Source organism: Gymnodraco acuticeps, unplaced genomic scaffold (assembly GCF_902827175.1).
Source record: "Gymnodraco acuticeps unplaced genomic scaffold, fGymAcu1.1, whole genome shotgun sequence".
In the NCBI taxonomy this organism is placed as follows: Eukaryota; Metazoa; Chordata; class Actinopteri; order Perciformes; family Bathydraconidae; genus Gymnodraco; species Gymnodraco acuticeps.
Window position 1 is genome coordinate 1,158,137 of NW_022990743.1, and position 125,965 is coordinate 1,284,101.

Consider the following 125,965-nt stretch of genomic DNA (forward strand, 5'->3'; position numbering starts at 1 on the left):
CATGCATGGAATTTTTCTTCTAAGACCATATAAGGAATTCTCACAAAATGTCATCACAAATCCCACAAATCAGTTATAAACCTGTTACAGGGAAACCCTAAACTTCCTCAAATGATTACTTACACTAAGAAATGTATAATAAGTTGTCTGACATTTGATATTTAAATGCAAATAAGGCTTTATCTAATGCTACCTTTTGGTGAATATAGGAGAAATATAGGTGAGCAAATACCCAAAGTTTATAAAATAGAAACCTATATTTGTAACCTTTCCACTTATCTGAAATAATACATTGACACCTCATGAAGAGTATGATTACATTAATTTGTAACCCTTAATCATCACAACAACAACAACAACAACAACAACCACCACCACCATGTATCTGCTGAAGTATTCATCTTCTTGTTTGGTGGTCATTTTACCTTGGATTGAGCTTCCTGGTTGTCCACTAAGCACCCTACTCTCAGGGTTACTGCCCCGTCAGCATGTTTCCCTTATCAAGGCCTCCAAAGAGCTGAAGGTGGAAGGTTTCTCACTGATGGAAAATTCTGTAAAAGTGGTTAAATTGGAGACAAAGGCTTAACTTTTCCAAGACCCTTGACATTGACCTTAACCCTCGGCTAATAACTAGTAAGATGAGCTGACTTCCTGCACCTTGATCTGCCCTCATTGTTGCCTAGAGGAAAGAGGAGACGCCCTGAGACAGGGAGGTCAGCAGTACAAGTCTGTGGACTTGACTTAAAGTGTGGAAAGAGACTTAAGGCATGAAAAGCCTTCGTAAATTAGTGAATGTGAGTAACAAAAATTGATTTTCTTGATTTTCAAACCTAGAGTAATCGGTAATTTTAGTCAAAGTAGCAGACTATAATGGTCCCCTTTGAGTATGCGTCAGCTTTGTAGTTGTCTGTTAGAAACATCATAATAAAGTCATTAATTAATACCTTTATTACCATTCTAGATTTTAGTCATTCTAAACTATATAGTTAAACAGAATGAAGGATTTGAGTCACCGGACTTCTTGATCAGAAGTTATCAGAGAAACATGCCGAGATAACGTTAGTGGCGGCCTCTAACTGCATTTGAAAAACACACATGTTTAACGTCAAACTGCTTTTTTCAGTGTTTTTACTTAATTTATTACCAGGTACATTTGGTTTGGAGAGGAGAAGACCGATGTGGATCAATTGGTTCCCGGTAAAAACCTTGTGAACATCTGGATCTTAAGTTAACATAGATTCAAGCCGAGCAAACATTAGTGGCAAGTGTTTGTGGGTCAATTGATCGGTAATAAAAGTAGGATGGTGTGTATGTGTTGTCAGATATTCCCATACATATAAGACTGTAAAACAGAGGAACCTTGGGGGCAGTTCAGAGTCATCTCGAGTGCAGAAGGCCCATCATTCCTAGCAGCACCCTCGGGTACATTTATAATAATCTCCAACAGTCCTCTACTCCGTTTAGGTCTGTATTTAGCGCCATTAACCCGACGTATTTATTCTTTTCTTCAGCACTCCTTCTCTCTGCTCCCTAATAGCCTGGATTAGCCTCTGCTTTAATAGACTCATCCATCTCCTCTGTTTATTCACTGGTTTCTCTCATACGGTTTCTCCTTTCATCTCTCTCTTTCTGCTCATGGGCAATTACACAAACAAATGCAGTTTGTTTTCCTCTCAGTCCGACTGGAAGGAAAATGAATGGATCTATCAGGGCGGTTACATTTGAAGTTTAAGGTCAGTTGTTGTATTATATTACCGCTGAGTAAAAGGTGAAGTCACAGTGTCACTCCGTCAATTTGCACAGTACATTAGCCATGTAGATTTATGTAAATTCCTGCCGCAGAGTTTTGCCTCTGATTGGCCCAAGCTTCACACCCCCGCAAAACACACTCAGAGCCTAAATCCCAGATTTGCATATCTTGACATGCAGCGAAAGGGGAGGCAGAGAGGAACTGCTTTCCGTCAGCTGACGTCCCCGGGTCGTTGGGCGTCAGACATACGTAAGACACCCACGTATGATTCAGACAAAAACATGTACAGAATAGCACAAGCTTTGAGTCCCTGCAAAGGATTCTGAAGGTCAATTCAAGGACAATCCCTGAGCTTCCTGTTTTTTTCTTCTAAAATGTTAAACATTAGACATTATTTGTCCTTTGCCTTAGAAAGAATCACCTCAAATTATAACCAAACCTTAAGGCAATGTTATTTCCCCCCTAAAAACAAGTTGTTCTGGATATGACCTCCACTAAGGCCTTTCAAAATAAAACCCAGTTCTTTGGAAAAAAGCTGAGATCTATATAGCTCATGAATAAACTGATCAGCTGACTGTGTGTGTGTGTGCGTGTGCGTTTCTACATGCTGTTTATTGATTAGCTGCCATTTCCCTAAACCAGCCTGTAAAGTATAGAGGCACCCTGAAGCCCACACACACACTGATACACTCATGGGTTTTAAACTAAACATCATGTCTGACCTGGTGTTACTGTAAATGATGACGAGGACGCTTCAACTCTCTACTGTCACCCCACACCCCACACCCCACACCCGCGTGCCGACCTTTCACTCCATATCTCCTTCCTTCGTGTTTTCCTTTTGCTTGATTCCCTGAAGGGAGGAACATTACTCTTATCAGTCGCAACCAGATGCAGCACTGTGTGTGTGTGAGGATAATCCCCTGCTTGGCTTTCATTGGCTCAGCAGCACTAACTCGTTTTTTGGAAGTAGCTGATGACTTGGGGTTTATTTTAGAAAGAGCCGTATTTCATTTAGCATTTTAAAGGTTGTCTCTTTTAAATGGCATAGCGGTAATTACATCAGGAAACATCTTAGAGCGGCATTTCTGAAAATTCATTATGAACTGTTAACTCTTGGTTAACCTTTTTGTATTTGCTGTATCCGCCGACTGTATTAGAGCATCAATGTGTGGATGTGTGCTTGTATGTGTGTGTTTTGTGTTAGCATATATAGTGACTCACTGAGCTTGTCTAAGAGTGTTAGTGTCAGTTCAGCTCATTTTGTTTTCTACTAGCCTGAGAATCTGCTTTCCTCATCTATATTTGTGAAGCCCTCCGTGGTATGTGAGTGTCTGTGTGTGTGTGTGTGTGTGTGTGTGTGTGTGTGTGTGTGTGTTTCAATTCAGCAAAAACTCAACTGTCCACCTGCGCTTGAACATAAACACCCTTCACTTCATTATGGGATGTTGTCACATGTCCAATCCCCACTGCCGTCAACATCCATTGGAGCTGCTTTTTGATTAATTCCCCCATTCTGCGCCTCAGCCATGATCACATGATGCCCGTGTGTGTGTGTGTGTGTGTGTGTGTGTGTGTGTGTGTGTGTGTGTGTGTGTGTGTGTGTGTGTGTGGTGTGTGTGTGTGTGTGTGTGTGTGTGTGTGTGTGTGTGTGTGTGTGTGTGTGTGTGTGTGTGTTGTGTGTGTGTGTGTGTGGTGTGTGTGTGTGTGTGTGTGTGTGTGTGTGTGTGTGTGTGTGTGTGTGTGTGTGTGTGTGTGTGTGTGTGTGTGTGCAGGGCTATTGCCAAAATTGAGAAAAACGAAGAAAAAAAACTATCCCCCCTGTAGTTGCCATAGTAACCAGCAATTCACCGCATCTGGCAAATTATAGGGTTGTATTGAAGGGCTAGAGCGTCTGCGTATGTGAGAGTGTAAAGTGTGTGTGTGCGTGTGTGATTATAGGAGAGTGTGAACTTCTCCTGCATACAAAAGCTGATGTTCAGGTGAAAATGAAAAGCAGAAATGGATCGATTATCTTTTTGCGGCGAATCACTGTCAGACAAAGCATCACTCAAACACACACAAACTAGCACACACCAGACAAAGAGACACACACAACCTGGATCATTAACACCAGTTATTAGACTCTAAAACTCAAAGCGTGCTTAGATGCATGTCCTCCCAGAGGGCAGATCTGATGTTTTATGACTTTGTTTAAGGGTGAATGAATGGAGACAGACAAGAGTGTCCTCCAGCGACCTTGCAATACCATCACCGATAAAGGGTGTACAGGTGAGAAGAGAGACAGAGATAGGTTTCAGTGATACAATCCCCGAGTGGAGAGGCTTGGGCGGACGCAGTGATTCTTCTGTCCTTCTGACCTTAAAGAAGGTCAAGAGGAACTGATTGTTCCCTTCCAGTCATTTACGCAGCATGCAACATTGGGCGATGGACTCAATCATAATTCCGATTCTCTTTCATATATCTGCACAAGTTTGGATGTTTTAAAGGAGAGTTGTATGCGCAGATGTATAAAGAGAACTGGATACAGCTGAACTGGATACAGTTAAATGAATGAATTTGGCTATGACGCCAACATGGCCTGCCAGGCCAGCAGAAGTACCCGTACATGGGCCCATAGATAAATCTATCGATCGTAAATCTATCGATTAGATTTATGATTCGAAAATTATAAAAGTAGGGTAGACATGTGGATATTATCCGGCTGAACAAAACGTGATCTGTCTCTTCAATTTGTGTCCACAGACCTTATTTTGAGCTTTTTTCCATAATCCTATGGAGAAATTGCATTGTTTTTTGTCGAAGGAACCGGAAGTGGTGAAATGCTAACTTACTTCCGGGTTTTAGGATGCGTCACTGTGGCACTCTATTACCTGTCTGTATTATGTTGCAGCTCAGCTGATTTTGGATTGATGGTTCAAAGCGAGAGGGACTTAAGTGAGAGTGAAAAGTAATTTTAAAATAGGTCAGCAATTTCCCATCCTATAGGTTGCTATGTATCTAACCCAGCGACGTGCAGTCAGGGGAGGCAGGGGAGGCAGAGCCTCACCTGTCATACTCCAATGTAACGGAAAAACAACTAAAGAAAAACTAAATAGTAATAATAATAAAATGTCTCCACTGATCTGTGTTGTAAATGTGATTTATGTATGATTCCAATCGCTTTTTATAGTCAAAATCAGCAAATTTGCCAAGCTCCGCTACAACTACGGGTAGCGATGAGAAGTGAGGCAGGGACGAGCTCTGCCTCTCGTAAGCCCACAGTAACTTGCTGGAGCGCGGGCACTAATTTAGCGCGGGCACTTATTTTGTGAGCGCGCTCAAGCCAGTTACTGTGAGGTAAGGTGAGGCACAGATGAGCTCTGCCTCACCTCAGAATGCGTCACCCCACAGAAACTGGCTGGAAAGCGGGCCCTAAGCGCATGCCTGCACCATCTCACTATGTCACCAATGTAATGTTTGTAGATCCCTTTATTACATTTATCCTCGCCATACACAGTCTCTAAATAACTTATTTCACGTATATATGATATTTAGGCTCGCTGGTCTCATCATACAACGGCAATGAAAAAAGCACCAGGGGAGGCAGCCATAACCCGCTGAAGGGGGCGCAAGTGAGCCCACAGGTCCTTGTTGCTACTGTTATTCTACGCAGAGACGGTATAGACGCGAACAACAAACTAGACTTTTGAAACTACAGGAAGATAAGGAGGACTTTTACAAAAAAGTAATAGAGATTGTTGTCCAGAAGGATAGCATGGACTTAATCTTCAAGTCAAGGTAAGACCACAATTGTAATGCAAATGGATCTTACTAAGAAAGAACAATCCAATATTTAAATTGTGGGTAGGCCTATCCTTTTGTTGAATGGTCTGTTTAAAATGAATTGAAGCATCAGACTAAAAAAGCTTTTGAAAATAACCGAATATTTCGATTACGGTCAAAATATAATATTTGTAAATCTGACTCTGAAAGAGTCAGTGCCTCACCAGCCATGAACCTCACCGCACGTCACTGATCTAACCCTTTCTCCTGTCTTTGTCTCCCTCTTTCAGCACAAGAACCCCAGCGGGATTCAATGGAGCCTGAAGACCTGCAATGAGACCCTCACCCTGAGCCTGAGTCTCAACTCCCAGAGTTTTGCAAGCCTCTCCCTGTTCCTTCTTTTTATTAAACAGACATTAAGCTTCCCAATGGTGTGGTCTTCGTTTTCTGGAAAATATGATTACCTCACATGTTTTGTTGCTGTTGTTGTCTTTTGTGATAGTTAAATTGCTCCTGCTGACTTGAGCCAGCCATTCTTTCCTCCTCTCTGTGTCAGTGGGGAAACTTTACATTTGTACTCCTTTCTCTGAGCGCTTGGAGCATCCCCAGGCAGCACAGCAAACCATGGGGGAGACTATATGCCAGGGCAACACGGAGGAAAAGGCACAGACAAACTGCATGACATGCTATTCAATGTTTATGGAATTTTATTTGCAATGGATGTTCCTAAAACAACACATTTAACATCATCATCATGCTGCTGCTGCTAGTCCTTTGACTCATTGTGCTGTCAGTTGATAATCATTGATAGGCACCTGTGGGTCTCCTGTCCTTTCTGAAAGTCATAAAGATTACATTAGTCATTTAGATTACTTATGTCCTCACTTACCATGGGATTACTGAAACCACCATGAATGAAAGAAATGGTAGAAATTAATCAAATCAGAATTTTAAAACCTTCCTTCCCATCCCTCTAAATCAGTGTTTCTCAAACTTTTTCATACCAAGGACCACTTAACCAATACAAAAAAACTCACGTACCACCTAACTTCACAAATATCCAAAAACACATCGTTTTTTAGAACAGATTACAAATCGCCTGAAAATGGTACAAACAAGTGGCAACATGTGTGATGAAGGTGTTGCGCTGGGCTTTATCATGCAATCAAAAGTTAAACTTAAGCTCGCTCCATTGCAGAGATATTCCCGCAAGAGTGCGGAAAACTTAAATAAGTTAATTTATTTCAAATGTTACCAATATACTCACGGACCACCAGTGGTCCGCGGACCACACTTTGAGAAGCACTGCTCTAAATATATCAATAAACATTAGGATGTGATGCTCCTGACCATACAGGTTTAAGAAGATAATATTTGTTTTAAAGAATTCAAAGCAATAAACTATAGCAACAGGCTCTTTAACCAAGGCAACGTTAGTCTAACATGTATATGTTAATAGGTAAGATAGCTGTTCACACTATCTATATATATTTTCTACTTTTTTTAATGCTATTTTATTTCTATTTAAGATGATTAAATGTTCGATTGTTTAATTCTAGTCTTTTAACTCTCTAATGTACAATGCCTTGTCTTTTGCTGCTAAAATGCAAACATTTCCCCAATTGGTATCAATAAAGTAGGCCTACTTCTTATCTTAATCCTCAAATATTAGCAAATTATACTTTAAAAAAAACAAAAACATATTGATGTAACGACATACACATATCGATATGTTGTATAAATATTGCAAACTTTCTGAGTCTCTCTGAACCAACGTGAAGATCAAGCATTTTGGACTTCCGCTGTCGCAACTCTTCCATCTATATGGCGCTGGGCCCACCTGTATATTAATTTAAGTGTATATTTAGAATATATTCATTGCTTTACCTTGCTGTCCGGCAGCCATTTCTGATGGGAAACTGATGGCGTTATTTCAATGTTTCGTCTCCTTAATAAACAGACCAGACTCCTTTGACAAAAACAACCATTTTAACTTGCACAAAATGTGTAAAGGGTTAGTTTCGTATTCAACAAAGTCACTCAATAACATGAATAAACTAAGTGATCAAGGCAACGGCAGATCAGCAACTCAGCATAGATAACCTCTTTGCGTGCACACCACAATCTACTGTAGGGACACACTGACCATGATTTAGCAGCTCATACGACCCCACTTAAAACATTTGAACTATCCCTTTAAGATGATCGCTATTTTTGACCTTCAATCATATTGTCGGTAATTACGTTTTCCAAGAAGATTAACCAGAGTTAACAAGTATTTAGTAATCACAATATTTTACAGTGGAAAATCACTCCTGCATGCATAACATTTAAAACAACTGCATTACAAATTCAAGTTTTGCTTCAAAAATGTCCCTTAAAGGGGACCTATCATGCAAAATGCACCTTGTACGTCTTACATGAATATGTGTCCCCGGCAGTGGCGGCGCTAGGGGGTGGCTACTTGGGCTCAAGCCCCGGATGTTTTCTGAAAAGCCCCGGATGTTTCACTTTAAAAAAAAAAGAAGTCCGGAGTCCACCAGAGAGGCAGCCGCTGCGGGACATTAGCCTGCGTACTGCGTAGCCTTCCCTGCCCTGAAGAAGAATAAGTGATCCTTCCTAGTGCCTGACAAGTTTTAAGCTAATAGCCTATAAAGTTATGGATATTAGAAAGTTATTTTCATCGAAGCAGGTGCCACAAGCTGCAGCAGCAGCAGTATCAGCAGCTGACAATAATGTCATCACCAGCAGTGAATACATGGATGATGTTTCAGGTTTGTGAATCTAATGGTGATATCTGCACTCTGGCTGACTGAGTAAGAAGTGAAAAAGAGTGATGTAACGTTAATGTTGTAGCTAGTAAACATGGAGTAACCACACTAATGCCCCTTTCACACCAGCGCTTTTTCATCTCCGGCTCGGAGCTGGAGCCTGAAAAGCGCCGGTGTTTCCTGTTTACACCGCAGCGGCGCCGGCTCTTAGCTCCGGAATCCGGTTCACTTCCAGCTCCAAAAAATTGTCGGTCTAGAGGCAAGAGCTTCGGAGCTAAGAGGTGGCGTCGCTTACGTCTGTCTCTCTTACGTCGAGGCGTGCAGGAAACTAAACCCACCTCCCCTGAACATGGGTCAACTGTCATGCCTGCCTACAAGCAGTAGTGCTTATAAACACACTTTATAAAGTCAGGCAACACTAACCAGGCTTCGTGTGATTCTGTTTATTTGTACCTTACTTTGACCATCCGTTCACTGTTATTGATCATTGTGGAGAGAGGCAGACGTGTTGTTTTGTATTATAGCAGCTATCGGATGGAATCAATACATGGGCTGCACAGGTTGTCGTGTCCGACTATCACAAGTAGAATCATAATAAAAATACGCCGGTAAAATGTGCCTGTAGAAAACGGTTTATGCCACAATAGGATAGCAATAGCAAGTAGTCAGTTTAGCTTCGGTTGCTATGCTAACATCACCCATTTTATACCAGAGAAACTTTCATAACAGCGTTGTGATACCAAACAGCGTCAATTCAGACTGACACACATTCACTTAGGCTAAGGGGAACTGGGGATATATCAGCTGCTTGTGTGAGTCGGACAGTGAATACTTTAGAGCGGCCGCTGCAGTGTGAGCTAACCGGGAGCTAACGGAGGAGAATAAACTCCCGTGGAAGAGCAGCCAACACTGCAGCGGTCAGTAAATGCTGCAGAAACACATTAATAAACAATGAACCACGGCACTCTGGAGCAAAGTATAAGGTTGGAGAAGTCGTTATTCAATTTATTCTGGCTTCGTGTGATTAAAAGCAACACGATCATCAACCCGACGGAGTTCCCCGTTGTTGTTGTTGTTGTTGTGAGCGCCGTAATGCCGTTGGGGAGCAAATCAGCGATGTAAACGGTGACGTCATGACGCAGCAGCGGCAGCACCAGTCGGGTGCTGGGCGGTGTGAACAGAGCGGGAGCAGAAAAGGGAAACCGGAGCTGAACCAGAAAAGCTCTAGCTCGGAGCTAGAAAGGGAAAAGCGCTGGTGTGAAAGCCGCATAAGTATACCCTTATATGTTAGTATGTATACAGAACATGACTAAAAATTATCCTAAGATGTAACGTTAACCCTTCATACCTCAGTCTACTTTTAAGACACTAAAATAACGTATTCCAATTTTTATTTTGTTTTCGCGCGTGGAATTATACGGGTTCTCGTTTCAGTACACATAACAACGGAACCATAGCAACGGAACTGACAGGCAACAGTCAGAAACGTGACTCTTACACTCTTTACGTCACAAACAAAGATGGTGGATGAGAATAGATCTATAAAATGATAAGCAATGCGCCAGAATCAAGGTGAGACTATCCGCATCCTTTAAAACTCTACGCACATTCGTATCACCGAAATAAGTAAACGACTGTATTTGAGTGAGTTAAGGCATTAGTTTGCTTCATTAAAGGGTGTTAATGAATAAGTGTTCTCCAGTGCCTTTTGTCCGCTTTAAGGTATTATTAAGGTAGGGTTAATGTTGCTCTCAAAGTGCACCAGATTGATGCTTTTAACTTCAATATTTAAAAAAAAAATCTTCCCGGGGAGCATGCCCCCGGACCCCCCTTGAGAAGGCGACGACCACCCTAAAGGATGTTCGGTCCACCCCCCACTTGTAAAAAAATAGCACTTTACCCCTGCAAAAACAACTCCCCCCCAACAACTCCTGGGCTAAGCCCCGGATCTCCTACAATCCTAAATCCGCCACTGGTCCCCGGTGTGTCAGGGAACTCACCAAGTGTCAGAAAACACAACCCTCTCTATTTTCCTCCATACCCAAAAAACGGGGCTGCAATGGATCTGATACAGACTGATACAGATTTGAAAATAGTCTGACGTCAGTGACGATCAGGGGAATGAGAGGTTGCCGTGGCATGGTAACAGGATGGTAACATGACGCTCGTAACTCGGCCCCCTCCTTTGCAGGGGGGCGTGGTCAGCTGCAGCGCATGCAAAGACAGGGGTGAAGGAGAGCAAAATAGAGCGAAATGAGGCATGGCTAAAATGCATGATCTGTTTGCTATTTTGAAAAAGAAAACGTATAAATATACATTATATAGGTATGGCCCTACAATATATTATTCAAATATAGCATGATATGTCTCATTTAAAGGACATGTAGGCCTGCAGCCCCACTCACAGGTGTTTCCACTTTCTGCCTAATTAGGCCTCTTCTCAGGAGTGTGGGTGTGACTCCCGCCTCACTCTGCTGTTCCACATGATAACCTCTCAGTATGGCTCTCTTCTGTGTTCCTCTAAACATGTCTGCTTCTCTGCTCACTGGTGGTGTCTGGCCTATTTAACTATATTTAAAAAGAGACACTAGGTGAATTCAGTAAAAAAAAAACTAAAACAGATATCACCATGACACTTGAATTGTTAATTATATACAATATGGTAGATATCTTTTGGATTCTAAAATGGTATGTTTACATAAGCAAATGAATATTTAGCAAATTAACATTATCTTGTTAAAAAATGTGCCAATTTGCCTATCATTTCAAAACAGAAATCTAAACATTTGATAAAGCCAGTCTAAACATAATTCTGCCATGTTTTTAGAAATAGAATCTTCTATAAATCAAGCTATGAATGATTAAGCCCCTCTGTAAAAAAGAAAAACTTGAAAAAATTAATAACGAAACTGTAAAGTCTAGTGAATGTAAAAGCTACTGAAACTACGGTGGCCGACAAGTGCAAACACGCTACATCGGCCCAAATAACTTCCATTGCGAGGAACACGCTGCAGACTCAAAAATAATACATATAAAGAATCACAAACGTACCAAAACACATGCAAATGAAGAAACATTTTTCAACAACTTGACAAAACATGCAGACTATTTACTGAATCCGCCGCATAAAATGGTCCGGTGCTTCACTTTTTAATGTCCCCGTTTCCATTGTGTTTTGATGCAATTCTGCAGCAATTGTTTTATTTGCAGCAGTTCATTTATGCAGCGCTTTAAGTAAACGCTGCACATGTTTCGTGAAGTTGGTGAATCTCTTAATGCTGCGCATGTGTTAGTGAAGATGTTAATCCATTTGCATTTGTTTTGGCACATTTGTGTTTTTATATTGACATTTCATTCTTAAATTGCGTGTTTCTCCTAATAAAAGTGTTTTTGGCCCTTGTGGCCTGTTGCACGGGTCGGCCAACGTAGAAAAAGGCCGTTAAAGGTATGTATTTTCAAATTTCATACATTCATTTTGCAAAATCAATATGAAATGTTTGGATTAAATATGCAATAGGCATTATCTAATGTTAACGTTTTGTGTACCTACCATTAATGTATAGGCGACAGAATATGTTAAAATAAACACCATGATGTGTGTTATGGATGTTTTCTTTCCATTAGTCTAAAATAAGTAATGTTATGGAAGCAAAAAAAAGCCTATTCTCAAAAAGACTTGTGTTGACCATGTTTTTGCATCTAATGTCTCTCCTTTAAAAATTCACTTTAGACCAGATGTTCTTAAGTGGACCGAATGCATCTCTTTAAACTACAACACAATACCTACAAACCTAAAACGTTCACAAATGCAATATACAGTAAGAGCCAGGCAACAAGCATTTGACAGGGAGTAAACAGGCTCTGCTAGTGGCAGCAAGCATTGCTCTATAAATCACAAAGGTAAATGGTCTATGTTTAAGGTTTAACCACCTCCTATTAAAGAGTCATGTATGGCTGTCAGCATGGTGTTTATTGGGAACATTTAGCTATTAACCAAAACACATTACAGTCTGTTTACACTCCTCTTCACCCCTAGGATGACAGAAATCTTGCTTCCCACTTTTGATGATTTTGACATCTTTATATTTACTGTAGTTCAATTACCTGCGCTAAAAAAAAGAGGAATCGGGAGCAGTCTTTAGAGGAGAGAGGGGGAAATGGGGGAGAGGAATAAGAAGCAAAGGGAAAACGTGAGATGGACACAGGGAAGAGGGAGGAAAACAGAGGAAGAAGAAGGTGAATGATGGATGGATGTGTGTTTGTGTGAGGATAGAGAGAGAGAGGTGTGTGTGAGGGCACCATTAAAGCCTTGTACAATAAATCTCTGACAGTGCGTGTGTGTGTGGAGATAACAGAGGGACGTCTCTCTCCATTCTGGCTCCGTCAGGATGATGTATGCATCCCTTTCTTCCTCCCTGTGAAATATTACAGGGGGGCTCAGTGTGTGATCTCGGGCAGCATGCGGCCAACGTGTTTGGTGATTCTTCACCTCTTATCAGCGCTCACATGAGGTATTGTAGATGGGAGACTTGTGGCCGCCTGGGAAAAGAGGCGAAATGACCCAGAAACACACTCACACACATACAGATGCGCAGCAAACAAACACAAAAAGAATAAAATTCAGGGGGAAAGGGAGAAACGGGCAACAGCTGACAGTGACAGCTTTTCTTGATCGAGGGCTACGAGCTTGACAGGTGTGATTGATCACATAATGGCGAGCACATATCGGCACTCTGCTCTTCATTTAGCTGACAGCATTTTCTTTATGGCACCTTGTGTTATGGTATCATAATCATGCCAATGCCATTGGAGCGCCCCTGGAATAAATCTTTATAATCCCCCCCCCCCCATTCCACCACATGAGCTGTTGATGCTGCTCGGGGCCTTTCTGTCCTCTTCTTGCCGTTTCAAATGGCCGCTTTGGCTGTCACTCAAATTACCTCATCGTTCAACTGCATGATGGGGGGAGAGAAACAGAGTGAAAGCACACAGAGGAGGAGGAGGAGGAGGAGGAGGAGGAGGAGGAGGAGGAGGAGGAGGAGGAGGAGGAGGAGGAGGAGGAGGAGGAGGAGGAGGAGAGAAAGATGGGGGATGTGTTTCTCCTCAGGTGCCACCTTGCAATCTTACCTGTCAGCCTACAGAAACTGGTGAGTGATGGCTTTCTGAGGACAAATGTAAACATATTGAAGCATTTCAATTAGTTAATGCTGCAGTTATCAATATTCTTAATATAATAATAATAATATTCTTACAATGGATGAAATAACCACTGCTGCGTGTCAATGTCTTACTCCTTGTAATGTGGTTGTAGGCAGTCCAAAAGTACGCCGTATGGTAACAATTGCCCCATTCCTTCCGTTCGTTTGACAATTCTTTCAAAACACAGGCAAAAAATACAAATCCAGTACCAGCAATGGATGTGAGATTATGAAACATATTGCAATGGAAATTGTGCTGGAAAGTGCTGTAGAAACTGCAGTGAAAAATTGTGGCCAACAGAAAATGTTGTCTCCCAAAACATCCAAGGGAGCAGGTTAAAGCAGCACGGTTAAACAACCACTAACCCCGCCCCAAGCTTCGGTTCACGCCCACCACCTAAATACGTGAAAAACACCACATAATAAATAAACATCAAGAGACCTTACATATGGCTTCTACACCTTGCTTACACTTACTATTTTGAGTTCGTATGGATGTCAAAATGGCGGTCACAGTGATGGTTGGTCAAAAATGATGTTGGTCAAAAAGTTGAGTATTGAATGATGGACAATTATAACCCTCAATGGGTGCCATCTTGGCTACGGAAAAGGTAAAGGACCATCATACTTGTAAAAAGTGGGCAAGGAAGCTGCATGGTTGTTAGTACGTTAAGTAAGTGTTCTACGTAACTACTTGTTGACTTGTGGTTTCACACTGGACACCACCAGTATAGGCTTGCGTAAAAGTAATGTGTTTGTTAAGAACTTGAGTTGTCCATGGAGCATTTAGCAGCTAAATGTTTCCCTCAGGAGTTGATGGAGACAAAACAGAACAAGTGGCCAGAACAGACTTTGATTGAAAGCATTGCTGGTATCGCTCAGCTTGTGAGTCTGTTTTTGTGTTTTAATTACAAAATGTGCCATGGGTTTGTATTTCTGTATGTCTGAGTCACGGACCTAAATTTAGTCAAGAGCAAGGGCACATGGAGAAGGTGGTCGGAAGTAAGGGTTTAAAGGGTTCATTAATCTCAAGAACGCCTCTAGTTTGTCAATGTTTTCGGCTTCTTTGCAGGTGTGTGGTTGAGTTTGAAAATAGGCACGAGTGAGTAACAGCAGGAAGTGGGGTAGGGGGCCCATCACTTCTTTTAATAAGAAGTTGAAGGACCTTTAAGGTTGTCTGTGTGAAAGAGATACATGTAGGTTCATATGCTTCCCTGTTTCTCTCAGAAATCTCCATAAAGGTTTAAACCAGCCTTATGGATCTCTGTTAAATGTGGTTCATGAAGCATACAGTACACCCTCTTGTACCAACTTTACCATTCCACTGCACCTTTATATCCTTAAAATAAATGTTGAAAAAGAGTTCTCTCACACTTCCAGGTTGTGGGAATAAGCATGTGTGCCTTTTATGGCTAATACCTATTTGCTATGATAATTTTGAACGCTGCTTCTGTATATCTTTTCAATACAGAGCCTGGACATATTTTTGCACAATCATCATTACATATTGATATGGCTTTTTGAATATGCTATTCAAGTCCCCTTATAAAGTGAGTTTCTGTAGGCTCCATTATGGGAACATCTTCCTTTACGGATGGGTGGCCAGCAGAAAGGACAGAGGCAGAAAATGAAGCAGGGAAAAAGCTGGATACTGTGGAAAGTGGGAGGCAGATGGATGGAGCGGAAGGAAGGGGTGGAACGCAAAGCCCCCTGAAATGGGTGATGAGTGAGGCAGAGACAGAGATGGAGTGAGGAAAGAAAATGAAGAAATACAGAGTTGATGAGTGAGTAAAATGATGAATGGGCTGAAAGGGACACAGATGGGCCGGCTCCATCAGTGAGCGGTGTGGCCGAGAAAGGGAAAGAGTGAGTGAAAGAGTGCTTACTAAGTCAGAGATGATGATGATTGTGATACAGACGGATAATAAAGTGCCCAGAAGCAGGAGTCATCCTCTTAAATAGATTTCACATTAAAAGCAAAGCATGGCTAATAACATGAATATTAGCGGTAAAACCCCTTGGCTCATGTTACGAGGACAGAAACAAGTGAGTGATTTAATAGAGCAAACACAATAATCTGACGTGTCACTTCAGCATGTGTTTCTACTGTACGTGTGTGTGCACTCACGCAATGTCATTTGAATGAAGGAAAGCGGACAGAGGCGATGCCTTTTTGCAGAAATGATAACCTGAACTGATAAACATGAATCAAGAATCAAGGGGACCTTTTAAACGAGTTCCAGACTGTTCACTTTTTGAAAGGCAAATGTTGGTGAAATGCATAAAAGTGTATTTGCTCAGTGAGTAAAAGATGTAAAGGCGATAACACAAACAACAACCAGTCAGGACCTGTCTATCACATGGTAGCCACGCCCTTAATCTGACCCCACTTGATCTTCTATTTTTCTCTAAATGGGACCATCATTTTACAGTTTTTATTAAGGAAGACTTGAACCTAGCACTTGACACCATAAACGTGTTAGGAAAATGTTTACTTTGGTAGTAAATCAATTAGGAAGTTTTCCAAAGACTTCTATGCAATCGTATTTCTCCAGTGGAATTGCCTATGCTGGCCTTAGAGAGAATGCAGGTTTATGGCAGTTCAGATCAGGAGGTTGCAGCTTGCCTCAAGAAATGGTGTTAATAACTAGCCTGGTTCTCTCCAAAAGTAACACAAGTCACCTTCCAGAATTGATCTCACCGATTAACACAGAAAGTTAACGTTTTTCCACTTTGGTTCATGTAATATCTATAGGTCTCATGGGTGACTATAACAGACAGCTTGTAAACTTAATATGAGGCTAGAACCAGGCAGCAGCAAATACGTTTAGCTAAGCAAACCCCCAATGTGTCATATTTACACTTTTAAGCTTAACAATTCAACATGGTAGGTTATGTTAACTTGTAACAGAGCAGAAAGGTGTCTCATCTAACTCTCTGGAGAAGGAAAATAAGTTAATTTCCAAAAATAAGTTGATTTTTAGTTGTCCATGAGTCATATTAGAGGTTGTTAGCAATGCTATATTTCCTACCTGAGTATATTTTATTGTTGAAACAAAAGGTTGTGTGTATGTGCGTGCGCACCCCAGGATGAACAAACCACCCTCTGTGTTGATGAAGCTAATGAGAATCCCAATAAATGAAATGAAATGGAAAATGAAGAATGTCACTGAGACAAACCCGCCACAGGCCTTATCTGTCAATGACGTTGAAATCACACAATACTCACACAGCTTGTGGCATTCAGGGGTAGCGTGTGATCAATAGGACGGTGTTTCTTTCTCTTGCATCATACACTTTAATTAGCTTTACATGGCACTCCTACTGGAAAAGTAGAATTTTGTCCAACAAATAAATCAATAAGGTAACACCTCACTTGTCCTGTTATGTAGTCTGTTTGTTACGTCAGCACCTGGCATTCGGTAAACCCCCCCCGTCTCTGTTATACAAGAAACACACACACACACACACACACACACAGCCATAATGGAGCAATTATCCTCTACAGCTCCGATCTGCTTCTCTGATTGTAATTTGCATTTATTATTAGCCTTCAGCCTGCCAGGGGCTGTGAGGCGTGAGGATGGATGGTCATACACCACATCACACTGATAGACCTGCACAGATGCTTCATAAACGTGCCACATACACAGACAAAGTTACACAGATGAGGCCATTGTGACAGCGTGATGTGGTTTTGTTTTGTTAATGCTGATCCCTGTTAATGATGGGAACAGTGTGTTCAGTGGCGTTCCATCACAGAAGAACATGCTTCACGTTCCACTGTGACATCCTGCAGGACTGTGACGAGGCCCTTTTCCTGCTCTGTGTTCTCTCTTGCAGTCGGACCCGGGGCTCATCTTATGGAAATGTGTGAGGAGCAGAGTCTCTCAAGGCACATACAGTACATACAACCCGCCAGCACACTAATAGATGAGCATGCTGGGGCTTTCTCAAACACACACACACACACACACACACACACACACACACACACACACACACACACACACACACACACACACACACACACACACACACACACACACACACACACACACACACACACACACACACACACACACACACACACACACCACACACACACACAACCTCATACATGCACACAAAAGGGAATGTGCCCAGGATCACTGAAGTGTGAAATGATTCAGTTATCATGTCGTCTGTGCGGAATATATATTATATATATATATTTCCCATCAACCCTCTATGGCAGGTGTTCCTGATGGGCTGCTGGTGCTGTTTGAGCATGTGTGTGTGTGTGTGTGTGTGTGTGTGTGTGTGTGTGTGTGTGTGTGTGTGTGTGTGTGTGTGTGTGTGTGTGTGTGTGTGTGTGTGTGTGTGTTTTGTGCTTCTCTGTGTCCGTCTGTCTGTTCTCTGGGAGGAAGGTTGAGGGAGGTCTCCATAAAACTAGCTGAAATTGTCAAAACTGATTTTGCGGCTCACAAGAACTTTACACATGGCTTCCACTTGCTATTTTGAGTGCATATGGACAAGAATGGCAAAATGGAGGTCACTATTTTTGACTGTTGAGTACCCTGATGATCTGATGGTACAGATGTTTGTCAAAAAGTTTAGTATTGAATGATAGGCATTTGCAAAAGAGTTATTAAACCTCCAAATAACTATTTTGTGAGAACCGTAGGCAAGATGGAAGCCATTGAGGATTGCAATTGTCCATCATTCAATACTCAACTTTTTGACCGACATCTGTGCACCATCAAGGGAATCTATAAAAAAATGAACTGATGGTGTCTACAAGTTATGGACACCAATTCGTTTTTTCCCTTTTTGTTTTGTTTTACTCCTTTACAACTTCTTGAGTTGTGGAGCTATAGTTATTATACTTAACCCTCAATTGGACTCCTTGTTTACTTTAGTTACTTAGTGACATCACTATGGGTGAAAAGAGGTGCTGCAGCACAGGCAGTGTGAGAAAAATGTTGAACATTAAAGCATGTAAACATCTCAGAGTAGAGGAACAAAATACAATTATGAAACCTGAAAATGAGCATCATTTGGCACGTTTAAATCCCTGTAAACCTGTTTCCTCGAACATTCTTTGATTACAGTTGTTGGGTTGTTTACTTATGTAGCCTGCTTTGTAGATCTAATCCAATCAAAACACACCACAGAGAGTCCTGATGAAGCAAAATCGACAAGTCTGAATGAATCCTTGACCTTTTAAAAATCGAATCTAAATGATTAAGAATTCCACAACATTCTATGAGAAATAGACTGTGACTAGTGGATGTGTTGTTGCCCATTTCTTTGCTGAGTTTCTTCCACTAATGCATTGACAAAGCACATAAAATGCTACTTATTCCCTCCTCTGCACTCTAGAACACACACAGCCTACTCAGAAGCATTTACACACTCACTTATAAACACACGCACATGGTTCAGTGGCATGTCGCTGTGCATGAGAGGGAACCCAAGGGAGAGCTCAGTCCGAGCAACTTCACTGCACTGCCTAATTGGTGTGTGTGTGTGTGTGTGTGTGTGTGTGTGTGGGTGTGTGTGTGTGTGTGTGTGTGTGTGTGTGTGTGTGTGTGTGTGTGTGTGTGTGTGTGTGTGTGTGTGTGTGTGTGGGTGTGTGTGTGTGTGTGTGTGTGTGTGTGTGTGTGTGTGAGTGATGGAGTAGGAGGTGAAGAGAAAGCATGCACATTTACCAGTTCAAACTAACCTCACCTTTCTCTAAACACTGCTCTAAACTCTGGCACAAAATGAACAAGCCTGTCAGTCATGTGCTAATTTAGTCTCTGTGGGAAGTCTTCAGCCTGTCAATATGACAGTTTGTATCTTCCTGAAATTATAAAACAACCGTGAAACAGTACAGCCAAGTGCTGACGTGACCTGAATCTTTTAACCACACACACAATACCTCCAGCTCCATCCTCACAACACACACACACACAGACACACAGATTCAAGACAGAGGGCAGCTTTTTTCGATGCATGGGCAGCTAATGTAGCAGTTACAGCTACTTATTGGATGACAAATGGCTGACATGGGGGGTGGTCAGAGACAGCTAGGCTGTGTAAGATTGGCAAGGGAGAAAAGCCTTCAAGATTTATATTTTCTGAGGCTTAGATATTGTATATTTGACTTAATTTGCATTCAAATGTATTTTTGGTGAGGTTTTAGTCAACAAATTCCACAAATCAGCCATAACAGCTTTGCACTTCTGGTGTCGGCCTATAAATATATACAGCAGAATAATAAATAGTAGCATAGTGATGTTTTAGCCCAAAAAGATATGTAATGAAGACTACAGTAACATTTTATACATATTTCTAAAACACCTGATAATAATGGGCTTAATTAAAGTTTAACAACCAATACAATAAAAAGAAGCACATAATTATCTATTCAAAATATTTATTTGTAGTCTGCATATTTCTTTAGAATTGCCCGATTTCCGGCAGCCATGAAGCAGCACTGACTCTGAGTAGCTCTATTACTATGGTAACGACTGTTTGCTACGCTGTTGCGTCTGTCCTGCTTGAAATAACTTAGCTAGCTAGGTTAGCCATAACATGAGGAACCCTTAATTAACTTCACATGAATGTTTCACAATTTAAAGAATAAGTATATTGAGTTGCAGTCGAGGTATCTTCCTCAATGAGCAGGTGAGCAACTGGCTTACAGACATTACATATGCGAACGTTAATTAACAGTACAGTTAATAAATAATGGTTACAAATAATGATGTTAGCTACATGCTACCTTAAGATGGCTAGCACTTAACTGGCTACGCTTGTAAATGAACATGCTATAATAACGTAGTCATTTATTACAGTAACGGAATGCTTCAGCTTTTGTTAAATAAATAGCAACGTTTTGGAGGAAATGCATGTTGGGAAGTAGTCAGCATGCAGCTGGATAAATGAAACTTGGATTATCCTGCTCAAGATGTAAATAATTATGATAAAGGTTAGCTGTTGTGAAACAAGGCCCCATTTACTTCCATTCAAAAAAAGTTTCTTCATTTTTTTTGTCTTGTACTGTGTGGAGAACGGCAAAATAACGTTTTTTTTTAACATTCAATGTGACAAGAGGTGGGTATTGATAAACAAACAATTATGATTTCAGGGTTCAAAAACACACACAGGCCAATGTAGTGCCTGGAAAAGATCTGCAAATGAAAGACTTGAAGAAGTGCCATGCAGACTTAGGTACAGTTCCTCTTCCCACACATGAGCCAAATATGGTGGAAGCACAGTGCGAGGAAGAGGAGGTAAAGGATGAAGACATTAAGGCACCATTGGAGCTGATAATGAAGGTAAAGTGAATGATGTCTATCAATGACTCCACACACTTCATGCACCGCTGAGAGGATGGGCTGTTTCATTTCAGATGCCTCAGTAGACAGACACTAGGACCATCCGCAACAAAACCCTCTTAAACTGCAATTCGGCATTCATATTTTTATTTTAATACTATCACACAACTGTATATATTGGAATACACGTTACTTAAACTTCTTGTATTAAATATTATTATTGTATTTTGGACATTCTATGCAACATGTTTTAATGTTTATAAAGATATTTTAATTCTATTTTATCTTATTATTTTTTATTTCATTGGACACTCTCACTAAAACTTCTCCTGTTTATATAAACACAAGCATTCTGATTCTGATCAAAAATCATTTTATCATTTGTTTTAGCAAATTATGTTTTGCGTCATCTTTGTTATAATTAAGTGAGATTGAGACTCAAGCTAAAATGTTGATTTCAGTTCCTCAGAGCTGTGATGGACAGAGACTTGCAGCTGGCCAGCAAACTGTGTCGGATGAGTAAGTATCCTGCATCCATCCACTGAAGTCTGTCAGTCAATAAATCAGCCACCGGTGATGTTAGCCAACGCTGCCTCTTCTTTCATTCCATGTTTCAGTTCTAATCTATGAACCAGACAATCCTGAGGCCTCTGAGTTTCTCCCGCTGATCCAGAAGAAGCTGTCACAGGGTAAAGTGTTTTTTAAAATATTTTTGTACAAAAACCGACACAGCATATTCAAAATCACACCATGAGCTTTTGTCATGCCTTTTCTATCAGAGCAAGAGACAGGGCAGGGCACTGAGAAGGAAGATGCTGACGGGGATAATGAAGCTGAGGAAACATCTCCAAGCTCAGGCTCATCATCAGATGATGATGAGCCTGAAGAAAAGCAAGTAAACAGACACAAGTCTTGTCCTCCTTCTCACATTCATCCTTAGTCATTGTACCAATACAACTGAATGTGAGTCACTGTCAATCTTGTTGCTTCTGGATAATTGTATATATTTAAATCCAAGCAACCTTTTCTTTGTGTATTTTGTAAAAGCTGTGACAATTAGGTTTGTATTTTCACATTTTAACTGCAAATAAAATATTTAAAGTGGACAACCTATAATCTTGCAAAATCTGAACATTACTTTTCCAACTGAGCCCCATCAACAAATAAGAAATGTCTCTTCAGGAAAACCCAGAATTCTCTATATTCTCATATAAAAGTATAGTTCATTTATTTTAACAAGTCTACATTTGAACTGAAAAGAAGGGGCGTGCACAAGTCCAGGCTTCAGTACACTGAGAGACACTGCATTGACCCTCTTTGGTTCGCTGCTAAACAAATAATTGTTTTATTTAGATGTTGTGGTTGCATAACTATGAGTAGCCCATGATAGATACTGTTACAACCCGGCTCCTGGGCTGCAACAAAAAGCAGGGAGGCGAGACGAAGAGTAAGAAAATAACAATTGTTTATTCTCAATAACCAATGAAGTGAAGAGAACCAGCAACAGTGAGTGCCCAAAGGAGTGAGAGCGACGTAACGGCTGCTCCTATATCCTTTTCCTTTCCAGGTGTAGCTCATCAGGCAGGTATCCTCCCACAGGTGCGACTCATCAGCCATGAACCTGTGAACACCCACAAAGCACACCCAGCACCAGACGGCACCCCACGTGGTGTGGAGGGGTCGTCACAAAAGTTAAAGCAAATGTAATCATCATACAATCCAAACTTTTCTAACTTATTGATAAGTGTGCAACACAAAAAAAGAAGTGAAGCCATATGCCTCACCTCATGTCACACTGTAGCAGCAATTGGGTATTTTTGCCTTTAAAGGCTCCAGGTGAGTATTTGTAATTTGTGGGAATGATTATCATCAAATAACGAGTGCAGTGCCCTGTGAATAAACATCTTCACATTTGCTCCCAAACAATGCATCACAGCTTGCAATCACATTGTGCGATATTGGTTTATATATCATACATCACATGCAGGGAGAACAATGCTTAATGTGGACGGACACAAGGTATAGGAATAGGTGTTCTGCCTCAGAGATGACATATTTACTGGTAATTTAGTAATTATCAATAACATTTATACAGATTTGAGTTAACTGTACATTTTGGACTACTTTGGACATCTGCTTGACCATGATAAGTGCAGATTTGTATTATTTCATACACTTTTTTTATTGATTTGTAGTTATTTATTGCTCTTGTGTGACACCTACAATCAGATGGGGGTACCCTTTTTTAAGCGTTTCAGCCCCTCAAAATATCTTTGCACGTGCCTGCAGTGAAGGCATTTCTTTGGATGAGGATGCTGACAATAAAGCATCTTTTTTACAATTCTCCGCACTCTGTAATATCATCACTTGATAAAGGTTACACCATCAGCATCCTACAGTGTAGCGTGCTATCAGCCGGTATGTTCTGAGTTAATATCACATGTCAGAGCGTATCTTTATGAGCGGTCTCCACGCATGACTCGTGAAAAGAGAAGTGTGAGCGCCATCTGATAAAGCCTGTGTAATTTGCAGTGAGTGAATGAACATAATGGCTGCCCATTCAGTGCCAGGACACAGGCATGAGGATGACAATAAGTTAAAGCCAGGCTGGATTCACTTTGATGTCTCAGTGTTATTGTCCATGTCAAGGTTATAAAAAGTGTAAGGTGCAGGTCAAAAATAATGACGCATGCAGGGCTGTCATATCATGAAGGTAAGTATTACAGTGGATGGATCATGGCTTTCTCTGGGTGCCCATTAAAGCCGATTTCCATTGTATTGTATCTTAAACCCAAGTGTGTTTGTCATCTCAAGGTCAATTGCTGTCTTTTTACCATCATGTGACACCCACCCACACCTGGAGACACACACACACACCCACACACATACGTCACTGGTGCTTTTCCTTTTTGCTTTTTAGGCTTCTTCAAGTGTATTGTGGCTGTCACAGGCACTCAGGGAAGCTTCATTAGTCGTCAGAGGGAGGCAAGGCTGTGACTCATTCTTGCGTGAAGAGACCAATGGGCAGCCGACAGTCTGAGATATAAATAACGAATAAACAAAAATATATATATTCTTGAGGGAGAACGGGTCACTTGCGCGCCGCTGGATGGGAATTTATTAGCGCGCTTTCTGTTGGTATTCCGCCATCACTGGACTGTTGCTTGTCGTGCCTTTTGGAGGCGATTGAAACACCTTTAGTTTCTCTGGAATCGACAACCTGTGAGCCGGTAAGATGTCTCCTCCTTTCATTTGATAGGACTAAAAAAATAATCACACATATGTTTTTTTATCATAGTTTTAGGGGTTAGAAATATACCAACAAAAGAAAAATATGTTATAATTCGCCGTGCCCGATGAGTGGCAGAAGGAATTAGTTAATTGTCTGTCTCTCATGCCATGGTGACATTGAGTGATGATGGCATGGGATGCGCTTGTTCAAAGCGCAACTTAATTGAAATGTCGATCGGTCAGTCAATAGGTAGCCTAAATGACGTGGGTTATTAATAATTGCATCCTATCAATATTTGCTTAATAAATCAGCCTGTTTAAAAAGAACTTCGTCAATCTATCATGGCATCCATTCGTCAAATTGTCCTCAATATGTCATATGGCAAGGTATGCATTATAACGGTCTGATACCCCACTGATATATAATGGAAAAATATGACTTTGCTTCGAGCTATTACAACGTATCTTATATGTGTACCTGATAACTTTTGGATTGTATCTTTAAAATGTTATTAATGTATGAAACGTAATGAGTAGCTATTTAATGGCCATTCGAATGCAATAAATAGCAGGCTATCTCCAAAATGAATAAACCCACAAAGGCATTGTGTTATATCACCGATACGATTTATCCAGACGTGCGTATCTACGCGTCGTGCGCAATTTCTCTCCAAATTGCGCGACTTTGTAGCCGAACCAGTTATCATTTGGGGATTAATCGCATTTTTCTGGTTGAATCCTGGTCTACAAATAAAATATACTGTAGTTATTCAGATAAATAATGTATATGTTAGGTGTGAATTGCTCCTAACCTTGGACCGTTTTGTTTGCAGTTGAATTATTTCCCAGCTGGAGATAACAGAGGACTGATGGCATCGTCTGAACCGAGAGCCACCGGCGGGGAGCAGGACCCCAACTCCGCCAATTTAATACCACCGTCCACAAGTAAGGTCCTTTCTCTGCTAATAACACCGTGATCTCGTATCGATCCCCGGGAGCACACTATCGTTAAGGCTGTCCCTCTCTGAAACGACAGGGGACTCGGTGCCTTGCTCAAAGACACTCATACAGTGCGATGTAGTGCCAAGACGAAGGCTTAAAGCGAACCCCCCTCCCCACACACACTCCTCTCTCTCTCTTTCTCTCTGCCTCCCTGCCCCTTCCTCCCCTCTTTCTCTGTCTGATAAAAGCCAGTCTCGCCCGGGCCATTTGCTGTGTGGGCTCCGTCGTTAATCATTCCGGTTAAAAACAGAGCCATCAGCTGCCTGTCTCTGTCTGGCGGAGCAGCGGTGCGCGCCGAGCCCTGCCTGGCGATGGAAATAATGCTCTATTAAAGCTTTGTTAGGATATTTATAATGATCCAAGAGCATTTAGTCCAAACATTAAAAATAAATAAATGCATTTTCCGAACGAATATATTCCTAACAATCTTCCCCTTTCCTGAATTAACGCCTTCGTTTCCTGTTTTTTTTATTATGTATGTATTCCCATGTTTATTTTGTAGGATTCTTCAAAAAATCAAACGATTTTTATTTAGGATTTATGTTATCATGGTAAATCTTATCTCGTTTCACAAGATGTTTTAGGCCCTTAAGGCTGCATATATTAATTGCTCTTGGAGAAATGCTATTATTTTTTACCCCTTTTTTTTAAGTGGCTGGACCTATTAAGATACATTAGTCTGTACATTAACCCACGGGTTAATTAGCCATTTTAAGCCGTTGTCGCATGCAAACAAATCAACCCCATAGTGCACTTGAGCAGCCATCTGCAATGCAACGCTGGGAGATAATTACAGTTTGTTTGTCTTTGGCCAAATGTAAAAGGAAATAAGCAAGGTGCATTTCCTGGGGAGCATTCAAATCCATATTTTCTCTATTTATCGAATAAGATGTAACTTTTAAACATTTTATCAATAAACACATTACAAAAAAAAGCTCAAATGTATTGCAAATGTGAATTCGTTCCTTTAAAAAAAAGATGTTTGTATTGTCTGTCGTATACTGCTGCTGGATGTTGCCATTATCTCTTTTCCACGCTCCATCTCACGCCTTCCGGCAAGTAGTGTCTGCGCGCGTGTCTGTGCGCACGCATGTCTGCTTATCTGTTGGTGCCTTGGCCTCAGTACCTCGAGCTGTACTTTTTCTCACAGTGAATTTAAATACTTGTTTTTGTTGTGAAAGTTTTCCATCAGATGTATTCGCCGCCGCGCGCTCTGCATTTTATTCCCCCTGGCTTCTGCTCCATGTCTGCTCACGCATGTCCAACCACGCATCGGTTGTGGGTGTGTATGCATGACGCGCACTGTAAGTTTCTGCATCAAGTCAGTTATAGACTCTCCGGCCACAGGCATTGCCAGCTCGCTCCAGTCACATACTGTGTTTCACTCAATTAATTCCTGCGCTCCTCTGTGAGCTCATTTCACGGGCGTTAATTCCAGTCCGCCCCTTGGCTGGGTGTGTGAGCCGGCGCGGATATGCCGTGCGTCCGGTGCCTATTGATTGAACTTAAATCGGAAATGTTATAAGACTCATCCCTTTATAATTAGCATGGGTTGTGGTAAATACAAAAGTGGATACCTTCTCAGCCAAACAATGAGAAAAAAATACTCTTTAACGCTTGAAAAAACCAACACAAGTGTTCAGAGTCACACACCCGGCCAGGAGCCGTGCGCATCACGCTTCCACTGTGCTCACTGTGCTCCACCAGCTTTATATCCATCATCCGCACCATCCACGTTCTCTCAGCGGCCTGCAGTGCACAAACTCAAACGTTGACATTCTGTTTTAGCCAACGAATATGCGTGGATGCACGGATGCACACGGAAACTGGGGATGAAGATTTGTGGTAAGTTATTTGGCACACAAAACGTTCCACGACAACTCTTTTCATATAATTTCTTCTGAGAAAAATGCAATTTTGGAGTCTTTTTGGCCTATGAATGTGTGATTATCAATTTTGCAGTATTGCAGTGATGTGCATTTTTGCCTCTGTTCATTTAAAAGGGTCATAATAGAGGGGCTTTTTTTTAAATAAATAAACCCCTTAGAGGCATGGAACAGGCCACAATAAAGGCTGTTAGAGTAGCGACATACACGACTGTCACAGTGCGTTTCCATCTTCCAAAGGTCAGTGGACATTAGCCTGTATGTCTGATGATAAGAGCCCGGGTGCAAACCCCCTGACCGCTTCCGAACGCCCCCCCATGTCTTTTCAATTTCGCCACCAAGAGAAAATTCTTCGAGACAGGCCCAGGTTATTAAGCCCTGAGCAACCCATACAATAACCTATAACAAAAGATAACTATTTTCATTTCGCAGGCAGGCAGTTCTTTGCAACAAAGAATACAAAAATGTCTTACTGTCAATTTCACTGATGGCCTTTTTAAAAGAGATGCTGCAAGGAAGGCGTGTTTATTATTCCAGCATTTGGAGGAATTGGTTCTTTCAGTGACTCAAAAATGAAAATGTATTCTGGTCTTTTTTGTTGCAGCAATGCGAAGAGGAATTAATGTCACGTAGATGTGGTCAATTCAAGACATTATGTTCTGTTTCTTATGGCAGGAAATCAATTAAGACCAGAGAATCGAATACGTTTGATATTGCCATTTCTGCAAATGAGAAAATGACCAATAGATTTTGATTGGCCTAAATTACATTTGAATGAACTGGAGTGGACATTAAATGGAAATATGTATTTATGGTGGCAGTAAGATGGTCTCACATATCGATTTCGAGTATATATGGATTTAACATTTTTCCATATAAAATATGAGACAATATTTTATACGCTCATGTGTCTGACTTCCAAGTGTTTCTGCACAATTAGGCCCACACCACCCTGCCTATATAAATATATATATATTATATATATAATCAAAATATCAATAATGTGTTCAGAACATATAGGTCCTGCAGGGGCAGACTGCTTTAGGGGTATGCATGCATCCGTCATTAACCCCTCTTTGGTGTGCATTGATTAGCTGTATAAGGGTCATCGCCACGGGCTCTCCGGACCTGCCCCCCCTCCTCCACATCAGGACTGGGTGCTCCCTCACTGGGAGGTGTTTGTGATGTCACATGGGTGGGGCGGACACCACTTTCCTGTGTGTGTGTTGGCCATATATGTTGGGCCTTCACCAGAAAAGCATTTGTTATGGAAGACTTGATCAAGACAGCACATATTTTTTTCAGGAGCTGACCACGTACTTGTTTATACTATATGCCATTTGAATTTTTTTAACAATTATTATTATTATTTCTTTGATATTTTTTTCGTAAATTATTATTATCTTTTCCCTCGTGTTTGGGATGGAGGTGTTTGGTGATAACTCCTGCTCTCCGCCATGTAACACCCTAGGGTTCCTGCAGAAGAACAACAGCCTGGATGAGAAGGGGAGGCTCGCGGGGCAGAAGAACCTGCTCTCCTGCGACAACAGTGACCGGGACGCTCGCTTCCGCCTCACCGAGACCGACTTCTCCAACCTGTTCGCCAGAGGTGACAACTTTTTTCGGCTAAATATTCACAAAAAATAAGCTATAGCTTATAAGCTTGAAATGCTGCTATTGGTGACGCTGTCAACGTCACTCTGTTCAAGGCCTCCTCCCAGCATGCCTATCTATGGTGGCTTTTATCTTTTTGCTACGTTATTGGTAGCATTACATGAAACTCTCTAGAGTCTAGAGGACGACGAGTACATTTAGAGTCATATTAAAACCAAACATGTCAACTCAGTAAAATGTGAAACAGTTAAAAAAAAAAATATATCCGTATGTTTTTTTTGTAAGGCTCTACAGCATGTTGTAGCCTAGCTGCTTTGCTAACAATTAAGCACTTTTAAAGAACTCTAGCCAAAATGTTGGAACATGTAGTAGGCTATGGTAGCCTAATTAGGCTATAGGCTAAAGTAATGTAATAATGCCTAAAACTTATTATAAATGGTATAATAGACATAGATTACCAACAAAAAAAATCTAATTTTGACTTTTAAAAAAATGTATATGAGTCCTAATCTTTGTTAAAGTTATTCAATGATATGCCAGTCATTAACATGCTCAGGTCAACATTTATCTTGACAATAGGGGGGCCTTGAAAAATAAACCATTAAGCTAAAATGATCTCCCACGCTAAATGACTGTCTTTCTCCTCTCCTCTCAGACTTGCTGCCAGCCAAAAATGGAGAGGAGGCCACAATACAGTTTTTGTTGGAGTTGGTGGACATCCTCACCAACTACATCAAGAAGACTTTCGACCGCTCCACCAAGGTGCTGGACTTCCACCACCCTCACCAGCTCCTGGAGGGCATGGAGGGCTTCAACCTGGAGCTGTCCGACCAGCCCGAATCCCTGGAGCAGATCCTGGTGGACTGCAGAGACACGCTCAAATATGGCGTCCGGACAGGTAGGCTAGCCGAGGCACCTTCAAGGTTGAAAGAGAATTAGTAATTCATGAGGTGCCATATGTTAGTTTAAATAGCAAAAGGACATGTGTGGAGGCAAAAGCAATTAACCTTCTGTCAGTTTAAAGAATAGTATTTTTATCTGCAGACCAAGATAAAGTCATATACGTCATTACATAAAGCATAATAGGCTATATTATTAGAATTTCACATGAATTTTATGATGAACAGTACCTTGTGTGTCCATTTGATCACTTTCATGTAAACTGGTGAATTCAACACAAGCTGTTTGGCAGATAATCTACAGCCCTTTACAATGACTGCCTTATTTATTGGTCGTTCGGTTGACATCCTCCTTTTCTCTCCCCCTTGACTTATTAAGGCAAGTGTCGCCTGAGGGGATCCTAACACGGGCTGTTTCAAGCTGTTAAAAACGACAGCGCTCAAACTGTCCCCCGGGTTTAATATATCACGGGCAGGGTCTACTGTGTCTACAACTCAACACCACTTTTCAATCGGAGACATGCTGCTTATTTTTTGTGCTCGATTTCATGAACAGGAGGAGCTCTCCCTGGTACTGAAATATAAAGCAGACCTTTCTCTCCTCTTGCTATTAAGCAGCACTGATTTACATTTCACATTTTGTATTTTTATTCAGAGTATATGACTCACTTGTGTTATTATGTAAGCCATACACCTCCACAAGGTGCTTATATCCATGACTGCATTTCAGCTCTGGGCCTATACAGAGACTATGTGTGCATTATGTTAGAGTCTAAATGGCTGTCATAGCCTTGTTACCAATGTAATTATAAATACTGAACAATGCTTTGTCAGATCATTTTGGTTTCATGGATGAACATTCAAATGAAAAACTGTTTTTTTATGTTTCTTTATTGTTACTTATATATTTCCAAAATAAGTTGTAGGAGGTCAGTTTTAGCCTGAAGGATACTGTTTCATCAGTATCAAACATCCTTTAATGTTCACACAGTAGGGACATTTACAGTGTAGCAATATCAGCAAAGGAAATTGCAGATAAAAGGCAAAATTATAAATAAAGATAAAAATGTCAAATACAAAAATGCAGCATAACTCTCTTAACGCTTTACTCAGACAAAGCAGATAAATCAGTTGCTGTCTTTCTTAATATAAAGCATCATGAAGGCCTGTTGATCGGAAAGACATTTAGATATTTTTTCTATATTTAGGTCACCCTCGATTCTTCAACCAGCTTTCCAGTGGTCTCGATATCATCGGTCTGGCCGGAGAGTGGCTCACCTCCACCGCTAACACCAACATGTAAGTAGTGCTGCTCTATTTTCTTGCATGACACACGTATTATCTATGGAGGAAACACCTCTAAAAGTCATATCAGGACAACTAAAGATTTCCAGTTTGTAGGCCACTGGAAATAGCCCCTAGTCGTTACCATATAAAGCCATGGTGCGATGGTGATGCTTTTTTTAGGTTCCCTCAACTCAAGCCACAATTGGTCACAACAACAGCCTCTGAGGGCAGTTATATAAAGGGGGGGGGGAGAGACTGCCACTGCACTGTACTGTATATCCAAGGCAGGCGAGCCCCAGGGATGTTTAGATTGCATATTGATCTCAGGTCACAGTTACATGGTGGCGCCGGCTGATAGAGGGCATGAACCACATCAACATCACACGATTAACACAGGCACACACTCATCCACACACTCTCATTCACACATGCTGTAAATGAGCTATAACTCTGTGTTATGATCATTGGAAAAGAACGAGGGACATCATTCAAGCCGTACGATGTCAGAATGTTGAACATAGTTACGCATACGAGACAAGCATAGCTTTGCATTTCAATTCACACTGGATCAAATAGACATAGACTCCTTAAATATGTAATATATTTCGCGATTCTAGAGGAAATAATCAGCTTCTTTACAGGTTCTGTACCAAACAAGGACTTTTTTATAAAGTCTGTTGCATATTGTTTGTAGGCCAGCTGGAAGCTGGATCTAATACATTTCAAAACAATTTTATCTTTTTTATGTGAGAGAAAAATCTCACAAAACAACAACAAACAACAACTATTGAGCTACAGGCAGAAAGCATGACAACAGACAGAATTTAACAGTAATTCAAAAGCTGATTTTCCAAGTAGAACCAGTCAATTTAAATTATAATATTAGAAAAACAAATCAGAAGAAATATGGCCTTAGTGCAGTGGTTCTCAAACTTTTTCTGTCAGGCCCTCCCTTTGGAGAAAAAAAAAAGTCGGGCCCCCCCAACACAAATAGTCAGGCTTAGTGGCGGCGCCAGAGATTTATTTTGGGGGTGCTGTGGGGTAGCTTGACATTTCATAGAGGGTGCTCAAACATTTAGGGTTTCCCATAAATGTACCGGTCGCTACAGTGGAACTTTCTACTGCAACACTCCCCACACGCATATACACTATGTACCCGCGACTGTTACAACGAAGGCTCGATAATCAGCTCACGGCATATAGGTGTAAGCAGGGGTAAAGTGCTATTGTTATAGGTGGTGTGTGGACCTCACATAGGGGGGTCCGGGGGCAAGATTTATTTTTAAATATTGAAGTTAAAAGCATCAATCTGGTGCACTTTGAGAGCAAAATGAAGAGATCTATGGATACATCTCTCAACACAGAACTGTAAACAGATTTACTATTTCTTTATGGATATTTTACAAATCACCCTTTTAAACTTTATACATTTTTTAATGTCATATAGTATTTCATACCTGTTTTTAATGTATTCTCTTATTTTTTTATAACTATAATGATCATATAAACGTGTGCCTCGGAAATAATTGTTTACATTAATGGTGACCAAAACGTTTGAGACCCACTGAGATCACACTGAGAGAGTCCTTTAGCTCACTGAGCCTCTCAGTCTGACAGGAGAGGACTCTCCTCCACTTTGGTGTTGAAAAAACTCCTTATATCCGTTAGCGTAGCTCGCTAGCACCAGAAGCTAACATCAACGATCTCCGGTACCGGTGCGCTCTCTCTCTCTCTCTCTCTCTCTCTCTCTCTCTCTCTCTCTCTCTCTCTCTCTCTCTCTCTCTCTCTCTCTCTCTCTCTCTCTCTCTCTCTCTCTCTCTCTCGCTCGCGCACACACACACAGAGCCGAGCTTTAATGAAACACAGAGACCCAGACGTAATAGTACTGTACTGCATCATATTATTTTCGAATCAATAATTTTTCAAAATATGATTTTTTGTTTTTTTTGTAATCTTTTTTTTTTTTTTTTTTTTAATAACCATTTTTCCTCCTGGTCTCTCGCGCCCCCCCTGTCATGCGTCTGAGCCCCCCTGGGGGGGCGCGCCCCCCACTTTGAGAACCACTGCCTTAGTGGCATAGAGCCTTAAACATGGCACAACATGACGATCTGCACACTGAGAAATGAGTATTCAGTATCCTCTCACTGCTGTGGCCTGGCTGCTGAGGAATATATTCATGCAAGGATAATAAACCAAATGCTTAATGCACTTGAGACACTTAATTGATCCCATTTCTCAAAACATTAGCTTAGGAAATCACACCGTCTTAGGAAAAATAACTTTCCCATCTCATCTCCTACTTGGAAGACTGCCCCAAGAGACAGGGCCATTGGATTCACACACTGGCGCACACTTTCATAGTGACACACACACACACACACACACACACACACACACACACACACACACACACACACACACACACACACACACACACACACACACACACACACACACACACACACACACACACACACACACACACACACACACACACACAACACCAGCTCTGGTTGTCCCAGATACATCAGCAAGGGTTTCCAGTCCATTGACTGCGGGCTCATTGTGAGCTGGTCTTAGCAGATAGGCCAGCTGGGCCCCACACTGACACACAATGTCCTCCGGCTGCACAGAAAACCCTGTCACACGGAGGAAACTGGCTGCTGCCGCTCCCTGCGGAGGGCTCACTCCGGCTCTTTTGTCCCCGTGGGTACAGACCTCCTTTGAGAGGCTGAGAGGAGAGTATGGTAGGGGGTTAGTCACATAGAGACATACACAGACTCGTACGCGTCGAGTGCCCTTGATGATGATAATAAGGGCATTTAGGGGTCCTCCCTGGAGACGGGCATGTGACTGAGGGGTAATTTTCACCCTGAAAAGACCAATGATTGGCTCTGATTGTGATAATGATCACCATTATTGTCATTACAGCGTGAAATGACTTACAGAGGAAAGGAGAATTTTAAAAAGGTGCGCCCGTTTTGTCCCCCTCATGCTGTGGATACATTATAAGGAGAAATGAAAGTGAAGCATTCAGGGTATTTTTGTCGTCCTTATGTACGCCATTATTCCAAAACATGAGGGAACGCCATATGTTTCGCAATTAGGGCAGAGAGAGGCTACAAAATGAGTCATGTTGTCTTTTCAGCCCTGATGTCACAGCGTGATCTGGTGTATTGACCTTAGGCTCATTTCCAACTCTATCCCTTGGAATATTACAACATTTAATTTCATTTTCATCTATCCTCACCCTCACTGTTTTTGTTCTCCTATTTTCTGCTTCTACTTTTTGCATTGCTGTCCTGTTTTATTTCTGTACGCTTTTCTCTTCTTCCATATCATCCCCTCCTCTCCCTTTGTTGTCCTCTGTCACAGTTGCCTTCAGTGCATTGTTTCCCTACAGCCCCCACTGGTGTGTGTGTGTGTGTGTGTGTGTGTGTGTGTGTGTGTGTGTGTGTGTGTGTGTGTGTGGTGTGTGTGTGTGTGTGGTGTGTGTGTGTGTGTGTGTGTGTGTGGTGACAGACACATTTAAGCTAATCAGAAGTGTTTTTCATTTGTTGTCCATGGAGCTGGAAGTCATTTGAATATATTCCATTTAGGAATTTTTTTAACAAGTTCAATTAATTCTTCAGCCTTAATCAGAGGCTGTTATCTCTTTGAAACACTCACACACACACACACACACACACACACACACACACACACACACACACACACACACACACACACACACACACACACACACATTGACTCAGCCATGAGTCCCATTCAGAGTCACCCCAGCTGAGATTGGCAGGATTGACAGATAGCCATCAGAGCTTTGTGGGCTTTAATTAAACTACTGAGAGATTTTGTTGAAAGCCTTTGAATACGAATGTTTCCTGCCCGACTCCTATCAGACACTTTTTAATTAGCGCCGTCAGCACCAGCTCCAGTTTGTGCTCTGTGGACGGAATTATAGTAAAGCTTATGTAAGGTGTGTGTGTCTGTGTTTGCATTAAGGCTTTCCTCTCTGCAAGTGTGAAGAACCCTCCTTCTGGCTAAGCAGATGCTAAAGCCTCCACCGTTATAGTAACATTGAGCAACGTGTCGTATTCACACATGTCGTGATTTGATTGACAGGTTCACCTATGAGATCGCCCCGGTGTTTGTGTTGATGGAGCAGCTGACTCTGAAGAAGATGATAGAGATGGTTGGATGGCCCAGTGGAGAGGGGGATGGGATATTTTCTCCAGGTTGGTCATTAATAAGCCAATTCAGTGTGACTATTTAGTTAGTGTTGAAAAAGTGTTGAAAGAGTCTAATGAGCCTTAAGTGCCCCATGTGTGGGAGCTGCTGTGGAGCTAATGATGTGTCACTGCTCAACAGGGGGCGCTATCTCCAACATGTACAGTGTGATGATCGCACGTTACAAGTACTACCCCGAGGTCAAGACCAAGGGCATGTCTGCTGCTCCTCGCCTCGTGCTCTTCACATCTGAACACGTATGTAACTCATACACACACACACACACATACACGCACACAAACACACACACACACACACACACACACCCACACTCCATCCTAATAAAGCAGGCGCCATGCTTCATCGGCTGTAGATTGTGCCATTGAATATGTCCGATAATAATCAGTAGGCCTATTTGAATCAAAGCTATAGCTAGTTTTATAGATTCATTCTGCTTTTATCACATGCACCCTTTTCTATAAATAGTTTCACAGCTCGTAGAAAGCAGGCCAAAGCTAGCAAGTATTTACTATTGACAGTGCACATGAATCAACATTTCAGTTTCCATCTCAATGCAAATGTGAGTTAGTTAATGAACACATTTGTATCTGTAGTCCCTGGGCAGGTTACTACCAAATAGTGGCCAAGCATTATGAATACAATGCCATACAATGCAAACCTTCACGGTCAGCAGCCAAACCATTTCAAACTGTGCAATTCAGCATTATTTACCTTATTAATACTATTTTACCACTGTTTATATTGTAATATCAATGATATATATTCTAGTGAATGCATATTTTTACTTAAACTTACTTACATTTTTTATTTATTTTTTATATCATATTTAATTACAGATTCTATTTTATGTTTTTATAAAAGTATTATTTAATGGTTCTTTTATTTCCGATTTTACTTTAAGTTCTTTAAACATTGTTTTTCTATTTTGTAGAAATGTATTTGATTTTATTAGCTATAACTTTTTATGTTATATACATTCACTTATTTGATCCTATTCATTTACATTGTTACTTCACTTCTCATGTTTACATTAATATATTTTTCAAATGTTTGTATTCATATTTTATTTTATTCTAAAATGGAGCAACTGTCACAAAACTCAATTCCTCCCGGATAAATCAAGTATCCTGCGTCTGTAGAAAAGAAACGGCACACTGTTCCTCTCTATCATTACGATGGAGGATGAGTTCTATTGTTTGTCCCTACAGAGCCATTACTCCATAAAGAAGGCTGGAGCTGCTCTGGGGTTTGGCTCTGAGAATGTGATCCTGCTGAGCACAGACGAGAGGTAGGGAGTCCATTTCAATCCACAATTACTACAGTAAATGTGTCAAATCTGTATGGGGAAAGAGAGGAGACGAGTCCATGATTCTCATGCAACAAGTTTCATGTGATGATAATATAATGTTCAACCCTTTTTACAGGGGGAGAGTCATTCCTGCAGATCTGGAGGCCAAGATCCTTGAGGCTAAACAGAAGGTTAGTGTCATTGTTTCTTTTTATTCCTTTTACTTAGTTCATTTCTTTGTTTTCAATTTTTAACAAACACTTTTCCCCTCTATTCGTATTCATTCTGCAGGGTTACGTGCCACTGTTTGTGAATGCCACCGCTGGTTCCACAGTGTACGGCGCGTTTGACCCCATCAACGAGATCGCTGACATCTGTGAGAAGTACAACCTGTGGCTCCACGTTGACGTGAGTAGTAGTGCCATAGTATTTGGATAGAAGTAGTAATACTGTTGCCGTGTCTCAATGGGGATACTTTCCTATGCTACATGTCATACACATATACAATGGGTGGATTTTGACCTTGTAGTGCTGTCTCAAATCACACACAGCTGCTCCGCCCCAGGCCCGGTTCTACGGGGGTGCATAAGGGTGCATTGCACCCTCAGTTGAGTTGTTATGCACCCTCATTTGAAAAATTTGAAAACAAAATTAAAAGTGCATTTTTTTTTTATTAAAAGTGAAAAATATTACATATATAATAACAATAATAACAATAGTAGTAATAATAATAATAATAAGAATATAGTTGAAATAAAATTAATTGTAATTGTGGTTAAATAACATTGTCTGCTGCATTTATTTGGTCAATTTAAACGGTAAGTAACGTTATTATGTCAGGTGCGCGTGACCTGTGCCCCTGCGCGTTCGTCATTTGCAAAGTGCTTACACAGCAGTCAGTGATGGACATCAGAAAATGGTTAAAACAACCAGCCCTTATCGCCAGCAGTAACACTGCATCTACTGCATGTAATAACAGTTCAGATCATGGGGACATTACGTTACCCGCGGCCACTGTCGTGGACACTAACGTCCTCCCGCCCGACTCGCCGGCTTTGCCCGCCTCGCCCTCTTCGTTGCTCCAAACACCGCCACCCCTCGGCGGCCCGCAAGTGCCAGAGGACCTCGGCAAAACAGAGCCTGCCCAGGTATATTAAAAAAAGTACCCAACTCGCTTGTACAGTGGGGTAAGGTGCTCATTTTGCAGCTCATGGTTTCACAACAGAGATTGGCTGGAATATTCCTCAAAAGAATATGCCATCTTCTGCTATGCATGTAGACATTTCGGTCTTGAAAGGGGAGTGATTTGTAAAATATCCATAAAGAAATAGTAAATCTGCTTACAGTTCTGTTTCATATGGGTGTTGAGATGTATCCAGATCTCTTCATTTTGCTCTCAAAGTGCACCAGATTGATGCTTTTAACTTCAATATTTAGCATGCCCCCGGACCCCCCTAGAGGAGGTGAGGACCCCCTAGAGGGTGTTAGGTCCACTCCCCACTTATAAAAATAGCACTTTACCACTGCACTCTCTAATCTCAGTTGCACCCTTAGTCATTTTGTTCTGGAACCGGGCCTGCTCCGCCCTCACCTGAAGTGACTAGCTAACAAAGATCGTTCACGCCACCAAATAATAACAGCTCATTCAACCCAATACAACTAGTGGTGGGTTCTTTTCGACACCAGCACAATGGTATGTTACTTAAATAGTGGAACAAAAAATCGACATTTCTAAATGTTATTTGTGTAGTGCTGTATTTACCAAAGCAACGACGATCAGGGCTGGTGGCGAAAAACTATCGTTACAGCTTTTAGCATATTTTGGAACTTTTAGGACCAAAAGGGCTGTTCAGGTGTTCCTACTGGGTAGTTGATTTCCTCCCACAAAATGATACGCTGATTAACAGACAGCTCTTTGAATGTAAGTCAATGGGAAAACATATTTTTGGGCTCAATGGCATCCCGAGACTGACATAAACACAGATATACATACAGAAGTTTGCAATTTGAACTTTTGTCCTCGCCTGCATACCCTCAATAAAACAACTCTCTCCTTTAGGGAGCGTGGGGTGGTGGACTTCTGATGTCCAGGAAGCATCGCCATAAGCTCAGTGGAGTGGAGCGGTAAGTACATGGGAACAGACGGTTTCTTCTGCCTTTATTGTAATGCAAAGGATCCTTTTCAGTGAGTCTAGCTCAGTTTATTAAGACTTTTATGAAACTCTGCAGGGCCAACTCTGTCACATGGAACCCTCACAAGATGATGGGCGTGCCTCTGCAGTGCTCTGCCATCCTGGTCAGAGAGAAGGTACAGAAAACACACGCTATTGAAACATCATGGAGGTTTGGAACTGTGAATAAAGACGTTAACAGTGTTAAATATATGTGTGTGTGTGTGTGTGTGTGTGTGTGTGTGTGTGTGTGTGTGTGTGTGTGTGTGTGTTGTGTGTGTGTGTGTGTGTGTGTGTGTGTGTGTGTGTGTGTGTGTGTGTGTGTGTGTGTGTGTGTGTGTGTGTGTGTGTGTGTGTGTAGGGGATCCTGGCAGGATGTAACTCCATGTGCGCCGGCTACCTGTTCCAACCCGACAAACAGTACGACGTCACCTATGACACGGGGGACAAAGCTATCCAGTGTGGCCGACACGTCGACATCTTTAAGTTCTGGCTTATGTGGAAGGCCAAGGTCAATAAAATAGTAATCGTCCCGGTTTTCTGCGATGTTGTTGTTGTTGTTGTTATAAGCACCTGACATACTTGTTCTGACCTGCAGGGCACCATCGGGTTTGAGCAGCACATCGACAAGTGCTTGGATCTCTCTCAGTACCTGTACAACAAGATCAAGAACAGGGAGGGTTATCAGATGGTGTTTGATGGAGAGGTGAGTGTCTTCAGTTTTCAGTTATTTCATGATATTTATCACAATAATGTTGAATGAGATAAACTGGTATGATCTAACGTCAATATACATTTTTACAAACTGTAATTGACGTTATGTCATGTACTCTTCCTTAATCTTTATGAGTGTGTTGACTGTGTATATTTCTGTTTGTAGCCCCAGCACACCAATGTCTGCTTCTGGTACATCCCACCGAGCCTGAGAGGCATGCCTGAGGGAGAGGAGCGGAGAGAGAAACTCCATAAGGTAAGACCTTTAACTTATAGTTTCTTTCATCACCCTACTACACTGGACTACAGAGGGACAATGGCTTTAAGCTGCAACACATGTATCATGTATTATCCCTGTTGAATAAAAACATTATTTTAAAGCATTGATTTTGTTGTATCAGACACAGCTTTACCCTTCATTTTTATTTATTCAACCATTGAATTATGTTCAATGAACAAAAGGTTCTCCCACTATCACATTGTCACTACACAGTTATTCATACAAGAGTTCATGATAACAATATTCTTGCAGTTTTCCTTGTTGGGCTCTTTTGGCAAATGAATTACACTCAAAACATAGAAAAAAAGGGAACAGAAATAGTTTAAGAGGAGCTTGATTATTTAGATGATATTATCATATGGGTATTATTAACATGGTTTCAATAGTTCCCTTTTTAAATATCAAAGTTATGGTTAATATCGCCAAAGACCTGATTAAATCTCCCTCCGGAAGGAACTTTGGGATTTAAGCCTTTGCAGACCATTGCACGAAAACCTATATAACACACTACAGGAAAGGGAATGGCCAAGATGCATCATAGGGCCTCTTAGAACTGACTCAGAACGGCCTTTTCTTTACTCCACCAGGTGGCACCGAAGATCAAGGCCATGATGATGGAGTCAGGGACCACCATGGTGGGCTACCAGCCTCAGGGCAACAAAGTCAACTTCTTCCGCATGGTGGTGTCCAATCTGGCGGTCACACAGTCCGACATCGACTTCCTCATCGACGAGATCGAGCGGATGGGAGTGGACCTGTAGAGCGAGACGCTCACCGTGCTGCGGACAGAATAATGAGAGCACATGTTTTAGGTTCTTTCTATCCAGGCTGTCTCTGTCTGAAGCACTCTGACCGGCTCTCTAGAGCATAGTTCCTCCTCTAGACAAAATATATAAGTATATTGTGAAGGCTCCGGGTACATGCTAACATCTAATGTATGTGTGTGTGCCGTGGATAAAGTATTGTGTTTCTTGTTTGTTGTCGTCTTGTGTGTCTGAGTGTGTGTGTGTTTTAACAATGAAAGGGAGAAAAGCACAGATGAAAATATAATAACCTATCATACATTTATTCTGCTCTATCATACATTTGCTAGATTCATGGGCGCTTTCAGCTGTACATATATGCCATCTCCAACCTAAAGACATGTGAAGGAGTGTGTGTGTGTGTGTGTGTGTGTGTGTGTGTGTGTGTGTGTGTGTGTGTGTGTGTGTGTGCGCACGTTTGACACCCTGTCATGTATTTGAAGCTGTGTTAAAAATAAGCTTATTATAACATAATGTGCACACCATAAGTACCAAGCTGCAATATTAATATATTCATTTAAGATTTAAAAAGCTACCCTTAAAAGTCTGTGACCACTTTAACTCGTAAAACGCTGGCTCGTTGTCTCTTGTTTCATGCAATCACGTGATATGTGTTTATATAACACTGTTACAATATTTAATTATATAAGAACTCATCTTTATTGCATTCCCACTGTTTTTCAGATTCAGGTATTTTATTGTAAATGTATCTTTATGTGTATTACGCAGTTATACATTTGTAAATGTAAACACGGGAACTTGAGTAAAGTTTATTTATATTGATATTGTCCGCCAAAGAAAGTGAATCGGGAACAGAACAATCCATCGTCCTTCTTATATAGATTATAGGTGTTTGTAAAACGTTACCTACAGTATTATTGACCCTCCACTGCGATGCAATTTCTATAGTGTGTGTTTTTCTGTGATTGTGACTCTTTTTGAATGTCTTGAGATGACTGGCCTTCTGATGAGATTAAGAATGAAGTCTATATATATACATATATATATTTCCCTGTCGGTCTTTTATTTTAGAGAATAGCACAAGGGTGTGAGAATGTACTCTCCTCTGGAGAAAGTATTGTTGTCTTAATCCTAATGCATTTACTGTAATATAGTATATATTCATTGTAAAACATATTCTCAGTGTAATGGGAACTCGATGGAATATCTGGTAGAAGAAGTTCCTGTTTATGTCTTTGCACAATGTTCACCTTTCTTTCTTCCATTGTAAATGGATGTGTATTATGGCAGTATTATATAGAGTTTATGTTAACAAAGTATTTATGGTATCTAGGGACCATTTTATGTGAATGGCACATTTGCATAAATCATATTTACAGTAATGTGTTTGTGCTGTATGTGGCCAATGACTCCTGTTTGTGACCAATCTGGTTTTCTGATGAAGCCAGCTGCAAAAAGGGAACGATTCCCAGGGGGCACTTTAACAGAATCATACCATCTTCAAAATATCTTTAATAAAGTCCATTAAAGAGAAACATGAGTCGGACTTATTGAAACACTCTCACACACGCGCGCACACACACACACATACCATGTATACATCACTTCAGGGGACATTACATTGACTTACATGCATTTCCTGGAGACTTATCCTAACCTTAACCATAACCAACACATGCCTAACCCTAACCCTAAACCTAACCAAGTCTTCACCCTAAAATTAATGATTCCCCTCATGGGGACCTCCAATGTGTCCCCATAAGGGAAGCCAGTCCCCACACGTGACTGTGTAAACAGATTTAGGTCCCCACAAGTATAGTAATGCTATACCACACACACACACACACACACCACACACACACGCACACACACACACACACACACACACACACACACACACACGTCACACACACAACCATTTTATTCTGTAGGGCTCCACACGCTGAGCTCTTTTTACACACATTCCTTTTTTGTGTATACTAATGTTTCCCACTTTCCCTCTGAACAGCCAGTAGCCAAACACACACACACACTCACACATTATTGCCTCTGCCTAATCATCCTCGAGGAGGCTTTTGTTGGCCCCCCGCTGAGTGTCGGATTGGCTGTTCTCCAGCGTGTAGTCTCTTATCAGTTCCTTCTCTCCTTTATTCTTCCCTTTCCTCTCCGTCTCGTTCCTCGCTTTTCCTCCTTTACTTTTTGAATTTCCTCTCATCTCGTCTTGCCATTATTCACCTACCAGAAATATGTGATGCAGCCTCACTAAGCCATGATTTAAGGAGAATCAAAGACATTGGTTACCTTAACATGCAGGGCTAAATGATTTGAAGAGAAGGGTGGTGGTGCTGTGAGGTTCAATGAGGATGTGATGTGCTGCCATCGCCCTCTGGTGGCCACTCTTTCTCAACCATCGTGCTCTCAATGTGCTACAAGGGGTTTTATAGCTTATAATAAAACCACAATAATCATTGTAACAGATATATATTTTTGATGTTCTTTTATTAGGCTACCGACAGAGTTGGAGCGAAGAACCTATTGAAATTGCTCGATGCTGCCTGATGGCCTTAGCATGCTTAAATCCTGGATATGTGTTGCGCACTGGAAGGATTGATGAAAAAAGGGGTTATCTTTGGGGTCTCATAATCGATACAAATGGCTCTATAGCGCCCCCTACAAATCCTAAAAAAGTTATTTTCGGACACCAGGGTGGAATCTTATCTAAAAAGTTATTTTTTAACACCAGGGGGGAATCTTATCTAAAAAGTTAGTTCCGGACATAAAGGAAGACCGCTTTATCTAAAAAGTCGACCTCCAGATAAGGGGGGACCTGATTTAAAATGTATTTTTGGACATAAGGGGAGACCCTTATCTAAAACGGTATACAAATACTTGGTTATTGTAATACTGTAAGGCCCAAAGTTTGTTTTAAGATCTAACTCTTCGTGACTCGTAAATTGTTGTCCTCTAAGTACAACAGAAAAGCTAAAGGGATGCACAAGGTTTTAAGAGTCCAACAAGATGAATTTGGCGTTCAGCCAAGAACTGCTAGCATTTGAAAATAGAAAGACCATTGCAGCTCTCACAACAAAGTAGGGCTGAAAGCTGTAAGAACTGATCCCAAATATATGTCAAATCAAGTCAAATATGTGATTCTAGACACTGTCGTAACATGATAACAGCATGTTGAAATTGTGACACACAAGCTTTCTGGCAAAGTACAGCTGGAATTTTCTAAAACTTAAATCTTTGCTCCATAAAGACCGAGAAATGAAAGCTTACATTTTAGACCTTAACAATAAAAGGTAGCTGCAGGGGTAATTTGTATAAATGTATGCACTAAGCAGGCATTAATTAGCTGCATGAATATCGTGTGAAATGTAAGAAAATGTTAATGCATAAATGCATGTAAGTACTGTAAATGGAGTCCTAGTTCTTTCCATCTTGAACTGAATGAGTTTCAAAGTAAAAGGCAGGGCACAAGTTTTATGGTTGGCATTAAAACATTTGATTAGGCCATTTGTTTCATGTGCTTTACAATTGAATTAGCCTTTCTTAGAGACTGAGACAACTGAGACAACAGAGCTGGATAATTGATACAATGCACTTTATAAGGCTATTGTATATTTAAATTAGACTTGTAAATGGTCAATGAGGGCAGATATCTTAAAAGAATAGGCAAACTTTCACAAAACTTTGCATTGAATAATAAAGTTAGAGACTGTTGTTTTATAAAATCAAGTGAGTTTGCAGCTTTGTCTTTCATTTCATGTGGCATAATATTTGTTTATAATTTTAATTGTAGTATAGGCCAACATTTATATAAATTATAGTGGTTTAAGTAGTGAATGGTGATCCCAAAAATGATGCCAAGATGATTACTATATTATAAAAATATTTAAACCTGAGATAAATATAAAATAAAAAAGTTCTGTGTTTTGTAAGCAGTAGCTTTTTCTACACTTTGTGTGTCGACTCAACACTCTTTGGAATTACAAATAAACCTTTGAGAACATTTGGACATTTTAATTGAAATTCTTTTTTTTCTTATTTTGTTGAAAAAATTGTGAGCAAACAGACATTCAGCAGGTCATAGACATTTCTACACAGTTTGTAAATGTTGATTCAATAAGTATGACAAGTGAACCAAGAGATTTGAGAGAAAGATTTAAACGTGAAAAATAAAGTACATACAACAAATATTCCATACAGCTTCTATGTGTTTGTCCATCAACAAATTGAATTCAACTGCAATTGAATCGTAACTGCCGAAAAGGCGTTATTTCCTGCCACGTAACGGCGCATGCGCATCGCTCAGCTAACCATTTGACGACGTGTACCCGGTGTGTACAAGTATTCAGGCATATCACCTCTGCTAGGTAACAAACAGCCATTTGAACATAAAAAGCCTTAAAAGAGCATAACATGGGAGGCGCGCAGAGTGTGGAGATACCGGGAGGAGGCTCCGAGGGATACCACGTCCTCAGGGTGAGTTTTTAGCTTCTACACACTGCTGTTAGCTGTTAGCAGTTACCAGTTAGCTGTTAGCTGTTAGCTTAGCCTTGGCTCAGAGGCGGAGGACTCCCTGATCTGTGTGTTGACGAGAGGCCGAGGATGACTGCAGGGGCCTCCGTCGTGAAACACAAACACAGTGTTATAAACAATGCACTCTTCGTTAGAGTTGTGTTGGAGTCATATATTTTGTATAGTTGTGTTTGTACGAATAGCTGCTTGTTCGCTAGTTAAATATGCTTAACAGAAGCTAACTGATGGAGGGGGGCTAGCCAAAGCTACGTATCAGCACTGAATGACAGCTGCCAAGCTGGTTTTGTTGGTGCATCCAATATCGGACATGTCCCACCCTGTGTACAGTGATTTGTCTCTCTTGTTTTACAAAAATGTAAACTACGAAGAATCGTGAAGCTAGCTAACAATGGACAGCTACTGTCAGTTGTCTTATTCCAGTAACAATCAGCTCATTTGAATGATAACATTAGTAGCTAGATGCACAATAGTCATGGCGGAATTGGTCTCATCCTGAAAGGAGCCGAGATCAGATAAACCGTTTTAGCTGCTATATACTGTAATGTACATTGAGCCAATGATAATCATGAGTTTCAATTCAAACCAAACCAAAGCCTGATATATTTGTTTTCCAGCTCAGGTTTTACATGTTTATTTTGTATGTACAGAGTTATTGAATACTCTTAATGTTCAAGAAATGAAATGCAGAAAGTGACTGTAAAGCAGCAGCTAATTTTCTTTCACTTTTATTCAGGTTCAAGAGAACTCGCCTGGACACCGCGCCGGACTGGAGCCTTTCTTTGACTTCATCGTCTCCATCAACGACACCAGACTGGTAGGGAAAACCTGCAAACTGTATCTTCTTAACAGGAGCAAATAAATACAAGTGTTATGATAGTGAACTGCATGTGCCATGCCCCTGTGCTCTTCCTCACCCCTCTGTCTACAGAACAAGGACAATGATACCTTGAAAGACCTTCTGAAAGCCAGTGTGGAGAAACCAGTTAAGATGCTGGTTTACTCTTCGAAGACTCTGGAGCTGCGGGAGTCTACAGTCACCCCCAGCAACCTGTGGGGGGGCCAGGGCTTGCTTGGTGTCTCCATTAGATTCTGCAGCTTTGAGGGAGCCAATGAAAACGTTTGGCATGTGCTGGTAAGCAACCTCAAAGTCTATAGAGTGGTGCCATGATAACGTCTTTTTCTTAGGATGACCTGGAAATGAGCATCACAAGGGCTACCTCAACAAAAGCAACCGGCTTTCTTTGAATTGTTTTTCGGAATATTGCAAAAAAATAAGATCTAGAGCAGGCTCACTTTTAGGATACTTAGATGTTTTTGTTCAGCAGGATAATCTCTAAATATTAACACCATTTTTATAAAAGTATAATTGCAATCGACAGATGTAAATATGTAACGTAATGCAAAAAAACACCGCTAAGCTAAAGGCAGCTCGTTTCGGACGTGATAACATAAGTAGTCTTATTTAGTCACTTGATAGCAATCGCCATTTTTAAGACATGGCATTAACTTTAGACATTTATGTAATATTATGAGTGTAATATCTACCCACGTATTTTATGTTGTGGGAACAAAACGGAAACATCTCTTAAGCTTGTGTTTACCACATACCTGGTCAATAAACATTGACTTTGAGACAAGCGAACCCGAAAGTCATTACCCGGTTTAAGGCTCATTCCTGCACCACTCTATAATATAGTTTTTTGGTAGAATGCTAGTTTGTTAACTTATTCTCCACCTGTCTAACAGGATGTAGAGCCTAACTCCCCGGCGGCCCTCGCCGGCTTGCGGCCGCACACTGACTACATCATTGGAGCCGACACTGTTATGAACGAGGTATTTTATCAGGCAACTGTCACTACTGCACATTCTCCACCTGATAATGATAGTGAATGTGTGTCTCCTAACGTTATCCACCTCCTCCGCCCCTCTGTGACTCTATCTGCAGTCAGAGGACTTGTTCTCGCTGATAGAAAGCCATGAGGGGAAAGGCCTGAAGCTCTACGTGTACAACACGGACACCGATAACTGCAGAGAGGTCATCATCACACCGAACAGTGCCTGGGGAGGAGAGGGCAGGTAACAGACGTTACACACTTTACCAATCATTGTTGGACCTACAGGTTTCAAATGAAGTTATAGGTTTTTAATGGTTCATTGTTTAGCTCTCTGGTTCGCAACTTCCACTTTCACTGGTTTCCAACTTTCACTTGTTGTTTTCGGTCGAGGCTGGTTTTCAATGGAAAAAGCTCTATAATGATTACATTTTATTTCACTTTATTGTCATTGCATTATGGGTAGATGCTACCAGATCTACTATAAGCCACCTGCTCAGTGTCGAACAGTAAAGGGATATAAGAAGAGACCAGCTGGGGAACATAATGGAGCATTTAGCAGCTAAACAGACAGATATTTCCCTCAAGCAGCTGGTAGAGACCAAAAACAGAGTCAATATTGCTCAAAGTTAATTATAATGTTGCTTTAAGATTCACCCACATCGACTTAAAGGTTCCTTGAGTCGTTTTTGTACCCTAGTAGAGCTTTGGAGCTATTTCCTTTGAGTTTGTTTATCATGCGTAGTACACAAACACTCAATAAGGTGACAGGATACACATTTCTGCCAATTGTTTTACATTACTGCGCTATTTCATTCAGCAGTAACATGCTAAGATACAGAAGAAGAAGAAGTATGCTAGTAAACCCTGATTTTGTGATGTATTTTTAATAATACAAACGACTTTTACAACATTTTGTAAGGAAGTAAATGCATGGCAACCCATTTGATGGAGCACAGGGATATACACAGCATATTTTTAAAAAGTGATGATATGACAGTATTGTTTACACCAAGTGGTCATAAAGATTGTTATTGCAGGTTGGGGATTCAATATGTCAGTTTATCTGGCCAATTCTCTGGATGTAATTATTTTTGGAGTCTTTATAAACAGTCTGTGGTTTGGCACAGACACATGGCCACCCCATTTGAACCCCACCCACATAGTTCTGATTTCACTACACACTCGGGGGGGATTGTAACCTGACAGTTTGTTTACACAAAACCATCTGAGAAGAAGCTGCCGTTAGAAGGGGTTCTGGAAAGTGAAGCCACTTTAAAAAAAAAAAAAAATACAAGGCAGCTGATTGGATGCACCACCTGCCAATGAAAGTCTTGCAGAAGCCAGTCGAAAAGTGGAGGGCCGCCCCTCCCTACAGGCCAATCACGCAGGCTGCATGGGGCCCCGCCCAGAGGGCCTCAGCTACTGTGCACAGTTCTCAGCGAGAGTGAGAGACAAGTGACAAGGGGAGCACGTCTGTAACCCGACACCGTTGCAATGAATCGACATCTGACCAATCACGGCTTTGATACGGCCACTAGTGCAGGTGAAGAGATGTCGGTGAAAAGACAGATTCAGTCCAGCGCAAAAAACAAACCATGAAGAAACTAGAGCATCACTCGAAGGTGGGTTATTGTCAAATGTACAACTTGCGAATGTTGTATAAGTCAAATGGCCAATTGCCATATTAAAACATCAGCTGCAATTCAGGACATGAAGAAGGCAGTCTCTGCATAGCATACAGGCTAATGGAGATGCAGTTATTTCCAGCATTCTTTATTTACCATTCATTCAAGTATGTTATGCCTTTTATCTGCTAATGTACAGGAGGAAGAGTGATACACTGTCTGTCTAGTTGGCTTACATAACAGTTAAAGTTTACAGCCTAAAAAACATGGAGCATTTTTCCCCCCTTTTATTCATTTGTATGTCAATTTGCACATTTCATGGTGATGCTCAGCCTCTCCCCTTAACTCCTAACAGTCATCATCATGGTGACGCTCAGCCTCTCCCCTTAACTCCTAACAGTCATCATCATGGTGACGCTCAGCCTCTCCCCTTAACTCCTAACAGTCATCATCATGGTGACGCTCAGCCTCTCCCCTTAACTCCTAACAGTCATCATCATGGTGACGCTCAGCCTCTCCCCTTAACTCCTAACAGTCATCATCATGGTGACGCTCAGCCTCTCCCCTTAAACTCCTAACAGTCATCATCATGGTGACGCTCAGCCTCTCCCTTAACTCCTAACAGTCATCATCATGGTGACGCCTCAGCCTCTCCCCTTAACTCCTAACAGTCATCATCATGGTGACGCTCAGCCTCTCCCCTTAACTCCTAACAGTCATCATCATGGTGACGCTCAGCCTCTCCCCTTAACTCCTAACAGTCATCATCATGGTGACGCTCAGCCTCTCCCCTTAACTCCTAACAGTCATCATCATGGTGACGCTCAGCCTCTCCCCTTAACTCCTAACAGTCATCATCATGTCAACCACAACACAGAGAAATACTGATATAAATGTGTGTGTAGTTGTTGATACATTGCTGACAGAGGGAACTACGTTTGAATACAGATTTAAGAAATATCCGTTTTTGATCATGTAATAAACATGTTTTGTCTTGACTATTACAACAATATTACAATACAATAATATAGTATTTATATTATTGAATTGATTATGATTATTATTAGTAGTAGAAGTAGTTTATTTGCATTAATTATATTGTAATCTTTTTGAGGCTAGTATGTGGCAGGAAATGCAGACGTATTCACCTGTAAACGCATAGTGAACGACATACATGCACATTTACCATTTACCTCACTGTATACAAAAGTAACTGTTGACAATAATAATAATAATAATAAACAGGAATTATATTTGCAAAGAAGCCTACTTTGTTTCCAAAAACATTTTTTTCACAACTGTCGGTTGGGGGGGGGTGGCCTCATCTCACAATGTCGCTTGGGGCCCCAAATTGGCCCTGAGTGGATATCTCTGTCTCTTCACACACACCTTAACCCCCCCCCCCCAATAGCTGCAGGTCCCTAAACATTTGCTGATTGGTCAGGATACTGGCTGGTCGGATACAAGAGCATGAAGCAGGAGAAGATGGAGCAATCCTATTTAAATCTCAGAACAATTCAGAGCTATATTCAGTGGTCTGGAACCAGGCTAATCTAAAGTGTTATATATATATAATCTAAAATATATTTTAGGTTTGTTAGATCAATTCTTAACTTTTGTTCCTCCATTTTACAGCCTTGGTTGTGGGATCGGCTACGGTTACCTGCACAGAATTCCTACAAGGCCTTTTGAGGAGGGGAAGAAGATCAGCTTTCCTGGAAACCCCCCCAGTGAGCCCCTCAGTCCGCTGAAGGACGGATTCACTGAGGTCAGAACACACACCAACACACACCAACACACACCAACACACACCAACACACACCAACACACACCAACACACACGCGATACATAATCAGGGTTGAACTCAACAATAACTCAAACCCTTAGTTTGGATAAGAAACATGCTCAAAGCAAAGATCTTAAGTATGAATGTAATACCTCATGTATTCACATTTGAAGGTACCTATGTCTATGACATGAACATCATCTAGTCATTTAAACATTTGATTTACAGATAACTGAAGCCATTTTATAAATGTAATTATTATTTATGGGAAATAAGGGGACTTTTTCTATTAAGTCATTTAAAGGAATTTGGTGTTTTTGGAAAGAATTTAGTGATTTTCAGAAAAATGTGGTCTTTAAAAATAAAATAAAACGGATTAAAACATGAAGTCCTTTTTTAAAATGTTTATTAGATGTGAAGTTGTGTGTTCTGTAGACTCTGCTCACACTGTAAAGATGCAGGTTCCCTCAGTATGTAAGCAGCAGAGCCGGCAGGAGGACGGAGAGCTGTGGTGGTACATTGGGATGAGTGTGACCTTTTCCCTCCACTGCCTCCTTCAGGTGCAGCTCTCAGCAGTGACCCCCCCTCCTGCCCCCACAGGCCTTGGAGATTCACTGTCTGGCCTGTCAATCAGCACGGCCCCGCCCACCATGCCCCGGGAGCTGCAGACAGGTATTTCTCTTTTTTCACCCAAGAAATCGGTTATATGACGGTGTATTTACTCCACATATTTAAATCTAATGTGTTATATGTACCCCCCCTCAGGGTTGCCTACAGTGCCTCTGCTCCCCACCCTCAGCCCACTCACTCCACTGAATCCCGCCGCCATCGGCTTCAACCCCGCCTCCGGCTTCAACCCTGCTTCCACGCTACCAGGTGGGTGATTTCCAAACACACGCCATCAGTCTGCTGAGTCAGCAAACCTTGCATAGCAAACGTTTGCGAAAGCAGAGGCAGACACATAACAGCTCGCCCTCTCTCTCTCTCTCTCTCTCTCTTACATGAGTGTGTTCATACCTTTCCAGAAAACATAGAAATGTCTGCCTCAACTGTATTAGACAGTACTAGGTCTCAACCGCTTCAACTGTCTAAACATAGCCTTTGTGTGAGTTCCCATGAACTGTCAGCTGTCGGAATTCCCACCATCCATTTTTTTTAATAAGAGATTGTCCAAATCGGGTTAAATCACATTCACTCTTGTGGAATATTAAAAGTTCTCTAATTTATTTTCCATTGTGGCTTCATTACAATACTAGAGTCGACTAACTGTAGTGTAAATATCATTCAAAATGAATGAATGTATAACAGCATTGTGTGTGTGTAGGTCTGATGCCCCTCCCAGCTGGCTTACCTCCGCTCCCTCACCTGCCCAACCTCAACCTGACACTGCCAGACCTCAGTGCCATGACCCTAGCAGGCACCTTACCAGTAGGAACCGGTAAATACAGCATCGCTATCCCACAAACAAAACAGGCATCAATCTTTGCCCAAAAGATGTAGTATATAAATACCATGTTGTTTTATGTAGTATGTATTACTGGTCACCCTCACTGATGCTTAATGTGAACATTATACATATAAAACCTAGCAGCGATGCGCTCACCTTCTCTCTTGTTTTCTCTTCTTTCTCCCTCAGTCCCCTCTCTGGCTTCGCTCCCTTCCTTCAACTTCCCCGGCCTGGCCCCCTTACCCCCTCTCCTCCCCCAGGCGATGCTCCCCCTCCTGCCCCCCCATCCCACAGCCTCCGTCACAGTCACGGCAGCGCCCGCCCCCGAGCCTGCCGCCGTCCCCACGGAAACAGCCTCCTCGAACACCACGGAATCAGCGCCTCCGACGGAAACAACGCTAACCTCATAACCTGGGAGAGAAACATCCCGCTTGCCATCAAACCAAAACACACACCCGGTTTCTCTCCCTCCCCTTTCTCTGTATTTTTCTATTTATTTGGCCAAGAGGGACACGCACAGGTGGGCACCCTCCAGGTTTGGGTGAGGAAGCGATGAAGGATGAGTGGATATGAAGAATGGAGGACGGCTGTGGACCGACATGTCTTTATGACCAGATCGTCACGGAGCTCGTCCACGCCCCAGAGGAGGACTCTCACACACAACAAGGACTTCCCCCTTTCTGATCTGGCAAGCCGCTCTGTTTCACTCTTGTTTTTTTTTATATATAAACAGTGTATGTTAACGGGACTGGACGATAGATTTACTGTATCTACATTATAAATTAACCTGCCACACTTAAATGAAACTGGACTAAAGTGGGTCAACAGGAGAAACGCACTGCTGTATGAAAACAGGTAAACCATTACTTTTTTGATCTCATCATCCAGCCCTGACATGTAACCTTTTATTAGTGAATAGGACCCCTGACCAATAGATCGATTTGATTGACATGTATACATTTCTGTTGGAAATTGCTGTATGAGTGTCTCCACCCAATGAATGAATCTGCATTATTTTGCACCACCTTTGTGTTCTGAAATGATTAGTCTGTCCCTTTGTATGTATAACCAGAACTCTATAGGTTCCATTTTGACCACACCGGGAGGTAACAGCTTAAAGGCTGTGCCAGAGGGCGGGGCAGGGGTGTACACTTATAAAGCATGCTGCATTTTGTGTGTGATCAGTAGGGAGGGTGGGACATGAGGTGTTTATTTTGCAGTACTGTACGTCTCCTCCTGACATGGCTGAACTGATAGGCAGGTGCAGTGATGCAGTACGACCACCAGGTGTCACTGTAACAGCTTACTGAAAACATCCACACTGTACAGCGCGAGCAATAAAGCCAAATTAATTTTACATGATGCTTCCTGTGTCTTTATACAGTGAGGGTTTCTTTTGCATACTCTGTAACAAATAAACAAACCAAAAACACAAAATGGTTCGTCGTAATTATTGAGATAAAATAGCATCTTTGTGCACACTGAATATATTTCAACGTGAATTTTTCAGTTTAAAGTATAATTCTGAGAAAATCCACCTTAGAAATGCCTTCAAATATCGTGAATCTGTATTAAGAATGAACAATGTGCTTCCTCATTCAACTCTTATTATACATCCATGATTCAACTGCGTCACTCCCTGCGCTCCGTCTTCTTCTAGTGACTAACCCTGGACAGTCAAATACGGTCACACTGCAGGAATTAAGACTTGTAAGGCAATCTTTATTGCATATGAACATGGCCTAGCGTTGACCGCCACAAATATGATCCCACACACGTAGCTTACAAATGTCTGCACTTACATTAATCTCTTTATGAATGTCAATCATTTGGTTTAATACCGGCACCCATTTTCATTGTTTCTATGTCAAGTAGATGAGAAACGGGAGAAATTAAGACCGTAGTGGAGAGGAACTGGATATAATTACAATTGATCAAACTCGACACCTAGCCCGTGTCTATGTGCCAATTCTTTTTGACCAAAAGTGACTTTTTTTTTGTTGAGTTCTGAAACTAAACTCAGAATTCTGAGAAAAAAAACCTTTCGTCACTTTTTATTTATTTGTGAGCAGCTAACCGTGAGCAGGTACTTCCTGGACATCTCTCTTTGGCTTCTCTGTTCATCTAACAGGCAGCTCTAGTACAAATAAAATCAATTAAGACTTGCCACTTGTCTTTTATCTGACAGTTTGTTTTAAAGATGACTTTTGGGCCTGTTAAGACCTTTTTAGAATGATAGATTTGAAGGGGGTAAACATCGGTTTCTAACCTGCGTCCTTATCAGATTTCTCACCACAGGCCCGCTTTAAGGCAGGCTGCCTACATTTTAAAAAGGGGTTTTATGATGTCACAACACAAACAGGTAAGTGTTTTATTTACAGGACGACAACATTTGGATATATTCTCTCTATTCTGAGTAAACCACGCTGCAACAGCCCAGAGCTTCTTCTGGCACGAGAAGGTGTGACGTCCCTCGCTATGCAGCATACTGCTCCAAAAACAAATGTGGACATGTTGGTTGCAAATGTGTTGCACCCCCCCCCCCCAACAAAATAGCACAGCAGGATCTCTGCAGTGTTCAGTTCAAGTATGCGAGGCATTCACACAATTCAAAACAAAAAAAGGCAACATTAATAGCAGCAAACTGAGAACAGCTTTTGGGAAATAGACGCAGGGAAGCAACGGAGAAGCCTCAGTTTTATGTATTTGCTAACGAGTAATGTCTCCAGCACATGAAATGCACACTGAGTGTCACAGAGTGTTCAGCAGTAACGGCTGATCCAGTCCCTCGGGTCAGCGGTTTCAAAAACATCTCATCTGAACAACAAAAATGGATTAAGACAGATGCTCAGATCCACTTCCTGTAAACTTGGCGGTAGATCTGAATTGCTTCGCGACAAAAAAAAGTAGAACTGATGGAGCCCACGCTGAAGTACTTCATGCCAAATGTGTTGACACCAGATCACCGTGATCGGAAGTGCAAATAAACACCAGAAGTTTAATCTGGAACTTTTTTCTCAAGTCCCATCAAGGTAACATCACTTTTAAGTGCAGAGGGACTATAAGGGTAGAAATAATTGACGTTTATGAGTCCTTTTGGATTGCAGTGTTCATCTGAGCTTGATGGAAAGGTGCACCTCTTCAGCCCTTTCTTCTGCTACCCGCTGCTCAAACCAACGGCCAATCAGTGACGAGAGAACATCTGGAACAGTGGCATGGAAAGGGCATCAATAGGTTCTGAAATGTCTCTTACGGGGTTATTTATTAAAGTCCATAAAGAATCCATGGCTCCAAACAAAGCCGAGCCCCTCTTCTTACCTCACACGTTGAGTTCAAGGACATATGCAAACGGAGCATCCTTCTCTCTTACTTTTGTCCATTTCTGTTGCTTATTTATTCATCCATTTGGAAACAGCTCAGGTAAACGAACAAAAAAGATAGATTCCTGCCCTGTGATAGGCCAGAGTTAGTCATGTGACAGTCAGTAGGTGGCGAGGGATGAGGAGGGCTGCAGGGTGCCGGAGGAGGTGGAGCGTCTCATGTGTGGGAGGAGGTAGGAGTCTGAGCACAGCTGGTGGACGTCGAAGCGGTCCTCCTTACGGTAGGCCAGACAGCGGCGGATAAACGCCTGCAGGGGACAATTATTAGTGTGTGTGTGTGTGTGTGTGTGTGTGTGTGTGTGTGTGTGTGTGTGTGTGTGTGTGTGTGTGTGTGTGTGTGTACACTTCATAATCATAAGAGGAGATATTGTACCTATTTATAGCTGCACATTGGACATTATTCATATGTTACAGCATGTGTAAACAGCCTTATGTATGAAAGCACTTGGTGGACATCAATACATCAAATAGTGAAATTGAAACTTATGCTCGACTATGAATTTTTAAAAACTGTTTGTATATTTAATGGCATTTCCTGCGTTACCTTGGCCTCTGTGGTAGCCTGGGGTTTAGCGGGGAACTGGACCTCGGTGGCTTTGAGGATGGTGTTCTCCTGGAGGATGTCCTGCTGGGACTGGTTGTGACCAAACGGCTGGGGAAACAAAGCAAGGAGAGATCATCAGTGATACGGAGAACAACATTTAAAGCATGAGAATGGACCTGATTGGGCTACATCTCTGTAGCAGGTGGTGTTGTACCTTGCGTCCGTAGAGGCACTGGAAGAAGATCACTCCCACAGACCAGACGTCCACCTTGTTGGAGATTTTAGGGGGCTCCTTCCCCACCACAAAACACTCTGGAGGAAGATACCTGACACACACACACATCATATAATATCACAGAGAGCTCAAACATGTTTTTCTCAAACCAGGACTCCTAGGGTCCTTCTCACTTTGGTTAAATGGATTCCTTGCGTCCCTCACTTGCGTCGTTTCCCTGCGTTTAGTCCCTCCCACCAGGGAAGCATGGAGGGACGCAAGGAAACCACGAGAAGCAGGGAAATGAGTTTTAAGAGCAATGGGACGAACTTTCCTCCGGAGCGTCACGTGAAGCGACGTCCGTTTGTGATGACGCTGCACAGCTGATCGTCTGACAGCAGCTCTGTCCCCATTGTTTCCACACCCCCCCACCTCTGTTAGTAGCCTACACATTTACTGACATATACATTTGTATCATCTGTTGTAGACCCAAATAAATGAAATAAGAACTCATTCTCAAAAAAGATAAACGCCGTTCTTAAAATGTATAAACGAAAAAAGCGATCGTGAAAATGTTTCCAAAAAATGAATTAAATGATTTTTGACCACTTTGTTGTTCAGATATATCACATATTTGTAACTAAATGATACATGAATTGAAACAAAACACGGTATAAACTGAGGAGTGACTCCCGTGAGGTTCATGTATTTTCTTCACTCTGCTCTCATGTCAAGAAGCATCAGATCAGTGCATGCACTGCATCGTCCAATCAGTGAGCGATACACAGTAAGGGGGCGGGGCGAGTGTCTGAGGATTTCACCGAAGGATGGTCTGGTGGTTCCTCGGTTATCGCTCCTCGCTCCTCTGGCAGAAATAAGGCCATAGGGACGCTACTCAAGATGGCGCAGACAAATCAACTTCCGGTGAGACCGAGGAGCGAGGAGATGAAAAATAAGAGAAGTGAGAAGGGCCCTAGATATTACGTTGATTATTTCAATAGTTATGTATCACGACGAGTATGGTCGATAACACAAGACAGATAATGTTTCATGTATCCGTCTGTGACAGTGTGTGTGTGTGTGTTACCAGTAGGTGCCTGCTCCCTGTGATGTGAGGTCCATCCCGTCCACGCCGTAGTTATCATCGTCCATGATCTTAGACAGGCCAAAGTCTGTGATTTTGATTTCTCCACACGCAGTGCCATCAACCAATAAGATGTTGCCTGCAGAGAGACAGAGACTCAGGCTCAGATACTGCGTACAGCGGTGTGGAGGACACAACACTTTTGAACAAGAACTATCAGGTTTCAGAACAAGAGGCTTGTATGTGTTTAACACTCAAAGCAGACGACGTCTTACCTTTTATACCGAAACATACTAATCACTAATGTATCAAATATATTTTGGATGTTTTTTATTTTTATAATCTTATTACAAAAAAAGATAATAGTATATGTCGAAAATATCACAAAAACTACTTGGTGTAGTTTGTCACAATTACGCAAAGAAAACGGCAATAAATATAATACAAACTTTGAATGATATTTTTCTTTTTTGAAAACCATTACATTTACTTTTGAAATCCTTTTTTATGACGTACACCTTTTAAAGCTTGTTTTTTTGTCACTCTACGATGAGTTTCTTTATGACCTTTGTATGGCCTACTTTGACAAACAGAGTAGGCCCCTTTAATGACTCCTATGATTCATTGAATAACTTTGTTATTTATGGGACTCACCAGGTTTGAGGTCGTAGTGGATGATGGGGGGTTTGATTTCGTTGAGGTAGCGCAGGGCGCTCACGATCTGCATGACGATGGAGCGGGCCTCCTTCTCCGACATCAGCTTGTTCTGCTTCAGGTAGAAGTCCAGGTCGTTGCCTTCACAGAACTCCAGAACTGTACAGAACCTGCGGGAGGGACGCAGAGACACACACACACGGTTACACACAGGAGAAGAGGATCAACAGCTGAATGTGAACACATCGAGGCACTTAAACTGAACTTATTGGCACAAAATGATATAATACTATCCTCAGGAGATTGGATTTCTACCAAAGCAGTTTATTTTAAAAGCTGAGAAGACTTTAGGCTTTCACTTCCCCTCCTCCATGCAAAGGTCAGAGGTCAGAGCCAGGAGCCTTTCTTAAGTTACCAGCTGTAAATGTGAGCTTCTAAAGCTTTGCTAGCATGTGCAAGGGGCTGAGAGGCAGGGTAGTGGGAGGCACCTACATTCCCAACAGGTGGCTCCACCCTCTTCCAATTAGCAGTATTGGCAGCAGGTGTGGAGACCTCACACCTGCTGCTAATCACTCCCTCAAGGGAGTTGCTCAGTTGTGTGTGGCACATGGAGGGAGCAGGAGGCTCCCAGTGTGAGGAAACGTTTTGGTGAGCTGGTAAGTCGGTTAGCGGCCCGGCTACGTTAGCCTTTGTTTAATGGAAGGTATTTTTGAGTTTGATAGCAATAAAGCCTTTTTTTGGATTTGAACTCTGCCTCCATCGTGATTGCTGCACTACCACTGTCCTCTTTCTCTGCCCAGTCCTGTTACACATTGCACAACATGGGCTACGCTGAACCTTTGTACTCAACACAGCAAGGCTTAGCTATCTGGACACATACTTGGTATCCTAACTACCAGTTGTTTTAACTCCCTTTACACATGACTTAGCTTACAATTAAACCTTAGCATTGTCCGGGCATGTTGGGGCTGCATTATGCTTTTAATTGCTTTGACTATTTACACGTCCCTAATCTGATGACGCCCTTCCGTGTTTGCTCTTACGTGGAGCAGCCCTCAATTCCTGGGCTTTTCCAAAAGGTTTCAAAGTCACTGATATGGTTTTAAAGGAACAGTGGGGTTGTATGAAACACACAGGATTCACGGCATGGAGTCTAACCGATGTACTGGGCCTGTCTTTGGACCACCTTAAAGCAAAGGCCCACAGAGGACATCACGTGTCCTGTGTGTTGCATTTAGAATACTTTTCTCTTGACGTCAGAACAACCCTGTTGATGAGCAGCTGTCATATCTATCGATGCTCTCTCCAAAGCTCTCCTAATGTCTACCTCACTAATGAAAGTCCTCAATGAAAATAAAGTCATTTGAATGTGATGCCACCAGAGAGAAAACAGTCATTTAACCACGCAGAAACCAGCTTTCTGTCCAGCGCTTCCTCGATCTCTTTATTGTGTGACTTTGGTGAAACTGGATCAACCAAAGTCACACTATAACAGAAAGCCCACTAACATATTGAGGCTAAGCTAGTCTAGCAACTTGCATGTTCTGCAAAGTAAAACTACTGTTATGTCAAAAGAGTCCGGTGGCTCTGGTGAGAGAATAGGAAAAAGGGCTGCCCGGTGTAAAGGAAAGGTTCCACAAATATCTTCAATGTAGGGAACATTTAAAGCCATTTAGATTTCTTTACACCTTATTTTAGGTAGCTTAAATATGTTTTGCATCCACTCTGATGTTCCCGTCTGTTCCTCCAAACAGGGGGCGTGCACTGTACATTTTATATTTTATTTAACTTGCATATTTTCTACTTTTTAATGCTGTTTTATTTCTATTTTGAAATGTTTACATTTTAGAATTGTTTATTTCTACTCTTTTAATTTCGACTTGTATGCAATGCCTTGTTTGGCAATAAGATTCTCAATTTGGGATCAATAAAGTACAACGCATCTCATTTATCATTTATCAAGTACCTCACTTCAAAACATCCCAAATATCCCTTTAAAGTGATCGTTCTTTTAACCCCAGTAGGATAAGCACCATCAGGATGTGTCGCCCAGCAGGCAGAGGTCAGAGGTCACTCACGTGTCAGTATCCAGGGAGAAATAGTCGTAGAGTTTGACTATTCTAGGATGGTCCAGCTGCTTGTGTATCCGGTACTCTCTGCATGCATGCCTGGGAAGGAAATACATGTAGCGTGGTGAGTTTTCTGAAACACGTTGTATTTGTGTATCGGACACTGTGTGTGTGTGTGTGTGTGTGTGTGTGTGTGTGTGTGTGTGTGTGTGTGTGTGTGTGTGAGAGACCTACTTGTGGTAGTTCTCCTTCTTCTCCTCCCTCCAGTTCTTGTTGAGCTGGTGGATTTTAACAGCTGCGTAGCGCTGCTCAAACAGGTCAAAAGCCTGTGTGGGACAAAGACACACACATTTTACTTTTAGCATACTTTACAGAGAGAAGGAATAGGAAACAAAACGTGTCCAACCACACACACATTACCTTGTAGACTTCACTGAAGCCACCCCTGCCCAGCAAGTGCAGCAGCAGGTACCTCTCGTTCAGGGTGGGATGGTCTTTAAACCTGAGAGGAGAAGGCAAAAGACTTACTGCTTGTAGCTATAACTTAAACCTGAGCTGGAAGCGACGCAAGGGTTCCTTCGATAAAAAGCAAATGGAGTTTCTTTATTTGATGTATAAGTGTTGGAGAAAAAGAGATCTGTGGCGAAGACGCGTACGATACTCAAACATGCTGTCCACATATGAACACCTCTCTACTGGTTTTAAGCGTTAATAATATCGCCAAAAGTAAATAGTCAACATTTAAGAAAACCACATCACAGGATTTCACTAAACCACCGCTAAGCTAAAGGCGGCTAAAGATCTGGGTGATTAAGTCTTATTTTAGCTAACGGTGTTAACAACCAACTTTTTTAAGACACAATGAACATTTTAATTAGGACATTCACGTGTGGAATATTAACTGACGCATTTACTGTAAATCTCTCAAGGAAAATATATTGTGTTACCCACAGATCTTATTTCAGGTATCTCACCAATCATTATTTAAAACAGCATTGACTTTGAGAGGGAACCGGAAGTGTTCAAATGCTAACTCTGGGTTTTAGCACTCTTTCCTGCAACACTTATTGTGCTGAATGCAACTAGAACATATGGGATTATTAATGTGAATGTTTGTGTTGAAAGTCAAAACTGAATTGATGTTTTACATCAATTAGGCACGATTTGAGTCCTGGTCTCAACAGTTGGGCTACTTCATGTGACGGTGCTGCATGTAGAGCGGACTTACGCCGAGCTGTCCTCGTTGTTGATCCTCTTCAGCTCTCTGATGTGGAGGTTCCTCACCCGCTCCAGGCGCTCCAGCTCCGCCTGGATCTCAGCCTCCTCCTGTGTAAATACACCGGGACATTCTTTTCCTATTTCAACATTTGTGCAGCTTTAACGACTCTAGTAGCAACTGAAGCTGACTGTATTTGCATCTCTTTTTATTTTGTATATCTTTGGCAACTTTCACTAGATAAACATTCCTTACGGTTGCACTAGTTTGTATGTTATCTTTGCTACTGACCTTCTTTAGATGTCCAAGGCGAAGCTTGAAGATCTCTTCCTGCTCGTGGTACTCAGCGAGGGTCAGTCTGACAAAAGAAAAAAAGGAAAGGTACAAATCTCAGAACAGGAAACGGGAGACCTTTGAGATTCATTTTTATTATTTAACTCCAAATCATATTGGAATAATTGTTAAGCCTTCATCGAAGAGCAACTGTGAAAAAGTGTGTCTAAAGAAGGCTTATGAGGTATGGCAACCCTCATTCTTTAAGGTCCAACATCCTACAGGAAGTGGCTGCTTCAGTGTACTCACAGCTGGGGCAAAGAGGGCTTGAGGAAGGGGTCGGAGTCGTTGCCGTTGACCACCTTAGTTTTGCGCTGCTTGGGTTCAGAGGTGGAGGCCACGGAGAGCGAGGGGGAGGCGGGGTTTGGAGGCTTCCTCTTGGCCAGCAGCTTCCTCTGGCGCTCGATGTCCTCCCGCTGCTGGTTGATGCCCTCCTGCTGCCTGCAGAGGGGGGAGGACAGGGGGGTGAAGGGAACGGCTCAATTGGGAAACGTAGCAGAAAATAAACCTTGCACAAAAAAAAGAATCACAGTATTTCTGACCCTTCAACGCCATGGAGAATGCAACATCTAAAAGAAGAACATCATGTAATTCGATGAAAATCTATGCATGCGTTTCTTACTTGATCAGGTTCTGGAATGCGTATCCGTCCGTCCACTGCTCCGTGTAGGACGCTCCGTGTCTGACGGTGGTGAAGTGGCCGAGACGGAGGCGGTCCTGCATGCTCTTCTCACGACACGAATGCTTCTCCTGGGTGCTCTGATCACAGGGAGAACATTAGGCCAACTTAATGTGATCGTTCCTCACCCATATCCTCCACCCAGGTCATTAAATCCCACAGCAACCCTGTGCAGCTTTATCAGATCCAGCCCAGAATGGTGGGTCCCTGAGGGAAAGAGGTGGAGGGTCAAGAGATTCTAACCCACAGACAGGATCTCCCCCTCAGGAGTTGGACCAAAGCAGAGCTAAAACACCAAAGAATATTGGACTGGTTCTCAGAAAAGCTGTTGCTTCATTTCTGTTATCTACTAAATGTTCTCGCCGACGATACATTGTAAATCTTCACAAAACACATTAGGTGTAAGAGTCTCTGTCCCCACATACAGCCTTTTTAACCAGATCAAAAACACAAGGCACATCAGATGGACATTTGGTTCCCTGGTCTTGTGTTGATGTCGCTAAGATAAGCTGTCTTTATGTTGCAAAGACACCATAACCAGCTAACGATGCGTATCACAGCGCACTGAGATTTGTGACAAACTGTAAAGCATTAACCCATCACTGTACCCTGTATGCAAGGGCTGGTTTGCTTTCACTAACTGTACGGAGGATCAGTCACTGGTACATTTGTATATACAAAGCCATGTTAGGGAAACTTCCATCCTACATCTGCTCCCTGATCTCACGGAGAATTGTAAGTGGCTACTGCCTGAGATCGAATGCTGTGGTTTTATTAAATGTGCCAACTGCTAGGACTGTCTTAGGGAAGACAGCCTTTAGATGCGCAGCTCCTCTGTCTTGGAATAGTCTACAAATTAAATGGAAACTGAGCAATCTCTTTTTAAAGCTCGGTTGGATGCTAGTCAATCGGAAGCTATTGGTACCTGTTTATGTGGATAATTATGTAAATGATGCTGTATGATGTCCTTTTGTTGTTCTATTTATGTTTTTATGTGGAACTATTTGAGCAGGTCTCCCTTGGAAAAGAGATCAATGATCTCAATGGGATTTATCTGTATAAATAAAGGTTTGAAATTAAATGAAACGATACCTTCTGAACTTCTTCACCTTTCTTTTAGGTGTGATTTAAAATATTGTCCAACCTTGAGAAGTTTTAGTGCTCTTAAAAAGGAATATAGGTGAAACACAGCACAGATGTTTACATCAGGGTGATCAATAGAATAGCACTAAACGGGGTTAACTGGAACGTTATGGAATCAGGGGTGTAGTTTTGGAATGGGTAAGGAGTTATTTAACCAACAGGCAACAGTTTGTGAAGCTGGGAGAGTGTTGTTCTTCATATTTGGACATTACATGCGGTGTCCCCCAGGGCTCAGTATTGGGGCCAAAACTATTTATTATGTATATTAATGAAATATGCAATGTATCGACAGTACTCAAGTTTGTTTTGTTTGCTGATGACACCAATATATTTTGTTCTGGGGACAATGTACAGCTACTATTGGAAGAGATCACAGCTGAAATATGCAAACTAAAGTTATGGCTAAACAGTAATAAGTTATCATTAAACATGAATAAAACAACATTAATCATATTTGGAAATAGCAATACACTAGCATCCATTAAGATAGATGGGATTTTCATTGAGAGTTAAAGAACATAAATTCCTTGGAATCACAATTGATGAGAAACTGAGCTGGAAACCACATAAAACATATTCATTCCAAAGTCTCAAGAAGTATTGCAACATTAAACAAGGCAAAACAGATTCTTGATCAAAATTCCCTCTACATTCTTTACTGTTCATTGGTGTTACCTTATTTAAGTGACTGTGCAGAGGTTTGGGGCAGTAATTATAAAACTACAACACAATCCCTATTTATTCTACAAAAAAGAGCAATAAGACTTATTACAAATGTCGGCTATAGGGATCATACAAACCCATTATTCTTAGAGCTACAATTATTAAAACTGTCAGATCTTGTTGAATTCCAAATTGCACAAATCATGTTTAAGGCAAAAAACTTTCAATGACCTGGAATATTCAGACATTGTTCAATGAAAGACAAGGGAATTATAATTTACGTGGTTCATTTATATTCACTAATGTTAGGGTGCGCACAACAAAGAGAAGTTTTTGTGTTTCTGTTTGTGGGTGAAGATCTGGAACAATGTGAGTGAGGAGCTAAAGGGATGTCCAAACATCAAACTATTTAAAAAGAGGTATAAAGACACAATTCTCACAAGGTACAGGGAGGACACTGCTAAACCATAACTGTTATGTTCTTGTTTTGTATTCAATTTATGAATTTATGTTTATGAATTTGTGTATACATATGTGTATATATATATATACTTGTGAATATATAGAGACAATTCTCTTAACTTGCCTGTATATATTATATGAATGATTATATGAATTATTCAGGGATAGGGTATTCATTTATATTGTATGTTAACGTATATTAAGATGTAAAAAAAAAAAAAAAAAGGGAGAAGGGGTCGGATTAAATAAGTGTAAACTTCTTCCGACCCCTTTTCGGACGTGTAATTAGCTAAAGGTTTTTTAAAAAATGTTTTATTGTTATCATACTACAGATTATTCAATTATTATTTAAATATTTCGTTTTGTTATTGCATTCATTTGTATAGTACTGTATCATGTCTGTATCATCTTTTGTTTCATTTGTATTTTCTTTGGTTTTACATGCTCGGGAAAAAAAAATATATATATATATTTGCGGTATGCTGATATTTACCGAACTAAAGTTATCCCTTGGCTGTAATTGGTTGTTTCTCGTCACATGACAAGGGGCATGCTGCTGAGCGCCAAAAGTTGATCTACCTTCCCTCTAGGCTTTTATTCGATGGGCTCTTCCTTCCTTCCCAAAAAAGGATCAAAAACATATAAATAACAGCCATTTTTCTTTTCTAACCTCTACAGTGAAGACACAGTGCGTGTGTGCGTGCGTGCAGACAGGTACCTTCTCTATCAGCAGTTTCTTGCTCATGGTGATGCACTTGTTGAGCCTCTCCTTGTATTTCTCCAGGAGTTTTTGCTGTTCGTCTATCTGTCTCCGCAGGTCACAGTTAGCCTGTTGAGGAAAGACAGCGAGGACTGCATCAAGTCTTTATTGTGTGGTTATTAAACACGTGATACAAACCTCCCATAAGTATACAGCTCCTCGATTAGAACTGAGTTCATGGAGGCTGAACTCACCCTGAGAAGGTCATCTATCCGCCCCTCTTTCTTTTCCAGGTCCAGACTCTTGTTGCTCTCCAGAGCAGCGAGTTTCAGGCCTGTTAAGTCCGTCTATAACACAAGCAGTTAGTCAAAGGTGTGGTCAAAACGTCTAAAACATGTGTCATGTGAGTGGCTCATGTGTGCCATGTATTACCTGGACACACTTGGTGGAGGAAGCTTTATTCTGTTCCACAAAACACAGACTTGTAGGAGAAGAGCTATTCTGCCGGACCTAAAGACAAAGAGACACAGAGACTGAATCCAGCACCTCATGTCCAAATGACCGAGCGAGGACCTTTGTTCGAGGCCTTCTACTGCTTGTCAAGTACTCACGAGTGAGCCCGGGGCAGAGTGTGAGTTCTGTGGAGAGCGGCGGGCTGATGGGAGGCCTCTGACAGGACTGGAACCATTTCCACCCTGAAACTTTGCAAAGAAAAAGAGCAAACTTAGAAATGGGCTATAGAAATGGCGAGTCCGGCTCACAGACCCTTCAAGCATTGTGGACCACTTTGTGGCCTCCCTTTCAACACTGGCTCTCTCTCAACAAAGACACTCTCTGGCCTTCAAAAGGAAACAATGGGGAGAGCAGACCTTCAACAAGGAAAATGGTGCATTCAAGTGCTCATGGGACAGTCATGTTAAACAGCATGTTAGTATCTGTTTCTCAAGTTGTTGTTTTTACAATGCTTGAGGGCTTTCACAGGAATTCCCAGTTGGCAACATCTTTTTCGGGTTCTTTCAACATCATATGAAAGCAACACAAATAAAGGTCGTCTCCACTCCTTGCTTTGGATCCTCTCAGAAACACAATGCGTTCTTCCTGAGCTCAAGCTACAGTTTGTAATTCATCTGTATACAAATTGGTAGTATTTTCACTGTTAACATGCCCAAGAGTCTTTGTAATACTCACATCAAAGTAGTCGCTGATCTTGGGCCCACGTGTGGACGTCTTCCCTGCAATAAAACCAACAGAAACTTTGAATGCATTCGTCAGTGACGCCTACATTACAGCCATTTCTTGCAAGTTTCACTCGTACCTTGACTACTCTCTGAAAAGGTGTCCGCTTTCCTTTTCCTCCCCCTGGACGATTCCGAGTGCTTCTTCTCCGGGGTCTGTGAATCGATATGAAATGAGAGGAGAAGGCATAAATCTCTCGAGTTTGACCCAACAGAGCTGGATTCGAGAGGTGGTGTTCAGCAAGAAGGAGCAGAGTAGGAAGAAAGAGAACATACTGAGTAGGCAGGGGAGCTCCCTCTTTTCAAATCAGAGCTCTAGGAAGAGAAGACAAGGAGAGGTGGAGGTAGTAGGAGAGACAGTACAAAAAAAAAGTGGAGTGGGCAAAGCAAGGCTGTTCGAAGAATTGTGTCTCGCGTCATTATTGGCATCCGTTTTAATTTCTATTTATTTTGCTCCGTCTAAACAAACACAAATGTCAGTGTGTTTTACCTCCGACTCCTTGTCACTGGAGGAGCCCAGGCTGCCATAGCTGTGGTTGGAGGACTCATTGGCCAGGCCCTGCACACAGTGACAATTCAAACAATAAGTGATCACATTCAGTATGAAAATAGTCTCCACAGGTCCTATTTCTGCAACCTGATGTAAACAAAGCAGGACCAAGCAAGAGGGCAGGCCTCTTCTCCGACACCTCTGATAGGAATCTAGATCTTCTGCTCTGAGGTGTGTCTCTTGGTTTGTATCCAACGCATGAACATACCCAGACCTTTTTCTTTCCACCACAGAAACCTGTGGTGTTGTGTTTATTTCCTAACTTCAAAAAATCCCTGTTGCAAATGTAGTATTTCAAACTGTCGTGGTGGAGTTAGTCACTGAACACAAGCCTGAAGACTGTCTGCCTTCTTTCTAGCAAGCATTCAAACAATGCAGATCAATCATAGAGTTGTCTGAAAAAGGTGTTTTCTTAGACCTAGAGGAAACAGGAATGCACAAAACAAACTTTAGCTCATGAGGCTTTTTGTTCGCCCGCTACGAGAAATATATCACCTTTCTCAGAAAAGTGATGGCGACGGATCTGTAGAAATGGGAGGAGCTTGTTTTTGAACGTGACTTTCAGAAGGAAAACTATCCTAACAGGACCGAAAAGCTCATTCCTTCAAGTGGATCGGACAGGCTAACACTGGATGTTGCAGTCGATGACTTTCTTGTACCGTACGCAGAATATTCTCCTCAGATTTAGCAGTGAAGCTCATTTATACAAAGCTTTAGAGCAAGTATCTTTCGGTTGGTTGCAATAGTTCATCTCAAAATGTATGACAACGCAAACAGATAATACGTTCCAAGGGGGTGATGCTAGCCAGTTATACAACAACCATGATACTTTGTTGAAGTAACATTGTCGTAGAAACAACAGCTTTCTTGGAGGAGACTCTCCCCAGCTCCCAGGTGGCACCTTTCTGACAAAAAAGGCGTAGATATGTGGACGTAGACCCTAAGGCTTTAGTGTGTGTATGCTGCGGTTACCTTAGCACCCCCGCTGGTGCTCCCGGTGCTGCCTCCGGTGTTGCCACTGACGGCTCCTGTGAACCTGGCCTCCAGCAGCTCCTGCCTCCTGGGGTCCAGGCTGTGCAGCTCCTCCATTGGGGCTTGACGTAAGGGAAACAACAGAGTGGGGTCATATTACCATCATTACAAACAAACAGTGGTGACAAGAACAGTAGAAGCACAACCAATTGGAGTAATTCAGACATTTTTCTGGGACTAGAAATACATTAAAATGGGCACAAAGAGAAGGAACAGAGGACAGTATTTTAGGGGAGGATTAGAGAACAATTGAGAGTGATTAGAGGATAAAAATAGAAATATGGATTTAATCGACTTGGCAGTAGAGGTAAAGGGTTCATGCTAGGGTGGAAGATACTGCGGATGAGTGACAGTGCAGTTCTAACTTAAGCGGGGAAGGTCATTCTGCCACAGGGAAGTGAGGAGGGAGAAAAGTCGAGGCCGAGCAGAGCGATGCTATTAGTTTGTCAGCAAAAAAACCTTCAACCAGCCCCTCTATTATCTCAGGCCATCACAATGGCCTCATTGCACTGTGCTAAACTAGTCTGTGATATTTAGGGATCCCAAAACCTCATAAGCCCTGCAGATAGAGCAGCTGAGATAAGGAAGACTGGGATGCTTTTTCCAAATTCACATCGCTTTCAGAGCCGCACGGGCAATGTATATCTGGGCTTTATGCCGCTAATCCAAATGCTTGACGTTAATCGCAATATGGACTAGGGCAGTATTCAAATCGCAGGAAGGACAGTCTTTTTTAAATGCTAAATATGTGTTAACAAACCATTCTGAATTAAATAGTGTTTATTCACAGATCTACTGGCTTAAGAAAACATCTTTGTATGGTACGGATCGTCTTAACAGTCTCCTACACCGCTGTAAATCTAAACTAGTGTCATGATCAAATGAGTTTTATACAAGCTAAAGGTTACAGTGTATGCAGCCCTGCAATGGGCCTTGTTCTTGGACAACTGGTTTCCAGGAAGAGACACACAGGCCCTCTGCTCCCTGCTGAATACTGCTGCAAGTGTTTGTTTCCTTATTGGATATTTCCTGGCTGTCATCTTTACATAGCTTCTCGCAGAGGGGCAAGCCCTAAAAAGGCATAATGGACATTATGAAACCCCTGAACAAGTTAAACAGAGAGCACACAACAAGGCCTGTGCGAGGTTATTTCAGGACAGGGATGAGTGATTAGGCTTAATTGTTCTATAGAGCCAGGAGTTTCATATTACAGCAATATTTCATATCTTTAGGAATATGTCCCTGGTTGGAAATAATCATAAAAACATAACCACAGTAGTAATAGTAAAGTAATTATGCAGCAGATCTTACACACCTTCCTTGTCGTTTTTAAAAGCATGTGCTGTAACTAAAATACTTAGCTGTAAGGTTATAACTTATTTTTGCCACTTGTGACACTGTTTTGTCACATTAAATCCAGCAACTTGACAGTATCGAGTAAATAAAGTCTCAGGAACATGTCGAAAACAATGAGGAAAACAGATACAGGAAAAAGGTGAAAAGCAGGGCCTGTGCTCAAGTTTACAGCAGCAGGAGCATGCATTTTAATGCATTAATGGATGCATGCACAGCTATGTTGTTTAATATCAACTAGATGCTGTTGATAGGGGGCGAATGTTACAAACTGCCACAACAACACTGTGATCGCCTCAACAGCTACGAGTAACAAGAAATAATGTACGTTGACAAAACAAACAAGCTAGCACTTCCTTTGTGCAAACATGATAGCTTGCTGCTACTTAAACTGGCCATCAACTGAACTGACAGCTGACGTTTGGCTTCCCATTCACGGCATCAGTGAACTTGACATCCATTTTTACTTCAACAAACGTTAGCTCCACACGGTCAAAACACTCCACTTCTCCCACAAAGCAAACACTTTAAGGAAAATACGAGTTAGACGAGCACTTGGAGAGCTAATATACCTTCCTTGCTCTTTGCCGTCGCAGTTATAGGTTGTTGAGAAATCGTTGGGGACGAGGAGAGCTGCGACCAAGATGGCGTCGCCTCCAAACTTCCACCACCACTTCCACTGTTACTTTGGACACTCATGGAGCCACTTTACCGCCGAGAGGAGCCAGCGTACACACTGCCGTTTGCGGGAATCCCAAACTTGCGTCCATCGTTAGACACCTGCTGTGACCAAAACAGGCCAGTAAACGTGAGTCCGAGCGTGAGTTTGTGTTCCTACCCGCCTCGCATTGTGCTGCGGAGAAGCGGCTTCTTTAGAGACTCGCTGAAACGGATCCAGTGTAACCTTTGCATGATGACCGCACCGCGCGCCTGTCAGCATCCAGTTCGCGAGCGGAGCTTTGATTCTAGTAGGCGAGGCTATCGCGAGGCTGGCGCGCACCTAGTACCGCGATGGGGGGATGGAATGACACCGGAACAGACACTGATCTGGGATCATTTCACCCTCCTGCACACTGGCCATAGGGTGACTGGTATGCTGCTCTCAGCGTCGACCTGAGAACAGCCTGCTGTTTGGGAGAAAACAACAAACACCCCGAAAAAATGGCCGAAAGTTTTTGTCTGCTTGTGGAGAACGACAGCAAATAGGGAAAAATGACACACACACACACACACACACACACACACACACGCACACACACACACACACACACACACACACACACACCACACACACACACACACACACACACACACACACACACACACACACACACACACCCACACACACACACACACACACACACACACACACACACACACACACACACACACACACACACACACCAATAGGTTATATTACATTACATGTACTGTATATAATGCTATATGTATAATAGGCAATAGCTATAGACTTTTCTCACACAAATGCACGTGCACATACACATTATAGGCAGTATATTGTATGATATGTATCTATATCTTGGTGTTTTTATGTACCCATTTATATATAAATATTGGTAAAGATGCAAAGATGTTGTGTGTATAATTAAGTAGATGTATAAGTAGGGCTGGTCTTGATATGCTGTATTTTAGTGTTGAATTACAAGTTGCTTTTGGGGGTTCGGGGGGGGGGGGGGGTTAGTGATGTGGTCTGGGCTATAAGGTCTTTTGTTCCAAATTTGGTGCAGTGCATCAAAATGCTCTCTTGTAGGGTAGCATGCACAAAACACACAAATACACACACATATTTTTAAACCTGTAACATTCTTGGCCTATATCTTATTCTTACACCACTTTTTGCACGAAAATGAAATAACTGTAACTCCTAGTGCAAGTCAGACAATGCAAGTCTTTCCTGATACAGAAACACATATTTAACCCCTTATAATTGAAAAGAAAATTCAAAGTAAATTTCCTGGATTCATGTGAGATATTAAAAAAGACAGAAAGTACACTTTCGAGGGTTTTTGCATATGTCAAACTTCTGCTCCAATTGCAGTGAGATTTCATCAGGATAGAGTCTGAGGCACAAACCATACTACTGCACCTTATGCACCTGCCCATGGTAACCTGATTTTTTGGTCACATGGTTTCCATGGTAACAGAGCAATAGTCTTGACAGGCAATGAGGAGGATTGTATAAGCAGTCTACTGTCTTACACTACTACTTGTACACACAAAAACAGGTACTTTTTGTGAGTTGTGTTATGAGGAAAACAGTGTTGTGTAGCAGTGGGGACATTCCAGGAGCATACAATGTCTGAGGGAAAACTGGGAATGTTGACTGTTTGGAAACTGTTCACAGAATTTGTATGAGACAGATGTCTAACAATAATGCTAAATAATAATAACAGTTAAAAACACACAGTCAAGAGGAGAATAAAGGGTTTTCATTTACACAGGATATTTCAAAACTGTATAAACAGCTTTTTGTGACAATAAGCATCCAGACGTATTAACCTTAGAACAACCCACTTTCCTAAACTAAAGACAAAAATAAAACACTGTTTTTTGTTGAAATTGTTCTATTCAATTTTGCAGGTGAAAACACTTTTTGGGAAAAAGATGATTTTGACTGAAATTACAAAATTCTCCAAATGTTCCAAAAGTCTCCTTAAATAATATGTATATGAAGTGTATATAACATACATGTTGTATTCTATTATTATAGTAGCAATGATGTTAGGCTTTAGGGGACATAAACGATCAAAACATAATAATTGTCAACTATCTTTAAACAATTATTACTGATTTATTAGGCTAGATATTCTTTGCAATTTTAATGCAAAAATGGCAGAACATGCCGTTTTCATGCTCGCAAATGTGGAAATGTTGTTTTGGTAACATCCTATTAAACTAAATATATTAAGGTTTTAGACTCTGTTGTGATTGGTCAACAGTAAATTTCCCACGTACAAGAGTGAGTGTTACATAATGATGTCACTATGTTAGGGAAGCAGACAAGGTGGCGTTTCAGGCCGGGGGGATGGGGAGTCTGTGGTACACTGTAAACATTTTGGCTGTAAATTTACAGTAAATGACTGGCTACTAGTTGCATGGATTTCACAGTAATGTATAGTTGCCATGCCCATGGAAGTACTGTGATATAGCTGTACAGAGCTGTGGTACATCAATTACAGTAATTATCTGTACTTTCACACTTTTACTGTAAAAGTAATGCAACACAGCCAGTAATTTACTATAAATATAAAAATGTAAATAATACTATAATATATTGTACAATTGAATCTGCTCAATCAACAAAGAAAAACAAAGAAAATACCCATTTAAACTTTTTATTCAAAGTACATTTCACATGAAACTTTCTACTGACTGAGTGTCTTACATTAATCCTGGACATGTCTACATAGACATCCACTCGAAGTCAAGGAGTTTTCTAAAGAATGTGCTGACATGGGGGTTTATAACGCCACGCTTCTTCTTGGCTTTCGAGGCCTTCTCAGGGTTAATGCCCAGGAAGCACCTGAAAACAATAAGCCAAGACAACAACTTTCTATTTTAAATATTTTAAATATGTTGCATCGTTTATTTTAAGGCACATGCAGCGGTGCCCCTTTCAATCTAAGTAAAACCTGCACCTTTTTTCTAAGAAAGAGTAGGACCTCAACATTGTGAGGAGAAAGTGCGAAACACAAAACTACCATGCCATCCTAACAATAACATAATTTAACTTAAATAGCTAACATAGTTTGAATTGAGTGTAAAGTATTTATTACAAGTTCACCAAGCTAGAGGGAAAATGCACTGTGGGATTAGTTACAGAAAAATTCCTCTCTTTTTTTGTATATTTATTATCCTATGCCATGAAAAAAAAAATTATCATGAAAGTGATTAAACTTTATTACAAACCAGTATTAGTGAAGTCAGAGGTAATTCAGTACCATTACATGTCAAATTATGGCAAAACAAGGGCTTAATCTACTGGCAAACTGGAGGAGCACGAAACAGTTTTTTGCTTTGCTTCTCTGTAACTGCAAACTTTATTAATAAATCACTGTGCAATGTCTTAGGATAAATGACTAAATGTAGGCATCACAGGTCAATACCAGTAAATGAACATGAACCCTATTTCTGGTTGTATTTAATTGTATTGATCAAGAATGCACATGAGGCTTTTCTTTTGCCCTCAAGAGAAAATGTTGTGTTTGGGTCGTAAGGCCGTCCTCTGCCTCTCATACATGGTGACGTACGATCTGAGAAGGTCCTCCATTGTGTTGGCCTAAAAAAAAAGGAAAAAGGTCAGAATACTTTGATTGAAAAATGGTTTCTCATGATAATATAATAATGTGATGATTGCCGTATATAGACATTGTAAAATTACATTAAAAAGGCAGTTGCTCACCTGTGTGGTTTCACAGACGAAGACGACGGCCCTCAACAGCGTGCCGATGGACATCTCAAAGTAGTTCCCCTCACTTTGGTACTCTTTGATGCGGCTGAACGGATGCATGACCAGCACCTCCTGAAGGGGATTGACATTAACATGAGATAGTTTAAGTACATCTTCGAGAAACATTTGGCTAGTATTTCCATTTGATGCTACTTTATACTGACATTCAACTTCAAAATATTGATCAAAAGATATGTTTTGGGCCAGAGAGTGCCTTTATTTGAGATGCAGAGTTGAAAGGGGGAGATAGAGGGGATGACATTGTTCGGTGTAAATCGCTAATGAATTATGACATGCTATTATGAATTAAGATACCTGGGAGTATAACAAGTCATTCAAAGCATCTCCACCATTTGCAAAATTAAAATAGTTTCCATAAATGTATAATTAAACCAGTCATACAATATATATTATTCAAAAAATGGCCTCTCTACGTAATAAGTACTTTTATTGTTGGTACTTTGAGGATGTTTTGATGCTACTATACTTTCGTACTTTTACTTAAGTAACATTTTAAATGCCAGACTTACTTGTATTCAAGTATTCCACACTGTGGTATTATTACTTTTACTTAAGAAAAAGATCTCGGTACTTCTTCTACATCACGTTTGTGACCAATAAAGACCAAACAGTTAGCTAGAAATGTCAAAACTCACATAAAAAGTGTCAGTGCAATCAAACATGAAAAGGAAAGGAAACACATATGTATTAATAACCATCATTAGGCTTACCTTCGTTTGTGGGTCTATTAAGCTGATACCAAGCTTGCTGATGGCGATCAAAACTATATTTGGGTAGCTTGATTCACATGTTTGCTGCGAAGTCAAAGGAAATCATAATATGTCAAAACAGTGTTCCACAAATTGCTGAATGCTGATTTCATGACAATCTATCCTGGTGGCTCACTTTCACTTCGAAGAAGGCACAGCCGAATGTTGGCCAGCTGCAAATGGCTTTCAGAAACTCGATCTTAGCCTCCTGCACCGTGATGCCGCTCTGCTTGCTGTAGGCCTGGATTATGTGCTGCAAATACAGGTTACATTAGGTTAGGATAGAATATTTATTATTTATGATGTGAAAACATTTCTTTAGCTCCAACACAATGATCAGGAATTACACAAAAAGACAAAAGGAATTAGTCAAATTCAGCTTAGTATTATGTGTTTATCTAACTGCACTTAGAAGAAGATAATATATAGATAGCGGAGCAATCCAAATTATGGGTACAATTGTCTTGTTATATCAAGAGCTTTCCTTTTGGTTTCCATTGCATGCCTGTCACAAAGGAGCATATTTGGTTTCACTATTATGTTACTGTCGAAGTGTACCACTCCTGACAGTTTCTGTGTTGAAAAATGTTTTACTGATCAGGTGTAATCTCTGCATAGCTTTTCTTCCTAAGAAATAACGTGATCTGGTCTCCATGCAAAGTGAAGTATTGATATTTATTTATTCCTTGCCATTTAAAACAGCTCCCCATTTCAACAGTGTTCCCTCAGATGGATGGGGTTGTAATGTCTGGAATGTAATGTTAACTTGATGTGACAACATGACGGACACCAGTTCTAGGGGGGACGATACATGTCAGGCTGGCACCAAATCTATATTAAGTCTATATTGTGATATGAGACTAGAGATCTTTTAAGATTTCCTGATATGTAATATTGCAAAAGTGTATGTTCCTGGTTTTAACGGCAGTATTACATTTTATAGATATTGTTTTGTGAACTTTTCGAGGTTGTTCCATACTTAGCTGTGAAATCCACATAACAAGGGATTATTTATCAAATGTCACTTTGAAAACCTCTAAAATATCCTTGCAACGTGGATATTGAGGTATTCATACATATCTGAAAGATCGGGATATTTTCTTTTCTTTATATGGCCCATGCCCTGGTTAAATGTAGTGTCCTCGTCACAAATACAAGGATAAGCTAGAACAGGGGTGTCCAAACTACGGCCCGGGGGCCAAATGCGGCCCGTAGGCCCTCAGCTAATTAAAAAAAGTACAATGAAATACGGCCCACAAATGAACATTTTGCTTGTCTTATTGTACTTCTTAAATATATATGTAAAAATATATTACCTAGTATTCATGTGTTAATAAACCCACTTTCCAAATAAATTCTAAAGTAGAAAACATTCTCTAACAAATCTTAGTTGATAAAAAAAAGCCTAATAACTTATTTGCATAACACGCTTGAAATAAACCCTTCCTATTTCCTCTTATTATAATCAATCTGAGGCTCCTGTTTTAAGGAACACAATAAATGAAACCCTCTGGAGAGCTGTTTTTTCTAAAAGCATATTCAAGTTTCAAGCATCATTTAACTACAATTGATTGATTTTGCTAACTTATAACTTAACTTATGAGGCAATATACCTCACTTCTAGCAAGTGGCCCAGTCCTTCGTATATTTTTCTGCATGTGGCCCTCGGTGAAAAAGGTTTGGACACCCCTGAGCTAGAATCTGAATTCTGGACACTACATGTATTGGTAAACAGTGAAAATAATGAATGTGCAAATAATAAAGAGCAAAAACTCAATGGATATCCCTCACAGTCGTGTAAAATCCACTTCTCTCATGGTACATCTCCAAAACATCTTTTTTAGATGAGGTATTAATGTGTCTTAAGTGTCCGCCCTGCCTCTGTTCATTCTTTGGTTTACCTTTTTCCATTCCTCAGGAGACATGAGATCGATCTGGTCCGCAGGAACCAGCTCCCTCAGCATTCTGGGGATCATGACAAACTGCGACCGGTCTGAATCCACTTCGGCTCTGAAGAGCAGGCCGCCGATGTTAGTCATGTTCTCTTTGGTGCAGTTGTGGTATCCACGCAGGTACCTCGGCAGCTCCTATATGGGGGGTAATACAAAGGTAATGTGACCTGGCAACTCTGAGAGGAAGAGTCAGCACAAGAAGAGCTACATATTGATATCAGGATGGCAGAAATATTACTGTTGAGGACTTTGAGAGCTAATAACAGAATTTCTGCTATTTGAGTATCTATCTTCATGGTTGAATGTGCTTATTGTAAGACACTTTGGATAAAAGAGTGAGCTAAATGATCTGTAATGTATTGTAATGTAATGAGTATTTTGGTTGGATACCTGTGGGTAATGGAACATGAGGTCTGCCACCAGGTCTTTCCCCGGGCTCACGTTGAACCACAGCTTCCTCTTGAAGATCACCAGGTAGGGCATGTTGGCTTGGTTTACTGGAACACAAAACCCCAATTATAAATAAGGAAAATGACTGACTGTAAAACGTGAAGGTGTCGGTATGAAGTGTTACCTTCTTTCACTCTTTTTCCTTTCTTAGAAGGCTCTGCAGTCTGCCTTAAGCTGTCAAATAAGTATTTCTGGTCCTGCAGGTTGACCATCTAAGATTTCAAAACAGAATAGGATAAGTATGTTGAATAGGGAAGAACCAACGTCAGTATTTGAGAAGAGGATTTTGCATTCAACGAAGAGATTAAAATGTATTACGTCATTAACACAACATTTGAACATCAACATTGATCATACTATGAATGCAGACCAAACAGTCCTAAAACACAGCAATTAGTTAGCATTTAATAACTTCCTGTTCCCTTTTAGTTAATGTTTTTTTTACATGTTTTTAGTAAGATGCCTGAAATAAGGTTGTTTTTTTTACAGAAAGCTTAAGAGATGCTCACGTTACGTAAGTTAATTGTTCATTTTGAAGCTTTTACGTCATCTTAAAACTGGCGGTTTGTAACAAATGACATCATGTCATCATTAAGAAATAAAAATACATCCTCCAACTAAATCCTGAATTTGAAGTGATTACATTTAAAAAAAGTATTAAATCAAATGTCTTTAATGAATATAAATCGGCAATGTGCCATGATTGTGGAAAGTGGAGTAGCAAATTGTTTACAAAAGTAATGAAAAGGTTGTTTTTGAAAGCCTCACTGCCAACAACTATGAACTGAAGCAGGACATGTTGTGATTTTTAGAAAATGATTGCATGAGAACTAAAACAACCCTACGTGGCCAACACTGAAAAGTTACTCTACAAATTGGGCTATGCTAATAATATTACTATAGAACCTTTTGAAACAGCCCTACTTAAAAATCATGAATCTAGTACGACCCAAGCTCACCTTGTTTGTAGTCTTCAGGCTCAGGCCGTATCCGTCGACTGAGGTCAGTTTGAGCTGATAGGTGATGCTACGGCACAGGTCTTCAATTGTTGTCGTCGACCGCACCTCAAAGATCTGCAAACATTATGAAAGTGAGTTTAGAAACGTTAGCTGATAACCAAAATGGGCTGTCTCGTGTATATTTAAATGTATCTGGAAGTCATTTTTAAACCTAATTTCGACACGAACAAGGGTCATGGAATCCACAAACTGACAGAAATAAAGGAAAGTTTAAGCTTTCCTCCATTAAGCTGATTTATATCATGAACATGTGTCTTACATCACTGGTTTCATTTGGGAAGTGGATTTTATGGAAGATCTGGGTGCTGTTCTGTTGGATGGCTTCCACTTCTATATGATGGGGAGGAAGGTTCCTGGGCTCCTTACTAAGAGCAGAAGTCATTAGGTTAGGGTTATGTTGTTCACTCACAAATATACATAGCAAGAATGAAACATAGCTTAATTATATTGCATTTACTATAAAACCATTGTTCTGTTACAGAACCTGCTTGAGTAGTAACTAGCTTAGAAATATGACAGTTATTCTGTTGCTTTGTATATTGTTGCCGTGCAGAAATGATGTCCCTTGGCATGTTTCTGTAGTTAAGTAAATTGATCAACTTTGTATAGGATGTCTCTCTCTCTCGTTTCGTGTCATTTTCTTTTCATTTCATGCAACAGCGTTACTTATTTAATACAAAATACATGTCATTGAAATTCACTAAGGGAAAAAGACACGTAACAAAATGACTGTTAATATTGAAAAACTTGCAACTTACAAATAAATAATTTTCTGTAAAATTTGAATTTGTAGAATATAACATTCAGTTTGTTGTTTTGCATCTTTTTTTGCTGTGCAATAAGTGCCTTCTTTTATTGCATCTTTATTGTAGAGATAGAGTTGAAAGGGGTAAAAAGGAGTAAATGGTCCCAGGTGGGATTCGAACCCCAGTCCTTTACAGCTGCACCCCAGCACACGGGCAAGCAGCTGTGCTTCTATACGGTGGCCCAAATGCCTTATTTCCACAGCACAGTACATTAATAAACTACCAGTAGCAAGCACTTTATACATGTCCATCCGTCTGTCTGACCTGCACATCCCGTTCAGCCTCTGCAGGCAGTCCGGAGCCAGCTGTTCTCTGCACCGCGACTCCAGGAAGCGCCTAGTGTATCCCAATAAATTCCTATTGGGCACGAACAGGCCTGAACACAGCCACATGAGCTGCCACCCACGCTCCATACTCAGCCTGAGAGTGAGAAAAAGGAAAACGGATTGGATATGTTGGCTCTGGATCGTGAAGGCTTTATCACACAGAAGAACACACTGAGGCAGCACCTGTTGTTGTTGTTGGTCATCTGTCTCATGATCTGGCAGTAGATCTCGTCCTGCAGAGCCTCGTACTGCGTGGCTGGACCGAAGATCTGGTCCGTCAGCTCCATGGGGCTGCGGGCATGTTTGATGGGGTAGTCGCCCATGTACTTCAGGATAGGTGCCGGCATATGTTAAGGATTCACACGGACGATGAAGAAACTAAACAATCCTTGTGTTCTAAACAGAGGGGACTTTCAAAAACCTTTTTTCAAGAATGGCTTTTTTATCATTTGTTTGATTACTTTCCATCAGTTTTGCTGTCTCTGTTTTACAATATGTTAAGCTGGTGTTTTTAGGTTTATTTTATTTTCTGTTTGTAAAAGTTTTAGTTTTTATAAAAAAAACACTTTGTAATTTAGTTTAAAAGCTGCTATCTAAATAAAGTGTATTATTATAATATATATATTTTTTTAAAGTTACAGATTACCCACAGTTAATTGTGTGAAACGAACAATACAATTAATGGTAACACTTTTTGTTGACGCCCATATCTATAATGCATTAGAACAATAGTTCTTACGCATTATCATCTGCTAATAGCAGTGCATAATTACAGGTATAAGCACTCGTAAATATTCATAATGCTTTATAACAATAAAAGCCTTTTTGGGGCTTAGTGAAATATAAATGTCCATAATTCAGTTGTTCTTCATAATGATGTTGTTAGACTACACAATTAATGTTGGGACCTGTTAATAAATAAATACATTTACATTTGGTTCAGAATTCTTGTGGCATAGACTTAATTATATATTTGTTCCCTTGCAAAAAACAAATGTCAGTCAGTGAACAGCAATTATTAAGTATTATGATACTTGACCATTTAAGTCCTTGTAAAATGCTTTATATTCATTATTTTATATGTATTTGTTATTATAATGCATTTTGACTATGTACTAGTGCTTGTATCTATAATTAAAACCTTAAGAAGATCATAACTCATTACTAGGATGATTATAAGGCATTATAGGCATGGCTGTCATAGACAATGTTACCAAAATAACATTATTATTAGACATTTAAATTTATAGCCATTTTTCTCCACCGAAAACTCATGTTACTAGAGAACAAATTACATTTTGGAACATCTCCTGAACCAGGTTTCACGCAGTAAAGCATTTAAACATTCTCTACTGTCACACACGTTACTTGCCCTCATGTCCATCACTTAAAGGATATCAGTGTAGGCGTTGCAGGCCAGGCTGCTGAGGTCAGAGTCCCCCACCAGGTGCTTCATCAGTGGCTGTTTGAGGGGCTCCCTGGAACAAGCCCACAGCTTCTCCCTGACGGCCGCTTTAGACGCACCCAGCCGCACCGCAGGCCTGCGACAGGGAGGACACAGTGTGAGCACATCAGGGGGGGGGGGAATCCTGTTTTTTAAGTTGTGATGATGATAAACAAAGAGACTAATATCGATACCTGAAGTTGTCGATCGCAAACTCTTTTAAGGAAACAGGAGCCAAGGTCACTTCCCTCTCAGGGGCGTTTTTTGCTGCCGTCTTATTCTGGCCTGGAGTGAGAAGTTCCTGAGGGGCCAGACGCAGTTCATCAGTTACACCACAAGAGGGGGTTCATGTGAACCGTCAGGGATATACTACTAATAATAATACATGTAATTTATATAGCGCTTCTTATCTGCCAAGACAAATCTCGAAGCGCTTCACAACAAAGGACACTGATACAATTTGAGAGATTAAACTAATAATAATAATTAAAAAAATTAATAAATAAAAGTCGGAGAAAATGGCAAAACTCCAGGTATACCATGCTCAAAGTTTATTGGAAGGCCTGCCGAAAGAAGAGGGTCTTAAGGCCGGGTTTGAAGACTTCGGTGGAAGGGGCAGATCTCAGCTGATCTGGGAGGGACTGCATCCATTTGGCTGAAAACTGACTATTCAATATATTTAACCTAATGACTGCTGATGCAGACTACAAATAGTGTTATTGCATAAATACTAATACAAATGTTAGTGGAGACTGGGGCTACTTGGCATACAAGGTGAATTTAAGAACCAGAGGCACGAATAAAAAAAAGTCTGCCCATTTTCAAAACTGCAACATTTTTGAGTGATTTATCACTAGTAGTTAATTGTACTAATGGCTATCCATGATAACAGTATGAACCTACTAGCAATGGAAATGTTTTAAATATTTAATAAATGATATCAACATGTTAAAAGGATGTTAGCCAGCTTCTATCCCTGCTCACAGACTTTCACATCTTATTTAAACATGTAGCCGTTTTCACATTGTTTACATCTGAATATCTCCAACACTTTTATAATACGCATACTCCATAGAAATGTGTTACTTGCAATACGATTTACTCAAATGTTTCCCTTACCTAAAAAATGTGTGACATTTTTAACATAGCATAGATGAAGGTTAAAAAATGATAATATTTTGATGTTCACTTTTTGTTTCTGTAAGCTTCAAAAGATCAGAAGATAGCTTTGAGCCAACCAACCACAGTCTCCATGTTGTATTTATAGGCTATATTAATATAACGGTCACATGAACATATGAAATACCTAACATATTTATTTATTCTGATTTCACCCTGTTTACTTTCACTCTCTTTTGATGTCCCTTTTGAATAGACGTTCTGTTTAGGGTTCTGCTGAAATGTATTAGCCATGCAATAGAAAAATAACTAAAAAGTATAAAAAGGTGAAGGGAACTCTACCAGCATTTCGTCAGTGGGCTTGTCTAGAGTGGGCAGGAACATCACTCTGTCCCTGTAGACCGCTCCGCTGGCGTCCGTCCGCTGGTTAGTCGCTTTGAACCAGTTCCTTTCGGGTGAATCTTTTTCGTCTTTCTCTGCCAGCAGCAGGTCTCCTCGTTTACAAACCAGGAACATGGGGTCATCTGTAGAACATGTGATAAAAGAGAAGCATGTAATGTTTCTGTGTTGGATAAAATAGACTGCATATGTCAATTTGTGTTTGATCTTACTATCGTATAAGATACATGCCTAGACTCTTACCTGGTTTGTTAACATCCTGCCTAACCAGGGCATACACAGAGCGCTGCTTCAGCCCCACCAGGTGTTTCTCGATGAGTGCGGCCATTTCTGCGCATTCCCCAGACTTCAGGACGAACTCTCCTCTGATTGTGGCCAAACTCACTGACCGAGTATTTAAATGGCTTTCACTGAAATGATACAACAAGTTAAATTACTTTGATACTTTTTCAATGTTTCAATGAAATTGGTGTGCAAGGGAGTACATAAAACCAAATGATGTATGCAGAACCAAAAAGTTGTCCATACCTGATAACGTGCACTTCCTTTACCTCGAGGTAAGGAAGCTCAAGGAGTCTTTTGTCTCTTCCGTCCATGAAGAAGATGCCGCTCCAGTTTACAGCCACAACAAACCTGCTTTTAGGCAAAGGAGGCCCTGTGGACGGATGGGGGAATACAAATGGTGGGCATGCACAATGAGTAATTTACTGGGATATAGGCGAGATGATTTCACTAATCAGGCACATTAAATGGTCACCACCTTTCGGAATAAACTCAGTTGCAGTATCAAAAAATGTTTTACCTTTTTTTTTTTCCTTGATTCTTGTTTTAAATAAACAAATCCAAAGCATTAAGATGGTTTGGAATTATATCAATAATGTTAAAAGTATATACAAATACAGTCAAGTAGGGTCGCAACTAATCATTTATTTCAATATGTCCGTTTTTTAAATGTATGATATAGTGAATGTGTTAACTCCTGAGATGATTAATTGTTTATGGGATTTTTTTATTTACAGAACTTCATTGACGGTCTGTATGTTGACTGACCTGACATCATTATAACTTCAAAGAACTTGGAGAAGTGCAGGGGCCATGCACGTTGGGCGTTCTTGACCAGATCTCCTTTTACGATGTCTGTTTTCAGCTTCCCCTTGGCATAAGGACCCTGTGTGATCAGTATGAATAAGAATGAACAGTTACCTGGATCGTCTCATAGATAATACAAAAAAAGCTATCATTTAGAAAAGTGCACATGCAGATTTGTATCAGGCTCTAGTCCTGTTAATTATATAACTCCATTTGTGTGACTGTGTGCACATTACCTGCAGGATGACTGCACTGATGAGTTGGATCCACTTTGACATAGATTTGCTCTCAATGAGTGTGGTTGTGATGCATTCCCCAACCACCTCTTGGACATTTTCTCTGCTGTATGCAGAGCCAAACTTGATGTAATAGTGCTGTGCGGCCATCTGGATGTATTCATCGTCCTGAGAGATGCACACACATTTGTATTAGTTATTTTTATTCAAAATGTTGTCAACACCATGTTAGCAAACTGTTGCTTATTTACATATTCAACAAACAAGTAGCAACATTAGCATTCTTTTTGAGTCGTGTTTCAGGGCACCAGCACAAATGTATTCCTTCTCCTTTGAGCTTTGTTTTGGTCTCCAGCAACTCCTAAGGGAAATGTTTGGCCTTTTAGTTTCTAAATACTCCATTATGTTCACCAGCTAGTGGCTAATTGATGGCGTTTGGTGCTTAGCAGGTAGCTCTCAGTTGGCTACCTGTTACTGCTGGACACAACAAAGATTAGAACAGTCAGTGAGAGTAAATCAAAACGGTAATATTTGCTAAAAGACGCTCTAAAAAGGCTCTGAAGAACTGAGGGGAGCTGCAGCGTCGGGTGATCATTTGGATTAGAGAGGACTACTTGTTTTGTGCTTTCCTAAATATTAAATAACCATCTATGAAAGACAAAATCCACAGAAATATTTGAGCTTCTTTAAGCGTCACATCAGGAGTCAAGTTATGATCAGAATCTTAAAGTAAAGTCCTCTGGGTCCCGAGCCTCACCTTATCACTCATGTAATCTCCTATCTTGATGCCCTTGATAACTTGTCTGTAGATCAGATCCGAGCTGACCGGGTCTTCTGAGCAGTCATGCCAGGGTGTGAACAGTTCCTTCCGGATGGACAGCATCCAGAGAGCGTCCTTCTCCGGCTTGCCCTGCCTCCTCATCTCCTGCTCGCACTGGGAAACTGCGTCAAACACGTGATTCCCACAGCTGCCCAGAGACCACATCTGGAGACGAAGAATATCAAAAAGGTTTTCAACTTATCGCACACCATATGGACATGACCTCAATCATTTAAAAATGGTTTAAATCGTTGTATGATCATGGACATGACAGCAACGATTTTCACCTTATCGACTTATCCTACAATATAACCTCGATTATTTTCATGTCATCCAAATACCAGACAATACCGACATGAACATTTCTATGTTACTAACTTAACGTAGATAATATGGACATGATACCAATACTTTTTACGGTATTGATTTATTGTGTGATATATTGTCATTGTCATTTACATATTTTATAATATAGACATGACCATGTTTTTTTTAAGCTAGCCAATTATCGGGGTAAATGCGAACATGACGGTGCTCATTTTACCGATATTAACTTCTCGTAGTAAATACAGACATGACCTTGATCCCTTTTACGCTATTGACTTTATGTCGAAAAAATGACCTTAACCAGTTTTGCATTGGGGAGTTAACATATGGACATGAGCTCAATCGTTTTTAGTGACCTAAGAAAATGACCAGTTGTGTTTACATGCATGTTTGTTTACTTGTCACAAACATTATAGGCAACATGATGCCAAAATGAACATTATGGTACGCCCTACTATTATACTGTAAGTCTATGGCATTGTACGGACATTGCTCATATTTGTAAACAAAGCCAGAGAGTCCATTTTGATTTACTCCTGTGTTTTTTTTTAATTACTTTTATTAGTTAAGAGGATTTCTTTCACATTCCAATCCCAATGTTTATATATTCATACAAATACAAGTTCAATTGCTCTTTGAAGGGGGTGTACTTGCAATATTATGCTCTTATTTTATCACACATTAACGGCATAAAAGGTCCATGTGGAATTATGTCTGGGACAATATATGCTACACCAAAATCATTTACCACCATGACAGGCCCAGGAAGGTCAGAGTGGATATGACGATACAAGAGACAACAAAGTAAAGCCCACCTTTTCAAAGAGAGTGATGTACAGGGAGAATCCGTATGTGTCCCGGAGATCAATCTTGTTGGCCACAGCTTGACAGACCTCTGCAGACGTGGAGATGGAGTCCAGCTGAAGACTGACGGTGCTGTCGTCCAGCAGAGTCACAGACACCTCAATGGGCTCCTTGGACTTCGCAGACTATCAGTAAGGAGAAGAATCATGATAATAGATATAGAAAATAATCACATAATTCAGTACTGCAAAGCGGATTGATGTGAGGTGTGCTGCTCAAAAGGTCTAACAACAAGACACAAAGGTGATTCAGTGTTTCTACCTGTTGCTCTATCACACAGGGCAACTCTTTTCTTTCTCCGTTGGCTATGATACGCTGCAGGCGCTTAGCACAGTATTCTTTGTAGTCATTTGGCCCTCTGAGGATGAAACTCTCCAAATACTATGGAACAGAGAAGAAGAGAACAGATTTATATCAATGTTAAAAATGTAATAACATGAATAAGAGATTGTGGGTTTCTTGGGATATTGGAAATGCTGTAAAACGTAACTAGGAGTAGAAAGAAAAACCCTGTAATGATCACAGTGATGATGTCAACTTTTAAAAGGAAACTTGATTAAACAGAAACGTTTACTTATTATATCGGATATAATAACATTTATTTAGATGGTAGAAATGGAAATAAAATATTCAACCTTGACCGTAACCAAGGACATTTGACCATTGTGTTAAATGTGTTCAGGTTGTAGAAGACAACAAGGATAAACCATGAGTAAAGGAGTTCACCATATTTAACTCAGTAACTTTCAGTAATTAACTCTTTAAGATGGATGGATGATGGATGGATGGACTTTTATTAATCCCTCGTGGGGAAATTGTTTCTCTGCATTTGACCCATCCTAGTGTTAGGAGCAGTGTGCTGCCATTTTGAACGGCGCCCGGGGGGCAGTGTGCCAGCAGTGTGTTTTACAATGTTAATCAAGTGCTTTGATCTCATCTTATCTCAATGCTTTGCCCGTATCAACATAGCGGGGCGGGCCTGAATTTCTAAGAACTGTATCTGTTATTGTTTTTCATCCCTTAACACATATTGGTGATAAAAGCAGAGAGGAGGAATATGCTTTAAAACAAGAGGCATGACAACACACAAAATAAACAGGAAGCTGCGATAATGACTGACCTTTATGAAGAGCTCTGATGGGGGGAAGATACCAAGGCAGATGGAAAGAAGGGTCCAGCCATGCATACGGCTCTTCCTGTTCCTGTTGTTCACCAGCTGCTTACAGATCTGGCAGTAAATCTCATCCCTACTCAGACAGAGCAACATCCCAATCAGAATCACAATCAGAATTCCTGTATGTGTCCCACAAAGGAGACATTTACGTTGTTACAGCAAAGTACAGCTAGACACGAAGAAGATAGAACAATATTATATAAAAAGACATTTAAGATACACATTCATAGAATTTGAAAGAAGTACAAATTCAGCTAAGGTAAGTAGCAGTATTTATGAAATAAAACATGTGTAGCATGAAGTGTGATATATAACAGTAGTAAAATGTAATTATTGTTGCACATAGTTACATAAAGATTCTACGTAAAGATGTAAAGATACATGAAGCAACAAACAAGACGGCTACAGAAAAAGAACTGAATCGCTTAAAAAACGAGGATGGTATAGGATTATATTGTAAGGCTGCACAATGTATCATTATGTTATCATTATCAACATTATTTAAAGATGTTATATTTGCAAATATCCAATCTTTACCTGATGTCTCTTCTCGATAGAGCGTATCCGATGATAATGTTGAGTTTTTCCATGGATGTTAGTGGCCGGTCCAGTGTCGGACCCTCTCCGATCAAAATGTCCTCGTCCTCAGTGTCTTCTGGCTGATAAGGATGACAACAAAAACACACATTTAGCAAACAATACACACAACGGGCAGAAGTCATGATGAAGTGATGGTGAAAGTGCCGACCTCCTCAATAATAACAGAAGCTTTTCTGTTTCCACCACCAAGCTTTTTCTTGTTCTTCCTCAGTATTATCTATGAAAAAACACATGAAGAAGATTAGACTGCAGTGCTTCAACTTGAATTGATCAATCTTCTTCTTCTTTTTTTAAAGATGTTTTTTGGGCCAGAGACTGCCTTTATTTGAGAAATAGAATGAAAGGGGGAGACAGAGGGGAGGAAATTGCCTGTAATGTTCATGCTGCTCGGGATTCGAACCGGCTTACTAGGCAGCGGTCACTCTATATGGGCTGCCAGTTTTAAACAGAGCTATTCGGCGCCCCGATCAGTCTTTTTAATAAAACCTAAGTAAATATTGAAAAAAATCCATCCCAAGGTGATATCTACTTATATATGATATTAAACAGAGAAAATAAGGAAACCTCCATATCTAAGAGGCCGAAAGGTCCAAAAATTGGAGCTCTTAATAACAGAAAAAGAAAATGTTTGATATGTTTTACCTGGTCCAGTCCAACCAGGCTGCTCAGCCTCCTGCCCTGCTTGTGAGGCAGCACACGTGAGCTGATGGTGCTAGACGCTTGAGAAAAAGCATCCGCAGACTTTGGTTCAGGTATGTCCTCCATGTAGCGCAGTATAATCCACCATACAGTCAGACAAGCCTGGAGGAAAAGAATGAGACGAGGATTTAGGAGTAAACTTGGGCAAAAAACAGAAATCTGGACTCAAGAAGACTTACGGGGCGGGGAAAGACAAGACTAAACCAAACAGACTGTCAGAAAGGAGAACCAACAAGGATCTGACAAAGACTCACAGAAGAAAATGATTTAATCACATAAAGGAAGAGGGCAGGCAAAACACAGGGTCCCAGGTGACAGAATCAGGGTGTTTCAAGTTTCAAGGCTTTATTGTCATTTGCACATTAGATACAGTGTACAGTAGATATGGCAATGACAAACGTAGGCTCCTCCAACAGTGCAACAAATATATATAGGACATAAAACAAATAAAACAGATAAAATAGTGCAAGAGAATGTTTTGAGATGTGCAAGTAAATACAAATAAAATAGAAAGAGTGCAAGAAGAATCTATATACAAGTAAATGGAATTATATATTAGATACATAATTAGCAAGATGCAAACAGATGAATGTTTATGGATGTTCTTTTAAAAGTTCAGGTGCTTAATAGTCTTATGGCCTTTGGAATAGAACTGTCCCTGAGTCTGGAGGTTTTAGACCTGAGTTTGGGCAGACCATCTCACAGGAGGGGAAACACAAAGACAGGAAGTAAAGACAGACAACACTGACATTAATCAGGAAACTAAGAGTTTGCCCCTCACCAGCACATCGGCCTCGTCGTCGTGGGGCAGAAGAGGCTGCTTGAGTCTCTGGTTGAGGTGTGTGTGACTGTGGTTGCTCTGGAAGTTAAGGATGCTAAACTTGTAGAAGGAAAACTCCTCACTGGCGTCATCAAAATCATCGTCTTCTTCCTCTGCAAGAGACGGGGTGGGGGTTGTTGAGATGGAGGATGGAGTGATGATTATAGAGGGTTCCTCCAAAGACTCTAGCACGGCCCTCCTCTCCTTCTTCTTATTGGTCAAAAATAGAATTAAAACCATTGGTTAAGTCAGTCATTTTATTATATATGATACAAATGTTACATTATCAGATTACGTCAACTCACCTCAATTTGATCTGCTGCTTTCTTTACCTCTGATACCTTTTTCACAGGAGGCGGGGGCATGAGGTCAATAGATTCCTCCTCTGAATCCTGCTCTACGATTGGCTCAGGCTCCCGAACTGCTGGCTGCGACTTGGCGATAACGTTCAGTCGCTGCTGAAGCTCCACAGCAATTCGCTGTTGGGCCTCCTTCTGCTGACGTAAAATGGAGGCCTGTGGCGGGTGGGTTAGAGAGAGGAGAGAGAAAGGTAGGGGTGGAAGGTTTTAGAATACAACACACCACATCTTGACATTTATTATGTTATTTGTATTTTAAGGTCTCACATTGTCCCTCAGCTTTGAAGTTTCTCTTCTGGCCATGGTTCCTCTCGTGTAAGCCTGCAGCAGAATGATGGCCTCTCTCTTCTGCTTATAGACCTTCTTAGCCCGGTAGCCTCGAACCTAGAGGTCATTAGAAATAATTAATAACCTTTCAGAATAATCAATGCATTCATGTATATACTTACTGATAAAATACTAGTGAAGTTAAATTGATTTCCATTTCCCCCCCAAAAAACTAAAGATTTGTATAAACTCTGAAGCTCATTTGAAAAACATGTGGAATGCATTTTAATAAATTCCCAAATCCTATTTATAAATTTAGACTTAAAAAATAATAATCTCAATCTCAGTGCAATCCTGATGCACTGCAATATATTTTAAATATGTTTCATTTATACACTTTAAAATGAACAAAAATATGTAAAAGTATATAAATCTGAATATTGTATAATATTTTTAAATAACGTTTCTATATAAATAATATACAGATTATACAGCATATTTAAGTAAATATAAGAATGGGTAGGTGTGTGTGTGTGTGTGTGTGTGTGTGTGTGTGTGTGTGTGTGTGTGTGTGTGTGTGTGTGTGTGTGTGTGTGTGTGTGTGTGTGTGTGTATCTTATGATGACTGATCAATTTTCTATGCCTAACAGATCAGTGTTTACTTTGTCAAGTACTAAACTATATTAGTTTTGTGTTATGTTTAAAATAATTGATAGAAAAATACAAATTGTGTATTTTACATTACTGTAATTATTTTCTGTAATATGTCATCTAGACAATTACACATTTTGAGGGTTTTTAGACAATACATTCACATTCCTCTGTAAATAAAATACGGTATCTTTCTTTAAAGGTGTAAAGATAAAGATCTTTCAACCTGGGAAACTAAATAAAGCTAATCTACAGTTTCCACAGTACATGCCTGGTTCTGTATGGTGAGTGCTGCTTCGCGCTGTCTTTGGAACTGTTGCTGCATCTTCCGACTGCGGATCTTCGACTTTAGACGATCAAAGCCGTGCTGGAGCTGTTCGGAGCAAGAGTGAAAACAAAGGAGAAGGTCAGTGGACTGGAAATAAGTTAAAGCTAACGCCAAAGAGAAAGAGAGCATTATTACAGCTGTAAGCTCTGAGTTGTATAAAAGCTTATGAAGCATCAGACCTTTCTTCGCAATTTCTCCTGTCTGTAAGCTCTCCAGTTCTTCTGCAAAACCACAGCTGCCCTCCGCTTCCTCAGGAAAGACTTTCTGTAAAAATAAGAAGAAACACACTCCTCAATCACCCACTGTCTCTTAATTATTTTTTTACCTATTTGATATTTTACTGATATGTATGCCCTCAGGCTCAACAACTAAGGCTTGATCCCAACCTTATAACTGAAAAAGCTTTCAAACTTACCCTGTAAACTTTCATATTCATAAATATATGAATTCATATTAGTTTGTAAATACACCCTTACTGTACATATTTATATTAAGTAGATTCAGTTTGCTTCTACATCCGGATATCTAAGGCCATTTACTCAGTGTTTTATTTCATTCTTACTTAAACTTTAATTTATTGAATTCATAATTATTTGTATCCTTAGGAGATGTGCTTTTATTTGTCCTATCCTGTGTTTCTTTATCATTGATGTTACTGCTTTGACTCCTGTATACGTAAAAAGGTTAATCTTATCTTATATGGCAGCATGTATATCAACACTACATAAACATTATCTGTAGCTGCAGTATAGGACACATCTTTTGGGGATTTCCTCTTTGTACTTTTCTTAGAAGCTGCACCTGTCTTTGTGTCCCATCATGACCCTCTGGATCACCAGAGCTATTTTGCTGAGTTTCTCTTCTCTGAGGCGTTCCAGGATGGCATCATGGGCATCCTAAAATGAAGTGGATAAATTGCAATCAGATGCGATAAGGTAGTCCAAGATATTCCATTTTTTTTAAAGAAACTAAATTATAGTCATCTCCAGCATACAGTACAGTACTTCCCGTAGAAATGACTATACATGCTAGTTCATAACACTGATACTACTTCACCAGTTAACTGTTAATCTGCAGTGATGTTCTACTGTGCTGAAACGATTTAGAAAGCTCTGAAACAACATGGTTTGAATTAAACGTTTTGTTCACCCTCAGGAAGATCTTGGTCCTTCCTATTTTCCACTCGTCCTCTCCTTGAATCTCCGTCTTGCAGATGGCTTCACAACAGGCAGCAGCTGTCTCCTGGTGAGAAAGAAAAATGCTGAAAAGAGGCTAAAAACAGCCCAAATCTCTCTGAGGGGGAGAAGACAACCATGTCGTAAGGACATGTTAGCAGTTACAGTTAAGATTCAACGAATAAGACTTATGACAATTTATGAAATCAACTTTGTAACATATGATCGTCAACAACACTACATCACAACGTACAGTTTTTGGGTCACAGACGGTCGTCTTCAGCAGCACCCTGTAGCGCTTCAGGAAGTCCTCAAAGGTGTGGCGAATTGGGAATCCCAGCTTCCGGATGCGGATGGTGTCCAACATGCCGGAGTATCTCAGCTGACGCATACACAGCTCTCTGTCAAATGTCTAAAGGGAGAGCACATTAAAGCTAATGTGAATATTATTTCTATGTGGGTCTGAGTTGCATTTATTCTTGCCTTTACCATCACAGCAACAGAAACATTACTTGTCCATTCTAACATGCTGGTGTTAAGCAGGGATAATGGTTACCATGTTCACCATCTTAGTGTGAGAATACTATCATTTCTTTCTTCATTTTTATGTTATAGGTAATAAACCGTTAACTGCAAAATTACAAAAAAGGACCAGATTAAGACCAAAATGGCTCATCAAAGTTAATACAATTTATCTTGGGGGAACATTAATGTGAGTACCACATTTTTATGACTGTCCTCAACTGAAGAAGTTCCAGTAACACTCATATGATTTTGATGACCAATCAATTTATCCAGAGAGAATCATGCCAAAGCACCACTTTAAACATGAACATGAAAATGTTATTAAAAACTAACTATTTGACAAAAAAGTAAATGGCCAGGACCGAAACAACCAGACCTACATATTGCATGGCAATCTATCCAATAGTTGTTGTGCTATTTCACTCAAAATGACGTGGTGGCGTTAGAAGAAAAAGTCAGAGGTTGGCCAAAGTCATTAGGATTCATCATCTGGGAACCAGGAATATCTGTACAAAACGTTGTGTTCTCTATCATGTGGATGTTAAGATATTTTACAGGATAAGTTCAAACTTTGTGGCACAAAAATAAAACTCAGGGGATGGCCAAAGTAGTAGGGAGATCATCCTCTGGGGATCATGAATCTCTGTACAAAATGTCATGTCAATCCGTCCAGTAGTTGTTGATATAATACATTCAGGACGAAGGTTGTGGACCTGCTCTTCTATAGCTTGCCCTAACATGGCCGGAAAAATAACAGTGAGGGAAGATAGATGATATGAATTTAAAAGGGATTGGGAAAGCTTCCCAGTTACAATAGCAGGTTATCAAAATGTTCTAAATTGCTTTATGGCACCAAGCAGGAAGAGGCAATTGTTTATCCAGTGAAAAGGCAGATGGTAGAGCAGCTGAAAGGTAGATTGGAAAATTAATATTATCCTCTTCAATAAAGGTAGACTCCCAGGATACAGGATTTATTTAGTGACATTTATTTCCTATGACAAACATCACTGACACTTCTCTCAACCTTCATCTAATGTGCTTATAATACATAACTGCTTACAATCATGTTTCAAAATGCTAAACATAGCACTCGTTGCGTGTTATTTTGACCACAATATACAGTAGTTGCTCATGTGTGACTCGCCTCAGACTGCTTTTCGTTGTTGGGTTTGAAGCAGCGGATAAAGGAAGGCTGGCAGGCGGACAGAGCCTTCATCAGGGAGTCCAGAGACTGACGGAACTGAGCGCTCAGCGTCGCCACTTGCTTACGGTTGTCAGTATGGGCCTGCATGGATGAAAGAAAAATACTAAAGTCATGTTATCAATAGAGTGCTGCAGGAATGAGTCCTAAAACATGGACATGAGTTAGCATTTTTGCAACTTCTGGTCCCTCGTCTCCAAGTAATGGGTTTTACTTATAGTCTAAAATATCAATATTTTAAACTTTGTTTTACATTATAAACTATGATTTTACTGGTCTCAACAAAGGCGGATGCTATCAAGTGGCAAAATGAGACTACTTAACGTCCTCACGCCCAAGGAATGAGGAAGAGCACTTGAAGCTAATTTTGGTTGTGGCTAAATCGTTGAATTACAACTTCCTGGTCCGTCATGGAAGCCCACCTAGAAAGCTGTATCCAGTTTCCTTTATACATTCAAAATCACAGTGACAAACAAGTCCCCATTAAGCTGAGCTGTGGTGATGTTGAAGTCATGTGACAGTGGTGTAGCTACTTAGCTTTTTAGCTAATGTTAGCTAGTTGCAGTTATGATTCAAAAATCCTATCAGGGTGTTTAGTTGTGAAGCTTTTGTTTACCACAGAGCACATTTTTTAGCAATAATACAAAATCCAATGGGACTTTTGTCAAGGGAACCAGGATTTTACTTTGGGTTGTTCCCAAACAAAAATGGTCAACCTTTTAGCACCATTGTCCAACCAAATAAGTAGAAGATTTATGTAGCATGGTAAAAGTAAATGACATGCTTATGGGAGTACATTTCCATACCCGTAGAGAGTTGTTGGGCGTCATGACGATCTTCTTGTTGTTGCTGATCTTTACATTATTGGTTGAAAGCTCTTCCTCAAATATCTGTTGAAGCAGCATATTCTTGGTCTTTTTCACCATGCTGATCATGTCAGAACTGACCGCATCTCTGTTCTTTTCCAGGAAGCCTTCAGGGGGGAGAAAGAACAATACTATCACCATGCAACAGATCATTAGTCTTCAGTTGGACTTTTTGTAAATGTTGTTTTTGTACCTTTGGAGTCGTAGTATACGATGCCAGCATAGTGGCGAACGCCAAAGTCTGTGTCGTATTCACTTCTGGAAGAGAGGTAGTTCTTGTTCCTACGATGTTGTTGGTTCATCTTGTTCAGCATAGTGGCGTCAGAGCCCTGTGGCACACCAAACAATATTTTGACTTTAAAACCAGCAGAACATATGAACTGGCAGATTCCAAAGTAAAGACTTTAACAATATTTGCTGTGTGATTTGTCTTAAAAGCAACCCTTGTATAGCGCAACCAACCTTTGGAAAGTGGCTTTCTTCATCGATCAGAGCCAGAAGGTTACAGGGTTTCATAGCCAGAACGTCCAGGATGCTCTGATTGTCACTGAATTCGATGCTATTCCAAACAATGTCCTCCTTCAGGTACTCCTTCTGCTCCAGCTTGAAGATGTGGCCCACGAAGAACTGCTGCAGCTTCTCGTTGGCGAAGTTTATGCACAGCTGCTCGAAGCTGTAGGACGACAGGGTTACATTTGAACAGCTGTAACTAAGTGTAAAACAGTGCTGTGCTCAACATGAGAGAAAAAAACAAGTCCTTACCTGTTTGTTTTGAAGTTCTCAAAACCAAAGATATCGAGCAGGCCGATGGACAGGAAGGAGGATTTGGGGCTTTTGGTCAACTTCTTATAGATGACATTGTTGATTTTCTCAACGATCCATATGAACAGCTTGTTGTAGATTGCCTGAGCGATCGATACAAAATGTGTTAAAATGTAATTTGATCTTCTTATCAAGAGGAATCAGTCCAACTCACAAAGGAATATTAAAGTAATAGTTTGTCAAGAAACGTACTGCTGTGAACAGGAGTAGCAAATTCAGTTTAACCACATAAAATAAAGACCCACACAAAGGGTCAACATCGATTTAAGTGTACGCTATACTTAGAATATTTTTTATGCTTAACTTTCCCGTCAGACAATTATACAATGCGTAAGGAACAGAAGCTGTTATATAAGCTCTCGCCATATCCACTCCATTGACAAAAACAGTAATTTTATCTCGCAGAACAAGGAAGTCTATCGCTGCCTTGATAGAGTTGAGTTCTTCAGTGACTGGATGGTTGTTTGTAATAATCCCTGCATCCCCCCCTCTCATGACAACTGCTGTGTCTGAAAACCCCTGCCTGCACCCTCCTCTTTTAAATTGTGTTGAAGTTCTAGTTTGAGTTTTCAATGAATCCCTCTGCAATCAAAGGTTAAAATGACGTCATGCTGTTATCTTTATCAATTGCAGTACGCAAATAAATTTCTATATGAAAGGATCCAATAAGGAGGTTGGCAGCCTTTTGATTGCCAGTCATTGGGTCAGATTTATTACCTTCACAAAGGCGTCCCTACAGTCAGACGCCTGATCGGCGCTGAGGGGTTTGATCACACTCTCTCTGTTGGTCATAAAGGAGCGTTCGGTCAAACTCTTTGCCAGGGCAGACCTCTTCACCTGAAGGGAAAATACTTTTTCAATCATTTCGTGCTGATACAGATAATAAGTTAATGGTTTACCATCACTCGATCTCTGCGCTCACCTCCAGGAGTGATGCAGCCATGCTGAAGTGTTGGGACTTGCTAACATCACTGGTTTCTAAGTTATTTTGTGTGTTGGCTGGTGGGAACATGAAATCAAATGTAACAACAACAAGAACACCACAAAAAAAGTACCCCTTTTGGGTAATCACATTTTCTATGATGCCCATGTCTACAATTGCATTGCATTATAAATGTACTTAAAATGCGTTATATAAGCACTGTCAATTTTAACGCGCAATGAATCTGTAAACTTAAATGTGTAACAAAAAAACTATATAAACAAAAACATTTGTAAAAATGTTGGACTTCATGAAAAATAAATCAGAAATCATCAAATATATTATAATTAAATGAAATAAAAATAAAAATAAAGAAATAAAAGCTCTGATTTCTAAATATTTTAAACTTAAGTTTCACATTTTAGAAATGAATGTTGTGATTAAACGTGATTACGTTTTGTTTATCGATTGCCACCACAAGTAATAATCTGACTTTATCTTGTAGTGGAGTGTTGTAACATTTTGGTATTACTACAGTTGTTTAAATGCTTTCGGTGTAGCAACCATTACTGCTAGGATTATAGTAAATCTGTTTTATTGACCTTTTTATTGTTCCTGACATTAAATATAACCAGCAATTTATAGAAAAAAACTATAATATGTCACATGTGTTGACTCACCCTGGAAGCAGACGTTTCCCAGGTGTAACATGGCTGCCAGCAGCTTGAGGATTTCCTGACACTGGAGTTCTGAGAAGGTGAGGATCTTCATGGCGGAGAGAATACGCTGGTAGTCTTTAGCATCATCCCTGCTGTCACACTGGATACAGCCGCCCTGTAGCACATGAGAAGGAAGGTTCACATTGTTTACAGTAAATCGACAAGATGTCAGATGTTCGGGGTGGCAGCCAATGTTATACCTTGGAAAGGAATTTGTACTCCTTAGCATCACCGAGGTTCAACGTTTTCTTTTCCTCTGCCGTGGCTCCTGCCAGCATATAGTAAAACACGTGGTAGTTTCTCTCCTCCAGGGCCTAAAGGTATGTGGAGCAAAAATAAACCATTATTGTTACAAGAAGATAAACAGTAACACTTTCCATGTCTAAAATGCATTATAAACATGCTTATGATGCATTATAGTCTACTTCGAAGTATAACTAGTTCTATGTACTATTTATAATGCTTTAAAATATAACAATTATCATTTATTATGCTTTTTGGGGTTTTCCTTTTCCTGTAGTGTATTATAATGGTTTGGGTGCATGTAAATGGTTTGCAAAGGCTAAAATCTTGGGGATATCTCTAAAGCAGTTGACCAATCACAACAGAGCCAGACAAAATACAAATATGAACCAGAAAATGAGCAATATATGGCCCCTTTAATTACATTTAAGGTCAAGTGTCATAACACCACATTTTTGCTAGTTATTCATTGATTTGATTGGATTCAATTATGTATTTTTCACTTAACGTAAATAAAGCCCGTTTAAAGTGACTTATAACCACCTTTTAATTTATTTTATCTCCATATACCTCAGGTATATAATTACTTCACATTAAGCACTTAAAGTAACTTTATATCAAATTCTAAAGCATTATAACTGTGATTATAATGCATAAAAAAAGCAATATATACTGTATTACGATTATTAGAATTATTATACTCTGAATGTTATTAAATAGCATTAGGAATTCTTATAAATCGAGTTTAACCGAGCCATAAGCCTTTTGAGAATGAATGGCATGAATAACAAAATGAACTGTTAATTACATTAAATACTACATAAGAATCCACAAATCAGGAAAACATAATAGAAAAAGCGAAAAAGAAATAAGAAGAGAGGAATTGCTCAATAAGTGTGCTTTTAATGCTTTATAATTATAGGACGTGTACCAGTAAAAGAAAAGGTGTTCAAAAGGACACTCATTGTGGCTGTGAATGACCTGCTAATATTTTCCATGACTTCAACGGGAAATTCTCTAAGGGTTCACTGTCCATGATAACACCGTGTTTATCTAACCAGCCCTGTTTTTATTGCCCCCCCTCCCCATTGGGGATATGATAAGAAGGAGCAGGTGTTTGGACTGAGACAACTCACCTGATGGCAGACACGGGACTTCTCCAGGAGATACTGCTCCACTCGAGCTCCTTCAATCACTCCGTTCTTACTGAAGAAGATCTCCAAATATTTCCCAAAGCGACTGGAGTTGTCATTGCGGATCGTTTTTGCATTTCCAAACGCTGCATGGGACAGAACAAGGACGCTTTATTATTATTTTTGTACTTTTTCTGTGTATGGGTGTGTCTCAACAGGAAGTTGTTTGTGGAGATGCTTATCTCCTAAGACCTGTTAACGTGTTTTCCTCAAAAGGTGTAAGATATTGCTACTGATGTACTGTACACATGGCAAAGCTGTGTCACGAATTGTACAAGTTGAGAAAATCCCACAAAATAAAAGCTTGAAAGGGTTTTTAAAGGTTTTTTTTGGTGTGCAATTTATATTTTAATTGAACATGTTTCAGAGTTTTCAGAAGCCAACTAAAACCAGTATTTTAATGTAGCAGGCAGCATATAAATAGTTTGGGATACATTTCACTTTTTACTCTGGATGTCACTAAAAAGTTGTTGTAAAAAGTTTGCATTTGTGTATGATAATCATAAATGTAAGATTTGTTGAAGGTTAGTCTTTATGTGTTAGCATTATTGCTATCATTCGATATAACTTGTTCAAATATAACCTTATACACACTTTACTCTGCTTTCGTGTAATATTTTTTCCATTAACTCACAGGTCACAGCTGTTAACCCTGAAATGAGTCACCTATGTACTAAGACAAGAATCGATTTTGAATGGGGAATTGTTTTGACAGTCTGTTGACGTAGTACCTTCGAGGATGGGGTTGGACTCGAGGATCTGCTGCTCGATCTGCTGCTCAGAAAGCTCACCGCTGACCGCCGCCAAATACTGCAGGATCAACTTTGTGCTCTCTGTCTTCCCCGCACCTGATTCCCCACTGAGGAACATATAGAAGGGAAGAAGAAGTGTAAACAAAAAGCAAACCCTAACAAGATGTATGCTATTGAAGACTGTCAAATGATTCATGGTGACCTGATGATGCAGCACTGGTTCCTGAGATGCCGCATCATGTTACAGTAGCATGACTCAGCGATGGCGAAGATGTGCGGAGGGAGTTCACCCAGCTTTCGGCCGTGGTACAACCCCACCTGAAAGATAACGGGGTTAGATGATGAAGGGGACATGATTTGCAACTGTAGTACGTCTGTGATGAATTTTAAAACCAGCCTCACCTGGTCACCTGAATAAAAAGGGAAATCCTTGTATGGGTTCACTGCCACCAGCACAGAGCCTGTGTAGGTCTGTAAAAGACAAATGGTGCTGTGTGAGATGTTTAGGATAGAGGAAAAAAATCCAGAAATATTCAAGTGCACTTATGATGGCAGAACTGTATGGTTGATTCAAATTTATTCTCATACATTTGCTACCATTGTTCCTAAAGCATGGTGAAAACAAACAAGATTGTCTAATTGTTTAATATTATTTGTGCGTTCCTACTCTGGTTTTTGGTATTCTTCTAAATATTTGCTAATTTGTAGTGCCGTAAGGGTTGGGCATATTATGTATACATGACACTATAGTGATATTTAATCATACAAAGAAGGTACATTCAATTTAATTCGAGATAAATAAAGCATTGAAAAATGTCAAATGATCAGGAATTATTGTAAATGTTCAGATTTTGTATTCGTTATTGGCACTATTTGATTTCCTTTTCTATTGTGTAGTTTAATTGTTTATTTACTCTCATTAAAATGTGTGGAATTCTTTACTTTCTTATTGTTTGAAAACCTTTGAGCTGCATAGCACTTTGCCTTACATAGATAAGGCCTCGTTTGTGTCGCATCAGCAGGTTCCGGAGGAGGCCGGCCTCCGTCATGTCTCCCAGCTTGATCATGTCATCCACCCCCTCCACGGAGGTGGGGTGCATGATCCTGAGCGAGGCCTCCTGCTCCTGGGCCAGACTCCGCTGCTGCGAGAGGTCAAAGAAAGAAATAAGGTCAAACCCCAGGCTGTACATGTTTTTTATGATGCTTTATGTAAGCAATACATACAGTATTGATTTAGCTTTTTATTTAAACCAACACACTTTAACATATTGATTTGGCTTTTTATTTAAACAAGGGGATATTTACCTTTCCTTCATCGTCGACTAGTAACCGCTGACCAGATGGTGTTACTGTGACCCTAGCTCCGATGGGTACCCCGATGTCGGAGTCCACCCACACCCACTCCCCCTGAAAATACACAGCACGATACATACAATGATAATATTCACCAGCAGATTTTCTGTTTAAAGGAACACTTCACCCACAATATGATTATTTTTGAATTGGCTTACCTCCATGGTAAACAAATAATTCAACCTGAGACATTTCTTGGTGAGATGAAGTAGAATCTGGGTTTTTGTGTTTGGGAAGTATTGAGCATTCAACTGGATGAATGAGACTTGGGTTATAGTTTCCATGACGTTAAACCCGTGCCCTAATTTATTTTAATTCATTAACACTTTGCTTTGTTTTTTATTCTTTGATCTCTGTGGAGGCATTAGAGAAAATACATTGAGAATTCAAGGTACCAGGGTGAATAATTGATAATCAAAGAATCACTGTAAGGGTGAAGCATTCCTTTAATGTTCTGAAGAATACCACATTTATGATGGGACCGTCTTTATAAGCTTCCATTATTTCCTTGAAGGAATGACAGCAGGAAATGTTTACACTACATCAAGGAACAAGCATGATTTCTAGTAAGTAGCATTCATAGCAATAAAACTCATTCTGAATTTCTCAGTCCTACCTTTCTCAGCATCACAGATTTTCAGCGTTCCTACTCCCTAGACACAAAAAAATCCATATGATGAGTTGCAGTTTCAAAGAAAAGTTTGGATATCCGTAGGTCATCATGCATTACAAAAAACCCAAGGTAGGGTTTAAAAGTATTTATTACAAATCCCCTGTTGTTCTCAATTCATCGGTTAATATGCACATAGGCAGCAGAATAGTAATAATAAAAAATCAGTGTGACTGAAAAATATGAAGAGGTCTACCTAACAGTCCTTTAAGGAGCGATCTTCATTAATTTCCACTCTTTCAGTGTGCCGTAGAGTTGCTGTTTGTCCCGATGCCCTGCTGAATCTGTCTCAGTATGTAGGAGGCGACTCGGCCCTCCTTTGACTGACAAACTGATTTTTATGGCACTTTGACTTTGAACCAGCTGTTGCTGAAAAGGGAAGGGGAAGAGAAACTGATCTTACGGATATATCATATCTGTCTTGTCACCTGGCCAGCGTTACCCCATTTAATTGTTTATTTTCTGACGGTATCAGCAATAATTATATATTTTTATTTAATTTGTTTTGCATAGTTAATTGTGAATTTGTGTATATTTCTTGATAATTTATTTTTCTCATGTAACTGTAAGTTCTGGTTGTTAGGTAAGTGTAATTGACAGTTCATCTATTTCTATACAGTCCCTTCTCTTATTGTCCATTAATGGAAATAAAATGACATAAAATTCTAATGCTATTTTATAGCAATAACAGCACATTCATTCATCAATATTAAATAACTCATTTTCCTGTAAATGGCGTTGATGCAGATTGGCTATGGTCAAACATTCAGTGTCATAACATTTATGTGCAGCCTTTGGACTCTATCTGTGTTGATCAGAGTAGTCGTCTCACGCACTCGCCCTGCAATAAAGATTCAAATATGAGATTGAAACTATATCTTAAATTGACAGAGGACCAGCTTTAATATGTTTCATATTCTGCCTAACATACTGTAGGGACTGAGATTGGAGGCACTCACTGGCGTCAGGAGGGCGTTCATCTCCGATAAGGAAATGTCTGTGAGGGAAGTCGGAGCAGAAAGATTGAAACTTAAACAAACAATTGCAAAGTGGTGACGATAACATTTTCACAATACGTGACAAAAAGATAATCTTTCTGACTCCCCCAGCAGCTATCTTTCACTAACTTTGTAATGACGTATCCTGCGTTATGACGTCTTAAAACGATAACAGCAGTCGGTTTTTTTCTCCAAGTGACACACTAAGCAGCATAAGAAGGACACAAATATAAATTGGTTTAGTAACCAATAAAATACTATGCTTGACTCAATGTATTTAAGTGTTTGACTGCTACTGATTTAAATGGTCTGCTATGACTGGTAGCAAATGGTGGCTAATGTTAGCAAACTTTTAGCATTTGTCCTTAACGTAGTGTGGCTAATGCGTTTGCTATTAACAAAGGTTACAAAGAGATGAGCTATGCAACTTTCTCTGTCTAAAAAATAACCCACTACCCAAAAAAAAAACATATTTAAAAAATATTTAAAGCTGTTAATGACCAATTACCAAATATTAACTTTTTTCTCTGCCCTCTTAAAAAGCTAAATGCTCCTTTTTTTTACTAGCTAGTCACTCATTGAGGGTAGGTTACTGCCGTTCTGTACAGGTAGTGAACAGCAGGTTTAACGTTGTGTTCATGGCAAAGGGCAACACAAAGATACGACAGCAGTAACAGTAAACACAAACTGTTGAGTGGCCGGTATAATGATTAAAACTATGCTACAAAGCTGGAGTTCAGGTGTACTGTATATCCAACCCAGTCTCACGGCATTTCGTGTTATAGTCACGACATTTAATCTATTGATTCGTGTTCACTTGGTATATCAGACCCTTAAAGTGTACAGGAAGTCAGGTGAACCAGTGGTAATTAAAATATTATAGAATTTGTTTGCAGACCTGTAAATTCATGACAGTGTGGCACATTACAAATAAATCCAGTCATACATATTCCCTGTTACGATTATTATTCATGGGGTGTGGAATTATACCATCTGGCTACCTGTAGTTTTATAACAGGCTAAATTATTAACCATCACACATATCTCTTCACTTACTATCTTCTACCCGCTGGATCAGAATGTGGTTTCATTGCAAACACTCCCTGGTAACAAAGAACACAGATTATCTCCGTTTATTTGGAATATAAAATAAACAGCAGGGCAGTGCCCATTGTAGTAAACTAGAGTCATCAGTGTGTCACTGTCAGCACGGATCACTTACTCATTTCTGTTCCTCCTCATCCTCACTGACTGTACCATCGACACCAGAATGTAATTATGTTTAAACTTGTGTTCAGGAAAAAAACAAAACAGTTTTAGTCATTCATGTAGGTCTTTTATTTCCCAATAGACAAGCACAACTACAGTATATATTGCTCTGGATGATGGTTTAAGCACAGTACAAATGCACTTCAAATACTGACATAACTCAAAGTAACATCTTACAATATAACATTGCTAAATACACAGAAATCGTACTTTTGATGTATGTAAGGTTTCCAATTAAATAGATTTGTTTTCCCAACCAATCGCAGACCATCCCAATGACTCAGTACAGTTGTTTTGCACCATAACTTAACTTGCATGTTTAAAATACTTTTAAAGTCTGTGAAAAACAAAACGTAAAAAATTAAAGTGAGCTAATGTTCTTCAAAAAATCAAAACAAAAGAGGCTTGAAATCCAAAAATAAAAGAAAGTTGTGCAGACATAGCAGCAGATTTTATGATACTACATGGCACTGAGTAAAAAAGAGGCACATTGACTCAATTAAAGCAAAATCGAAGGCCCACAATCTTTAAAAAAAATGTGCAGCTTCACTAAAATGATCTTTTATCTTCTCTTGATTAAATTAAGGCTGAAATTCACAGTTGATATTAATGAGGTTCATTTAGAATGTGTGCTACAGAAATACATTCTGAGAATGAAATCCCCACAGATTACAATTGGAATTCAAGATCTCAAGGCCACCAACCTTTTTTTGGTAGCATTTCAAGAAATTCTAAAACAATGTGTTGGATACATCCTCCTTTAAGAATTTAAATCAAACCAAAACTCCTATGATGTGTACCTTAAAGCCCCCAGAAGAATCTGAAAACTCTTCAGTATAAAACCTTTAAATACATACAACAATATAAAAAGTCATGGATGGCAGAAGCTGTTATTTTGTCTAAGCAAGCGTTAATCCACCGGTTCGGTCGTTATAATGTCGATTATAAACTTGCTTTTACTGCTACATGTTTCCCTGTTTTATGTATGTATCTTCACAACAAGTTATATAACAACAACCATAGACAGACAAATAAGTAAACGTCAGTCGTGTGGTATACTCTTTTGCTCTGCAAACACAAATAAGGCTCTTAACTCAATCTAGAATCTCAAACTAGTCATTGATATTAAACTGAAAATCAGCTTTCGCGCATTAGACTGTGTACAACAGTTATATCACAACGGTCCTCATAAAGGTCAATAAATCCGCAGCAACATAAAAAGTAGTTGCTGCATAGGTTATTTCACCGTCAGACTTGCGTCACAATTTAAATTGAAGCCCATCCACTGAATTACATAAAATATTGAAGTGAATCACTGAGGCTTAAATAAAAAAAATCAGTGTTCACATGTTTTAAACCAATTACTGTAAATCACACGTCACAGTCAGCACTTTTCCAATGCATACCTTGGTAGACGTTTTAAAACGTATTCTACTTTTATTTCTGTTCATTTTAAAGACTGAAAGCCTTTAATGCCTTGTGAATGGGAACCTGTTTCATGTCTCTAAATGTGGCCTTCCATGTATTACGCAAAAAAAAGTAACTATGATAGCAACATGAGAACTATTGAACACAATAATATACTTTGGAAAATTGGCAATCATCCAGAACATAACTGTGGGTTATTTGCAGTAAGTGGGCTAATATTAAAAATCAAAAACACCTGGATTGGGACTTAAGAAGATGGGAAACTTCAATTGAAATCTGATTGACGGTGATTTCCCTGCTAACCACCTAGCCTACTGCTAATACTGCTCCTAAAATACTACTTTTTTGGAATTTGCAATTCCAAATTTCCATCCAAGTGTTTGTGTGCTCTACAGCACATTTAGGTGTTTACTCTTCCTTCTCCTCGGGCCTCTTCAGCACTGCACTGTATTTCATGGGCGCACCGTCCGCTTTCAGCTGCACCTCCACTAACGTGAAGATCGAAATTACCTGGAAGTGGAAACAAGAAATTATGATTTTTACAATTCGGTTTTTGCTCAGGACACTTTTTAAAAAAACATGTTTACGGAAGCTAGCTGGTCCAAATCTCAAGTGAACAAGTGAGTCATCTTGTTTTCTCCTGGTTATTTCAAATTCAATCAATGAAATCAATCATTTGTTTGGGAAATGTGCATAAAAACCACAATACCTGATATGATGTGCAAAAATAAGTTTTGTATTTCTCTGTCTCGCATTACTATCACATTACTGTCGAAGCCACTTCAAAAATACAATCACAAACTCCCCCATTCTATTTGTATTAAACAATACCTCTATTTTTCAATTGACAGGTAACAAAAGGACCAAAGCATGTTCAGTGTGTGTTTGTGTGGTCCTCACCTGCTCTACTGGAGCTTTGTTCAGGTCCTCTGGTATCCAGAGCAGCGTCAGCTCAGATTTCTTCCCCACCTTATGATGGCGGAAAGAGCTCAGGCCCGTAATCGACTGAGTGGGGAAACAAACGGTTTCATATAGTATCAGATTAAACGGACATGTGATGATCAATCAATCAATCAATGTTTATTTATAGCCCAATATCACAAATGTTACATTTGTATCAGTGGACTTTACAGTTTGTACAGAATATCAGTATGACAATACGACACCCTCTGTCCTTAGACCCTCACATCGTACAAGGAAAAACTTCCAGAGAAAACCCACAGTTTAAAGGGAACATGGGAGAAACCTCAGGGAGAGCAACAGAGGAGGGATCCCTCTCCCAGGACGGACAGACGTGCAATAGATGCCGTGTGTATGATGATGTATGATGACTTGTGTTTTCGTACTCATTTTCCACTCCTGAGTAGGTTTTTACAGTACTAAATAATATGCTGCATTTTCACTGCATGGTACGGCTTTGTTGAATTTGGTTCGCTCTTTTGTTTCCGTTTGTGAAACGTTGTGGATATTACCTGGTAACTTTTTCAGTACCACCTTTGTCGATGTTTCAAGGGCGGTCAGCCACAGCTAGAAGCTGGAGACCACTTCAGAGAGAAACTTCACTAGCGCGAACAAGACATCTTGCACGAACCCGCTGATATTGTATAGCCAAGATATCGTCAATAGCAAGCGGAATATTAGATTTACTCAAAATAAAAACCGCAATGAAAATGTAAAAAGGAGCTCCTCTGGTTTTTGATAAAGAGATTCCAGGCGGTTTCACATAGCGTGGTACAAGCTGAGAATCCTGCCTACACCGAGGGGGCAACATCTGGAGTTATAAACGGAAATAAAGAAAGTAATTGATCCAAAAAGTGAGTCGAGTAGAATGTACAGCCATTCCATGCAGTGGAAGTGTCAAATAAACGGTCAATAGAATATCTCTAAATATGAGACCTATGTCACCAACAATTAAGACCAAAGAGGTTTTAAAAGATACAAAGTAATAATTATAAACACAAAATAATAACACTTTACCAACAATGTTAATAAATGTGTACAAAAGGACTTAATTGAAGGCTGAACATAATAACATATTAATAGTGAAACTGATCTCTGTAACTGGAGTGTTTTGGAGCTGACCTTGCAGTAGACGCGTTTCTGTACTCCGTATCGGAGAACCAGCACATCAAAGGACTGATCCAGGACCCCCATCACCATGGCCTCAGAGTCCAGAGGGCCACAATCCTGTGCGGCACGGACAAAGAAAATACTTCAGTACACCGACGAAGTATTTATAGCAAAAAAGTAATAATAATAATAATTATAGGCACTGTAGCAAAGAGAACAATAATAAAAAGGTGTGTTTTCCCATTAGGCTACCCACCTTTACAAACACTGCGAAGAAGAGCTCAGAGCTGAGCTCCTGGACTCTCTTGGACAGAGTCTTCCTTTCGTTGCAGTGGGACGCCTGCTTTTCCACATCCTGTGTTGAGAGCCCCAAACTGGGTCCACAGTCTGCATCCAAACATTCAGCAGACAGACACCAGCATGATGAGAATGGAAGAGAAAACAACAACATCACTGATATAGAGTGGTGCAGCGATGACCCATTTGTTTTGTAGGCCAACCTGAAAGTCATCAAGGCAAGGGCTCCCTCAACAGGCTGTACAATAACTACACCCATTTGCATGTCTCAGTAGCTAAGCTAAAGGCTGCTAATGTTTGGCTAATGCCATTCAGCAGTCTCATACAAGCACTTGTTGGCAGTCGACATTTATATCCTGACGTATTTACTGACTTCAGCTTGTGTTACCACAGATAACAGAGTTCTTCTCTTTTTGAGATTAATGTATATTCACGCATGGCCCTTGTTTAATAAAATAAATAATAATTCAATAGATGATTATTAATTAGTTGAAGTACGCACTCAGTGAGTAGGCCAGCAGCCGGTGGACGATGATGTCGGCGTAGCGCCTGATGGGGGATGTGAAGTGAGTGTAGAGAGGAACGTTCAGGGCGTAGTGCTTAAAGAGGTCCTCCATCTTAAGAGTTCCTGAACAGAAGTACAGCGCCATCTGGGGAAAAAGACAAACGATAAATACAGAAACTCACAGAAATATTACTTGAAATTATTTATGTAATATTTTAAGATGACCCGTTTTCTTTGATCAGGGTATATGCAGGAATCCTGAAGTCAAATGTAATACCTTTTAAGACCTTTTTTAAGACCCTTTCCATACATTTTAAGACCTCATCGCAACTTCGACTTCTAACCGGTTACATTGGCGACACACTTTACCTCACATTGACTATATTGATTGTAAGATAGCACAACTAAACAGAGTGCAGACAGACTACTGAAGCCTCCTCTCCGCAGAAACCATCAGAAACCAGTATTTGACCAATAAACAAAACAATTGACAAAACTTTGAACTATGAAATATATTAAACTTTGGTGAGCTTCAGCGGGGTAATGCCATATAGGAGCTCCCTCACAAATACCCAGGGGTTAAATTGGGCTGGGGCTGTCCGGGGCTAAGCGCGGCACATAGGACGATGCTCTGACGTCATCACCCTCACACATTTGTCATATGTTTACAAAAAACGATATATATGTTAAGACTTTTCTCGTTCTTAATATAGACTATATTTATGGTCGATATGTGATTACTTTAAAATAGCAGATCTCTGTGACCGGATATAGTTTGGCTTAGACCCCGGCCCCACGAGGACGCATACAGTAAAACGCATACGCAAAAAAGTCTTCCGTTCACACGCATTCGATTCATTAACGTGTCCGTTCACACTAGACCGCTGGAAATGCTGGAAACGCTGTAGTACATATGCCAGGCCTGTAAGTGGCGCTGCTGCCGCCACAAAATACACCAAAAGCAGCGAAGAAGACCCCGGAGCATGGTTGTCATGGTTGCCCTTCTGTTTATTCTCCGCGGTGGACGGCGTGTTCTCCTGCTGTATATCTCTCAGGTAGTCCACCAGCAGATAAACCCCCCACCCACATCTACAATAGAAATACAATGGTTGGGGCCGAGCTCTCACCTGCATGGGTCTGGAGCACATGTGGGTGAGGACTTCTTTTCTGGCAGCGGTATACTCATCATCTCCGAGAGTGGTGTGGAGACTCTTCTGCAGGTTGGAAAGGCAGAAAAGAGAATTGAATCATCAACACAGTCATTTACAGAAGGTGTGAGGACTCAAACGCTTTGTGAATCATGTATTGAGCATCCAATCCTTATGAAGGGGGGAAAAAGACAAAATTATTAAATGGAAAATAAACGTATTGCTGGAAATACGGGTAGGCGATTCATATTGAGATGATAGTACGTCTATGTTTATAGGCATTACTTCAATAATGAACACCTCTCCACAGTCCAAAAGAAGGTGATCTTAATGCTTAAGACAAGGGAAATGTAAGGGTTTTAATGACATTCATTTTTACAATTATTTTGAGATTTCAATATCTAAATATTCAAGATAACATTTGACCTCTAAAGGAACTTTTGAAAGATTGATTTAGGACATTTAATACAAAGTATGGCGTTATTTTTTAGATTTCTGATCATAAGACTTAATATAACAACAACTAGATAGGCAAGCTTGTTTCGGAAATGCAGTAGTTTGGTTCTTGACGATTTCATTTGCAACCCTATCACGATTTGCAAAAATAGTGATGTCAGTTAGAATAGGTCGATCAGAGATATTGAACTTTAAATATTGTTCTGAGAAATTAGACACTGGGCCGTTGTATTGCGAGTACTTACATGCAGCGCTCCTGCAGAGGACAGATCTATGTCGATTCCCAGCTGGTCACAAAGCTCCTGCAGCTCCTCCGCCATTTTGGCCTTGGGTGGGGGGTGGCGCCTGAGCAGGGCCAGCTGAGGGAATTTGGAGTGGATGTGATGGGCTGTGGCGATGTTAGCCAGCAACATGAACTCCTCCACCAACCTGGAGAACAAAGTTATGCATGATGGTTAAATCAATTCATCTATTCATATTACACATTTGCATCAGGGGGCGTTAAAGTGTGTACACTGTCTTTATAATAGTGCTGTCAAAATTATCGCGTTAACGGCGGTAATTAATTTTTTGAATTAATTGCGTTAAAATATTTAACGCATTTAACGCATGTGCAGAATGGCCCGCCCCATACGTGCCACCAGTGGCAGCGCCAGGGTATGGCTGGGGTAGGCTACACCCATACCAAGAAATCGCATAGCCTCACCATGAAAAATGATGTTAAAGGAAGCAAAATAAAGTCCGCCAACTCGCGGAGTAAATTGCACAGACAGCAGTTAGTAAGATTGATTTCAGTAGCCACGGTTTTGAAAACTTTTGTCTCGTAGTGATCGTCTTCTCAATAGAACATCTTTGATAACGGCGTGGTGTTGTTGCAGGAAGTCCCGACGGAGAATACTTTTGCTGTAGTACAGGGGTGCACATAACTGGTACGCAGGTTATGTGCGTAATCTGAAATGCGTACCGTCACTTGTGTCACAAAGCGCATTTGCGTACCGACGTACTTGTGAAGCTTTTCCAGAAGGTGGTTAGATCACCGGACGACAGAGTCGGTCTCCGTGTGCACAGACAGGGCTGCTGTTAACGTCGGTCTGTACAACGGAATTGTGCCAAAACTACGCCAACCGCAGCCGGTTGGCTACGCCAACTGGAGAACTGCGCTAAAACAGCTGATCACAACGTTCACACTCTGTGGTCACGAAGTACTCCACTAGCTGCCCCCCCCCCCCCCCCCTCTGTCGACTTTCCTGAAGTACTCCCCCGTTGATAGAAATCAACACGTAATGAATTAAGACCCCACGGTTTGATGATTGATAGGTGTGTGGGTTGTCTTTCATTTTGACACGCAGAAAAATGTTATAATAAACATAGATACTGTATGTTAAATGGATATATCCGCCTTCTTTCCATTCCCACAACAATATACATAAATAAATGGCATATTTTGGACATAGTTCGAATGGTGATTAATCATGATTAATTAATTTTTAAGCTGTGCTTAATCTGATTAAAAATTGTAATCGTTTGACAGCCCTAATTTAAACCCTTGCATCATACAAGGAAGAAACGTTCCAAATAAATCCCAAAAGGAGGAAACTCATGGAGATCAACAAAGGAGGGATCCCTCTGCCAGGACAGACGAAAACGTGCAATCCATGTTGTGTGTACATAAAAAAAACTAAACTAAACTAAAAATGACAATATAGAAAATCCAAATATCAAGAAGGATGTCAAAAAACTTGAAGAGCAGCCAGAATGTCGAAAAAACCAAACAAAACAAAGAGGGACTGATATTTAAGCATTCCAGACTGATGCAGAAAGGTATTTCACTAAAGTTTATACATGTGTCACATCAAGTAAAAGCTCCTTTTGGGAGAGAAGGACACATGCCCCTTTCACACATCGCGATTCCCGTTCTAGCTCCATGCTAGAGCTTTTCTGGTTTGGAACCGGCTTTTCTTTTCAGCACCCGTTTTGTTCACACCGCCCAGAGCCCGACTGGTGCTGCCGCTGCTGCGTCATGACTTCACTGTTTACGTCGCTGATTTTCTCCCCAACTGTGTCGGGTCGATGATCGTGTTGCTTTTAATCGTACGAAGCCAGATTAAATTAAATAACTACTTCTCAACCCTTGTACTTTTCTCCAGAGTGCCGTGGTTCATTGTTTATTAATGTGTTTCAGCGGCATTTACCGACCGCTGCAGTGCTGGCGCTGTTTGGCATCACAACGCTGTTATGAAAGTTTCTCTGGTATAAAATGAGTGATGTTACCATAGCAACCGAAGCTAAACTGACTATCTTGACTACTTGTTGCTATCCTATTGTGGCATAAGCCGTTTTCTACAGGCACATTTTACCGGCGTATTTTTCATTATGATTCTACTTGTGATAGTCGGACATGACAACCTGTGCAGCCCATGTATTGATTCCATCCGATCGCTGCTACAATACAAAACAACACGTCTGCCTCTCTCCACAATGATCAATAACAGTGAACGGATGGTCAAAGTAAGGAACAAATAAACAGAATCACACGAAGCCTGGTTAGTGTTGCCTGACTTTATAAAGTGTGTTATTTTTTTATAAGTGTGTGGTCGCGTTCTAGTCACTTTGCTCAGCGCTACTGCTTGTTACAACTTTCATTTGCCGTACTCGCCATAAACTGTTAGCTCAGGTTGATAACGCCCCTGCCCACGCCTCCGACGTAAGCGTGACGTATGCGGTTCTTGCTTCTAGACCGACAATTTTTTGGAGCTTGGTAAGAACCGGTTTTCGGGGGAAAAGAGCCGGCTCCGCTGCGGTGTGAACAGGAAAAACCGGTGCTTATCAGGATCTAGCTCCGAACCGGCCCTGGAACCGCGTTGGTGTGAAAGGGGCAACAGAGACTCATCTGACGAGGGTTTGCTACTCACTTGTTGCTGTCTCTGTACTGGTAAACGTAGCAGCCTTGAGGCATCATGGTCTCTTTGTCCAGGGTAAAAGCCAGTTTCAACTGAAACAAAAAAAACAAGCCATGCACATGAAAATAATGTCAGAGCCTGAAGGGTTAGTGTTAAGGACTAAGTGTAAGCAATGGGACCAGGTCAGTCAATACTGTACGTCTGAGGAAAACACTTCATCACAGCTACATTAAGATGCAAAAAAACATCAATCGTCCAAGTAAACGGTTGTAAACTTAAACGTGAAGGTAATAATTGTAGAAGCTGCTTTAAAATATCAAACACAAGCTGCAGAAATCCCAGTTTCAGTGTTAGCCAGTCATCCACAGTTGGATTTAAAGGATTGATCCCCTATTGCTCTCATCATTTATCAACCCAAGGACATTGTGTAATTGTTTGCTGACTGACCAACATATTTGGGCTCCAAGCAAATACAAATGCATGGTTTCCTTAAATTAGTGATCGGGTTGGCAAACACTTCGGAACTTTTATTAACCCCCAGTCCAATAACAGCAGATATTTTCACCCAAAAAGGGGCGGGGCCATGACAAATTAAATAATATGGGTTTAGTTGTCCTCCATTCCTTATGTAGACTTTTTATAAAAGTACTGTTGGGTAACATCATATTAGCCAGCTCAAATATTCCTGTTAAATCTGCAAAAAATGTAATATTATGTATATGAATATAATACTAGGAAGGCTGAAAGCACGATCAGCAGCTACACAGACTTAACCACGCCCTGTCTTTTCGTTTAAACCCTACCATAGAGTAAAGCCTGAGAAAGTGAGGACTAACCTGGTCCAGTCTGAGGGCTCCTCCTGAGAAGCGCTGAGCTCGGAGGTTCTTGGCGATGGAGTGCAGGTGGAGCACAGCCTGATGGATCTCGTCGACGGGGTGCTCGGGGTCTGTGGGTGGCAGCTCCTCCGCGGAGAACATCTTGTCGGGGGCGTCGATCATGCTCTGAGCGTGGTCGTAGCTTAGCTTCACGCAGGAGCGGATGACAGAGCGGCCAAACCACTCGCTCAGGATCTGGAGGAGGGGTGGCGGACCAATGTCATTAAACAGACAAACACCCAGAGTAAATGCCGTTAGCTTAATCAAAATCGGTGAGACGTATTTTTTAAAATCATCTTTACCTAATAAATTAACTTTCTATTGTTTGGTCAGAAATAGTCTTACCTTCCCCTCCGGTGTGATTTTCCAAATGACGGAGAAAGTGAGCCTGTCAATGAGAGGATTGAGACTGCACAGCTCCTCACACAGCAGCCTGGGCAACATGGGGATCACCTGGAGAGAGACCAAACTCATTGAGTGAAGTCTAAAGGGTTTGTTTATTAAACTACCACTGAGAAAAAGTGACTGAGATTGATTGAAGAGCCAAGAAACACTCACCTTTTGAACCATGTACACACTAGTTGCTCTTCGGCTGGCGATAGAATCCAGAGCGTTGTCCTCACCCACAAAGTAACTCACGTCAGCGATGTGGACTCCCAACTCAAAGTTACCTTGGATACAAATAGAGTTTATGACACCACTTCCCGAAAAAATGAAATTGTACATGTTGCCTGATCAAGGTGATTTACCATCAGGGAGTAGTTTACAGGAGAGAGCATCGTCCAGGTCTCTGGCGGTAGCAGGGTCGATGGTGAAAATACACTCCTTCCTGTATGATCAAAAAGGGCTTTGTGAGTCATAGAAGTAAAGTCATATCAATTACGTCTTAAGGCCCAGACACACTAAGCATATCATCGGCCGTCGGACAATGTTGGCGAGGTCAAAGAGGATCTAGTTTTTGCAGGCAGTTCTGCATCATATGCATTTTTCGCTCAAGAAGAAAATATTCCCTCTGATTGGATGTTCAGCTAAAACAGACTTCCAGAAATCCAAAAAACGTCTCAAGTCAAGAGGGAGTACACAGAGGAACTTCTTGCTTTCAACTATATCTCAGAATTTTTAACAACAAAGACATTATATTCACAGTCTTCGGGTTTTCCTTTATGAATGGCAATACAGCCCACCAAAGCCTGCTGTTAAAAAAAACCCTTTCCTCTCATTCAAGCGCAGAATATGCTTGCTAGTTGGCTCTATACTTTGAGATGTTTTTAACATGACTTTTAGACCAAGATCCAGGAGACTTAAATTAATGCAACAGCTCCGTTGTCTCAAGATTTGTCCTGTCTGTATTTAGTGTCTATGCCTTTAAAATACTTGTTTTCTGTCGTTGAAATTCTCAGACAGTAACCCAGTTATTAGCAACAACAGCAGTCATGTGTTAGAAAACACAATGCTACTTGTGTGCAAAGCTGGATGTGCTTCGGCTGGCATGTTCCCACTAGGGCTGCACAATTCATTGGTGTTTTATCCAAATCACAATATGGAATGTGCAATATTAAAAAAATTGCAGTAAGGGCACTTTTTGGTAATTGCAAAATATGTGAAAATATCTGAGTGCTGAAAGATATATTGTGTCGCTGCAGAGAAGTCTCGGCATACTAAAGGTATTCTGAAGAGGATTTCCTCTAATATTGTGAATCTTATCCCATAATCAGTCAAAATAAAAAATACATGATCAACAGTCCTTACCTTAAGTCTTTTCTCTTGCTCATCTCCTCTGGTGGGATGGTCCAGGGCAGGTTCTTCGGCAGGCAGTCCAACACCTCAGTTGAGAACTCAGTAAAATCCACCTCGTACTCAATCAGGATGCCCTCCGTCTCCGGCTCGATTTCTCCTGCCTGACCCAGGGTCTTAGCAAGTTGACTGGAGGACACATTAGGAGCGTCAGGCTGGTGGCTATTCTGTTAAAATCGTTGCCCACATAAAGTTTTTGGAATTCATGACTCACCCTTCTGCAAAGTTGCTGTCTGCCGGCCAGTCGATGATCCGGCATATGAACAAGGTGTTGGTGTAGTCGCCCGGGCGGGAAGTAAAGTTTTCGGGACATTCAGCGAGGGGAACGTTTATCCGTGGCACCCGGTGGTCCACGGGGGAGAACATGGCAAAAGGCTTATCTGGTAGGAACTTCAGGAAGCCCGTCACCGCCCTCGAGTGTTTCTTCTCAACAATGTAAACCACCTGGAGGACGATTGATAGGGGAGGCATAGTGTTTGAAATCTAAGGCTTCAGTGTTTTATTTTAACTATTCTAAAAATACTATATTAGTATTCCATGACAACAATTCTGAGATGGATATCCAAATACAAAAAACATCAATAGACATTAATCGAATTAAAGTGAATACAGTTAATACTAATAATACATACAAATAATGGTAATGATAACTATAATAAATCAAAGGATAACTTAGTAAAGAAAGATGACATAATAATAATTAATAAATACAAATAAATAGACATGTTATAAAAACAAAAACTGTATCCTGAGAAAAAGAGTAACTGGTTCATGAAGGCCAAGCGTAAAAAGCAGAAACGTTACGATCTTAAGGTATCGCAGATACAATACGTTTATTTTCAAAGTAAGGTCTAACTTTTGTTTTGAAATAGCAAGATTAACTATAGCATAACTTGGCTGGTTTACAACAGTAATACATCTGCAATTAGTCAAATAGTTACTATCACTTCAATGATTGTTTTAACATCAGCAGTTTTCATATGTTAATGATATTTCCTTCAGTGGAGTTTAAATAGATATTCATCTTCTAGCACATACTGTACAATCAACTCAAACAGAACTTTAGAACAAGCCCCTGCTATTGCTTCTTTTGGGAAAAAGAAGAGTTGGTTAATTTTGTATGAGAAAGTGTTGAACTGAATGGCGGGATGCTCACTTTAGCAGTTTTTTGGAGTATTTCCCCATTGGGCCGTGGGGTTGTGGGTTCTTCCAGAGGTTCCACTTTGCGGATGAGTTCATCCTGGTCGCTACACCGGTCTTCCACATTCACATTGGGCCTGGGTTTACGCTCCGTCTTCTTCTGTGCTCTTTGAACCACGTTATCTTTCTGGGTGTCTGACTCACTGGCACCATCACAGTCAGTATCTGACCTTACAACCTAGATAGATACATACATTCATAATCATTTGGTGACACTCAAAAATGGGCTGCGGTAGAAAAGTATTTTTCACTTAGAAAGTGTTTCTAAGTGAGTAAATTGACCCAGAAGTATTTAGGTGGCAGCCATGAAAAGGTGGGTGGTGGTGTTGTGCTAAATGCTATGGAAAGTTAGCCCTATTTCCTTTGACATAGGGTACATTACAACATCCTATGACAAAGGAAAAGAGAGGATGCTGTCCTACAATTCTCTGCAGCAGCAGAATTGAGGGCAACACAACGTATTAACAGAAATAACAAATATTGTCGCAGTCTAATTGTTTATCATGGATAATGTGAAAAAATCACAATAATTTTAGTGTGTATCTCTACTTGGATTTAAATCCATTGAGTATGTCACTGTAATATTTTCAATTTGTTATAAAGTTGCTTAAAACAATGTTGGTAGCATAGTGAAAGAGCAGTGGGATTCTATTCTTATAAATTCTCCTTCACACATTAGTTAAGGTCCTGTCACACTGTCCTGAAATTGACACCAGATGGACACACGAATATGGAATTGTGAATTTCGCACAAAGATGGCCCTGAACTTGGTCAACAGCCAAGCAACAGCCGAAGCAAGTACGATGCCTACAGACCACACGATGGCACCCGAACCACACACGAAAATATGGTCGTAGACTTTACTGATGATTTAGAATGTATCCAGACTCAACGTAAGAGCTTGTGCCTCTTCGGGGGGTGCTAACATTTAAACTAGGGATGGGTATCGTTTGAAATCTATCGATTCCGATTCCGGTTCTGCTTATCGATTCCGGTTCTTATCGATTCCCTGAACACAAAATGGGTTATTTACATAATATGTGATTTTGTTATGCAATAAATGCAATCTCGATGTCATCATACTATAATACGATGGCTACACGACGGCATTGCGAGGGCTTCACGTAGTCGTGTTGCCTTCCTAAGACAATCGGGCAGCTTCTTGTTTCCTTCATATTGTCTTCGTGAGGCGAAAAATGCCCGATGGCACCGATGGTCACACGAAGATGACACGATTTGACAAGATGCCCTCACGAGTGCCTTACGAAGGGCAAAATGGACATACGAATTCAACACGAAAATGAACCTTCGCAAGGTCCTTTGGCAATTTTTTGGCATGCCAAACATTTTTGCCACCGCTCACGAAGTTGCTGCCGGAGCCTGAGAAACTTCACCGGCGGTCATACGATGGCTTAAGATGCCCTCACGAATGGCCCGATGTTGCTACGATCAGAGCCGAATTTGAACATTTCCTTGATCGTGTGTCCATCTGGTGTCAATTTCGGGACAGTGTGACAGGGGCTTTAACATTGTTAGGTTTTCTAATGGGGTCAAGGAAAAGTTGTAAGGAAACATTTATTTTGATGTCCTGCCGAGTTAACATCGAGCCTAAAATAATAATCAAACTTTTAAAATGCCAATATTTAAGACATGGCACCTTCACACCAAAAGTATCCATAGACGGGTAAGTGTAGTCTACCTTCCACTGCTCCCGAGGAAGGAGTTGCACCACCACCACGTCTCCATTCAGAGCTCTGTTGCGAGATACGATCCCATCCAGGAATATATCCCGTTTCTCATCCTGCCACAAAAACAAAAAAAAAGGTGATTACTCGTCTCCTGACATTTTGTGATTTATACAGTAGTAAAACTATACAGTGCTTTTATAGGTACTTTTAGTTGAGGTAGCAAAACATTATGTGTCAAATTCAATCTGGGATGAACTTACAGGAGATGGGATGAAAGCTTCGTGGAACTTCTTTGGGTTGATTCTTATCGGCCCCTGCAGAGAAAACATGGAGAATTTAGGAATAAATCCACCAGATTACTGTGAGTAGTTTGACCATTGAGTAAAAGTCATCCATACTCAATGAAGGTTTTCAAAGTATTAGGAATAGTACTGTAACTCTGGGTTTGTACCTGAAGGAGTTCCTCTCTTTTAAGGCCATGGGAAACCTCTTCAAATGTCATGTAGGATTCAAAGACCTGTTTCCTTGATCCTCTGCCTCCCCTGTTCTTACTCCTGTCAGCAGGAGAATTGGCACCTGTCCCTGAAAAACAATTGATTCCATGATGAACCAGTGTATCAAAATTCACTATTATTGAGATGAAAAATCTAACCTATAATTTACCTTGCTGCACTTTTTTGTCTCTACCATGAGGAGACTTGGGCCTGGTCACTTGACTGTCAACCCCAGACGTTAATGCCCCCTCTGCGCTTTTCTCCTCTTCTGGGTGCCTTGTATTGGTTTTTTTCTTTGCCTTCTTCGTCTTCTCTAGCTCAAGTTCACCTGTACTGGCTTTATTTGGGGACTGGGGACATGCAACAGACGACTCAGTCTCTTTGGAGGTGACGTCTCTGTGAGAGTCCTTGTTTTTCTTCTGCTGCTTCTGGTTTTTCTTCATGTCATTGGGTTGTAAAGAACCAAGTTCCTCCCCAGACTCAACGTCCCCATCTTGGCTGGTGGCGGTGTCTCTTCTCTGTCCCCACCGCTGTCTGTCAGACACACCCTGCTTCCTCTCAGAGTCCTGCTGAGCACTGCGGGTGCTTAGTTTTTCCATGTACAAAGACAGTGAACTCTCCTCTCCTTTACTTTTCATGGAAGAGGGGGAGAAGTCACTTGAATCGGAGAAATCGTTGGGCACTTGGTCCCTTTTCCGCTGGGGTATGTTCTGTCGGTCACTCTGGGCTTTGAGCTGTGTGCTCTGCCCATTTCCTTCCCTTTGAAAGACTGTGTCCTTTGCACATTGCTCTAGATACTGGCTGAACTTGCTGCTGCTGTGCTGGCCGAGAAGCCTGGCGTAGGCATCTTTCTGTGGAGGAGTGCTCGAGTGATTCTGGGTGCGCTTTGGCTCTCGATTCTGGTTCTTCGGTTGCCGAGGAGAATCCATATGGCTCCTTAAAGAAACTGTCTCTGAGAAAGATAAAAAGCTAACAGTATGAGTGCTGCCATTCAAGCATGAGACAATACAACTAACTTTCTGTCAAGGTATGTTACATATTTACAATTCAGTGCACACAAAGAATAGTAGTAAAATAACAGGACTTTTTTTTTAATCTTAAATGCATCTTTAGAAAATGAAGCACATTTTAAGTAATTGACTTGTTGCTGCGTAGTCAACTAATCTTACATCATATTACGTCATCTGTTAGTTGGTCCTGAATATAAAAATTATAGTAAGTTATTAACCAAGTCAATATTACACAAAAAATAAATGTGGTATAGGCATTACAAGAGACATGGAAATCTTTATCATCACATTATCTTCGGTTATAACCTCTCACCAAGCTCGGAATACCTTTTAAATCACATCATAGCTAGCAGCTAACCGTTGAGTAACGTTCGGTAACATTGATTGGCAGTGCCTGAATTAGCATCAGCTATGCTAACTGCGACAGCAGGTGTCGCTTTAACCTTACTTAACTACTAATGTTGGAGACAGGCCGCGGCTTTGACCACCAGGAAGGACCCGAAATGGACGGAAATATTGTCAAACCATAAATCTTAAACATTACCTTGCTCACTGCGTGTAAGTTATGTAACTTGGCTGTCGTTCAGAGCAAAATGCTAGTTAGCTGATACATTCACTTCCTCCGTCGTCATGAATGCTTACAGTCGTGGTGCGTTTGAGTGATGTCGGAAATAAGAAAACTAGACGAACGCACATACACGCCCCCACAGGGAGAGTCAGTTTGTGTCGTCAATGTTGTACTCTTCAACCCCTCTAAATGTATTAGCAATTGGGACAAGCTACTTTTTAGATTTTGATTATACAAAATAAACCATACCTTAAGAGGAACATTGACGTGATTAACACACGAATACATCAATGGTAATGCAATCATTAGATATGATTCTGAAATGTCCCATACATAATGAGTAGTTTAAGTATATTTTGATACTTATATACTTTTGTATTTTTATTTAAGGAATTAAGGACTTTTTCTAGTCACTAAGTATATTGTACTGTAGTGTTGCTACTTTTACTTAGGTAAAATATTTAGGTAGCCTATCCTTCAACCCTTTTATTTACAAAATACAATATTTTTCTGTCTGTTATGAAGAAAATATCAGGTACAACTCTATGAGGATCTAGATTTTATATCAAACGCTGAATTAATTCATTTTGGGGAAATGGCCCATTGACACTGAATTGGTGAGTTCATATATTGTATATATGAGTGAAACATTACAAATTGAATCACATGGCACTATACCCATGAGATCTATGATCAGTATTCACTGAGCAGACACAATTACTCTTTAGTAGAGGGCAGCAAAGATTAAGTATGTACTTTATTATCTGATGAGAACAATTAAAAAATCAATTAACATTCAGGCATGAAATAAGTTTGTGTGAAGTCTGTGTGTGAGTGTGTGATGATGACAAACTGCTGTTTACGCTTGCTAAGTATACTAAACAACTCATGAAGCCTCCTTCAAGCACGCACACGCACACACACACACACACACACACACACACACACACACACACACACACACACACACACACACACACACACACACACACACACACACACACACACACACACACACACACACACAGGGAGAGTGGAGAGAAACGGCTTGACAGGGCATTGTTCATGCCAATGTTTTCAAAGGCCTGGATGAAAGCTGCTACACCACTGAATGGCCAGGCTGGCTTTCGAGGGTCAGGGATATACCCATTCAACCCTGCCAAGATCAATGAGAATCTGTTCATTCCATCTCAAACATCTGAGAGATGCATTCAAGAGACTCCAGTGGCCCCAGATGAGATGCTCTTTCCTGCACCAGCAACCCTGTGTCATCCTCCACATGATGATGATGATGATGATGATGATGATGATGATGATTCCTGCCAGCCATATGTGGGAACTTCTGGAGCAGACCCCATGCCACCCTCTGCATGATGCTGTTCAGCCAGCAATCTCCCCCCCTCAGCGCTCTCCACCATTGTCCCCCATTGTAACCCCACCACCTATGGCAGAGGAGGTTGAAGTAGTGACACAGCCAGAGGTCTCCTTCAAATCTCTGATTACACTTGCAGTAAGAGAACGCCCAACCACCAGCCGCCAGAGGGCCAAACCTCATATAGTTTGACGAGCGACAGCCATTTTGCTTTCATCAAAGAGAAAGGGGGAAAGAAAAAGGAGAAAAAGCAAAAAACTAAGTGATCCAAGAAGCGTGTGCAATCTGCCAGCATTCATATGGGGACAGAAAGAACCCCAAGTTTCGTGTGCAGTCTGTGTCCAGTGGTTCCATGAAAGCTGTGCAGAGGATAATGGGGTTATGGACGATGATGGCTCCTTGACATGCTAGGACTGCTTGTTTCCAGACATGTAATGTTGTAAGCAATTGTTTTAGGCAGGTTCATGTTTGTGTGTGTTGTGTTGTCTTCAAATATACATGTTAAAGGTGTATGTGTTCCCTGTTAAATAAATTGTAATGATTTTAGATTTGAATAACATTTTAACTTTGTAATTAACAGCAGCATGTTATAAGCAATTTTTGTATGCAGGTTTAGGTTTTATGTGTTGCCTCAATGTTTGATATGTTGCCTTCAAATACACCTGCAGTTGTATGTGTTCCCTGTAAAATACAATTCAATGATTTTTGAAAACTATTAGAATCTATTGTTTGATGATGTTTGATTCTCCATGTAACATCCACACCTATAAGCCTAAATGTTGTAACAACAATAACATTATAAATAGTAAAATAGCTGAACATCGTATTGCACATTGAGCTTTGAGTGTTTTTATTCATGAATTAAGGTGACTGAGGCTTTTCAAAATGTCATTTTGCACAGAACTCTCCCCACATTAGGAAAAGCAGATTGTCTGAGACAACTTGGCACTAAGAGAATACTGATATGTCTACCATTTATTTTACGAGTGTAATATCTGCATTTTCTCTTTTGGTGTGATTAGGACACCTGGGGATTTCAGAATGGTACTGGGTGTTGATTTATTCTATTGGCTTCATATCGCAATATATTCCAGAAGTCTGAAATGCAAAAAATGTCCCACATTAGGGCAATTAACCCTATAGAGCTTAAATATGACAGTCAGTCAGGAAGACATTTACACAATGTCATTGCAGATATATGATCGGCATTAGCTATATTCCTCCTGGGACCCAGCCCATTGAAAATGTCCACTGTAGTGGACATTTTGTTAACATGCATCTCCTTCTACTCTTTTGAGCTACTCTATCAATCTCTGATGTACTGTACAGAGGACATCCTGGTCTTTCCAGTGATATGTCATTGGTTAAAATTGCATGCTGGGAAGTTCCTCTTTCTTTTCATCCAAAATGGCTGGCATACCAAAAACAACATTTTATAGAAGCAGGAGGAGAAGTCAAATATTGTTGAATAATTGTAATTTTTACCATGAAAATCATATATATTATTGTTTATTAACATGTGAGGAACTATATCATTAGTTCTGAAAGCAATTCAATAATTCAAGTTTTCAAATAACAGCTCTTTTATAAATGTCCATTCTAGTGGACGTCAGGACCATCTTCATGGACTTAATGACTCAATATTGTTGCAGGAGACGGAACTGAAGCAGACATTTTCTGTACCAGATTAAGATTTTGACCTCTCAGATGATGAGAGAGATGAGGATTTCACACCACAACGATTGCCGTTAGTCTAGCATCATTATAATATAACCATGATGACGTTTTTCCCTGTTAACATTGATAGTCCTCGCTTTGGACGGCCTGTAGCCAAACATCTCTCCTTTTACTGTTCTTATTTTATAAGGGAAAGGGAAGAAAAACACAAGTCTGGATGTTTTGTGTTGCTTAACTTTCAATTCACTGCACAGTAGCTTTGAGACATGCTAAAACTATATCTTTGTAATGTCATAATGTAAAGTGATCTTTTTGCTGTAACCACCAGAGGGCAGCATGGTTACTCGATGAAGGGATTACATGCTCACCTATTTCACTTTCTCTGTTGCTTTCTCCAATGTGTGAAAGTCCTTTTAAATTAGCCAAAAAAAATAATAGAGGAACCTTGGTGGGGCGCAGCTGTATTTTCAAAAGAAAGTAGAAATGTTTTACATTTGTAGGACCATTTGAAGGTAATTAGCATTGAATTTGACAATGATTGTATATATATTTAGTATGTTAAAAAGAAGAGCAATTTTGAATGACAGTGTGTTGTTGGTATAGCCTTATTGTATGGAAACATGTTTAATAATGGTTAATCGATATATGACAGTAAAACATTTGTTTGCCCGGAGTCAACTAGAGTGCTCGATAATTGTTCTCTTTATTTTAAAAGGGTTACATGCCCATCTATTGTTAAATATTCAGTTGAAGACAATGTTGTTGCTTTTCATATAAAAGACTATACCCCCTACCATAAAGTAAATAATAAATATTAAATAATCTACGCAAACAATAATGTAAAAACTTGTATTGATATTCTGCTACTGTATAGTATGCTCTGTTGCTATTGACATTTCAAAACAAATGTAAAATTAGGTCAAAAGGGCAAGAGTCCGCTGACTTACTCTTGACTTGCGAAATAATGACACAATTGCCCTCTATGTGAACATAATGACAGCCTTAAACTTCCTCTTAAAAGGGCCTACAGTCTATACCTTTAGGCATTAGTTCAATGAATCAGGGGTGCGGCAAGTTTAAATGTTGTCATTATTAAACAGAATGGAAAACAAGTCAAAGCCCAAATTTCCACATGTAAATTGCAAAGCAGAAGAAATATAGAAACAAATAATATTTTTGAGATTTACACTAGTCACAAACAACAATGGAGATAGAGTATACTTCAGGTATTTACAAGTTTTCTAAGACGGCGATTACACTCTGTTGTTTGATCCATTACTTTGTCCAGACTTAAACATATCAAATAAATAGACTCAAGCAGTGATGATGTATTTTTTTAGGCCAACCCAACAGTTAGCATCATAAGGGACCCTATACAAAAAGCAGTCAGATTTTCTTAATGATACTTACACGTTTTGTTAAGATAATTTCCACATATTAAAACCACTTTTTTAATAGTTGAAGCGTAAATGCAATCGCCAGAAGAAAATAACTAACGTTGGGCTACAAACAAACTTCAAGTTACACCGCTAAGCTAAAGGCGGCTAATGTTGGGAGTGATGACGTTTAGTTTTCTCATTTAAACACTAAGAGCAAACCCCTTTTTTACGACAAGTTAAAGATTCAGACATTCACCAGTGGAGTATTTACTCACATTAGTTGAACGTGAAAATCTTTTAAGCGTTAACCATAGGCCTTATTTCAGGCATCTAACCAAAAGCTAATTAAACATATAGGTAGGCCTACTACGGAAGTGCTAAGATGCTAACTCATCTCAGGGTATAGGAGTCATTCCTGCACCACTCCATTTCCTATCTAAAATGTGTTCAGAAAACACACGTCTGCCTTTAAAACAGAGGAGAAACTAAACCTGACATGCTCTGTGTTTGTGTTAAAAGCAGAAGCGGTCTAAATCAGAGAGGCAGAACAAAAATATAAATCATTTGATCAACAGCAGAGGCTCTGTTTGCCTGTGTGGGTTCATCTCCAGAGCAACTGCAGAGCATGAATCAGCCCCAGCACGGCAAACTGTGAATGAGACCTGCAATTGAGTCCGGGAGACGTGCGCAGACACATTTCATCACAGCCTCGCAAAAACACACACAGCTCTTGATGTCACAGGCTGAACCCTTGGTGAATCATTATCAACAACAGAAATGACATGTTCCCGTTAAAGAATTGAGCAATTCTTAAGTTTGTCAGGAGAAAAAAGCTAGCTTGTACAAAAAAACTAAATTCATATTAAAAGTACATTCAGGCTTTGTTATAATAGTCTGTGTAACTTGACATGTTACGTGCACAAATTAGATTGATTCTGATAATCTCGTCTAATTCTTAGCAAAACTAACAACAAATAAACATAGTTCAACAAGAATAATGAAACCTCTCCCCCTATTTCACAGAAATAAACAAATACATCTTGATAGGCAGCTAAACTACAGGCAGATGAGGATTTGACAACTCTTACGTGTGCTGAAGAATTCCTGCTGCCAATACTTTTGTCAAGCTACGATAATCAGCTGCTGGCTATATCTTATCAATACAGGTATCTTTGGTTCGTGAGAATGTCATCGATCTTCTCATAACTCTTGTCAAGAAGGTTTGTTTAGCAAAAATAGTGAACTATTCCTTCAACCATATCGACATTCAATTGTTTTTGTTCCTTTTTTCTGGCCATTTCTACGAAGGATCATTAAGTTGTGTGTGTTGCGGCTATTTTTTTATCGTGCTAGGTTCAGAAAAGGTCAGAGGAACTTGGTTATTATTTAACAGACACGTTTCAATAGGATACCAGAAATATTCTCACTGACGCTCCTTGACACAGGGGCCTGCTGTACTCTATGTGTGCAGTGCAGTGGAGCATATATTTCCACTTACAAAGAACAACAGCACTTTTTCGTCCATTCTCTATACAAAAAAGTTAGAAACAAAAAACACATTTCTCCAAACATGTCTACCATAGCCAGGAAGTTTCCTTTGGCCTGCTACTTGCTGTTTGGTTTCCCATGTACAGTGTAAGTGCCAGAACCCAGGCCCATCTGTTATGCTCAGATAGTCAGCGAACTCAGGTCACCTTTGTGTTTCCTCACACGCCCACTCCTCTGCAGAAGCAGCAAAAAGTTGTCTGTGCCATTAATCACACCGGTGTCAAAGCACCAAGATGAACAATAAGACTGGTAAATAGTACGCATTTTTCAAAATACAAATAGTCATGACAAAAGTCTAGTGCATGGCTGTGAACTGCAATTCTTATAGAAAATGTCATTTTTACAAATACCACTGTGGAAAATGTATTTAAAAATTCCTTGGGGAAACCTTATTACATTTTCCTTATGAAGAGGTTTGTCCACATTTATTGTAGACAATTTGACTTGTCATAGCAGGAAGAGCACAGGTATAACTAATAACTTTTAAGATGGCTGTGCTCCAGCTCCAGTAAGCCATTCTAGTAAGCCACCATACACAATACAAAAAAGGCAGGAACTGGCACACCTGAACGAAATCAAGCCATAATTATTCTGATTAACCACAACTGTGCTTCCCTGTTTACTGTTAATGTCAAATGGATTGACTTGAAAAAATGGCTTCAGGATCATTACTGCTCTCAATGACTGATTTCCTTAATTTGAAATACTATTAGAGTAGTAGATAACACCAATTCTTGTTTCTAATAAATTATACAAGACATTAACTTTCATGAATGCACAATCTGTAACTCAAGCAACCAAGCACTAAGCAGTGGTTCCTAAACTATTTCTTAAAGGGACCACTTTCTTTTTTATGAGCAATGTTAATTAACATATTTAATGGATATATATTGTTATATGTAATGAATAATAATACAGATCAACTGATTAAACTTCACATTTATGCAAATAATAAACTGCAGGAAGTCTGTGTAAAATGCTGTTTAGCCATGGTGCCACAAATCTTGTTATCCTAACATAGCGTACAGCCTCACAGAGTTTCTTTAAATCTCAGCTGGTATGTGACCATTTTACCATGAAGACAGGGGATGGCTTTAGATATGTATCTTCGGTTTTCTCTAGTAATGATCATGTCC

General features: G+C 40.5%; 6 protein-coding genes across 11 annotated transcripts; 3 read left to right on the top strand and 3 right to left on the bottom strand.

The window, feature by feature from the left end:
* Positions 1-21,260: 21,260 nt before the first annotated feature.
* Positions 21,261-21,759, top strand: erich2 (glutamate-rich 2). Its single transcript, XM_034232042.1, has 3 exons — positions 21,261-21,310; positions 21,409-21,480; positions 21,571-21,759. Exons 1-3 carry the CDS (start codon positions 21,268-21,270, stop codon positions 21,729-21,731), a joined length of 276 nt encoding a protein of 91 aa, XP_034087933.1. The 5' UTR covers positions 21,261-21,267; the 3' UTR covers positions 21,732-21,759.
* A 1,964-nt stretch (positions 21,760-23,723) lies between these two features.
* On the top strand, positions 23,724-41,710 carry LOC117556638 (glutamate decarboxylase 1-like). 2 transcript variants are annotated; one of them, XM_034232083.1, is made up of 17 exons: positions 23,724-24,021; positions 24,856-24,967; positions 26,813-26,869; positions 28,382-28,519; positions 29,180-29,422; positions 30,632-30,722; positions 34,833-34,945; positions 35,079-35,194; positions 36,167-36,246; positions 36,383-36,437; positions 36,538-36,654; positions 38,306-38,370; positions 38,476-38,554; positions 38,779-38,928; positions 39,016-39,123; positions 39,298-39,387; positions 39,999-41,710. In XM_034232083.1, the coding sequence occupies exons 2-17, from the start codon at positions 24,892-24,894 to the stop codon at positions 40,170-40,172; spliced, it is 1,752 nt and encodes a 583-aa protein (XP_034087974.1). In that variant the 5' UTR covers positions 23,724-24,021; positions 24,856-24,891; the 3' UTR covers positions 40,173-41,710. The 2 variants fall into 2 exon arrangements, with proteins under 2 accessions (XP_034087974.1, XP_034087975.1); XM_034232084.1 differs by lacking the exon at positions 26,813-26,869.
* Positions 41,711-44,470: 2,760 nt separating this feature from the next.
* LOC117556609 (Golgi reassembly-stacking protein 2-like) lies at positions 44,471-52,848 on the top strand. The gene is made up of 10 exons (XM_034232023.1): positions 44,471-44,660; positions 45,451-45,531; positions 45,646-45,849; positions 46,464-46,550; positions 46,663-46,793; positions 49,813-49,945; positions 50,525-50,636; positions 50,730-50,840; positions 51,289-51,402; positions 51,601-52,848. Exons 1-10 carry the CDS (start codon positions 44,598-44,600, stop codon positions 51,819-51,821), a joined length of 1,257 nt encoding a protein of 418 aa, XP_034087914.1. The 5' UTR covers positions 44,471-44,597; the 3' UTR covers positions 51,822-52,848.
* A 264-nt stretch (positions 52,849-53,112) lies between these two features.
* On the bottom strand, positions 53,113-69,759 carry LOC117556608 (serine/threonine-protein kinase tousled-like 1-B). Of its 4 annotated transcripts, none has more exons than XM_034232019.1 (22): positions 69,295-69,759; positions 67,310-67,431; positions 66,278-66,346; positions 66,064-66,102; positions 65,868-65,943; positions 65,741-65,784; positions 65,164-65,253; positions 64,985-65,062; positions 64,807-64,899; positions 64,571-64,681; positions 61,528-61,664; positions 61,155-61,346; positions 60,864-60,930; positions 60,585-60,682; positions 59,777-59,858; positions 59,591-59,682; positions 59,366-59,455; positions 57,288-57,457; positions 56,637-56,772; positions 55,550-55,661; positions 55,336-55,443; positions 53,113-55,039 (listed from the first exon to the last, which is right to left on the bottom strand). In XM_034232019.1, exons 1-22 carry the CDS (start codon positions 69,419-69,421, stop codon positions 54,893-54,895), a joined length of 2,280 nt encoding a protein of 759 aa, XP_034087910.1. In that variant the 5' UTR covers positions 69,422-69,759; the 3' UTR covers positions 53,113-54,892. The 4 variants fall into 4 exon arrangements, with proteins under 4 accessions (XP_034087910.1, XP_034087911.1, XP_034087912.1 ...); XM_034232020.1 differs by having other exon boundaries at positions 65,164-65,247; positions 69,295-69,757; XM_034232021.1 differs by lacking the exon at positions 66,064-66,102 and having other exon boundaries at positions 69,295-69,755.
* A 2,311-nt stretch (positions 69,760-72,070) lies between these two features.
* Positions 72,071-99,647, bottom strand: LOC117556624 (unconventional myosin-VIIb-like). The gene is made up of 49 exons (XM_034232055.1): positions 99,642-99,647; positions 99,436-99,537; positions 99,120-99,272; positions 98,533-98,601; positions 98,333-98,448; positions 98,110-98,237; positions 97,322-97,464; positions 96,143-96,256; positions 95,904-96,057; positions 95,224-95,300; positions 95,019-95,138; positions 94,242-94,384; positions 93,942-94,152; positions 93,673-93,808; positions 93,420-93,586; positions 92,557-92,697; positions 91,141-91,299; positions 90,862-90,954; positions 90,514-90,608; positions 89,892-89,976; positions 89,656-89,757; positions 88,734-88,850; positions 88,413-88,622; positions 88,069-88,317; positions 87,231-87,389; positions 86,737-86,805; positions 86,526-86,647; positions 85,935-86,061; positions 85,076-85,195; positions 84,766-84,939; positions 83,561-83,788; positions 82,804-82,971; positions 82,529-82,646; positions 82,007-82,133; positions 81,722-81,888; positions 81,422-81,603; positions 80,155-80,261; positions 79,915-80,057; positions 78,700-78,853; positions 78,455-78,610; positions 77,644-77,749; positions 77,325-77,438; positions 76,490-76,577; positions 76,306-76,412; positions 75,865-76,050; positions 74,100-74,216; positions 73,925-74,008; positions 73,146-73,265; positions 72,071-73,022 (listed from the first exon to the last, which is right to left on the bottom strand). Exons 1-49 carry the CDS (start codon positions 99,645-99,647, stop codon positions 72,930-72,932), a joined length of 6,426 nt encoding a protein of 2,141 aa, XP_034087946.1. The 3' UTR covers positions 72,071-72,929.
* Positions 99,648-102,465: 2,818 nt separating this feature from the next.
* dis3l2 (DIS3 like 3'-5' exoribonuclease 2) lies at positions 102,466-118,987 on the bottom strand. Of its 2 annotated transcripts, none has more exons than XM_034232103.1 (20): positions 118,830-118,987; positions 117,445-118,227; positions 117,233-117,363; positions 117,042-117,095; positions 116,793-116,894; positions 115,050-115,271; positions 114,108-114,337; positions 113,849-114,022; positions 112,849-112,928; positions 112,658-112,770; positions 112,445-112,552; positions 112,061-112,294; positions 111,237-111,316; positions 108,570-108,753; positions 107,848-107,934; positions 106,718-106,865; positions 106,175-106,305; positions 105,931-106,035; positions 104,749-104,853; positions 102,466-104,358 (listed from the first exon to the last, which is right to left on the bottom strand). In XM_034232103.1, the coding sequence occupies exons 2-20, from the start codon at positions 118,202-118,204 to the stop codon at positions 104,257-104,259; spliced, it is 3,150 nt and encodes a 1,049-aa protein (XP_034087994.1). In that variant the 5' UTR covers positions 118,205-118,227; positions 118,830-118,987; the 3' UTR covers positions 102,466-104,256. The 2 variants fall into 2 exon arrangements, with proteins under 2 accessions (XP_034087994.1, XP_034087995.1); XM_034232104.1 differs by lacking the exon at positions 118,830-118,987 and adding an exon at positions 118,613-118,803.
* Positions 118,988-125,965: the final 6,978 nt, after the last annotated feature.

Coding starts and splice junctions, on each gene's coding strand:
- LOC117556638 (XM_034232083.1), top strand. CDS start 24,892: ATGGCATCGTCTGAACCGAGAGCCACCGGCGGGGAGCAGGACCCCAAC. Junction 36,438..36,537: donor TCCTTGAGGCTAAACAGAAG/GTTAGTGTCATT, acceptor TTCATTCTGCAG/GGTTACGTGCCACTGTTTGT. Junction 39,124..39,297: donor AGATGGTGTTTGATGGAGAG/GTGAGTGTCTTC, acceptor TTCTGTTTGTAG/CCCCAGCACACCAATGTCTG.
- dis3l2 (XM_034232103.1), bottom strand. CDS start 118,204: ATGGATTCTCCTCGGCAACCGAAGAACCAGAATCGAGAGCCAAAGCGC. Junction 115,272..116,792: donor TTCCTCGGGAGCAGTGGAAG/GTAGACTACACT, acceptor GTATCTATCTAG/GTTGTAAGGTCAGATACTGA. Junction 108,754..111,236: donor CAGTACAGAGACAGCAACAA/GTGAGTAGCAAA, acceptor TTTGTTCTCCAG/GTTGGTGGAGGAGTTCATGT.
- LOC117556608 (XM_034232019.1), bottom strand. CDS start 69,421: ATGAGTGTCCAAAGTAACAGTGGAAGTGGTGGTGGAAGTTTGGAGGCG. Junction 61,347..61,527: donor GCATTCCAGAACCTGATCAA/GTAAGAAACGCA, acceptor CCCCCTCTGCAG/GCAGCAGGAGGGCATCAACC. Junction 60,683..60,863: donor GCCTTGGACATCTAAAGAAG/GTCAGTAGCAAA, acceptor GTATTTACACAG/GAGGAGGCTGAGATCCAGGC.
- LOC117556624 (XM_034232055.1), bottom strand. Junction 99,273..99,435: donor TAGTCGACGATGAAGGAAAG/GTAAATATCCCC, acceptor GACCTCTCGCAG/CAGCGGAGTCTGGCCCAGGA. Junction 73,023..73,145: donor TCGTCTGTGAAACCACACAG/GTGAGCAACTGC, acceptor CTTTTTTTTTAG/GCCAACACAATGGAGGACCT.
- erich2 (XM_034232042.1), top strand. CDS start 21,268: ATGGACAGAGACTTGCAGCTGGCCAGCAAACTGTGTCGGATGA. Junction 21,311..21,408: donor CAGCAAACTGTGTCGGATGA/GTAAGTATCCTG, acceptor TCCATGTTTCAG/TTCTAATCTATGAACCAGAC. Junction 21,481..21,570: donor CCAGAAGAAGCTGTCACAGG/GTAAAGTGTTTT, acceptor CTTTTCTATCAG/AGCAAGAGACAGGGCAGGGC.
- LOC117556609 (XM_034232023.1), top strand. CDS start 44,598: ATGGGAGGCGCGCAGAGTGTGGAGATACCGGGAGGAGGCTCCGAGGGA. Junction 45,532..45,645: donor CCATCAACGACACCAGACTG/GTAGGGAAAACC, acceptor CTCTGTCTACAG/AACAAGGACAATGATACCTT. Junction 51,403..51,600: donor CACCTTACCAGTAGGAACCG/GTAAATACAGCA, acceptor TTTCTCCCTCAG/TCCCCTCTCTGGCTTCGCTC.